Genomic DNA, 144,179 nt, shown 5'->3' with positions numbered 1-144,179 from the left:
GCAGGGATCGAATCGGTTACCAAATCCAGTTCTGTATTAAAGTTATCAGTCAGATATAAGTTTGGGGATTTTTCCAAGCTTAGCTGCGAATCAGAGAGTGACTGTGTTGCTGACAGATCAACTATATTAGGCATGCTATGGATTTCCACTCTAACTCTGGGCATAGCACCAGTGTCAATATCCCGGTTTGGAGTTTTGGCTGAGGAAATGAGGCCCAGTGATGAGCGTTTTGCCTATGCCAAATCTAAAGAAACTCTACGTTCCAAAAGGGAACTCCCATGATCTATGGCCTCATTCGCTCTTGTAATAAAGTTATCGATTGGGCCGGTGACCTTAGCTCCTCCTGCCGCAGTCTTACTCCGACTGCCCCTTGTTGACATGATGGCCAATATCAAGAGCGATTACCCACTAGTAATGGATTGTACAAGGCAGATACTTATCTTGGGGATCCTGTTTTAAATACCAGGAATATGGAGTTTTCGGGTAAAAGGTGGGTGGGCCGTCCCGTCCTCCGTCGTCCCCGGACGGCCACAGACAACCCCCTTTGCCCGGGCTTCGCCCCGGGCGTCCCGCGTGCGTCCCGCGACGCAGAGGGCACAGTTCTTTTAACGCCCCTCCTGTCGCTGCAAGCGCGTCAGGGTAGGCGCCGCAGCAAGGGACGGCGGGATCTGTAGTCCCGAGGCGGCTGGTGTAGGCGGCGTGCACGGTCGTTGGCGCTCCTGCGCTTCTCTGGTTCCGGCAAGGCAAGGTCTCTCCCAGGTCAGTGTCTGTGTCACTTGGAAAGCGTTCCCCCCGCTCCACCGAGGGCACAGTTCTTTTAACGCCCCTCCTGTCGCTGCAAGCGCGTCAGGGTAGGCGCCGCAGCAAGGGACGGCGGGATCTGTAGTCCCGAGGCGGCTGGTGTAGGCGGCGTGCACGGTCGTTGGCGCTCCTGCGCTTCTCTGGTCCCGGCAAGGCAAGGTCTCTCCCAGGTCAGTGTCTGTGTCACTTGGAAAGCGTTCCCCCCGCTCCACCGAGGGCACAGTTCTTTTAACGCCCCTCCTGTCGCTGCAAGCGCGTCAGGGTAGGCGCCGCACCAAGGGACGGCGGGATCTGTAGTCCCGAGGCGGCTGGTGTAGGCGGCGTGCACGGTCGTTGGCGCTCCTGCGCTTCTCTGGTCCCGGCAAGGCAAAGTCTCTCCCAGGTCAGTGTCTGTGTCACTTGGAAAGGAGGGGAGCCTCAAGTCCGCTGCAGTCTCAGCCCGGTCCACATCTCTGTGGGAGCCTGCATTGCTACTGCACGGAGGGAGCTGCTAGAAAGGAAGCTCCTTCCGTGCAAGAGCAATCAGTTAATCTCTTTACCTGTTTGCAGAGAAATCGATGAAACCTCCACTTCTAGCAGGCAGGAGGACCTTGACAGTTCCAGCCCTCTGGAACCAGAATGTTTGCTTTTGCTTGGCTGGAACTGCCAAAGCTCCCGCCAAGGAAAGGCAAACAGCTATGTCCCGGGGATGGTAACCCCGGGACATAGCAGGAGCCGGTCCTGGGGGGTGGCGGTCCCCAGGCCCATGTATGGCTCCAGGAGGGGAACAGCATGGTCCCCTCCTTTCTTGTGCATGGGCCATCCTGGGGAGGCGATAGTCCCAGGGGCCGAGAATGGGCATGGAGATGGGCTGCAAGGCCCCTCTCATATTCTTTAAAAACATATTTGGCCCCAGGGTGGTGGTTGTCCCTGGGTGGTCCACAGGCCCCCTATTTTCTGTTAATTAGCCCCAGAGAGGTGGTGATCCCGGGGGATCGGGTTGTCAGTGCAGCCCACCCAACAGTATTTGCTTGCTGTGAAGAGGTGGTGGACCCCGGGGATAATAGAGCCTGAGGAGTGAGACCTTGTGTGTCCCCCACCTTCATTATTTAGATAAAGCCCCAGGGAGGTGGTGATACCCCATGCCCTGGGTACCAGTGGCCCCAGGGCATGGGGCCACTCTTACCCATGCCCTGAGTACCAGTAGTACGCAGGGCATGGGTGTTAAACTGGTTACCAGTGCCTAAAGCATTGTTTGTGCTACCCTGGGTGACCCAAGTAAACTGATGATAGCAATCCTGCCATTGCAGACTACAGGAGCAGTGCAAACTGCTCCAAAATCGACTTTGCCCTCACAATGAGTGGCAAGGTCACAGCACTATTTCTAATATATATCAGTCACCCTATGGAAAGCCTTCTGAGTCCAGGAGGTAAGGTGCATTATATTGAAGGTGTGGGCATACAAGTGCAAGCTTATTTGTCCCTAATGTGGCCTTTTCCATTGAAGGCTGCTATAAGTAGTCAGTGGTCCATAGGATAACATAGGCTGCTGCCCAGGCAAACTCGAGTTTGCCAGCTCCATTATGGTACTGCTTAAAAATCTCATGTTTGGTATCAAACAACGTGCCTCATCACCCCTGATAGGATTCTTGTGTCTAGGGCGATATGGCCTGAACCCAGCTCGCAATCTTAGAGGTTGCCTTCCTGGATTGCTCCAGCCTTTCCTGGGCTCTGACTGGCAGTTGCTGCCACCAGCACAGGAATCTGACCACCTGCCAGGAGGTGTGAACTTTCTCAGGAGTCCTTAACAATGTCCTGGACAGAAGGAGGTCACATCCCCCTCCCTGAAAGGGTGGCTACTGAAGTGGCATATCAAAGCAGTGAGCTTCAAAGCTTTCACTGCCTGTCATATGCATAAAAGCTGCCTCCAAAAGGAATACACAACCATACCCCTGCCCCAGGTACATTTGAACCTGGGCAGGTGGGAATGTAGGTAGTCAAGATGTGTACTTCCCTATATGGCTAGCCGCACCTCTAGTCTGTACAGCTAAGGAAGGTTCCTGCCTTTTTTTTTAAGTGTTAAAAAAGAGGGTTCTGAGTAGAAAAGGTGACACATCCCACACCCCTCAACTAGGATTTAAGTGCTACCCCAGACACCAGAACCTCATTTCTGATCCGACTTGCAAAAGGACAAAGAAGAGACCAGTGCTGTGACAACAGGACCTGCACAAAGCAAAGGGATTTTACTCTGCAACTCTGGCAACCTTCCTGGAACTGCACGGCTGCGACTCATCCCACACCAAAGACTGTTTTTCCCAAATAGAGGGACACCCTGCTACAGCCAAAGACAACTCCAGACTCCCCTGGACTAGTAGCATTAATTGATTGCACTGGTAACAAGCAGCGAGCTCGGCACTGACTGAGCCACGAAAATGATAAAAGAAAAAATGAAAACTATTTTGCTTGACATTTCATATTCCAGATGCATTGTGGTACATAGATGCTAATAGTGTCACGTGATTAAAACATTCAAATTCGCGCGCATTCACGCACTTGGTGGTTGGCTTCCTTCCGTGACCAAGGCCCACCCGCCGAAACATGTTGGAGTAAGGGAAGCTTTCTGATGCCGCATGACCTCGAATAAAGCCTCTTTCCCCAGTATTGGGCCTCTTTTGTTTGCTGCTTTTTTGGATGTTATAACGGGTTTCTCCGTGCCCGTTGCAAGAGGCCGCCCTGAAGGGTCGGGGGCTCCATACTGGAGGTTCTTTGTGTGGATATATATATATATATATATATATATATATATATATATATATATATATATATATGTATATATATATATATATATGTTAGAAAGGGTTCCCCACTCAGTAAGTCCCAGGAAACACAAAAGATTCGCACTCCAGGGTCCGTGTTCGTAAATCGTTTATTGGCGACGCGTTTCGACCAGGCGGTCTTCTTCGTTAGCCAGCCACATAAACACACTGTCACCATTTTAAAGTGCACCAAGGGAATAGTGGAAACTGACATAGGACCACAACCCAAATTGAACTACAGTAATAGTAAAAACTACAAATGAAGTGGAGGAAAGACTTAGTAGTGCAATGGCTTGTAAAAGCTAGTGCTTGAAGTTAAATGTAAGTAACAAACAAACAAATGTATAATAAGGTAATTACACCGAATAGATTAATCCAATTGTGATCTGGCCGTGTGGCCAAAGTTCTAAGCCCTAGATACATATATTTACATTTTTGCACCACATCGAGTCCAAAACAACAACATCATAGATGGAGGCCAGGTGGCCATTTGTTTCCTCTTGGCACGAAGAATATATTACACATCTGACATTTGGTCAATACATTATTCATGAGAAAGGGGGGAGGAAAAGAAATTTAAATTAAAGAAATGACAATATCTATGTCCCGGCCAAGTGGCCAAATAAAATAAACAATAGGGATACTTAGTGCGCTACTCCTATAACGCTACCTATGTATGTGTTAACAAACTGCCAAGAGATATATCCGAATTTGTATGTTCTATGGGATGGGGCTCGGTCATGGGGAGTGAGGGGGTTGCCAGGCTAGAAAAGCCAATCCATAGATATGGCTAGATGCAAACAAAAAGTGCTAAAATGAATCTTTTAGCACTGTGATTAGTGCAAGAGGTGACCCCTATACTATCTGTTGAGAGCCTATCAAGACCTACAACAAAGGTATAAACCTGGGTGTGATTGTGCAGTTAAAACGTGGGGTACAGGTGGTGTGCAATAGAGGGAATGGGGGAAATTTTAACCAAAGTGACATGGTGATGGGTTACTCATCAGGTGTGAGCTACCCCATGTGCATGACCAGGTAGGTCGTGACGAGGTCGTCTTGTCTAAGCTCTACTGTGAAGCTCCTAACTCCACATCTATCAATAGAGAGGGCCCTCTCTGAAGGAAAGTGTGAGTTGGACGTTGCAAATACAACAGCTGGGGATAGGTATGAGAAGAGGGTCAGGTGCAGGGGTTAGGTAAGGTAGTGTAAAGGCCTAACATAGGGTTTTCAGCCAATATGCACATGTAACTCCTCATCCTCATTCAGGCCAAAGGGGTCTCTTGAATCCAGACGAATGATGTACTGGGATTCCAGGATACGTAGCTGCTTAAGTCTGTTGCCCCCTCTCGGATTTGCAGGAATTCTGTCAATGCCAAAGAAGGAAAAATTATTAACATCACTATTATGAAAGCGCAACCAGTGGCGTGCAGTGGCATAACTCATGTCAACATTCTTCATCGCCCTCATGTGCTCCAATATGTGTTTCTTTATTGGGAAGATGGTGCTCCCAATATAGAACTTAGCACATGGGCAAACAATCACGTACACATAGTAGTCAGTATTGCAATTCATACATTTCCCAATCACTTCACTTCTGCCTGTAGGAAGGGGATATGACTTGACATTCTTGCTAGTGGCACAGGCTTTACACTTGCCACATTTGTAAAAGCCTTTCTGTTCCATTAGCCAATTCTTTTTCTTCTTAGGTGCCTCGAAGTCGCTTCTCACTAACATGTCCTTCAAAGAGCGTGCCTTTCCGTACGTCACCTGGGGTTGTCTATTGATCGTTTTGCCTATGACCGAATTACTCTTTACAATGTGCCAGTGTTTCTTTAATATCTCACACACTCTGCCTGCTTCTACACTATACGTTGTTATCATCCTGACATTGTTAGATTCCGGGTTCTCAGTGGCTCTCACTTTCTTGTTGGTCAAGAGTGTCTCCCTATTCCTTGCTTTGGCTTTTACTTTGGCCACCAGCAGTACCTGGTTGGAATAACCCCTGGCCTTAAATCTCTGTGTCATGGTGGTCTGCTCTTTCTCAAATATATATATAAATATTTTAAAGTGGGAGCCGTTATGGTTTTATGGGGTTTTTTTTCCGCAATCCTGCATGATTGCAACAAAACCCAGGTATTTTCTTTATTATTTTGGTCTCTGAACCCTTATATCATTTTTTCTTTTATGTCAGTACAGGGGATAAAGTGCCTCCTCCGATATATAATTCTTTTTTAACTTCATGACAGGGGACTAAGGGCCACATGTATTAACATTTTTAATAGTGATTACCTAATTGCGATTGTCTGAGAATCGCAATTAGGTAATCGCTATTACAAATGTATTAAACTCCAAGAGTTGTACATAGCGATTCATTGGGGGACGACTGCCTGCTCTTAAAAAACGTTTATGCATGCATTCACAAAGGGAAAGGGGTCCCTAGGGGACCACTTTCCATCTGCGAATGGGTTATTACCTACTTGAAGTAGGTGGTAAATTGTGAATGTTTTGCGACTGCATTTGATACAACTATTATAGAATAGGGCAACCCAATCTTCCCCAAGGAAATGGGTATATGTAATTATACAAAAAATAATCCTTGAAGATTTATTCAAAACTATTTCACCGTTGTACTGTCGTCAAATTAATGATCGAATAATGCAGAAATGGAAAATGAAAATGCACCAGGTATACTGATATTTCAATACTTTAGTCAATAAAGTTTTTCTTTACACAATCACAGTGTATATCATTCATTTGTACATATACATTGATATCCATATAGTTCAACTATTGCAACCAAAAAATGCTGTTCTATTATTGTCTCTCTACAGCATTGATATATCACCTCTGTATATCTGTAAGGCGCACTCAACAGTTTTGCCATACATTTAACACAGTTTTTTTTAAACTCTTAATTCAGTTCATATGTCAAAAAACAAATCATTTTTGTAAACAGAGGGTGATAATGCGTCGACGTTTCGGTCTCCACCAGCTTAGTTCTACAAGACCATCCTCAGGACGAGAGGGTTGCACACAATTTAAAAACCACTTGAGTGAGGCATCAGTCCTCTCAGTCGTGATTAAACTACTGTGTGTAATGTATAACGCCATGTTTACACTTTATGGTGACGGATTCCTCTGATGGATCCGGGCTCTCCAGGCGGTAACTTTGCAATCGTTTGTTATCCTGCCGCGTACAAACTCGTCAATACATACAATTGATACAAAACATTCCTACATACCGATTCGATTTGGTATTAAGAAGAGACTCCTTAAACAGGCCCCTACTTAATAGCGAATCGGTAACCAGTTTCCAATTCAGCAATAGATTACTGCATCGCAAAATAGGGTTTGGTACATTGGGAAAGCCTTTTTCCGGTGCGACCTTAAAAAAGGTACATACATGTGGCCCTATGTCCTTGAGACCTGTAATGGCTGCCAATAACATTTTTCTCACTGTAGCAAGTTGGCCGAAGAGATTAAAAGCTCCCTATGCCAATTAGAACACTCATTTTAAATTGGCGCTCTCAGGAGACTCCTGTGAGAGTCCCTCAAGCCCAATGGTTCAGACATACAAAATATTTTGGACTTTTATTTTTCAAAAACGACTGAACTGATTCACACCAAATCACAAACAGCAAATCTGCCGCCCAAGATCTAGCTTCCTGCCAAATTTGGGGTAATTCATTTCAGCAGTTATTGTTGTAGCCCTGCCTAAAGAAGTCAATGGAAATGCATGGGGAAATTTGTTTGTTTTACTCCCTTCTTTTCTGCCCCACTTAACGAATCAGCCTGAAACTTTCTAGGAAGGATCTGAAGTGAATTTGCTTCTTTTTTGGGTGGAAAGTTTCATGAAAAATTCGCCAAACAGTGCAAAAGTTGTTAGCAAAACAAGAAGGGGCAGATTTATGTTGGTAATGCGCCACGTTTGCGTCACGCAACTGCGGCGTAAATGTGGCGCATCCCTACGACCCATTTACAATGTGACGCATCTAGGCAGATGCGTCACGTTGTAAAGCCCTGCGCCGCTTGTGAGCGTTCCAGCGCAGGGTGGGCGTTCCGGGGCAGGTGCGCCTCGCAAAAGTGGCTGAGTGAAATCTATAAGATTTCACTCAGTCACTTTCAGGCCAATGCTGCGTCAAAACCCTGCGCCTGCTTGAAGCAGGCGTAGGTCTTGACGCAGCATTGGTCAGATAGGGCACCCCGAGCCTTGCTGGAGCTGCGTCACGCTTGCGACGCAACTCCAGCAATGCGCCACCTTTACGGCACATATGCGTCACGCATCAGTGCCGTTTTTGCCCCATGGTGCGCCGCATTGTAAATGCGGCACACCATGGGTGGCGGAGCAGCGGCGCAATATAACTGGCGCATCCCTGGGGATGCGCCAATCATCATAAATCTGCCCCGAAATATTTTGTCTATGGAAAAGCTAACATAGCAATAGCCACCCACACACACATACATGTAAACTTTAAATGGCACCAACAGTTGTATCTGTGGTCCAATGAGTACTACCCCTAAAAATCACTTCTAGAGACGCTACTGAGAAAGACGACACTCTTTGAGTAAGTTAACCAGTAGCTTTTCAGACCCAAGCTACCGCGCGACACTTGTCGCCATGAAGACGAATAGCACAGAGATAAACACCTCATAAGCACGCGTGCGAGAAATGAAAGAAAAGCAAATAGTTTAGAAAGGGGAATTCCTACGGAGGTTCGTAGAGACTGGTTGCGTGTCTGCCTGCACAGCGAGAGATGTTTTCTGACTGCTAAGAACGAGAGGGCAGAGGCGCTGACAGTCACCTCACAGTCACGGCTTCTCACACGAGAGTAACGGCATCTGACTTACTGCACTCCTGATGCATCTTTTCTTAGTTTCTCGATGTAATAAAAAACACGTTGAACATTCCAGGAATATTCAAATACGATTTAAAAAAGCCAGACCATCGAAAAATGCTGTTGCTCCGGCAATGACTCACGCTGATGTTCAAATTTTTGTTATTTCTTCTGAAACTAAAAACATCAAATAAGGTTGTTTTTTTTCTTTTTTACAGCGCGTGTTCGTTCACAGGGTCTCGAAATTCCAAAATATTTCGCTCATGTTTTTAGCCTGGTGCTAATTGTATTCAGGGCTTTAAGTGGGCCGGGTCTCACCGGGTCTGAGCACCGGCAGTTTTTTTAAGGGGGCCTCGAAACGGGTCTCATTCGGGATCTGTCTTGTACCGTGGCACAGGTGGTCCGTTTTTTTCGAGCGTTGTAGCGGAAGGGAAATCCTTTAAAGAGAGTAGTTTTCTCTCTGGGTTTACCTTCTCTTTTTGAAATTCAGGAGCAGCAACATTGTGGTGGTGTCACCAGGGCTCTAAGTGGAAGCTTTTTCAATATTAATACAAGCCACAGTTGCTGCTCATTTATCTTATGCAGCTAGCAACCATTGACAAAGCCAATAGTCATGACTTGTTGTAGGTATGATGTTACTTGTTGTTTCATTTATCTGGATGCAATGACAAAAGCAGCAAAATACCAGTCGGGCGGCACACTATGCTAAGCACACATTTTAAGCTTACGTGTTTTAAGCCACGACCTTAATTACAGTGGCCTCGCCCCCTTGCGAGACCCCCTAGTTTTTTCATCCCACTTAAAGCCCTGATTGTATTCTTGCACATCTGTAAAAGATGCGAACCCAGAAAATCGTATCTGCCTACAGTCATGCCCATAATGGGCAGTGAGGGCTTTGGCTGGTGGAAGGAGTGATGTATTTCACTGGTGTTAGACGCACAGGTCCACGTCTGAACGTAACCTAAACGTGAGGTCACGTGAATGCGCCATGCTTGCTGGTCTCATCTATCAACACAGCCACACACACGAAGGGGTTAGGGCTGAGACTTTTTTTGGGTGACGGACAAGGGAGAGGAAGAGAGTGCCTTGTGCCTCAGTGGCCATGTCAGCAAGTATATAGGCATTCTGTTACTTTGAGGGATCCACTTGATCAATATTGGATCCTGAAGGGCATACTCACAGTGTGGTCTTCGCACCACATCACAAAGTATCCCATTCGTTTATAAACAAGGCTCCCAGTTTTACTATTTTTTCACAATTTTACTGATTTTTAAATCAGCATTTATTTAAAAAAATTTAAAACAAAAAAATACGTACATTTGACTTCTTTCTAATGACTCACCAACAGGGCTGGACTGGGAACGCAAACCGCCCTTGGACATTGAGTCGGATTGCCCGGGTACCGTGGGGAGGGCGGGTGGAAAACACTGCATCTGCTTTTGGTACAGGGGGCTGATATTGCAGCCCTGCTCACCAAGGTATCATTCAAGACTTTCAGGCTAATACCTGTGCAGATTAATAACATAGAGATGTTATAATTAGTGATCCTAAGTAACTTGAGTGGTCACAAATAATTATGTATCCCCTCTGGAACCAAGATAGCTCCTTTAGAAACAGCCAGAGATGGGGAATCGTCTGTACACCAGGTAGCAGCACACCCACTATTGTGGGTGGGAAGGGAAAGAAACCCTTTTCTTTATACAACCCTCACTCACTCTAATAGTGACATGCTTCATCATCGTGTTCACCCAAACTCCTAAAGGTTGAGGTGGTCTCAACCGTATTCCAGGGAGTACTTATGAAGATTGGGTGTATGGGGGCGTAACTTTAAAGATAAAATTCCTCACCCACTCCAAAAGTATCCTTTACTAGTTGGGTGGGAGGGAAGGTTAAAAAATGGTAAAAGGGCTAAAAGGATGTAAAGGTCCTATAACCCTAAATCACCAACATGTTTCAGCCCTGTCCTATCTGTGTGTGCAAAGTCCTGGGCTTTCATCAGGGTGGGTAGCAAATAAATCACTCCCCCGAAGACGTGATTGACATGCACATGCAATTTGCATGCTAGAATATTAAAGAAGGGCATATACTTGCCACAGCATTATTAGGGAATTACCGAATTTCAAGGGGGCATCTGCTCACACGGGGGCATGAGAGGGAGTCCTTGTAGTCACATCTTTGTCAAAGATCCCATCTCTGCACAGCACCTAGTTTCAGCTGCTTACCCTATTTCATTCAGTACCTTCCACACTAAACCATACTAGGGCATTATGTATCAATTTTGAGAAGCCACAGTGGACTTAAAAGCATCAAGTGTCATGGTATCACACTGATGTTACTTCGTTCAATCTGATGTATCACTCAATCTAACACTAGATCACCTCGGAGGTGCTAGGTGCAGGACACCCTCAAAAAGCTAAATTGCAAGGATTTATAATCTCATCTTCCCACCTCTAAAGTTACAAACATGCTGTTATATACAGACTTAGCTGTCAAAGGTACAGCATTGGCATTCGGACCAATGTCCAGGCAAGTGAAGGTCTCTGTACCCATTGCTATTTATGTTGCTTATGGATGCAATCAACAGAATTAAAGGGCAGGCAGTCAGACATCTGCATAACCAATGAGTAAAGATAATTTATGGTCTTCTTTACTCAGCAGTAATCCCCAATGACCTCACCCTCTGCTTTCTTAACAAAATCTTAAAAAGTTTGGTAATATTGTAGTTTGGTACTTTGGTATATTTTGGAGAGTTCCAAACAGGTATGTTCATAGAGATCCAGGCGGGGTCAACATCTTTTGACTCTGATATAAATCCTCTCCAAGCCTTACCATATTTAACATATGTAGTTCTTCTTGCTCAGTTAATTAGGTCATTCGGATTGACTTGTATGTCCTATGCAGATAACACACATCTGGTGTTTCACCTGAAAGATGAAAAATGGCTTACTAAGAAGAGCTTTAAAATATTTGTAACTGAGGTAGCTTCCTGGATGTTTTACAATGCACTGAAGCTTAAATCAGATAAAACAGAAATCCTCATTGTAGGTGGAACTTATCTGAGATTTGGACTGTGGACTAGTGGCCTTCATAAGTGGAAAATTACTCATGCCTATTAAAGAGGTTAAAACCTGACAGTTATGTAGATATCAGTTTGTATTAAATGTAATGACAATAGAGTCATTTCAACTTGTTTTTACAATCTGAAGCTGTTCCCTAAAATGTGTACACTCTTATCAGTAGCCTGTCTACATCTGGCGAAATAGATGACTATTCTTGCAAGACTCGAATATTGGAATGCATTTTTGCTTGGACTTCCTAAATTGTTGGCAAAATTACAGTTGCTACAAAAGTTTGTGGCACAGACTATTCCATCCTTGCCCAGTGGGACTCATGTGTTCCTGGTTTTGAGGGAGCTACATTGACTCCTATCATCAAGTGGATCAACTAATCTTCAAAAGCTTATGCATTGTGCATAGGACTTGAATGCAACAGAGCCCCACATATTCACATGGGAAACTTGGCATTTACTGTCTAGCAAAAAGCTTTCACTTTTCTACTACAAACTTAGCCTGAATTTCCAGCTTTAAAAAAGTACTGGGAATGAGGCCTATCTTTCCACGTTCTTTGAGCAAAGATTGGAAAGGTAAAAATACAGACGACTCTGGAGAGTCACTTCCAGAACCAGGCAAAAGCCATAGAAAAAGAGGTGGAGACCACTATGGCCAAAGCTTAGCATAGCTAAATGTGATGTTGCAGCACTTGTCTATAGTGAATTTAAGGATGCTATGCTAATCCTTTATTAATTCTCAACACTTTCAGTGTTTCTTGGTATGGACAGTGATGAAGGCTGTCCCATTACAGGGACACATGGGTGGATTCAGAGATAAAGATGCCTCAGTTGAACTGTCAAATAACCTATATGGATTGGAGGCAAGCTTTAGGAATTATGGCACCCATTTTGGGAAATTAAAAGACACCCTTGCTGTATGGCCCCAAGAAGTACAATAAGAAGTAAGAAAGTTTTGAGATAACACCATGGTTGGTGAGTGGTCCAGTCATGACCATACTTTACACTGTGCAAAGGAAAGCATTGTCATGTAGCTAGAAAAAGGATATCAAGTGCTGCTAGTATGAAGCAAATAATTGCCTACCTACCTCTTTTAGATATAACCTCACCAAGTAGTTACAGTTGTAGGCATGACATACTACTTAAGAGTGACCTATAGAAATAATGGAATGTTAACACTTGACAAAGTATGTGGGATCATTATGCAGGTCTGTACATCAATGGCAGTAAATATAGACAGTGGCATTCCATGTTAAGATCCTCTGGATTACTTTACTGGGAATCAAATACCTAAAGGGGCAAGCCAACACTAGCATATCAAATACTTAAAAGGATAATAGCACTGTGTAGAAACTATGAGTTTATAGGGAGTGGATTGTCAGCTCTAGATGTACTGTTTTTTTCATTTAAATTGTGATGCATGTGGGGAAAGAGTAACTGAAGAGCTATGAGTAGAAAGAAAATCTTGGGGGCATATGTACAAGGTATTGGCGCAGCGTGACTATGCAGCAAATTTTGCAGCCGCATTGTGTCGTTTCCAAAACGCTGGGATGTGCCATATTTACAAGAATACAGCACACCACTGTGTTTTCCCTTGCACTGGCGTTACAAATAGCTGCCTAGTGCCAACACAGACACCCTAGAGCCATAGTGCAAGGGTCCCTGCGTTGCAGACATAATTGTTCTTATGCAGGAAGGTGTAGCTCCCTGCTTAAAAATAATAACAATCATCAATGGTGTTTTGCTCTTTCTATGTTGTGCTAATCTAACGCTTGCTTTTCAGTGGCATTAGTTTTTGGCGCTGCCTCAGATTTACATTTTAAATCTGTGCCTGGATCAAAAAGCAATGTGTGATGAGGTGGAAGGCCCAAAGCAACATCCATTGCACTCCCCTTTCTCGCAGATACCTACCTGAAAGGGTACCATATTCACAAAGCAGCGTTAAGCCATGCAAATATGGTGCAGGGCACTGTGACACTGGTACGTCGAAAAAAAATTATGTTGTGGTGTCGCAATCCCCTTGTACATATGCCCCCAAATGTCTTCTAAAATATATTTCACAAGATTTTGGATCTCCTTTAATGTGAGTGAGTCGCACATGGGCGTCATTTTGAAATTTGCCATCGGATTAGCTTGACATGCTGGTGGACTATATTAAGAAAGAACTGACATTTAGCAAAGTAGCAGATTCTGACAGTATGACAACTTTCTAATTTTTCTTTTCCCCACCTTATCCTCTCTAAATAGGTTTTCAGTAAAAAAAAAATTAAAAACGACGATTCTGGACAGAATGGAACTATGAATGTAAATGGAACGTTAAAGTGCAAAAAAGACGGTATATACATCATGATATAGGCCAAGTCAAAATGAGCACCAAACTATGTAAACTATTGGTAAAACCGGTGGAACCTATGTACCAGAGATATTTGACAGAAAAAAAGTGTATTTTTTCCATAATTCTTTACCACGTTTTCTTGTGTGGTGAACCCACCATTAGAACTGGTAAGGATCAGTTTTGTCAGGCACATCATAAAGGAATAAGAATATTTTAGAAATACCTGTTCATAACTGACTGACTTTCAGTAGTGGCTCATGGAGGGAGTGCCGCAGGGTGGGGGAGGGACAGGGTGTGTGTGGGGGGTAGTAAACTCCAGCTCACGGCCGACCGGAGTAATGTAAATAAATAAATAAAACAAATGTCATTGTGCGCGCTGAAACGCCAAATGCGTTTCAGAGCACGCAATGCAATCCGTTTAAATTATTTATTTGTTTACATTAATCCGGTCGGCCGTGAGCCGGAGTTTACTACCCCCACCCTGTCCCTCCACCGCCCCGCCCTACCGCTCTGCCTACTCCCTCCACTAGCCACTACTGCTGACTTTATTTGTCAGTTTTTTTGAAAACCGTAATGTAAATGCACAATTTGCCACAAAACCTTCACGATTTTATTGGTAGAATGATTTGTCAACACCAGTCGGTGAGTTAGCCTCAGTATGCCTTAATTTTTGGATGTACAGTTCGTCAAGACATTTAGATTTTTTTTTTTTTTTTTAATTATGGATAATATAGTTAGTTTTAAGGGCTTTCAGCTGGTCACCTGCATCCATTGCTCTATTGTTGTGCCATTCATGTTTTTCTTCCACCCACACGGCATACAGCAACGGCTCTACATCCGCCATTACCTAAATCATTCTGAATTATGGAACTATGCTTGCGAACACTGTGCACACGGCTTAAAAATATAATTCCATTCTATACAAGGAACACCAGGGTCAATGCTTGTTTTTTAAGTTTTAAGTTTTCGTTTTTTGATTTGTGTGCCTTACTTTCAGTTTTTAAGGTCCTCAAAGCTCCCCTGACATAGTGTGCATCTTATTACAGAAACCTTCAACAATGTCTGACTCTGTATGCCTACACTCTACTATGTGCTGTAATTTTTATTTTTTGTGATAAAAATTTAGAAACAAATATAAAAATAGACATTGGTAAAGTGAATAGGCTGGCAGTACATATTTTTTATTTCATTGTAAATTATTACTATGTCAGACACATTATTTGAAAATTGTGCCTAAAAAAATTGCATTTGGACCAATTTTCTAAAATGTTCCCTCCCCAAGACCTCTGAATACTTTTATGGTAGGGAAGGTATATTAGGTTTGATTAATCATTCTATGCCATGGAGGATATGCTTCCAAGAGGGGGTATTTTATTTTCCTGGCTACTCCTTTGACTTAAAGAGTTGACCTGCCTCCATTGCTGTACACCCTGTTTTATGTGAAAGGGCAAAAAACTGGTTATCCATCGGTTATACATGGTCGGGGTTACCCATCGATAACCAATACTTACTCATTTTGTGACAGTGCTTTTGACTGGGGAAGCGCTTACCGATACTAGTGTTTGTGGTGAGCAGTGCTTCTGCAGACCATGAATGTTTGCTTGCAAGGTGCTATGTAAATTCCTGTTTATGGTTGTGGGTTTGTGACTCTGGGTTACTGCTTTGTAAAAGTCATTTCTGTGAGTTTAAGTGTCCGTTTCATTATTCATATGGAATTTCTGACTGTTTGACCGACTACATTAAGTATATAACAACATAGTATAAACATTAAGCAGAAACCTCAAATGAAGATTATTTATCGATGAAGCAGTCTTACTGGGTATGAAAAGGGTTCATGAGCTTCTGGGAAAGTCGTTTCCTGGAGCTATTCAGCCTGTCCCCTGGAGCCTTAGTGGGATGGTTTTCCAGTAGCGCATCCTCACCATCCAATTCAGTGCTTATAGTTACTGTTGGAAATGGTCCTTTTTGCAGGGTTATCCCCAAACTTTTGGTTTCTTCCTCCCTTATTTTTCCTGGCCTGTGGTTGTTGGCAATAGGTCTCTGGGCACTTTACCACTGCTGATCAGTGCTAAAGTGCATATGCTCTCTGTGTAAATTGTTATTGTAATTGGTTATCCATGATTGGCATATTTGTATTACCAAGAAGTCCCTAGTAAAGTGCCCTGAGTGTGCCAGGGCTGGTGATAACAAATTCTACTAGTGGGCCTGCAGCACTGATTATGCCACCCACATGAGTAGCCCTAAATTGATGTCTCAGGCCTGCCACCGCAGTGCCTCTGTGCAGTCTGTGAACTGCCATGTCATCCTGGTCAGTGTCCTCACTGGCCAGGCCTAACCCTTCCCTTTCTGTACACATTGGTCACCCCTATGGAAGGCCCAAGGTACCCCCTTGGGCAGAGTACAGTGTATGTGAAAGGTAGAGCATGTACTTGTGCAGGTGACATGCTCTGGTAGTGAATTACAGCCATTTTCGTTTTTCACTATTGTAAGGCTATCTTACCCATAGGCTATCATGGGGAATGCTGGCTACAGTGGCTACCAGCATGTTTTCCCATAGGAGCAAGGTAGGACATAAAAGTCTGGTATCCCTGAACTCAGAATTTCATAAAACATCTTTTAGGAAAGGTTGTTTTTAAATCCTGTGTTTGAGAACAGCACTTTTAGAAAGTTGCTGTTCTCTTGTCGGACCTTTCTGTGTGCCTTGGCCTGTTTGGGAATTGACTGTCTGCTTTGAGAGTGACAGGGGCTGGGGAGCCCCCAGGAGGCTGGCTGAGTCAGCCCTAGGCTGAATGACTGCATCTGCATCTTGAGTGGTGGGAGGGGATAGCACTGGGACCTGAATAGGACTGTGTCTAACCCCCACAGTGCTGTCTCCACCCCCTGTGGTGCGTCTGATGGCTCTGCCCTGCACTCTGAAAGGAGAGAAGGAATCATGTCAACAAAGAGCTCGAGGGCTGTGCTCGCCCTCCAATTTGCTGGCTCCACCTCCTACTGGGCGGCTGACGACCCTGCCCCTCTCTATGAAAGGGAAGGAGAAGCTAGGAAAACAAAGTGCTCAAGGAACACCCAGAACTGGTTCAGACCGGGCTCACAGCCCTCCTGCACAAAGGGAACAAAGATTTTTAGCGGTATAAGTACAGGACCCCTGACTAGAGAAAATTAGATCATCCTGGAATCAAGAAGGAACCTCTACCAAGTAGAAAGCTGAAACTGAGGAAGGAAGACTGTCCTACTTTGTGATGCTGGATTGCCCTGCTGTTGCTTTTCTGCCAAGTAGAGGGGAAGGACTTTGCTTTGTGCTGTGTCCCCTTGCTTGAAGGAATCTCCAAGGGCCTGAGAAGAGCTGGCTCCCTGTTTTTGAAGTCCCAGGAACAAAAGGACTTCACCCCCAGCTTCCCTGAGCTCTGCTGAGAGAGCTCTGTCCTTCCTGGAGGGCTTGACACATGGATGGTGCCTCTGGAATTTGTACCTGTGTTGGGGAGCTGGAAATCAAGCTTTTAAAAACTTTGCTACAGAAATGTTATCGCAATCCCGGCCGAGCAAGAAAATTCCCGCCGCTATGAGGACCGAGATCGTCACTGCACCTGTCGCCGCTGCCAGAAGACATCGCACCTTTCGTTAGCGGGAAGATTTCCACCGTTGCGAACATCGTCGCAGAGCCTGTCATCGCTAGGTGAAATCATCGCATTCACTCGCTGCGAGAATCGTTGCAGAGCCATCGCATCGAGGAGCTGCGAGAGAAAGATCGCCGCTGGACCGCGCATCGTCGCCCCGGAGATCGTCGCAACACCCGAGAATCATCGCATCGTGCCTTTGCAGGAGGAAACTTCCTACAGAACCTACGCACCGGAATCCATACAAGTGGCCTTCCTCCCCATACAGACCGGATTCGTCGCAACACGCCCGCTGCTGCAGCGGGGCTGTCGCTAACGCCTCCCCAGAGTCTCAGGAGCAACGCATCGCTTGTTTTTCACCGCTACAGCTTCTGTGCTTGAAACTTTTTATTGCTAACAAAGGAACTGTGGTTAAAACGTGACGCAACTGTTGATAATTTTATCGCTAACCTTAAGAACATTAAGAACTCTTTTGCGACTATATTCTTGAATTGTGTATGTTGGATTTTTGTCGTTTTGGTCTTGTGTAGTTTAGATTAAATACCTTTATTTTTCTAAACTGTTGTGGAGTTAGTTTGTGGTGTTTTCACTGTGTTACTGTGAGTGTTGGTACAAATACTTTACATATTGCTTTTGGATAAGCCTGACTGCTTGTGCCAAGCTACCAAGGGGGTGAGCAGAGGTTTTCTAAAGAGTGTTTCCTCCTTACCCTGACTAGAAACAAGGGTCTCTATTTGGACAGTGGTACCTACCTCTGCCAACTAGAGACCCCCAGTTCTAACAGTTACCATTCATACAGTTAACACCACACAAAGGAATGGTTTCTGATGATTATTCAGAGTGTTGCTGTGTTACCTCAATTGTGGTCGTTTCATCAAACAGAAAAGGCTAAAGGAATGAGAAATTCTTGTTAGAATTCAATCCTTGGGCAGTGGGGTTTCCAAATATGAGTGTCTAGGGCACCATCTGAAAAACAGGATCCTAGACCGTCCTGGTGGTACAGAGATAGGGTACTAGGGTTAGGAGATTTGTTTATAATTCAAGAACAGTAATCCACAAATTAATTCCCAGTTTCCCTCCTGGGTCAGAAATCTCCAGTTCTCATGTGTCAGCTGGACGATCTTGGGTTCAGTGTCCTTCTTCTTAGGGGTTGTCATGGGTAAATCTTGTGCAGAATAGCTGACGAAGATTCAGAGCTTTCTACTGTGAATTGGGGCTGGCATGATCTAGCTCTGACTACACTTCTTCTTCCAAGCCTACAAATCTGAAGTTTGAGATGCCTCTTAAGATAGCCTCAATTGTAGTGGGGAAAATCAACAGGGGAATGGGAAGAGTTAAGATCTGAGCAAACCACAGTTCTTTGGAGGTGGATGTGGAGTCAAGTGCCTATCAGCCTGCCCCAACTCAGCCCACTGGTCCCAAACCGACCTCTCAACAGTATCACCCTCATCTAATGATGGAACCAGCTGGGGATGTATCTCAGACATTAGCTGCATATCCACTGGGCTGCTGTGGTGAAGGGTCACATATACTGCTTCTCTCTGCCTACCTTTGTCACTGTCACTAGCCCAAATACTTCCTATCTACTAGATTTCTCTGATTAGTTAGCCCAGGGCTCAGGTCTGGCTTCAGAGCTCTTAGGACCTTCAGAGTGCAAACTCCTGAGAAGCTGGGCCCAGCCCTCCAGAGCTGAGAATCCTGTGAGGTTGGGCCCAGAACACCTGAGCTGTAGCTCCTTAGAAGATGAGCCCAGCCCTCCAGAGTTGGAGTTCCTGACAGTCTGAGAACAAACCTTGTCATCTGATCTTGTCCTTCGGGACACTTACTATCCGCAATCCTCAATGACGAGGCCTGTGGGCCACTGGCTTATTTTACATAAGACCAGAGCGCAAATACCACACAAACCACTGGTGAATCAGGTAAGCGTAGGATTGAAAGTGGAAGCCTTAGAAGTCAGCAAGCCAAGCATCAGCTGAGCCAGAATTCTTGTTTGGCTCTCACAAACAAAATACTAGCCAGCTCGCGGAAGAAATCAGTGCTTTATTTGTAAAAAAAAAAACATAAGTGCCAGGACTTTCGGCAGGTGGTACTGCAGCTTGCACCACACATTTCCCCTGCCATACGCCCAATGGTAGTAACAACACAACTACTAACCATCACACTCCTACATGTGTGACAATTCAAACTATTCCAGGCCCCCAAAGCTATAAGAATGGTTTGGGAAGCAGGTATTAGTCATTTTATATGTATATTGAATTAATACTTAGCTGCTGTTGTGGTCATCTCTAAATTAGCCAGACAGCGCCACCTTGTGGCAGACTATCACAGGCGACTGTGTCGAAAATTAAGTACTTGTGCCGAGCCCCAGAAACCACTGGCTCAAATTAGGCACTAGAAGAAATGTCAAGTAAGTACCGTAAAATCTATATCTTTAACATCTAATCATGTTTCAGTTTAGTATATTATATTACATTAAATCATTGTGAGATTTATTAATAAGAGCTTTAAAATATTAAACAAATCATATCACCTCCTGAAGATTATGGTCATAATGCAAGGAATAAAGAAAGAAAATGTTTAGTTGAGATGTGCACTACATAATTTTCCAATATAAATTTAAATATGAATTTACATTACAGTATCGAAGTGTGGATTTCTTTTTTGGTTTGTTTATTTCGCATTCTTCTGGGTTCTCCCGATTTGTGAAGTAAAGGAAAATGGAGCAGTAAAGAAAACAGAGGGGCATATTATCAAGAAACGGCGTTAAAATTATTGCCGCTTTAGTGGTAATAAAATGCAGATAAAGCAGTGATAAAGGGCTTGATAATAGGCCCTTGTGAATTCCAATAGAAGTCCATGTTCTTGTGCCAACATGGGCTTCTATTGGAATTCTCAAGTGCATATTATCAAGCCCATTATCGCCGCTTTAGCCGCAGTGTTCTGCCTCTAAAGCAGCGATAATTTTAACGCCGTGCTTGATAATATGCCCCAGAATTTCCTAAAATGACATTGTTGAATTGGGAAACTAGGATTTCAGCTAATGTATGGCGATCACGAATCAAAATGTCTTTAAAGAGCTACAGCCAGGCCGTACATTGTGTCTAATAGATCCTATTTGCAACTTAGATACAGCACATACTAAATCAGTCAGATGTTCTTCCAGATGGAAATTAGCTAAACTGACTACTATTGAGTCTCAAAGCGGGCCAGTGCACATTAAACCAGAAAACTACACAAATTGAAAAGCCATCTGTGTTTTCAATGAAACAAAATTAACTGCAAGCAGACAGAGCGTCTACTTGTATATTATTATTAATTGCCTTTCCTGAGTTAAACAAATAATTTCAGGAAAACGCCAAAACAATAACAAAGACAATTAAATAAAACAGCAAAATAAAAACAATGAGGTCAAAGGATACAATCTTGCAACAGAAAAACTGTGCTACAAAAAGCAGCTTCAATCTGTAGATATGTTTTACCTGCTTTATATGTGTTTATAGATTTATTTCCATGCTCACATACTTGCAAGCTTCCCTCTTTTAAGTTGAGTATGGATTTTATTTGTCTTTCTGAAACTTCCTAGGGAAGTGAGAGTGTGGGCAGAGCCCAGGATGCTGGGCCGGTAGGGCTCAGCAAAGTGGCTTGACAGACCCATGAGCCAAGCCAGAGTAAGGCCTGGGTGGTGAACTCCGCTCCGCTTACGGAGTTTGCGGAGTTTTCTGCACTCCGCGCTCAGCAGAGCTTGCGGAGTGCAGAAAACTCTGCAGTGCATAGTGCGGTGGAGTTTTTTCCTGCTCGCGCTTGAAATTTCTACCCGAGCGGCAGGAAGACAAGCGCAAACGACATTTCGCACTGCACTCCGCCACTTGCGGACTCTGCTGAGTTTTCCCCTTAGCGAAACTCCGCGAACTATGCCCAGGGACCAATTCAGCCTTAAACTTTTAATCACTCACACACCTTCAGGGAGCACAAAAAGGGTTTGTCTGGTAATGTGGCACCTTGTTTACATCTGTGTATATCTTGTGTGTATCTGCGTTTACATACTTGAGCATATGTGCCAGAATCATCATAACTGCACCTGTTGTGGAAAATCTCTAAATATGGTTGGTATCACTATCAAACAGTAGCCCTAATTTGCATGTGGTGGCCATATCTAGAACATGGGACAATCTTTGGCCTTTGGTGTATATGTACCTACTGGCGATAGCCAGTAGATATATATAGTTAGGACCTAGCTACCATAGGAAATCCGCAACATTCTATTGGGAATAACTTTTGCGCCGATTGAGGAATTTGCGTGTAATTTTCCAAAACTTTGGCCAGCTCCGCTGCGCTCCTTCCCTGAAAGTTTCGGGGGGATTCGTGAAGTGGGGGCTGAGAAAAAAGGGGGGTCCCAAAACGTGTTTTCCCCATGTTAATTTCCATAGGACGTTCTGACAAGGCTACAGCCCGAACCGCTGAATGGAATTACACCAAACTTGGCAAAATTGTAGGGACTGGTATGCAGAAGTGCCTTTTCTATATTTGGTGAAAATCCCTCCAGTAGTTCCTGAGAAAATCAAAAGAGAAAAAATATATATATCTATAGCAGCTTACTGTAAGCTTACCTTTCCGAGCACGAGCTGAATGCTAATTGGCTGTAAACTGTCTGTCAACACTCCAAACCAGAAAGTGTTGGCAGCCATCTTGTGCCTCGGTAGACTGAGGCACAGGAAAGCAGAAAAACAAACTTGTAGAACTCAAAAAGGGGGCAGGGTAGAAGCACCCTGACCCCCTAGGCCTGCACAGGGGGTCCCACAAGGACCCCCAAGGCAAAGATTGTTTTCAAAATTCAAATTCTTCATCCAAGAAGTGTTGGCAGCTATCTTGGGACCAATATACAGGATAGCACCTCATTAAAAAGCATTGCAGTTAATAGAAGGTTTTAGGACTTTAGTTACATTATAAATCATTTGTTGATGGTACCATACTCATTTTAGGAATTGTGGTGTGTTCTAAGGTGATTTTACCACGTGAAAAAGACTTCTGCTGGGATATCATGAATCATGTTTGAAAGAAAACTATTATCTCATGCTTTTCCCACAGTGGTTTGGAAGGGGATCTATAAGCTAAACTGAAAGCATATTTAATTCTGTAAATTCACATTATCTGTCTCAGTCATGTGAGAATGAAGTCTGACATTCTCAGTAAAACATGTACATCCAACAAGGACAGAGACTGTCAATTTTCAATTTATAAACTTTATTCGACGATTCAAGTCATAAAAGTGTACATAAAAATCACATTTTTGAATAAAAAATCCATAAAAACATATACAATAAATATTAAAGAATATTAAACTACAATAGACTAATGCCGAATATCATTTTACATTATTTCATAAATCCTAAAAACAATCTGATGAAATACATTTGGGCCAGAGGAGTATTAAACAAAAATCTCATATCAATCAATAGCCCCCGATATTTATGGGTGTAACCAGCTTAATGATCACATGTCTACCGCTATATATTTTCTGCGAATTACCCAGGCCCATTTCAGAAATTTGGCCACAGCCAGAGCAATTAGGGGTGTCGGGTCTGTACATAAAATTCTTAAAGCCTCCCCGTGCCTTTGTATACCTAATAATTTTCATACAGGCTTGATCCACAACGATCTAGGAGCGGTATACAAAGGACAGAAGAATAGGAAATGGCTTAGTGACTCTTGCTCCTCCCCACACTTGGGGCATCTATCATTACCGTTTTCCCCTGCCCATTTAGCTGTGAAAGACTTTACTGGGAGGGAGCCTACTCTAAGTTGGAAATAGAGCTTACGGTCCAACTGTTTCTCAATAATGTCCCAATATAATTCCAGCTTTGGTCGATCCTTAATTTCCAAGAACCGTTCTGTTAAGTGCGAGGAGAATCCCTTTACCCTCTTGTCTGTAATCACCATCTCCCAGTACTTTTCTTAAAAAAATTTTTTAGAGGGAAATAAGGCATTTTCCGGGTCCTCCCATAGCTCCCTCATACCCAATTTAAGAAGTAAAGACCGGATGGCCCTCAGCCAATGAATTTTATGGCAAGAATCCTTAACCATTATCTCCCTCAGACCCAGAGCGTAATGATGTAATTCTTCTGGCGCCAATACAATAATGGCCTTAAGAATGCTTGATCTTGCACCGCCTTTTCTCCTAGATCCCACATTAGTGGAATTAACGGGGTACTTATAGGAACACTGGTTGCTTTACGCAGAAATTTGTTTTCTGCCAGCGTCAACTTTCTTAAGTCCTCGAATCCCCAAAGTTCGGCTCCGTAGAGGGCCGAACTTAGCACCTTCAACCCATAAACTTCCATTAAGGGGCTAATGGGCTTTGTTAGTGATGAGGAGAATTTTTTCAGAAGAGTGCCTGCCTGCTGACGATGTTTAAGGACTGAGATGTCCAATTGGCTTGACCATCCCAGATCTCTCTGGAGGGTAACCCCCAGGTAGGTGAATGCATCCACCCGCTCCAACGGGGACCCATTCATATAAATCTTCCCTCTGAAAGGTCTGGCAGACCCCTGCGTCTTGCGGGCAGTAAGGACCATAAATTTCGTTTTTTCAGTATTTATTTCTAGGCCCCTATCGAGGCAGAAATCTTCAAAACGCTTCAGCGCGTTCTGGAGCCCACTAGGTGTTTTGGAAATGATGAGGGTGTCGTCCGCAAACATGACAGAGACTGTCAGTTGATTCCTTTGTGTTCTACTGCAGCTTCGCAGAGTGTTCTAAAGAACAACTAGAGCGCTAACAGTCCTACTTATTACAAAGGTATGGCACACCTGAAGCTATCTTGATTGGAATAAAGTGGTAATTCTTAAAACATTTAATTTAAAAAGGAACAAAATGAGGGGGTATATTTTGCCATAGAAAGTATGATTAGTGCTGCAGAAAGAAAAATTAGGGCACATTTTGAGTGACTTCTCAAATCCCCTTTTATTTCATTAAAGATTTCTGACATGCAGTCTCCCAAGATGGCCACCAGAGACAAAAGAGCCCAAATGTAGCCCAAATATCACCCAGATGTAGCCCAAGTATAGCCCAATGACAGAATGTCCCAGAGTGTTCTAAAGAACAACTAGAGCGCTAACAGTCTTACTTATGACAAAAGTATGGCACACCAGAAGCCATCTTGATTGGAATGAAGTGGTAACTCTTAAAACATTTAATTTAAAAAGGAACAAAATGAGGGGGTATATTTTGCCATAGAAAGTATGATTAGTGCTGCAGAAAGAAAAATTAGGGCACATTTTGAGTGACTTCTCAAATCCTCTTATATTTCATTAAAAAATTCTGACATGCAGTCTCCCAAGATGGCCACCAGAGACAAAGGAGCCCAAATGTAGCCCAAATATCACCCAGATGTAGCCCAAGTATAGCCCAATGACAGAATGTCCCAGAGTGTTCTAAAGAACAACTAGAGCGCTAACAGTCTAACTTATGACAAAAGTATGGCACACCAGAAGCCATCTTGATTGGAATGAAGTGGTAAGTCTGAAAACATTTAATTTAAAAAGGAACAAAATGAGGGGGTTCATATTGTCATAGAAAGTATGATTAGTGCTTCAGAAAAAAAAATGAGGGCTCATTTTGAGTGACTTCTCAAATCCTCTTCTATTTCATTAAAACAATTCTGACATGCAGACTGAAACATGCACTTTGAATACCAGCAGCAGACTTCCCTGGTGAGCAGTAGCTTTACTACAGTGATATAATGAGCAACTAGAGTGCTAACATTCAGAATTTATGGCAAATCTGTGGCACATCTGAATGCCTTCTTGATGGAACCAAAGTAAACAAGCATTGAAAATGCAATAGATCTCGCCCTCGTTTAAGTTAAAGCCATTCTGTTTGTAATGAGGTGGCTTTTTAGCTTTGCTTTTAATAGTGTTTTTCAAACTTTCATGTAAATAACATTCATATGTATGCATATATGTATATGTATGCATGCATTTATATTTGTATTTATATAGATATGCAGATTATATATGTTTATATGTATGTATATATATATATACACATATATATATATAAATGCATATATATGCATATATATATGTGTATATGTGTGCGTGTAGATAGACCGAGGCACAAGAAAGCAGAAAAACAAATGTGAAGAACAGAAAAAGGGGGCAGGGTAGATACACCCTGACCCCCTAGGCTTGCCCAGGTGGTCCCACAAGGACAAAAAAGGCCCACATTTTTTTTTTTAAACCTGGTCTGTTTTTAAAAAAATTACCCCCCGGGGGGACTAAATCGTGGCGGCATAGTAATAAAGAAGTGTGGGGGGTCCACAATCGCCCCCACTCTGCCCAGGGGACCGCCGCCCCAAGGGCATAGCAACGCAGCCCCTTGGCGCATACTGGAGGCTCCTGGTGGGCTTCTTGGCCCCCAGGGACCCCCAGTATGCAAGTGGAATTAGTTCCTATTCTGCAAACACACCAGGGGTTGCGCTGCAGAGAGGTGTAAAAAAGGTGTGGCCTCATTACACCTCTCTGCAATGCAGCCCCCTGGCGCATACAGCAGGTTCCAGGTGGGCTAGTTGGGCCCCAGGGACCCGCAGTATGCAAGGGGAATTAGTTCCCCCTCTGGAAACACACCCGGGGGCTGCGTTGCAGAGAGGTGTAAAAAAGGGTGTGGCCTCATTACACCTCTCTGTAATGCAGCTCCCTGGCTTATACTGGAGGCTCCTGGTGGGCTAGTTGCCCCCCAGGGGCCCCCAGTATGAAAGGGGAATTAGTTCCTTATCTGCAAACATGCCAGAGGTTGCGCTGCAGAACGTTGTAAAAAGGGGGCGTGCCCTCTGAACACCTGCCTGCAAAAATGTAGTAAATCAGTATAAAAAAAATAACAATTAATACATTTAAAAATTGTCATTTAAAAAACCTTCGAAATTCAATGAAAAAACCATAGGTTTCAGGCCTTATATAGTTAGGAACTAGCATTTACAAAACCTTGCAAATAAATTCACTGAAAAAACCATAGGTTTCAGGCCTTATATAGTTAGGAATTAGCATTTAAAAAACCTTGCAAATTCACTGAAAAAAACATAGGTTTCAGGCCTTATATAGTTAGGAATTAGCATTAAAAAACCTTTGAAATTCACTGAAAAAACCATAGGTTTCAGGCCTTATATAGTTAGGAATTAGCTTTTAAAAAACCTTTGAAATTCACTCAAAAAACTATAAGTTTTAGGGGTGTTATAGTTAGCTGGACATTTCACTCATACAAAACCATTGAAATTGCTCCTATATAGTTAGTTGTACTAACTATATTTCGCACACCCGCAATCCACTGCTGATGATGTCACATATTAGATCATTCATGACATGGTCAGTGACATCACTGATGACATCTCAAATGACATCACTGATGACATCACTGATGACATCATCCACGTGACAATCACATACACCTTTTCATACACTATTAAAATGTTTCATCACTCTTTGTAAAATACAGAGTATCATATTTGAATCCATTGTCACAGCAATACAAGTTTCTAAAAATCCACTCAGTGATTCATAGATGTATACACACATCTAATCACTTACCTGTATATTCACTCATACATGCTGTCAATGAACAATAGAACACTATCAAAAATACTTATACACCTATATCGACATTAAACAACAGCACACATCCTATTCACATATGAAGTCATCCTACTCACTTATGCAAACAATGGATCATACTTACATATTTACTTAGCAAAACACCTATACAAACACCACTTCATCTATTTATTTAGATAGTAAGTCATACTTAGTGAATTATAAAATCATTATTACAAGTATACAGTTATCCATACAGTCACTCACACAATCATTGAGTCTTATGTATACTTATTTATATACAACAACTGACACATACACTGCCTTTTATTTTTCTAGTTTGTTAGACATGTACCATTGAGAAATATATTTGCTCATCACCACACCCATAAAGAGATTCACTCACCCAAACTGTTAGAACATGTAGTTTTTACTTCATATATCTACTGAATCAACTATTCACACATCTTTGGACAGTCACACACCCCCCCACCGAACCACACACACTTTCACACTCCCATACAAATACTCCGTTAACTAATCAATAACTAATATAGACTTTCAAATAGCTAGTAACCAACTGTAGAATCAGTTTACACAACAACTGACAAAGTGATACAGATATTCACACAGTTTAGTCACTATCCACTATATTTAGTTAGACATTATAAATTGGTCAAGTAAACAATCAATTACACTGCTACTAAATCCCCCATCCAAATATTTATTTATATATATCCACTCATTCTTCAATGCAAATTGCTATATATATAATGCATATTTAAATAACGAAGCAAACCACAATCACTGGATGATGTCATCAGTGATGTCATCAGTGATGTCATTTGAGATGCCATCAGTGGTGTCACTGACCATGTCATGAATGATCTAATATGTGACATCATCAGCAGTGGATTGCGGGTGCGCGAAATATAGTTAGTACATCTAACTATATAGGAGCAATTTCAATGGTTTTGTATGAGTGAAATGGTCAGCTAACTATAACACCCCTAAAACTTATAGTTTTTTGAGTGAATTTCAAAGGTTTTTTAAAAGCTAATTCCTAACTATATAAGGCCTGGAACCTATGGTTTTTTCAGTGAATATATATATATTTGGCGGGTAGAGGAACTTAGTGCCTATGCGAGAAGTTTGGAAGAAATAATGGAGTCACCACACTGGGCCAGAGTCAACTGGTTAACTGATATGAAAAATCTATTGTCAAATTTGGGCCTATTAGACTTTTGGTCCAGCAGAACCTCTCCTCCAAAACAAGTTCTTAAAAACCTCTTTCGGGATTGGGCTTGCTCCCAAAGGCACTCTAGTCCATCCATTGGCAGACTCACAGAGGATTTTTTGATGTTTAAAGACTGTCCCAGGCGAGAACCCTATCTAGACACAATCGGGAAACCCTTTGCCCGGTCTTTGTATTTTAAATTCAGAACGGGTACTCTTCCACTGAACACTTTTACCAAAACATGGAAATCCTGTACAGACAAAACTGACCTGTGTCCATCTTGTTCAGCCCACCCAGAGACATTGGCTCATTTTTTATTTGTCTGCAAGGAATATGCCAATCCAAGAAGGGTGTGGCTGAAGAACTTGTGTCGGCAACTTGGAACTAGGAGCCATGCTGAGGCAACCAGGATACTTGTTTCGGACAGTTATGTACCCTATGCTTGTGCCCTAGCAAAATTTCTATTTTGGGCTTGGGCTATTCGAGCCAGAAAGCTTAAATACTCTGTTTAATTTTTTCTTAAACAATATTTATTCTAGTAAATGCTGTATTTCTTGTTATCAACTGGATATGTATCATTAATTTTATCATTACTTTTAAACTGCTTTTATGATAATGACATTTTATCGAAATAAAGCTTTTTGACTTTGACTTATATATATATATATATATATATATATATATATATATATTTTTACAGTACAAGAAGGGCGGCACAACCGGATACTTTTTAAAGGGTATTTATTTCACCAACACTCCACCGACGCGTTTCAGCCTCACGGCTTTTCTCACGGTCAGCAAGTCCCTTTTTGCTTTCTCTTTTTATACTGGCCCACATGAGCCTCAAAGTGGCATTGTGGGATATGTAGTTTTAAGGCAAACATAATTAAAAACAAAGTAATAATTGAAAAAGGACTAGTGCGTTCTGTTTACAAAAGTATAGTACTTAACGTCCACAATATAATTCCACTTGGGGGTAACTTAAGATCCATTGTTATCATATAAGTATGACTTGTATTTTTCAAAAGTTCACAGTCTTGTTTGAGGTGTCGGGTATAGTACCCTGGCGCACATTTGGGTTACACTACAGTTCATTTTTACTCTAGATGTATGTGGAGATCTTCCCCAAAGTTCATTCCTCGCGGCTGTTTCGTGCGAAATCGAATGATCAAACGAGATTCCATTTGTCGAAGGAGGCGCACTGTGTCTCCTCCTCTTTCAGATTTGTTCAACATTTTCAGTCCGTAGAAAGACATGGCTCGCCAATCCCCATTTTGGCATGTACTCAAATGTTTAGCAGTGGCATACAGCATGTTTGAGTTTTTTACTGCTCGGATGTGTTCCAACATTCTCTTTTTTAGCATGCATGTGGTAGATCCTATATATTTCATGCCACATTTGCATTCGACCACATACACCACGTTTTTCGATGTGCAAGTAATGTATTGATTTATCGACATGTATTTGCCGTCAGGTTCCATCACCCTCTTCATTTTTTTGCCTATTTTGCATGCTTTGCATGTTGCACAGGGTTTGAAGCCTATGTTCTGATCAGTCCACCATTTGGGTTGTTCTTTGCTCTGGAAGTGACTCTTGACCAATAGGTTTTGAAGGGATGTGTTCTTCTTGTACGTGATAGATGGAAACTTGCCCGCTAGTGGCCCAACATCTGGATCGCTGTTTATCAGATGCCAATATTTTTTCATTTTCTTGGCAATTAGCTCGCTTTCTTTACTGTATGTAGTAATGAATCTTGGTGGATCCTTTTCTTGTTGTGGTTTTGGTTTTTCCACTAGCGTTTCTACTCTGCTGATTTTATCCACTTTGTTTTTGCAGTCTTTCAGGACATAGTCCTTATATCCTCTCGACTGGAATCTCATTTTGCTTTCAAGAATGTTCTTTTCGGCATCTTCTGGTTTGGAACAGTTTCTTTTGAGTCGTACAAACTCCCCATATGGAATACTTTTCAGCAGTGGCTTAGGATGGAAGCTGCTGCCATGGAGAATACTGTTTGTTGCTGTTTTTTTGCCTCACTAACAACGTGTTTCTTTTTAACAACAATCTGTACAAGCAAGAGTGTGGCACAGCCATGGGCATTTCATTTTCTCCCAATTATGCAAACATCACCATGGGATACTGGGAGAAAATGATAGCATGGACCAATACTGACCCAGAAGAAACAGATCGTATAGTATTATGGGTCAGATACATCGATGACCTGTTTCTGATCTGGAATGGAACTGATGAACAATTCAGAAAATTCTTTACCAAACTGAACCAGAACGAAATAGGTCTTCAATTCACATGCTCAACCAACAAAAAGGAGATAGACTTTCTAGACACCAAAGTCTATATCTCAAATGGCAAATTGGAAACCACACTGTTTAGGAAGAAAACAGCAACAAACAGTATTCTCCATGGCAGCAGCTTCCATCCTAAGCCACTGCTGAAAAGTATTCCATATGGGGAGTTTGTACGACTCAAAAGAAACTGTTCCAAACCAGAAGATGCCGAAAAGAACATTCTTGAAAGCAAAATGAGATTCCAGTCGAGAGGATATAAGGACTATGTCCTGAAAGACTGCAAAAACAAAGTGGATAAAATCAGCAGAGTAGAAACGCTAGTGGAAAAACCAAAACCACAACAAGAAAAGGATCCACCAAGATTCATTACTACATACAGTAAAGAAAGCGAGCTAATTGCCAAGAAAATGAAAAAATATTGGCATCTGATAAACAGCGATCCAGATGTTGGGCCACTAGCGGGCAAGTTTCCATCTATCACGTACAAGAAGAACACATCCCTTCAAAACCTATTGGTCAAGAGTCACTTCCAGAGCAAAGAACAACCCAAATGGTGGACTGATCAGAACATAGGCTTCAAACCCTGTGCAACATGCAAAGCATGCAAAATAGGCAAAAAAATGAAGAGGGTGATGGAACCTGACGGCAAATACATGTCGATAAATCAATACATTACTTGCACATCGAAAAACGTGGTGTATGTGGTCGAATGCAAATGTGGCATGAAATATATAGGATCTACCACATGCATGCTAAAAAAGAGAATGTTGGAACACATCCGAGCAGTAAAAAACTCAAACATGCTGTATGCCACTGCTAAACATTTGAGTACATGCCAAAATGGGGATTGGCGAGCCATGTCTTTCTACGGACTGAAAATGTTGAACAAATCTGAAAGAGGAGGAGACACAGTGCGCCTCCTTCGACAAATGGAATCTCGTTTGATCATTCGATTTCGCACGAAACAGCCGCGAGGAATGAACTTTGGGGAAGATCTCCACATACATCTAGAGTAAAAATGAACTGTAGTGTAACCCAAATGTGCGCCAGGGTACTATACCCGACACCTCAAACAAGACTGTGAACTTTTGAAAAATACAAGTCATACTTATATGATAACAATGGATCTTAAGTTACCCCCAAGTGGAATTATATTGTGGACGTTAAGTACTATACTTTTGTAAACAGAACGCACTAGTCCTTTTTCAATTATTACTTTGTTTTTAATTATGTTTGCCTTAAAACTACATATCCCACAATGCCACTTTGAGGCTCATGTGGGCCAGTATAAAAAGAGAAAGCAAAAAGGGACTTGCTGACCGTGAGAAAAGCCGTGAGGCTGAAACGCGTCGGTGGAGTGTTGGTGAAATAAATACCCTTTAAAAAGTATCCGGTTGTGCCGCCCTTCTTGTACTGTAAAATTAATTTTGGGGCTCTGATCCAGCCCTTGGGTCGAGCACACACTGTTGAGCGCGCTCATGCTTGAAAGGATCGTCTTTGTCCAAAATATATATATATATATATATATTTGCTGCCTTACACTTATACAATTAGCCGATGTTTTCACTTGCTGAACCGCTTTTTCGAGTCATAATCTCTTTTGCGACCTAGTGTTTCGGTACATTTCAAAGCACTACGATATGATGACGAGCCCCGCAGTTTTGTGAATCTCGGGGCTTGCGAACACAAAATTATTTTGTACATCAAATCATGTGTCCTGTCTCAGAGATGGGGGGTGGTGGGGAATTATTTGCTTGCATTAGGGTCCATGGCAACATTGCTACGCCACAGCTGGAAGTCAAATATGTTGATGTAAATAAACAGTGCGCACTTGGTGCCGTCAACGGTAAAATGACAGCGCGTGACTTTCAGACAGAGGGCAGGCCATTTCCGGTGGCACAGACCTCACCAGCTGCGGTGCTTGTTTACTTCACTTCACCTGCTCTGACGTTTCAGTGTTTTCTTTCCTCCTATGAACGTGTACTGTTTGTTCCTCCTTTACTCTAGTAACGCGTTGCTGGAGCGTGGAGTGAAATGGTGGAGCCAGAAAGACCCACAAATAACAGCTATAGCTGCATGCTGATGCATCGTGCATGCCGTGCTTATTCCAAGCTATGATATGTTTGTAACACGCCAGCATAGTTCCTTCGAGGGCAGGAAGGACCGGTAAGCACAAGAGTTCAGAGCGTGGTTTCAGACGTAGTTACTGATTTTACTTCCAAACCACTACAATTAAGTGGCAACATCACATAGCATAACACTAATACGTTGCACAGCAAGCAACTGTGCACATTACACTGTGTGCTTGATTCACAGAGGTAACTTACACTTTTGAGTACGTTCACACTTTTGAATTTGTTTACCACTTTTTGCTATTCACAAACTGCACTTTTGTAGTAACTTACAATGTTGTAGTAACTTACACTTTTGTAGTAAGTCTAGCTCTTGACATGGCCAACCTCTGGTATTGCAACAGCATCCCATAGAAATCAATGGAGGTAGAGCCTAACTGCAAAGTCTAAGTACCCACACAAAAGGACAGTTTGTGAATATTGAAAAGTAGTAAACTTATTCAAAAGTGTAAATTACTACAAACATGCAGTTGGTTAATCAGGCTCATCGAGTGCAGCCCCCTCAAGCAGCCCGCAGTGCCAAATTCTCTTGTTTGAACCCTCACCCCCTTCCCAATTTCTGCTTTCCCTTATCTTCTGCTCCACCTTTCCCTCTGGCATCTCCTCATTCTCTGCCTCTCTTCATCTTCTCGTTCCACACATTCCTAGCTGTTTGCTGCTTTGCTCCCTTGTTTTAGCCTGCCCTCTCTAATCTTTCCCTCATGTCTCATGTTCTCCACTTCTTCATCATCTCCTGCTCTTTATTGCATCCTCTCTCACCCTTGCTAATATGTTTGTGGGACATTTACACAACCCACGCCAATAAGATAACTCCAATTTGACTCTCAAATTATATTCGAAATCGTTCTTGGACTGATTAAAGAGGTGGACTCCACTGTGACTCGTGCGAGCCACGATCTGTGGGTTACAGCCAGTTCTTCGCAGCAGGTGCTCAACCCACTCAGCAATCTCTCTCCTTCAGATATCTGATCTTTCCTCTTTTGCTCCTTCCCCAGTCTTTTACTTCCCCTTCACAGCACACCCCTACTCAGCCCATCCTTGTATCTCCCCTGCTTCATGTCTTCTCTCACTTTCTCTACAGCCCTGCCCTCCACCCTCTCGCTGTTTCCCGCACCCCTCCTTCCTTTCCTGCCTCCCCCCATCTTACTCAGAGAAAGCACTTTCATTATCACTGGGGAGCTCTTTAAAAAACCCGCTCCTCGTGAGTGTGCGCTCAGCCGGAGTGCCAGCGCGTCTCCTGTCCAAGGTGAGAAGTGTCACTGCCCCTTCGCCTGCTCCTCACACCTCAGTGCTCTTCTGTCCCTCCTTCAGTCTCTTCAGCCTCCTATGGAGCAGGGCTGGTGTGTCACATTCTTCAAAACTCAATTCTACCTGTTCTGCTCTTGTCGAATCTCTCCTCACTTACCTTTGTCTTACTTTTCTTTCCCCTCCTTCCTCCCTCCTACCTTTGCCTGTCCATCTTTCCGTTCCTGTCACCCTCTTTTCCCCGTACGTCAGTTTCTGTCCTTTCTCTCCCCTGCACTCCACCTTCCATTCCCTTTGTCTCTTTCCATTGCTTAATTTGAGCCGGTGGTTTCGGGTGGTGCATCGCTATTCTTATTTGGGCACCAGGATGTATTTTTCATCAACAGACTCGACCCAGAATAAGAGGGAGAAAGGTAGAACAGGGACAAAGAAGGAGGAAGAGAAAGACAGGAAAACGCTGGCAAAGCGGGAACCCAAGGATGAAAAAGAACCTTGTAAGAGTGAGGCGAAAGGGGAGGGCGAGTACGGTGGTGGATGAAAGAAGCTTGACCTGGAATCGAACTAGGCTTGAAAGAGGCTTGACCTGGAAGGAGAACCAGGCTCATTGGCATGGTATACACAACCCCGGAATTTGGGAGCGCCAGCCGCAAACATAAGAAAAAGCTTGGGCCCGACACTTACACTTTTTCAAATCAACCATTGGTCTAATTCTTCTTTTCATTCACTTTCCTACTTTGAGTGTCTTCATGTAGTCAATTGCTATCACAGTCTCTTAGCTCTTTGAAGTGTGCGCTCTCTTTTAGTACGCTCCACTTTTTGCTTCTCATTTTCACTATTGTGCTCTCTCACTCCTCTGGTCTCCCCTTTTGATTAATACCTCTTTATCTCTTTCTTCTCTGCTTCGCATCTCTTCTTCAAAATAGCTCTACTTTTTCGTTGTTTTCCCCATACCTTGCACCTCTCTGTCTAACGTCGGATCCCTTCTCTCTCTCATTTTCTCCCTTCTCTGTTTCTCCCTTTGTGTGTTTCTCCTTGCCGGAATATCTATGCATATTTTTACTTTCCTTCCATGCCAAGAAATACTGCGATTTAAGAGTTATTAGCTTTATAAAGTCTTCTAGCTATTCCCCGTCACACTCTGCTCTCAGTTTTACAAGGCTTCTTTTCATTTATCGACTTACCTCATAACGTACATTCTTGTCCTTTCTGCTGCATTTTTTCATTCTCATGTGGGTCACTTTAGGTTTTTGTCCTATCGCTTTTCTGTGAAACGCGGTATTAGTAGCAGTTTTTCAATTTCTCCATTGTGACGTTCATTGTCAAATACTTATGAATCATTTCTGAGAAATACAAAACATGTAGTATTCAACAAATTAACCTAACACATTTTCAAATCTGGACAAACCCGCCATGTTTTAGCAGAATCACACAGCGAGGGGTTAATACATAAATGGTGTGTGTGTGTGTGTGTGTGTGTGTGCCAGCGCTAAATGTATGTAATATGCATTACCTCCTGTCCCTCCCTCACCTGGTAATGCCATTATCAGTAAGTAAAGGACGCAGTACTTAGGGGCATATTACCAAGGAGAGCGATAGGCGAATATCGCCGCGTTAGCGTCTGTTTTCGGCCACTAAGCGGCGATAATTCTATCACCCTATTCACAAGCTGTCGCTAACAGCAGTTAGCGACAGCTTGTAGGCGATAGCGAGCGGTTTGGGGCCCGCTTTGCATGTCAGCGATATTTATCGCTAATGACATGCAAAGTGGGCGTACCCAACCAGTTAGCGACTGAAAGCAGTCGATAACGACGCTATCGCCTATTAGCAAGGCAGGCGTAGCGATGGAAATATTCGCGCTAAGCGTGAATATCTCCAAATACTAACACCTGCCCAGACCAGTTCTTAGCCATGTTATCCAATGGGAGGTGGATAACATGGCTAAGAGCATTTCGTCGCTAATGCGTGAATATCACTGTATTCTCAGCGATATTCACGCATTTCGCTGCTATCGCCTGGATTTTTATCGCTTTTGAGATAAACCTTGCTAATAGCAAGTTATCTCAGCGATAAAAAACGGTGATGCGCGGCGATAAAAATATTGCCGCTAAGCCTACTTAGCGATAAATATCGCTATTTGTTGGTAATATGCCCCTTAATTTGTAAGAGTGAGTGCAGGTGCCCAAAGCCCTGTCCCCACAGTGCTATTAAACCGAATACCAAGGTTGTGTGGTGCTGAATCCATCTCATGAATACCTGCCAACTTGAAGAACAATCTCACCATGTGAGGAGGGGTTCAGCCTTGAAGGAGGCAGGACTTTGTGTCGACAAGTACCTGAGAGGCACTTTTGACCCCACCCCCCCCAAAGCCCCCTCCTCCCTCCCCCCAAAATAAGGTCGCTGAGGCTGGGGCTGATGTCCCGGGGTGTTTTTACACCCCATAATGGACGTAGACAGTTCAAAGCCTCGGAAAACTAGCTGGTAAACCACCATTTACATTGGTTTTCAGCTTATTTTCCCGGCCCCCGTGTGATATCGCCTCCTCACTGGGTGACCATGTGATGGAAGTCGATATTGTGTATCGCGCGGTGGCACCGCGTGAGTTGGCAGGTACGCTGATGCCTCTTTAATCCACTATCAGACACTCCCTGCCCCTTTATCTCACTCTTGCAGCTTCCCAGCCGCGGGCCGTGGAGGGAGTTACGGTGGGGCAGGGAGGCGGGGAGGGGGAGGGTTAGAGTGGAGGGACCTAAAAACTGGAATATGGATAATTGCAGGTAAGTACACAATTTTATTAATAAAACGAAATTCGTAGAGCGCACAGCATCGCATTTTGCGATGCAGTGCGCGCTACGAAATTCGTTTTATTAATTAAATTGTGGACTTACCTGCAATTATCCATATGCCAGTTTTTAGCTCCCTCCACCCTGCTCCTCCCCCTCCCCGCCTCCCTGCCCCACCGTAACTCCCTCCACGGCCCGCGGCTGCAGCTTCCTGATTTCTCCCTGTGTGCTGGTTTTCCCGTCTTCCTCATCCTCTTGCTTTCTGGTTTGTGTGCTCTTCCCTCTCTTGCTCAGGTCTATAGCTGAGGTGGAGAAATAAGGAGTGATCCCCAAAAATTAGTGTTGGTGGACTCCTGCAACCACCGGCTCAAATTAAGCACTGAATATGCTATTAATTATGGCTGTTGTATGTGGGGAGGGGCCATGGCTCACAGGAGGCTGTGCATTGAGTGAGACATGACCCCCCTCCTCTCTCTCAAAAATGCTAATAAAAAGCATATTACACTCTGCCCAGCTACATATTTGGTTTCTCCCCTGAGATATTTTCTTGTGTTTTGTTTTGACAAATGGATATAACTAAAAACGAAATGCATGGGGTTAAATCTGAACAAAGTAAAATCAAACTCAAGCAGTCTCTGACGTTTTAGAACGTTGTTTCCGAATATAAAGTAATTGTTAAATGAAATCTGTGAGGCAGTAAAAAATGTTTTTAACTTTTAATTTTTGTTGTCCTGTGGTAATAAACTAGAACTGGACCGTTGCAGTGTAGTAATACATATGTGAATGTATGTTTATTATTACAACTGAATTTATGTGTGTGTGTGTATATATATGTGTGATTGATGCTATTTTTACAATACAGATTCTGGTATTTGATAGTGGAAACTGATACTCCTACACCGATTGGAGACTTACACAAGAGGTTGTTATACTGGATGCAAAAAGCTATATCAGATTGAATGATCAAATATGACAAACAATCGCCTACATATGGATTTTATAGATTGATGTGGAATAAGTCATAAGGATAAGCCCTGATAAAGTTCAATGGAACTTGCACGAAACGTGTTGGCTGGATGTTTTAGTTCTTGGATTTCACAATTTTACAGTTGGATTTGAATAAAGCAAGAATTTCTATGATGAACAGAATTGAACATTTGTGGTTCTGTCTTTTCATGGGTGCACCATTCCATTTTCTCTTTCCATGGTTCCTTTCAATGTATAAAACTTTTGGTGGACCGATGCCATTGATTTTAATAGCCACTCACCAAATCTTTTAATTTTATAATTTTTTAGAAATAAACTCCTAAAGCGGGAATTTTCACCACAGGATGTGTAGGTCTTTATTATTATGTTTTGTTTCTCACTGCTAGGATTTTCCTGGGGGGATGATGGGAAAAAAAGACATTATATTGTCAACCCTAAATAGGGTAGACAGTGTAATACTTTCTATCAATGAAGCCAATGAGGGATCCGTCGTTGGAAATGTTATGGTCTGCCTATTGCTAAATAAGGCAGGTGCACTGAGGGTTTGTGGGCAGGGTACTCCACTCAATTTGCAACCGAGTATCCTGTTTGCCAACCTCTAAATCAGGCCCTCGATCTCTACGGCTCATATGGCGACAGGCCTGTAATTCCCATTGGGAATGATAGCACTATTACTGGGGGAACATCCTTTACAACGCAACTTTTACAACGCACTACCATTACGACGCAACTTTTACAACGCATTGCGCTGGGGGCTCTCTAGGACAGGGAATAGTTTAATTACTATCCAACACCTTCCCTACTATCCACAGGGACTGGAGTTGGAATAGTAAATTAAACTATTCACTATCCAGCGTCCCCCAACGCAAGTTGTTGTAACGACTTGCGTTGTAAAACCTGCGTCGTAATGGCATGCGTTGTTAAAGCATGCGTTGAAACGTCATACATCCCTATTACTGGCACCATAAGGAATTATGAAGACCATGGAGTTAAAGGAGACCTCTCATGTCTCCTTCTAAGATTTCATCTGCGTAAATCCGCCAAAAGCTGGGGGAAACAAAAGTGGAGTATGAGGACCATGGACCATTCTGGGGAATTGGACCCAAAATTACAGACTTTCCAGATTATTCTTCATTACCAAGGGGGTTTTCAGTGTTCATCCTGTAAACTCTGTTGATCATACACACACACACATGCATGCACGCACACACACATGCTCATGCACGCACGCGCACACATACACACACACACAAATGGAATGGAATCACAATGTTGTAAGTGAAGAATTAACAACCATTCAACTGGGCACTATATAATAAGGGCATAAGTCACATAGTGCAACCAAGAGATGCATCTTAAATAGAGATAAGAGCATAACCTCTGTCGGTGATGTGCAGTAGAGTTCTGATAGGACCAACTCACACATAAGAATAACAGTTATTTATTTTTTATTGGGTTAGACTTACACAGCATCTGCCTGAATCACTTAGGTTGGAGTTTCGTTGTGTTTTGGGAAAGTGGAGACGACTGTACATCTTCGCTGGGACTCTGGAAACCAACAGCTCACTAAATCAATTTTGTGGACCATCACCTGCCTTCAAGGAGAGACAGGCATGAGCAACAACAATGAGAGAGTCTCTCCACCACCTGAACCCCAGAAGAGGGGAAGAGGAAGACCTCGGAAGCAACCCCAGGTGAGTACAAACATCCTAAACATAATATTGTTTCAATATGTGAGAGTACATCTGCCACCAAGGGTTAGCAACAGGATTTCTATGCTGAAGAGGCCTAGAGAAGTTTGTGCACACCCACATGCTTGTGAGTTATGCAGATGTTCACAAGCATTGCCTATATCAATTTTCACCCTTGAAACAGTCTTAGATTTACTTTGGTCAATTGCAGGAGTAAGTCAATTCGCAGAGTGGCAATGCGATGGATGCATCACCAGGAAGAGGTCTCTTCTAGGGCTGGGTGGAACTCATTGAGTTTCACTCTGCGGATTTCTGGGAGCAGGCACAATCAGCATATTGTGCTGATGGTTGTTTGGCATTACAACGCATGCTAATACATCGCATGCCATTACATTGCGTTTTTTACAACGCAAGTCGTTACAACACTTGTGTTGGAGGGCGCTGGACTTAGGAGTAGTATAATTTACTATTCCAACTCCAGTCTACATACACTAGGGAAGGTGTTGGATAGTAAATTATACTATTCCTTGTCCTAGATCGCCATCCAGCGCAAGATTGCGTTCTAAAACCCGCGATGTAATGGCATCGCGATGTAACAACCGCGTTGTAAACGACGTTTCCCGTGCTGATTATGCAGTGCAAAATCAGCGCGAACTGCACCATGTGGCATGCCAGAGGGTGCTGCTTCTCTGCTGCAGCTCGAGTAGATTTTCTACTCGAGCCGTAGCTTTCTCACCGCGAACGGTTGCAACTGCTAGCGTTAAGAAAATCTCACTAGGTGCCATCCTAGCGCATGAAAATCATGCTAGGGGACACCAATTCTCGCTTGTCAACTTAACGTTGGTAAGCTGCGTGAAAGATAAAACTCGGCTATGCGGCGGTTGGCGAAGGTTTGCCAGAACTCTGCGTTAGAATTGTAATGGGAAGTTGGCAAAACTCCACACACTCTGCCGACAGAGCAGAATTTATCACCTACCCATAATTTCTTTTCTTTCATAAATTGAGCACAGACTCATCAAAATATAGCTAATCCAGGGTTTTAATCACCCGCTTGTTCCCAAAATTAATTTGTTAAGATAGAACAGATGCTGTGTTCCATCCTGCCATTCATTCACCTTCTTGCTCCAGAAGAAGGTGAATTTCTATCAAAAAACTCTGTGCCTCCACACTCTGCAGTTATGGTAGGACCTCTGTACTGCAATTACCTATTGCGGACGTCCGGCCATGAAGGACACCCCCACCAGTTCTGTGGGGTCTCCGCCATGACAGCGGAGACCCTTCGAAAATCAGGCCTCAATGTAGTTAATTGTTGCAAAGGGCCTCACAAATAAGAGGACAATAAATAAATAAGCAAGCTCACAAGTACTATTTTGATGTATAGTAAATATGGGACCTAAATTCTTTTTTTCAGGTGTGCCGGGGAGGGTTAGTAAGAAACTGTTAACTAGTACTGTCTCATGTCTGACATAACAACTTTTAAAGAATGCTGCCACAGACTTCATATGTAACACTGTTGGTCCAAGTTAGGCATATGCCAAACTGTCCATGTCAGTGGATTGGCATAGTCTGTGTTAATGCACCATGAATTGTAATTTTTGGATCTGTAATGTGTGACTATCAGTGTAATGGTCAATTGACATGCCTGCCATGCAATCCAGAATCACAAGCTGCAATTTCCATTGAGGCACATCATCATCAACATGCTGGGGATGCGAACGCCACACCATTGGGCTTCTCTGCATGTACACAATCATAGACAAGTACCTTAGATTATTTTGCAGTCCCTTCCCCCCAAGAATAGTATCATACATACACCAGTGCAGAACGCCAAGCAGAACATTCCTTCAAATAATCCCACCAAGCAGATAGAGGCAATCCATGGCCTTTAACAAAGATGCTATCATATATAATCCCATTGGAAAAACAACAACTCCCATCAGCATTTTTTCACTGAAATTAAGAGACTAAAGCACGAAGTAGACTGTCTCTCCTTTTAATTGTGTAGCTCCCAAACTATCTTCAATTCCATATTGTGATTTGAGCTGGGTAATCTTTTTTAAAATCAAGATTAATTGAGGGTTCCTGCTTGTGCCTTTTGAGACATGTCAAGAGTGTCGAAGAGAACTGTTGGGACAAAGGTTATCAATAAACTCTCCTCATCCAGCAGAGCATCAAAAGAGAATGCAGTATTATTTATGCATCTTTGGCCACTTAGGATTGCATGCATTGTGTCTTACCACAAGAAATTGTGAAGAACTGGAGAGTAATGCGATGCCTTTACACAGCTTTAAGAGAGTACTTTAATGCCTTGCATATTTCTTTTAGGTGCAACCACCCTTTTTATGATTTGGCTTGACAGCGCAGCTGTCACCAGACAACTATGTTAGCATCACTAAAGAGGGTATTTGGCTCCGCCCACATGTTGGGAGTACATGATTTAATTGGGCGGGCAGAAGGTGTGTGCTTCCACAAAAAAATACTTGCCCTCCACACAGCCATGATGGTTTTATTTATCCAGCTACTTGAGCTTGAACATTGGGGGGCACACGAATGACATTGCAATGCTATTAACATGTCTTCGATAACAAGACAATTTATGGTGTTTTTCAATGGCAGCAGAACATATGAAAAGAGGGCTGTCATTAACCTACATGGATGTTTAGGTCTGGCTTGACATCACAACTGCCACCTGACCTTTTAGCCTACACCAATATTATTCTACAGTTCTTTGCCCCCACACAATACATCCAGGCCCATGCTAATTACTTGTAAAAGAAAATTGATAACGTTTCTGCTCATAATCTACTGTCCCAGAACATTACTTAAATAGCTGGAAGATGTTTTTGTGAGCAGCTGTGCTGAACAAACTGCAAAACTGCTAAAGTAAATGGAAAACTCAAGTCACTGAAGTTATTGGGACAAAATTAAACCTTATTTTCTCAAGTAAAAATCTGTTTTAATACATTGGAAACCCACGGTGCCTATCCTTTTGCACTTTGAAACTGTATATTGCAGATCTAATAATTTAAACCAAAATTATATAAAGTGAACATCCCCTGTCCCAAAAGACATGTTCAACCTCCAAAAGTTAAGGAGTCGAAGATTTTAGACTAAATTACATGTTTGCTTGGTTTAAATGTGAAAACAACATCACTTGGGTGTGACCTTTACAGAAGAGAGTGTAGAAACTGGTTTTATCTGATACTGAAGTTGAGGCAGGGTTGCTTGAACAAAACTTTATTCACCATGCATTTATTTACATCTGCATATTTATGGCAGAATGTTATAATAAATTATAGGCTTATTTATGGGAGGGTATATCTGGCAACATAGGGTTTATCAGTATGTCAGTCTTTCCATATATTTTACATTAAATATTACGTTTTAACTAATACAGATGCATGATTTATTTTATTCATAGTTGTGTTCACCTGATTTGTTTTTTCATCTGTTTGCTATATGGGGTTGCCTCTGCTCATCTCGTATTCTTTTTTTTTTTAAAACCTTTATTGAGATAAAAGTAGGAGATACATGCGCAAGCCCACAACCATCACGGCCGGCCGCAAAGACAGGTGATAAAAACAGGAGAACAGCAGGCCAATAAACAATCAGGATATTGCAAAGTACGCCAGAAGGGACTACGGGGTGCGCAACACAGGATAGGAGGTTTTCGTCTTTAAGTTTAGATGAAGCGAGGGGGCTGCAACAGGAAGGACTACACACCTTACATAAAGGGACACAAAAGAAACGCAGCAAGAGGGGCGTACCCCATTTACAATCGAAATTAGGCTATAAATACCGCAACTATATGGGCTAAGCCACCGCAACAATAAGACTGGACAATAAGCAGCATTACAAAAAGCGACAGTTCCAATTACAATCCCAGAGTGCCCACCCCTAAGAACAGGAAACAAAGATGTGTCGAGACACAGGAAGAGAAAAGGTGCAAGACCCAGAAACAGCCAACCCTACGAAGAGGAAAGAACCCTCCCAAGCCGGAAAAGAGCGATAGAGACCATAGAACAAAACAAACTAAAATAACAACCCCCCCCCACACCCACCACCCTGCACCCCTGTAATGGCTACGGCCAAGACCACTAACAGCGTGCCTGTCGCCCCGGAACTGCCCCACAGTAAGGAAAAATATAAAGAGTGGAGGAGGAGAGAAATAGACCAGCTCCCAGCATGTATTACTCGGGCCGCCCGTCCCTAGACCCCGTTACCGATACAAGACGAATGTTCAATATCCCCGGCTATCCATCAGCATCCCAGCAGTGCGAGCAACAACATCATCTCGTATTCTTATATGTAAATGGTGGAATGTAGGAGCCACCATTAAAGACTGCAGGAATATCATTTATTTGTATATCCATGGTATACTGCATAACAAAATCCTATATGCTGGGAAGGAGGGTCTTCAAGATCTTGGATCAACGCAGACCTGGGAGGCGAATAGAGAATGCAACACCCACTTGCATTATATTACTTCTGGTGTTATATGATCGCTCCTGCAGTGGATATAATTGGAAAGGCGAAGTCCAGAAAGAAAGGGGAGGTTAGGCTGTTTCTTATTGACCAGTACAAGAACAAGTTAAAGTATTCAAGGCATAATCCATTAATCTAAGCAGAAGGTAAATTATTGTTTCCCGGATATTCACATGCGGCAAAAAAAGGCAAAAAGAAAAGAAGTAGGTTTCTAATAGACTGATAAGATGATTAAATTCACAGACTTCCAAGTGTGTTTGGAAATGTGTAGTTGAGGAAACCGAAGATGCTCAATGGAGGCCTCTTAGACCTGTGAAGAGAGAAAGATAATCATTAGTACTAAGACACTGATTTATCCTGTTTCATACTCTATTTCCCTAAGTACAACTTGAAGATTTACCCTCCAAATTACTTAAAAATGTGATGCCTGTAAGGCTAGTTACTGAAATATTCATTTAGTTCTAGGTTACTGTTTCTTTTGATCTGATTTCCAGCATACCCCCTGTACATTTCTAACATACCCTGAAGGATGATTCATGTGCAATAAATACATCAGCTGTCTGGTTCACATTACCTATGTGGCGTTTTCATTTATGTGCAGCGGGTTCCAATGTTATGCCCAAATAAAGTAGTAAGGCGGATGTACATAATCAGTGTTTGAAATAATGCTGTAGAAAGGGTTATTGATCCCCGGACTTAATATGGAGAACATAACTCAACTCCTCTCCCTAATATAGAAAGTCTAATATAAACAGCTATGGTTTGAGATTCACCATCCAAAGGTTTTCAGCTTTAGTACCCTGTGTCTTTATAATGAGGCATATGCCAGTATGTCAAGGACGTTGCTCTGATAACAGAAGACCTATTACCTGAGGAGTGAAAAATTAGGCCTGGGCGGACTTCGCAGATTTCTTCTACACAGAACTCTGCAAGCGACCAAAAATGTCCACCACGCAACGCAGAGTTCCACAAGCAGCAGAGTGCATTGGGTCATGCCGATCATGCTGACGTTTAGCGCTGAGTGTTTGTCCCAAACTGGAAAATCAGAGCGAATGGCACCATGTACAGCGCAAGAGGATGCTGCTTTTTTCTGCTGTTACTCGAGGGGCAGCTTCCTCAACGCAAATGGAGCGGAGGTTTTCAGAACTCCACGCGCTACTTGGAGCACGGAGTGGGAAAATTACTCAAACTCCATGAGCGGAGTGGAATTTTAATGCTGAGGCCTATGAAAAATGCCAGTATGGAGGCAATGCTGAGACAAGACCCCATGAAAAGTATCCAGACTTTTTTCAAAATGCACTTTTGACATTAAGTTTTTCTTCCATTTGTGAAAGGAAGCTATTCATCATATCAGATCATTTGCACCATATTTTCTGCAATCACACGCAAAGGTAACTCTTCAAATATTTTTATGAAGGAAGCAACCACTAAGTTATACCTTCTATCACTTAGGTGGATTTTTTTCAAAACAACAAATGGGAGGCTGTCACATCAATCCTAACACCAATACCCAAATGAAGCACAATTCCATTGCAATGTCTTACAAGCAGATAGTGTACTGAGCAGTTGAAGTGTTTGAATGAGCTTGCCATTGTTACACAGTCCACTCCTGCAAGCTTGAGGCAGGTGGGATTTTCTAGTGCATTAAAAAATCCAAGGAATGGTTGACTAAGATTGTCCTGCAAAAACATATCTATCCCCAATCCATATCACAACCATAATGAACCATTCCAGGCTGAAAGTCTTATGTAGGTACTGGTGCATGTATTGCCTGGTAGATGGTGTGGTGTGGTATAATAAACACTATAGCAGGGTTATGAAGATTTGCTACATTTGCCATTAGCTTTCATGGCAGAGGGTATTTTCCCTCTGTTCCTGTTTCACCAGCCTGGCATGAGCCACCACCAAGGCAAAATAACATGACTGCAATTTCACTCTGCCTGGATAACAAGGTGGATTTCCCATCACAAATGTGTGTATTCCTCATCCTCACCTTTGTAATGTATACAACATGCACTACTCAAGATTTAGTTAACCCTAATCGTAATACGATATACATGTGCGTAAGAGAGTTCCAAAACACAAGGTAATTGGACTTGTATCTAACAAGTGTCTGACAGGCAGTTTCATGAATCTTGGCCTTGGAATGAAAAAGCTCTGCCACCCTTAGATTTCGATTTTACAGGGGTGGCACAGGAGTGTGTTGTTTTCACAGTGGAGCAATGCCATTAGTTGCTATAAAGAACTGCAGGTACTCAGGTATTGAGTTTCTAAATTGTAGAAAAATGTATAGATCCAACAGCCTACATTGAAAATGATTCTGTCGCTAACTGGCAACCAGCCCAGGGATGTTCTGCCATGTGGCACATCCTTCCTGCTTCGAATAAGCCTAACTACATCATTTTTAGCTCTCTGAATAGGTGAATCAGGCAATTACAATAATATAATCTTGAGTTGTTAGCAACACTAAACACTATAATCAGTGTGTGGAGGATAAAAGGGGAAGAGGGCCTTATTATGGCCAACTGGCAAAAAGAACTGCCTACTGCTGTTCTTACCTAGGTTCTCATGGCCATGTCAGTCAACGTTTACTCTAAATTTTCTTAACACTTGGCGTAGCATGACATTTTGGTCTAAGATAAGAGCAGTGGTGAGAGCCAATAGGCTGGATCTTACTTTAACCCTGAAAATAATGATCTCAGTTTTGGAGCTGTTTAGTTGGATATAATTTGGCAACTCCTGTACCGGGGAGGAGTGATATGAAAACCTTATATAAGCTTGTTTTTTATCTGCACACAACTGCACCATAATCTGAGTATTGTTTAAAATGGAATACAGAGGGATAAGTTAGATGTTAAAGAGGACTGGTGACAATGGAGAACCCTGGAAAACCCACACAAAGGTGCAACTCCTTGAGATTTAAAAGAAAAAAGAACTTTTGACGCACTGACATAGAAAAGAGCTGAACCATTTCTGGCATCAGTATTTGGAGCCTTTTGGCACACTGACATTGAAATGATCTCAGTCATTACATGGCATTGGAATTAGTGTGTGCCACAATAGGCAGTTGTTTTAGGAGAATTAAGTGGTCCACAATGTCAGTTACTGCAAACAAGCCCAAAACCAACAGTAAACAGTCGACTCCATCCTCTGCATATCTGAGGGAATCATGCAAAAACCTAGGAGAGTGATGTTGGTACTATTTCCACCAAATATTAAATTGCATGGGTGATAGGCAGTTGCCTAGATTAGGTTGCAGTTGTAAAATAACCATTGTCTTTATGTCATCAATATCATATATAAGAGAGACAGAATATTGACTATCATAAAATTAGTAGGATTCAGATTGTTTTTTATTTTAGTAATGGAAAATCTAGGTCTTTTTTAGATAATCTGAGACTATGGCCACATTGGAAGAGGTGTTGATAATCTGGAAGACACAAATGGTGAAAATAAAGGCATGTTTCCCAAAAAGCCAGGTAGATGCTGAGTCCCTGGCTGTGTTGGTGGTGGTGGTGAGAACTAGCAGGACTAGCTCTACCTCTCCGTGGGGGCTAGAGTGCAATGAGAAGGCAGAACTCTGATGTGAGAATCATTGAGAACTTGTGAATGGCCATTTGGAAGTTGTGTCCAATCCCAGATTTAGTTCATACATAGTTGGTGTAGGTTGCCCCTAAGCTCAGTAGAATAGGTCATCACAGAGGAGAAAGATTGATGGGGAGGGTGGGTAGCAGTGATGATTTATTTGAATGACATTCTAGAATAATTTTCTGCCCTCATTATGTCTTTAAACCATTTGTTTATATTGACAATAAGTATAATGACAATGTTGTGTTGTTTGAGAAATGAGAAGTAGAGTAGTTACTGTGCTGGGTGCTGATGTTTCTCCATTTAGCCTCAGCCCAACAACTTGCCTCCTCAATAAGTTGTTTATAGCTCTTGTACCAAAGAGCATAACGTGGCTAGTTTCTGGGTTTTGTGGATTTAGTGGAAAGAGACAAGAAGCTGTTCATGGCGGAGGAAAAAAGATCAAATGTCATGATGTCTGGCATTCCCCTGGTGGCAAAATTATATTTACAACTTAGATCTGTTGGGTCACAAAGGCATGTTGACAGAGTGAGCATTTTTCTACAACAATCTTTGGATTACCTCTGGTTGGGAATAATGGAACATAAAATAACTGACATGTCTATCCTGCTTCACAATTCTATACCTCATTCAGATGAAAGGGGCAGGTTGAACTGCACTTCCCTGTTACCTTAAAATAGGCTACATATTAATATGAAATTATTCCCTAGTGACTATCTAAGGCCCACACAGATGGATAGGCCAATCACAAAAAAAGCATGGATTTTACTGGACAATCAGGGCATTCCATTATACAAGAGCATGCGGGACAGAGCTCTTTTTAGCAGGCCTTAACCCACAACAGAGGTGAGAAATCTCGAAGTGCAAAATTAAAAATAAACGGAAACAATTAATATGCCATAGGAGTTTCCCACTGTTTCAGGTAAGAGTATCCACTGTGCTTCATTTAGGACACCTTGTAGTTTCCATTTCTTTTTTGGCAATGCCTTCCTAGCACTCTTTTCTATCACAAAAATATGCGAGCTATCACTTTACATTTTTTCATAATGCTGCTGTCAGTTCACTTTGTAATCTTTAATAATGCCATCAGTAGGCACACTCTGCAGTTCCATAATATCCCAGTAATTAAAGGGGTAACTTTTTTGTTAGTGCTGCAGCCAGTACATTTAACTGTTTCCTGCTAGTATACAGACTTCAGGAACATTTCTAATTTTGTAGGCACAGAACATAACCCTTTTCACCTGCAGGCATACTGGACTGTGTCTCACCATGTGCAGTCATTTCACTGGGGTCAGACTTGCTGTGGTGTTTATCCAACCCTGCATTCCACTGACTGGTATTGCTCATAAAGGACAAGACATCACCACTAGCAGCTCAGAGAATGCATGGCAGGTCCAATGTTAAAACCTGGAAAGCAGGAGGAACAAAACCTTTTCTCTCTGTCTTTCTTGGTCGTAACCTCTCCTAAAATGATGTGTTCGTGAGAATCCACTTGATGGCGTCTACTCTTGACTTTAATGGGAACTTCGGCAGAAAACTTATAGTTTTCTTTTAGAGATGGCAATCCATCATTAAGGATTATCCTCAGACCCTGGGATCTTGAAACTTTGTGTTTCTTCTTGACAATCTCCAAGGGTACAAGTGTCAGCAGAGTAGCTGGAGAGAGGAGAAACAATCAGCACACTCTCTACAGTACCACAATTAAAAGAAGTAAAATGCTTGCCTAGTGTAGAACTGGCAAAAAACATAGTTGTAAGAATCATCTGGCGAGCAACTCCTTACTGTGTCATAAGTTACACGTTGGGGACCACTGTCCCTAATCAATCAATCAATCAGGTTAGTTTAGATAGTGCTTGGTGCAAACACCTTTTGCCACCGTATTATGAAAGCAGATTTTGGAGGTGGTAATGTGTGAAAAGAATGTCTGTACATATTTGTTGTGTGGCATTTTATTGTGGTGGTGATGCTGGAAGATGGCATGAGCACAATGGTGCATTCACAAGTTATCAGTTATGCCTGCCTGAGCCAGGCAGATCCAGCTGTACGTTTTAGTCCTTGGCTGAATGTCCCATGAAAAAGGCTGTGAATTGGACATCAACCAATTCCCAATATGGCAGATGGAAAATACTTGAGGTGCCTAACGGCTAAGGCGCTCGACCTCGGACCTGGGGATCTGGGTTCGAGTCTTGGTAACGACGCCAAACATCCTGTGATTCTGGGCAAATCACTTAATCTTCCCGTGCCTAACAAAAATGAATGTGTATCCTCATGTAACGTAACTGGTGCTATGTAAAGCGCTCTGATACCTGATTCAATTCGGGTCAAGTTTGCGCTATATGAAACACTGCAACAAAAAAAAAGGGTCCATGATTCACTGCACCCAGCAGTGCCAGCAATTGTTAGTCTTGGGAATCTATCTACAAATTGGAGTTGCATGTCAATTATCCACATATGGCCATGGTGAGCTGAGAATCAATTTTCTCCCAGCAACTCTACAACATTTTTTGTGGTACTTTGTATAACTGTATGATTTACAAAGTGGTCTTGGCTGGAGATGGTGCATCTAAAAACGGATGTGGAGAGGAATGTCTAAATTGGGCAGCATGTGTTATGGTATTTACAGATCTATTAGGACCACTCTATAGGGTTTTTGATAGCACCCTGACAGGACAGCAGCTGTGCGCCAGGAAGACCACTTTCTTTTTTATTTAGTTTTTGTTTTATATTGCGCGAACTGGACCCGAAGGTATCAGAACGCTTTACACGAGCACCTGTTGCGTTACAGATGGACATATTTTTTTTTTTTGTTTGGCACGGGGAGATTAAGTGATTTGCCCAAAATCGCAGGATATTGAGCATCCCTGCCGAGACTCAAGCCCGTTTCCCTAGCTTCAAGGTCGACTGCTTTTGCCGTTAGGCCACACCTTCCCCAGCCTTGGTACTAAGTAAGGGAAATGCAATGGTGGGTGAGGGTAACTTATGTCATTGTTGGCATAGGTTCCTATTACCTCCCACCTCTATATCAGACCCTATGTAACAACAGTAGCAAGCATGGCACAGTCATGGTCAGAAGATGCTACACATTTACATACTTACACATAAAATTCTTTAATCCCAGATATAGTAAGGAAATTCCAAAACTCACTAAAATAAAATGTATCTTAATCAATGCCAGATCAGCAAGCACAATTCATTTAGAAAAGCAAGTCATATCGGCAGCCAGAATATCAAATTATTATTCACCATGGAAATTTGACTCTCTGCCTTTATCTTTGACTTATTAGCATAGAGTGGATGCAAAAGACTCCTTAAAACTCACTATCAGAATGTTTGTTTATTGCTCTACAAATATGCCTATCATCAGCATCATCTATTACACAATCTACGTTGCAAACCAATTAAACCCAAACTTCTAGGTTGAATTGACAGACCTCACCATAGAAATTCACTCCAATACCATTTACCTAGCAGATTTGCAATCTATTAACAGAATCTAGTTCTAACTATTTTATAGAGCTCTCAATGCAATTAATACCATAACAATGCATCTAAAGCAATGGTTCAAACACAATTGCTATATGGGACAGAAATTGTATTTATGATTAGAATGCAGAATTGGGAAGGTATAAAGTCAGTTTTTGAAAACTGTATTGAATTTGCCCAAGCCTGGTATAAGGGTTATGGATAGAGAAAGGTTTGCACATTGGTATCAAATTTCCATGAGGTCAACTTTAAGATTCTGGAATAAGCTATAACCCCCAGGAGAAAATAACATTGCATGCTACTGTAGAGAAGAAGTCCAAGGAAGTGAGTTAAAAACAGGCTGCGATGTTATGAAGGCAATTAAATATAATTTTAGAACAACTCTCTCAAAACTCTCCCATTTTAACATACATCTCCAGAAAGGGTTTCTACATCAGAATTAGGAATAAGGACTGAAGAAGATTCAAGAGAAAGGGATTTTAGTTATTTATTATTGATGCAGTCTACAATGCGTTGTGGGATTCATGGAGGAGTGAAATGGTCTTTTCTTATATTTCAGTTTTGCCAAATTCCGAAAATAGGGCATACAATTTTATAATTTAAAATTAGTTTTAAACTATTTTATGCAGACGTGAGATGGCAAGGTGGTTCAATGAAAGTGACTGGGGAGGTGGGAAATACATGTGAAATTAGCATGAAGTGCTCTAATATGCATATCTTATTTGAATATTTATTTTAGAAATGGAAAGGCAGAGGTTTTTCAAATGAATCATATTGAAACATAGAGTGACTAATTGCTTGAAAGAAATACATTTTTTATTTTCAATGCAGGTTTTAGTTGGTGCTGGTGCCATAGGACATTTTTTATTAGTGGTTATGAATTGTACTATTATATAGATTATTTTGTTCAGCTATAAAAGTATAATTAGTGATGTGGTGCTATTTATTGTTTGATGTTTAATGGACAACGGCCTCAATAAACCTATGTCTCAACAGAACTGAACTAGACAAACAAGAAACTCAGTGGAAGATAAGCTTTACTTTACATTGATCACCAATATTTGCAGTTAGAAGCTCCATTGGCAAAGAATGCTAAACTTGATAGTATCAATGGCTGGCTGATCCATTCTCTCCATCATGGCCAGTATCATTAGTTTAGTCTCACTTTTATTACCCTAGCTAGACCTTGAGCTGTCTACGAACACAAAGCACCGATCCAATAGGAGTTTAAATCAGATCACTGTTTTCATACTTAATAGTACTTCACAAGATTAACACACTAATAATGGTACATTCCTATATATATATATATATATATATATATATATATATATATATATATATATATATATATATATATATATATATATATATATATATATATGGATCTTCCCATGGTACTATATTCTTTCCAGTAAGTGCAAGCTCTACTTCCACCAGTGCAGGTTAACCAAATCGGGGTCAGATACTAGCACTGCAGCAATTTGTAATGAATTTGCCTTTTCTTTGAAATGATATGCCTTGCGCAATGCTCCCTCTAAATATATTTTCATCATACTGTTTGTGCAACACTTTTTCCCTTTAATAAATACGAATAGCGCAGAGATCATATGAGAATTTGTAAACTATGGCACTCTTGAAAGCCTTCTTTTGAATGATGTTGGTGGTCTAATGGCACCTTTCTAACGTATTGCATTCCCTCAGGACAAACTTTCTCTGACCTTTTTCTAACAGTTGTCGAATGTTTGTCTGCTATCACAGTCAAGCAAATTTCACTGGTCTTTTTCCTCATAATTCGGAATATGTATATCAGTCAGTCAAGCTTTATTCAATTATAAAATAAACATAAAACCCTATTTATAAAACAATAAAATCGCCTGTTACAGAAAGATAGGAAACCACAAATAATTATGGGATAAGTTATACAGTGAAAAATCTTACATCAGAATAGATTGTCTGCACTTAAAAACAGACTTTAAAAACAACAAAACAGATAAAATTACAAATTCTTCCCCAAGGGATTGCATGGCTATGAATGCAGGATGGCATTGTCGCAGGTCTAGTGTTCTAAGCAGCGGGAGAATCCACCTTTTCTTCTGGACTGTACAAAATTTACAGGAGAATAAAACATGCATGGTGGATTGTGCTGACAAATCGTCGCATGGGCAATTAGACAGCTGCCTAGACCAATCGTTAATTGCTGGAAAACTAAGCGACCTATGGACAATGCCCATCCTGAAACATGGTATTAAAAATCTTCCAAAGTCAGAAGATACAAAAGTTAAATACGACTGCATCTTAAAAGTAGTCAGGATGTTTTGGTGGGTGAGATAGAGATTTTTAATATCTCTGTATTTAATCTAATGTTTTCTAGATACTGCAAACAGCTCAGTTTGAAAACTTTCCTTTATACTTTAGTCGAGGAATTGGGGTTATCAAAATATTCTTGATGTTCTAATCTACAAAAGAATTCCTTGACATACCTGAGCCAACTTATATGTGGTACCCCATCTAACCCACAGCAATCAAAAATCATTAGTCGTTTTAAACAGTCTTCTCTGAGGTCCAGATATGATGCCAGAGGAGAATTGGTTGGATGCCAATGACATCCGCTATATAAGATATACCTAACTCCGAGTGGCAATTGAAAGTAGAGACACTAACCGGGACGCCAAGCAGATATCTAAGAAATCTGTTTTCGGCCCTCTGTAGAGATGTCACATCTACATGTCCCCAAATACCCGCTCCATAGGTCGCTATTGCGACACATTTAGCCTTGTGAATTTAAAGTAGTTCTGAGGGAGGCGTCTGCCCAATTTCTTACTAAAATTACCCAGGGCTGCCAGTGACTTTGAGAATAACAGTCTACTTAAATTAACAGCGTGTGTCCACGTGCCAGTACGATCAAATAAGACTCCCAAGTATGAAAAGGTATTAGCGCACTCCAGACAATTCTTTTCTAAGAAGAACATGCAACACTTTTTGCTCTCCAGGCCGCATTTTAAAATGAATGTTTTGGAAGCGTTAACTGTAAGGCCCAAGGTGGACATAAAGTTCACAAAACTAGATAATACATTCTGGAGGCTATTCGGAGTGCGGGCCATAAGCACCGCGTCATCCGCATACATGAGCACAGGAAGTGAGCGCTTCCCTACCGCCGGGAGTCCTGGCACTCATCTCTCAGAACCCGGTCTAAGTTAATAATATACAAGGTAAAAGGAAAGGGTGCCAGGACACAGCCCTGCCTTACTCCTCTTCCGACAGTAAAGGAATCTGTACACTCACCCCCTGCCCGGAATCGGACCCTGGCCCTGGCCCCAATATAAAATTGTCTCATTAATGAGACCAGGGATGGTTTCATGCCCAACCTCTCCAAAAACGGCCATAGTTTTTTATGGATGACACAGTTGAAGGCCGCAGACAAATCCACAAAGGCCAGGTAAAAAGGGCCCCTTTTCGCCTTAGTATAATTGGCAATATTTAATTCTAAATGTAGGCACTGATCTATAGTGCCCAAGCCCTTGCGGAACCCATATTGTATATTACTAACAATAGAATAATTATCTGCCCAGTCCTGCGATCTAAAAAGGTGTACTCTTCCAATTATTTTGACCGTGGAGTCTAAAAGCGAGATAGGCCGATAGCACACTGGGTTGTGCCTATCCCCTTTTTAAAAAATCGGAATCAGAATCGATTCACTCCAGGTGGGAATAAGACTGGTCGAGATACAGGCATTAATAACTTGTTATAATTGGTCCCCAAAAAGTAATATTATGTTTGAAAAGGTCCACAGGGATGCCATCAGGGCCTGAGGCTTTACCACTCTTGCTCATTGCGATTGCCTCCTCAATTTCATTAATATCTAATTAAAGGTGTGAATGGTAATTTACAGTCTGGTATTCTACCCTAACCCCGCCAAATCATTACTACTGGGTTCAGGACAGGGTGTAGAGTATAATTTAGAAAAGTGATCAACCCATTCGCCCTTAGAAACCGCTATCTCTACAGTTGGCCTTCCTGGATCAGCTAAAAAGGGAGCATTGACCACTTTCCAAAACGCTGAAGAATCTTTCAATTCTGACGCAGCTCTCGGGGCATTCCATGCCTCCTCCATTAAAAAATGTTTCCTTGCTTTTAAGGTACATCTATAAGCCCTTCTGGCTTCTTTTGTTTCTTCATAATTTTTAACCTGTCTATGCAGTGCACGTTTGAATATGTATATCAATATTGTTGGTGGAAATGATGGATTGCTGTGTAAGAAAAAGAAATTGAGTTTTTTGCCAACAAAAAATACCCATCTTTTCAATGCATTTATATTGAATAAAGACCCACCTACAAGTGTCACATCCACATTCTTTCTATAAGGTCTCCAGACACTATTCATTATTAGAGCGCCAAGAAACCGTCTCGGTGTACGTGCGCGGTACAAATTGTTTAACATAACATCTAGAACTGTGTGGCCTAACTGTAAAAATCCCATATGGGCATTTACACACTCCCCTCTAATTTGAATGGCATAGATTCTTGCCTTTTAGTTTAGTCTTCTCCAACCAGTAGCTCGTGAGCTACTGGTAGCTCTCCAGCTCCCTAGAAATAGCTCGCCAGTGTGCAGCCTATTAAAGTAGGAGCTAATGCTTGTTTGAATTAATATGTGTATCCCAAAATTGAAAAGTGTGCATTTGAGACACAAATGTGTATTTTCGAACTCATATGCTTAGCTGATGTTTGGATACAAATGGCGGGATTTCTAAAATTATACTTAAAACAGATATTTGAGTAATAAATCATGAGGCTTTGGGGAAATGTAACTAAAATTAAACCCTTGGTGAGAGAGGCATTGAATCTACGCCTGTCATGTATTAACCCTGTATTTGCATTCCAAACTGATGATGCCATTTTCACATTACTGATGACAACCTTGCCTGATGCACTGAGGTAACCACTGATGTCAATCTTTCATGGGGTGGACACTAATGTAATCTTGTCTCACGTGCTCACTACTAGCACATTAGTAGCTCTGTAAGATTTTCTTTTGACACATTAGTAGCTCTTTTTACAGAAAAGGTTGGAGACAACCAGTATAGAGGTTTAATTGTATTTTGTATATCTTACAAACATGCTTGAACAATCACCTTCAGTAACTACCTTTGGGGCGGCCTGTAAAGTGTATAGTCACAGAAGAGTTTTAGCCACATTATGCTTACCCAACAATTACAAAGTCAAGTGTGGTCATCCAACTCGGTTATTCCCTATACTTTTAAATAACAAAGGCTGGCTCATTTTATATAGCTTGGCTTCATCATCAGTAATATTTACTCTCAAATATATATGAGACATTAATATGTCAACAACAAGGAATGAGTTTTTTTAGGTGTTCAACTTATATAAGTGTGCATAGATTTCCTGTTTCAGATATGCTGAAGTTTATTTTAGGCCATGAAATCTTTGAGAAGCTAAATGACAATGTTCTTGCCAGAGGAATTTTGATAACTTCAAAAATCCGAATACAAGATGTCTGATTTACATCGCATGAGTCCCAGCATGTTTGTCCCATTTAGCTTGTCAAAGGCTTCTACTGTTTCCAGTGACACAATGGTTTCCCCGCTACTTTAAATTTTTGACCCTCCCTAATGTATAAAGCCTTTTTGCAATGTGTAAATTCCAGGATTTTGACTTATACCTTATTTAGTTCATTACTTAGAAAATAAGTCCCTCTGGGGTTGATTTACTTACATTTTGCCCTAGCTTTGCATCATAAAAGTGACACAAAGGAGCACAAAAATGTTTTTTTTAAATTTACTTTGCAATGCAAAACTTCTTTTGCACTGGATATTAAAAGTAACGCAAAGCGCCGCTGTGCATTGCTTAGCTTCAAGGGGGCGTTACATGGGCGTTCCCATGCAACTACAAAATCTATGCTTGACTCTCACACACACCCTTGCACTATGGTACAAAGCTGTGTGCGTGGCACACGGCAGCAAGATTCTGTGCCGGCCCTAGGTAGAGGGGAGGAGGGAACCATATGTCTGTAGATATGGCACTCTCCTGATCTCTCCCTGTCACGCAATGCAGCGCAGTGCAGCATTTTTGGCTGCTGTGCTGCGTTGGGTGATACTTTAGTACATCTGCCACCTAGTCTGCTGCCTTCCTTACATTTTTATCTCTGTAATATGTGATTTACATTTTGTATCTCTAAGTGCAGGCACGTACGACAGAATTGTTTAATGGCTGTTCTTGAATAAAACTCCATTTTTGATTTAGTGACCTTTAGTTGTTTAATACGCTTCACGGTTGATAAGTGAACGCGCCCTCTTTCCACGGCACAGTACCATGTTAATCATGCAAATTAATATTAGTAGCTGTTGGACCCGGCCCTTTCTACAGTAACAGCCCCCAAACTTTTTGCCCTCCTCCACCTACTTTTTGCAGAATTCATTTTTATTGGCCTGAGGACTCTCAGCACTTTACCACTGCTAACGAGTGCTAAAGTGCATGTGCTCTCTCCTCTAGACATGTTAATCTTGGCTCATACCCAACTGGCCTATTTAATTTACTTATAAGTCCCTAGTAAAGTGGTATTATTTGTTCCCATGGCCTGTAAATTAAATGCTACCAGTGGGACCTGCAACCCTGATTGTGCCACCCACTTAAGTAGCCCTTTAAACATGTTATGATATGTTAGAGGGATTTGCTGAGCGAACAATTACCCAAAGGTATCAAGGCGCTAGTCCAAGGAAGAGATTGATAGGATGGGTTACTTAGGCAACAATCACGTTTTTAAAACATTTCTAAAAAGAAGGAGATTTGGGATTGATCTAATGGAAAGAACGAGTGTGCTCCATTCCTTGGCAGTGGAGTTAAGAAAACCTCAGCCTCCCCAATTAGTCCTTTTGAATCTGTTAACAACATGTTTTTGAGTGCCCGAAGATCTTGTGCTTCTCCCTGTAACATACCATTGGAAGGCATGTTTGAGAACCTCTGGGCCGACTCCGTGCAGGGCTTTGTGTGCAAGGCAGAGAGCTCTAAATTTAATGCGCTGCCTGACAGGCAGCAAATGAAGACATTTGATGGCATAAGTCACAAATAGATGTTTGGGAATCCCAGTTAATATTTTGGCAGCGGCACTTTGCTGAACCTGCAGCTTACTTAGATGTTGTTACTCGATGTTGAGATATAAAGCATCACAGAAGTCTCAGGCCTGCCATTGCAGAGCCTGTGTGTTCAGTTTAAACTGCCATTCCAACTTAGCAAAATAAACCTTTTGTCAGGCCCATTCTCTCCTTTTCAGTGCATATAAGTCAGCCTTTGCATACAGGGCAGGGTGCAATGTATTTTAAAAGCAGGACATGTACTTTTCAGTTTTACATGTCCTGCTGGTAAAGAACTCTTACATTCATTTTTCACTGCTGCAAGGTCTATCAGTCCCATAGGATAACATTGGGTTACCTTATTACATTTTATAAGGGTAGTTTTGATAAGAGAAGATGTAAGTTGTTTAAGTTTGGTGTCTCTGGACTCCTAATATAAAATCCTAACTTATGGTGACGCCGGATTTTAAGTTCTAATTCTGAAAATGCCACTTTTAGTAAGTTGGCATTTTCTTGCCTTAGCCATTTGGTGTTTCCAGACTGTCTCTAGTCACATGATAGGTTGTAGATGTCAGTTGTGCTTTATGTATTCCTCCTAAAACACAGGGGGAGCTTCAGTGTGACTGAGTAGGCTATCACTGGCAGGATGGGAGGGAGGAGTTGGGCCCAGCCTCGCTTACGCCTGAATAGTCACCACACAAAGGGCTGCATACTCCCTGTAAGTAGTCCGGAGCCAGAGCAGGGAAGGATGAACTGTGTATAAAAGAAGAACCTCCGACACCACCATTTCAGTACATTTCTTGTCCTGTGGATACTCTGCAAGGAAGAAGGACTGCTGTGTTGCTGGTGGACTGCCACTCTACTGGACTGCTGCTTTGCTGTGCTGACCTGCTGCTGTGCTGACCTGACAATGACTGGACCTGCACCTCTTGAATCCAGAACCCAGAGTGACTCCAAGGGCTAGTTGGCTGATCTCCTGATCTGCAGTCTCAGGGCCATAACAGGCTTCCAACCTCCTGCACCTGGCCCTGCCATCTGTGAATCTACCCTGCCAAGTTGTACCACTTCAGTCCTGGACTCTTGGAAGTGGGCCTAACGTGGCTGCCAGCGGAACCAATCCATCTTTTCTGCTGAGGGGTGTATTGCCGGGCAGAACCGACACATCGCAGTTGCTGCATAGATTGGACCCATCACAAAAGACCCACGTCATAGCCCTGCAAGTTCTCAGAATGTACACATTGCCCCGATTGCGTGGAGCATCCACAGCCGTCAACAGCAGCCTGGATGATGACACCGGACTCCGCATTGTAGCCTCGCACCTCCTCGGAACTGACAAATCACCAGCTGCGCACCATATCCATGACGCCGGACTTAGCATCGCAGGCTCGCCAGTGGGACCCTCGACAACGACACAACATGACTTTGCACCGCAGCCTCTTTGCATCTTGGAACCGACGCATTGCTTCGGAATTGTGGCGCATCTTTGCCGCAGATTCACACAACACTCAGAAGCCAGGATTTAAGGTACTCTGTTCAGTGGGGCTAACTGTGTCCCTATAGCCAGTCGGCCCTCCGTCATGGTTGGTCCGAACTTGTCAATTTATCCCTATCCGGCACGAACAGATATCCCCAGTAATGCTTTGTGTTTTTAGGGGCTATTTTTACTATAAACTTTAAAATTCAATTTCTCCAGTTCTGCTAATGTGATTTTTGTTGTTTTGGTCTTGATTTATTTATTAAACCTTACTGTATGTTTCTAAATCTGTTATCGGTTCCTTTTGTGGTGTACTGCCACTGTTTTACTATTTGAAGTGTTGCACAATTACTTAGCTCATTGCCTCTAAGTTAAGCCTGACTGCTCCATGCCAAGCTACCAAGTGTATGAGAACAGGTTAATTTGGGGTTTGCTTGTGCCTTATCCTGACAAGGATTATGGTTGCTGCTTGACCAGGCCTTACACCCCAGTCAACCAACAGCCAATTTCTTATAGTAGCTGACACCACCAGTATAAGAAGCTTCACCCCAAACAAGGCAGGTTCTTCAGTTTTCTCTTAAGCATGGGTAGTGTCTTTGCTGTCCACTAGGAAAACCACATAGGCTTTCCCTTCTTCGAAACTTTTCCCAATATTACCAGAGACTTGTTGAATTGTTGGCTGGACATAAGAACTCAGTGGCCCATTGGCACTCCACTTTTCCTCCTAATAGCAGAAACTGAATGCTATCCAGAGAGAAATTTCAGGAACTGTCTGCGTAGCACAGGACCGTCACCAGATGGCTATGAGATTAAATAAGTTCACATGCTTCTTCACCTGATGCCTGGATCCAGATTCTGATGTTTGAATTGTTTTTGAAAAGGAATGGATGAGCTTTGTTGCCTATATGTTTTCCACACCGTGACCAATCCTTATCTACAACTTTGAAAACAGTATATATAAACCATTTCTATTCAGTATTTTCATGTAGTTTAAAGCTTGACTCAATATATTTAGCATTTGCAATAGATTAAAATATTTAAGTGTGCAGGTATTATGCTGTTGTATAAATAATTTGATAAATATGTTTTGATTAATTAGCTTGTAGTGTTTGACTGTGCTTGTGAATTTGTACAGTTGTGTGTGACCTTGGCTGCACTGTATAAAAAAAGTAAATTTTTTTTTAAACTCTGTTTGTACCAGCATCTTAGACGTTATATTAATGCATTCCTTTGTACCACTCATTGTGTGTCAGTTTTCAGTGCCATAAGGCATCTGTAGTCTTTATGCAGTAGTGAACAATTATGTGGTCTTTTAATATCATATCATGGGTGGGCATGCAGTTCCTATAGGGGGCTGCTCGGATTTCTAATAGGTAGAGACCAAGGGAAAAGTCCAATTTTTAGGTCTCGCCTGCGATGCAGCGCATGCGCTAATCGTCTTGGCGAGACCTATAGTTGTCGCTTTTGCTTGCGAAGGGAGACAGGAGATGGCACGCGCCCGGACGGGCAAAGTGCACAGGCACGCACATCTCCTGTCCGCGCTTGCCGCGTTTGAGCATAATGCGCACGCACATTCACTCTCACGGTGACTGTGTCTCTTTGTTGCCCCGATCATATTCTGGTTCTGTACTCCTGTATTTTATAAGAGCATGACCAGCACTACTTATACCAGAATGTGAAGAAAAGGTCTGGCATATGTGAGCTAATTATGCATGAACTCTCCGTGGGCTGTCCCCTTCGCCACACACACTACCCCGTCCTTGCTTGCCTTTCCCCCCTTTTCCCAACTTTGCTTGTTAACTCTCCAGCTGCTGTGTATCATAGTAATAATATTGTTGGTGTGCAGTAACTAATATACCATCTGTCATATCTGGTGCAAAGCTTATAGTGCCTTTATCACTTATAATAAAAGGCACTTTGGAAAGAGACATGTTCCATACAATAGCTAATTTGCATTGTTCAAAAATCACATAAAAGATTTGTTATTGACGTTCTGTCCATACAGTACTGTTTGGGGAAATAAGGAGGCATATTTGGATAGCGTTTCACGGTGGGCATTTAACCAGAGCACTTGATGTTTTCAGTCGCTCTAGGTGCCTGACGGGCCTTGCCTCAGGGTGTTGGTTCAACTGAAGAGGGTCCTCCAAATCTCCTCGCCAAGGCTTCACGCTTCATCCAGTCGCACCTCAGGTTCCTTCACTCCACCCTGAACTCAAGGGGGTGCTGGCTGTAAATCCAATACTGGTTTTCCCACTGACGACTTGAATCTAGACATTCACCCCTTTCTGTACCCCCTCCCATTGCTGCTTGCCGGCAACCATCACTCCTCCAAGGTCGCCAGTTGGCCGTCCCAAATGCCCCCATCACAGTTTTAATTATTTTAATGCACTTCGCATTGATTTTTCTTTCAGTCGCTTCACTTCACCCAGCACAGCATCTTCACCCGTCTTTGAAACCCACTCCCACAATGTTGCTTGTTTTTCATCTGTTACTGCCACTCCCACTGTTTCACCATGTACTGTCCCCTTCTCCTCACACACTACCCCATCCTTGCATGCCTATACCACCCTTCCCCATCCTTGCTTGTTAACTTTCTGGTTGCAAGTGCTGTGTACAATAGTAATAATATTGTTGGCTTGCAGTGACTAAAATACCATCTGTCAGAACTGGTGTAAAGCTTATAGTGTCTTCATCACTTATGATAAAAGGCACTTAGAAAGCCACATGTTCGAAACAATATTTACTTTGCATTGTTTTAAAAAACATCACATAAAAGCATTGTTTTCAGAAAAGATCCTTTTGAAATGTGTATGCAACCTATCTTTAGGTACACTGCCTAAAAACGCGCCTTAAAAACCTGCTTCAAAGCTGCTCCCTGGCAGAAAATGGTGCTCTCCACAGCTTCAGCAAGTGGCTCGCTCTGACCTGTCACAGCAGAAGGGTCCGCAGTGATGTGACAAAAAAGAGAAAGCATGTGTTATGTTGTCATTGGCATTTTTAAAGCATGCATTCTGTCTTTCGCATGACCTCAGAAGCTGGATATACAAAGGTTGAAACTTGTGAAAACGTGATTGTAACCTGCCAGGTTTATAAAAGATAATTTTATATTATGTCTTTGGGAAAAAGAAAGCTGGAAAACAGTTGGCAGCTCCATGTTCCAATTCTGACAATCTCAGTTGGCTTCTGACGTAATGTGCATATTTAAAATAAACATAACCATGAATGTCGATCAGCTCGGCTTCAGGTAATAGGAGAACTGGTGTCTGCTCCTTCATGATCTGTGTCTTTAAAATTCATCTTTCCGGGGCACATTACTTTCCACAGAGAAGCTGCGAGCTGCTGCAGTGCATTCTGGACAAATTTCCAAACCTCACCACATAATTCTACACCAAACCACATAATTCACCTCAATAACAAAATTGCACAACACACCACATACAACCAAATCGCAACACACAATTCCACATCATGCCACAAATTTCAGCAGCACACCACATAATTAAAGTCCAGTACATACCACTCCCCAAACACAAAACACCATTCCACATAATTGCACTCCACAACACAATCGCACTCCACATTATACAAGTACACTCAATACCACAGAATTTCTATCCACAAAATGTACTGCACACCATGCCACATAATTCCACTACAAAAATGCACTCCACCCAACACAATTCCGCGCCACACAATCCCACAACTAACAATTCCAATCCAGCCCACATAACTCCACTATGTACCACATACATACACTCCATAACTCATGGGTAAAACACATTGTAATTTACAACGCCAATAGCTGTAACTCAAGCGTGCGAGACCTATTGCATTCCCAATGCTTGTTGAATTGGGAGCCGTCACGAATTCAAATGTGTCATGCTTCATCATAGGGCTTTTGCTCCTCGTCGAGCCGTCGCTGCAATGCTCGATGGGCACCCTCGAGGGGGCTCTTTAGAGGAGATCTTTTTCCAAAAAAGCCATTTGTGAAGTGCCTGTGTAGGGCTCTCAGTGTAGATGTGTGAGTGTAGGAGTGGAGTGTGACTAAAAAGAGTCAGGTAAATCTCAGGATTAAAGACTATTTATTCTATGAGTGGACCTGTCCTGATTAAAAACAATGTGTGCCACCAATAGAGGTAATAATCTCAGGTGGCCAAAACATCAAGTGGTCAACATGTTTCTTGCCTCAAATTATCAATGAATGATCTGGGCAATTCTTCAGGACGGGGGGGGTGGATTAAATTCTATCAACACAATGCTTGGAACCATTAATATGCAGCACGTGATCCAGGCAGTTAGGAGTTGTACGAATTGCACAGCAGAAAAACCTGTTTAGGAGAAAGATGGAGTTTTGTGGAATTAAAAGCGGATGGCATAGGCTAATGAGATGAGTACAGGTAGGAGTGGGGTACACATTGAAAGGGACTTAGACAAGGAGCACAACACACTCATAAGAGGAATCAGTAACAGCGGCAGAAGAAGTGGAACTGCCATTTGAATGAAACAGAGACACTAAAAACATAAGCACAGGAAGAGGCATCTGGGAAATTGCAGGCAGATGAGATAGAGAAATTGGCAGGTGGGAATGGGAGAAGGCTGGAAGACATCTGAAGAAGGATAAGGAGCAGTGGCAGGTAGGCACTTTCATCACCACACTGGCAAAAATGCAGAGAAGGCTGCCGAGTAGAGGCAGGCTCTAGAAGGGTGCAATGACATGCACTGGCTGCCAATCACTCCAAGTGCTATTTGTGTGTGTTTGTGGGTAAGTAATCCTTCTGTGCGCATCCTTCCTGGTAGCAAACGTACCTTAATGTCTGTTGGAAATTACCTATTAGCTGCTTATCTTCTTACCTCATGTTCCATATTATTGGTGGGGTACTGAGTGGTGATGCAAACCATCAAATCAAAACCTAAATCGGGGCATGCAGACTGGCACTCTCAACACTCAACTTCACCAACTTCACAGGTACGTGGAATGAGGCGCCTAAACAGACACAGTTCCTGGATCACATCTGCGTGTAACCACTAGTAGAGCTCCAAACCTGCAGCATGTTGAGCATGGTAAACACACCACAATCAAGTAGTGCAAGAAATCCTACTGTTACATCAGCTCGCTAATCTTATGTCTTTCCTTTACCATACCTCTGACCGTAGGTGACACTAAACCACTTTTACTACAGTTTCTCACTCAATATCTTTTAGTAGTTGATGTAGAGTACCTGACACACTTTATTAGGCCGAGGTCTACTAACTACCTGCATCAATGAAACTGCACTTTGTCCTTTAGAAGTTTCCTGTAACCCTTTTTGATTTAATCAATCTGAATTAACTACTTTTAAGAAAAAAACTGATGCATTTTATGGAAAAGAGTATGTATAGTGGATGGAATCAAGACAGAAAAATAAAACACTTGAGAATAGACAAGTAAAACATACATGTGACTTAATAAAATAAAGTGGAAGAAGAGAGCTGGGCAAACAAGAAAAGAGGGAGTATTTTATTAGGCGTTATAGTGAGGTTGAAAGTAGCTCAAATTACTCGCCCGACACCCACATACCTTGTTCCATATATGCCCCGGCCCTCTGGCTCCAAGTATCAAGGCTTCTAAGTGCTACTTTTGTAGTAGCTCTTCTTTCAACTGCTCTTCTCCTGGCACAGTAGTTCTGACTATACCTTAAGCAAGCTATGACTAGGGATACATTGGTGAAGATAGAGAGTTCACCTTCGGTGGTTATGTCGTGGCCAAGTATGTCTCATGACATCATTCTTTCCTCTAGTTTACTGCCAACAGGAACAGGTCCTCATTTGCTGTCACACTGATGATTGCCAGTTTGACACGAATTCCCCTTTTTTTCCTTACATCAGGAGCCTGCCAGCCCTCCCACTCAGAAGAGACCCAGAGGCAGACCCAAAGGCAGTACAAAGAAAAGCCACTCACAAAAACCAGAGGTAAGAGTCAGCAGCTCTTTTGTGTCCACTCCATCAATAAACAAAGATAGAGGGTCGTAAGCAACATAGGTTGGTAGCACTAACCTTTGCACAAAAAATTTTGTAACACGCTTCTTTTAAATTGCATGAAATGCAAATGTATCATTTAGCACTATATCTAAGCTTGAAATGTGCCTTCACATCTATTTTTGATGCAATGATGCATTTTGCACTAAAAATAAAGGCTCGAAAAATGTTGTTGCCATGAACAGCAGTGGCTTTCGTTCTGATTGTTCGCGTTGTTCCCACGCTCCTGACCTATAAAGTTGCCAAGAATTGCTGTGTAATTGCCCAATGTGAAATAATGGCATCATTTCAGGAATGTCAGGAAATTTCCCAAAATTATGCAAATTACGCTGCCGTAATTAAATTTTTCCCTGGCCCTACTAACATGATGTACAGAAACAGAAAAGGTTTTAAACAAAATTTTTCTTCAACAGGTAGACGCACCAGCCCAGAAGAGGCCAAGAGGAAGGCCCCGCAAATGGGTGAGTAACATTGTTCATCAGTCCTCCTCCTCCTCACGTCTAGTCGAGTGATGAATGATAATCAAAGATGATACACTAACTTGCATGATACAGACGGCAGTTTGAAGGCACCATTACTCATTCACACTACTGACATTATCTCCACAGTCCTTTCCTTCTTAGTCCTCACTGCTCCACACTCTTTCCACTCCAGTGATAAATGAGGAATATAAATGATGGCGCCCTCATATGGTTTATGAGCAGTCCATTGCAGGATTGCATTGTTTGTCTTTCTAGCTCTAAGTTTGTTGAGAAGTAGTGAGAAGCGTAGTGTGTAGACTTGGAGGAGTTGGACAGAATATTGAGGAAGAAGATTAAGAAGCATTAGAACATTAGAATTTTGAGCACTCCATTGCAGACAATGGAGTGATCTGGGCTTCTACGGGCCGGTAGAAGCGCGCAGAGAAGCATTCTAATGTTTTCTTTTCATTCACAGCTGCTGCTGTGAACAAAGGCTTCTCAGAGCCCAAGGGGATTTCAATCCCCTCGGGCTCTGTGAGGTCTTTGTTTTATTTGTTAAAGCGGGTGTTTAATGGCCGGTATCGCCAGCTACGGAAGGCTATAATGCTATATTAGAACATTGGAATGTTGGGAGCTCCATTGAAGACAAAGGAGTGCTCAGAGCTTCTAATGGCCGATAGAAGCCCCGAGAACCAACATTCCAATGTTTGTTCACAGCAGTTGCTGCAATAAATCCCCCTTCAATCTAGCCCAAAGAACTCTGGCTAAGCCAAAACATCAATTTCGGGATTCAAACTTCCTTTTGCTGTAACCAAATCTAATTCTTCACACATATGTGTAAGTTCTATTGAGGTCTGGGGCTGCCCCAAGAATCCCTCTCACTGTCTTTGCTGCTCGAACATGAAAGACTAGAGGGTGACAAGTAACTTTGCATAGAATTTCTTTTCTATGTGGCCTCGTGGACCAGTCACATCTTATAGAAAAACTCAAAAACTTCCAACCTGGACACAGGAAGGTACTAATGAGATACATCCCAAGCAGTTACCTGATAAACTCACTATCAGAGCAATATTCCCTAATATTCAGAAGGCGAGACTTTCTGAAGATAGGGAGTTAAGAAGAAAGATCATGTCAAAAGATTCTATTTGGACCTCTGCGCATTGGTCATAGATATAGATTTTCCCTCACCACCATGCCTCTGGATGAGAGGTGAGGTTGCTCGAGAGGGGGTAAGGGGCTCTGCATATTGAAGAGGGAAGATAATCCATGTCAAGAGTGAGTAGATGGCAGTGACATTATATTATTGTAGTGGCCTTAATGCAGCCAAGCTACAATATAAATTGTAACTAAACCTCTTGGGAGAAAGCGGTGCGGGTAAAAAGTCCCACCTATCTGTTTGGGTCTCTTCCTTAATCTAATTGCCATACATACACTCACCCAAGAAACTCAACATTAATTCAGGACTTGATGCCAGCTTAAACAAATACAAGGAGGCCACTTTTTTCCAATAACATTGCCCTATATAGAGGTTCTCGGGGTCTTATTGTTATCACCCCCTACAATTAGTAAACTCCTGTTCTGAAGTGTCTTCATTGATTAAAAAATTGTGTGACGTTGTAGTTTGATAAAATGCTTTGCCTGATATTCTTCAGATATAGTGTAAAAGATAAGTAGCCAGGATACAAACCTGTTGCTTTGTTACAATCATTCTTACACCAGTTCAATATTTGTCAATGTATTGCCATATCAAGTACTGTAAGTTAATTTCATACACTGCCGCTGTTACACACCCCTTACTAGAGCTAATCGTTCCATAGTTATCACACTTTCATCATTCCTCTCAGCCAGAACTCTGATATTGTGTGTCATATTCAGATATCTTGAGGCCTTCTCTGGCTAAGAAGTCTTGCCCCTGTTCCATTTACTGGCATCAATGATCATGTCAGTCATTGTGTGATATCTCGGTTCAAATCTCAAACAAATTTTGATTGGCACTATTTCATGTTGTTTATGGTAAGCTAAGGCAGTTCCCACTCCCAACAGGTTTTACTATCTCATTATTAAAACTGGATTCTAAAGAAGGTAGTATTTGAGAAGAACATATGGGCACATTTGTTGTGTGGAATGTCTTTTATGCTGGTGATATATGCTTTTGTTTTTGAGCTGCTTTGTGTTGGTCCTGCATTATTACAATGTAATTTTGTTGTACTGTACTGTGGTTGTTGTGTTGTGATCTATTTTAGTGATTGCTATGTTATGTTGTAAATGTGCTATTATGCTGATGTGTATAACATTGTGTTATGTGCTGTTGCTTACTTTACATATGCCAAAATATGCTAATCTATTTCCAGCCAAAAGCATCACATGCCTGTATGGTTCCAGTGACGGGCAACCATTTACCACCGTCTATGGTGGTAAGAAAGCATTCCTGCTGCTCTCCAACCATTTAAGACACCAGTCAGTCTCAAACTGGAAGAGGTGTGGCACCGCGGCCAAGGCAACTGACTCCGGAATCTGAGGATCATTGTTTGATCCCCGGCGGCAGATTAGCCCAGCACCATGTGACACTGGGCAATAGCTTGCTTAGTCTTCCTGACGGCCCCCAGCGCCCGGAGACCCTTACTGGTGACTGTTCGCGCTTTAAAAATGTGGATTATTATTATTATTATAAACTGAGTTGGAGAATGGATCTTAACTGAGCACTCCCCTGCTCATTTTATGTATTTAGGCCCCATGTGGTTCTATTAGAGATTTCTCTAAAGTTAGAGTCATACTCAACTGTAAACACTGGGTGGAGAACCACAGAGCCTTTCTGCACAACTTCCTGTGGTAGGAGACACCATCCATGTCCTGACAATCAATGGTGAAAGGAGGAAGCAGGAGGAGTGGGACAGTAGGGCAGCTTACCACAAAGCATGCCATAACCGGATCCTTGGCAGATGTAGAGCCATGTGAGGCACCTGCTGACACAGACAGCCTTGTGGTTAAACCGACAGCAATGGGCTGCAGGGAACTGGCATGGGAAGGAAGCCTGTGAATTGTGAAACACTTCCACTCCCATGCCCCAAAGATATTCTAGAGAAGAGGCAGAGCAGGTCTTGATCAAAAGTGTGAGAGACAATGCATGTGTGTGCATTTGTATCTGTTGGTAAAAACAACTAAAACTTGAAAGTGGTGATAAGTGACTGCAAGTATATTTACAAAAATTATGGATGGTCTCCCAGGCAGAAGCAGTAGATCTAAGGTTTTTGTGCCTATTTTGTTTTGTTTTTACTAGTACCTGTTATAAACTGAGTTCAAGTTGTGCTTGCATGCATTTGCAACAGGACTAACCACAACCTTTACAAACGTTACTGTAAACAAATACGTGTGGGCACACAAAATGGGCATTTAGGCCTCTAAGTGTTATGATGGGATAAGGTGTCCTTCTACTGATGACATCAGACCTTGCATTGCAGTGCTTTACAGGACTATTTTCTTCTCTTGTCTCTGTTGGATTCTTCCCTCACGTCAATGGGGGCCATCAATTCATGAATTTATATGGTTATTTTTTGCCGCCGCTCTCCTAGTTTGTAAAGTGGGAAATTGCTTCCTCTTTACTTCTCCTCAGTTTTCTTTTTCAAAAACCTTTGTAGTTTCTTGAAAAATATTTTCCATCCTGACACACATTCAGTTTTAGAAGTGATCTTGTTTCTATTTCTTTCTAATAATTTTTGCAAGTGAAAAAACATATACTCACCCAGTTATTTCACACAGAAGTGTAGCCATTAATCAATTAATTTCACTGCAGCAGGAAAACTACATGTAAAACTCTCACTTTTTAGCTTCAGTTGTTTAAATAAAAAAAATACGATTTTTTCTTGGCTTCTTTTAAAAGAGAAAATTTACGTCACTTTCAAGGGAAACTTTTTTTTCTGGCTGCTCCAATTGAAAGATCAGTATTTTAAATATTGACCATACGTTTTTCAGTGCTGTTCGCAACATACCCGGCACATTGTGTTGTTTCTATGTTTTTATGTGGTATTTCTATGGTGCAAACCTAACCAACAGGCAGAAAAACACTGCACATGGTCAAAGGTAAGCTTAAAATCTGTGAGAAATAGGAGATGTCATGGGCAGTTGATGCATTGTGATGTAGTGTTCATTAAAGAGGTGAGTCTTCAACTCTTTCCTAAATTAGAGCAGCGTCGTGGTGATGTTGATGGATATGGGGATGTTGTTCCAAATACTGGGTGCACAAATGTAAAAAGCATGTTGTCTTGATTTTTTCCTTTTACACTTCTTATTTGTGTCCTCGCTTTGGGTGTGCCAAGAACCATCAGAAATAGTGAGCTTGCCTGCAAGATAAGCAGAGGTGCTGGTTGTGATGGCTTTGTAAATGACACAATCTGGTTTTGAAGATGGTACAGGCTGGCAAAGGTAGCCAATAGAGTTCCATCAGGGTCGGGTGATTTGATCATAATTCTTTCAAGCTCTGGATGAGACATGCTGTAGCATGTGGGATGCCCACAAGGGGTGTCAGAGTGAAGTCTGAGAGGTTATGGTATAGGGTATTAGAGCCATCCAGATGTGACAGTATGAGGACTTCTTCTGAAGCCCTCTTTGGAGGAATTTCTCCCCAACAATCGAGGTAGGAGCTGTTCCGTAAGCAAGGTCTCACTGTTCATCCCTTAGCATTTAGCATCCTATTTAAGCATTTGTTAAGCTTCTTCGTTATACTTGAATTTTCTTTAATATGATAAATGCATTGTTGGCCACTCAAACGTAGTTTGAACAAAAAAGGGAAATGGGATCCATCAGATACTGGTAAAATAGTTATAGGATGTCTTTGTGCCATCTCGTTTGCAGCTCGGGCTTTCATTACACACAACACAGAGCATTCTGGGAGGGAATTATAGTCTTAGTTCTATTAAGATTTGTAAAAGGAAATCACAGGATTCGAGTGGCTTTGTCCCAGTGACACTGAGCGGAGCATAGTACCATTGAAGGCTAACTCCTAGCTTTGACTAGCTATTATTTTTAGTGTTTTATTTTGTAAAGTTTAATAATTTCTTCTAATGTCTGCTTTGGATAAGATAAGCACCACTACCTTTCACGCCTAGTTCTCATGCTGGTTACATTGTTTTATTTTCTGAAACTTTTACTCAGTGTGGTAACAAAGGATCACCCCTCCCTGTGATGTGTCATGGAATTCCAACCCCCTAATGTGTAGTTCCCAGTCTACCAGGATGAGAGGGATGCAGACATTGGTGTGAGCTTTCACTCTCAATAGTGGTGCCCTCTACATCGCAAGCGTGCATGCAACACACATGTAATGCACTTGAAACTGACATGTGCAGCCCTTTATTCAGGCACAGAAAAAGTGGGTATACCTACACCTTTCCCATGAGAATTTTCAATAATTTGAGTCAATGGTTTAAAGCTTTTGGAATATATGCAACTTTCTTTCTTTCCTTGGTGGTTCTTTGGTTAAATAGCATTTAACCTGGATATTGTCTAAACTCCTTGTTGCAGGTGAGTGCATGTGATTTATATTTTGCCGGTAGTGATTCTCCGTCTGGCCTTCATAGATCGCAAAGGCTCTCTCTCATCATGTCAGGCTTTTTTTCTAGGCATTATGGTGCTTACAGTTTTTAGGTCTCACCTATGGTCAGCTTTAGCGGTCAGTTGTTGAACACTTATTGTGAACAAAACAACTCACAGAATGGACCTTAGGTCAGGCCCTTACTCATGATTGGATGGCTTTCTTGTTTCTTTAGCATTTTCTACTTCATGGCCATACGGGCGCATGTGTTGCCTTGCTACCTTCCTTTTTATTCCTCATCCTCCTTCCCCTCCGGCCCTCATGGTCGAGCTCTGCATGGAGTTGCACACCATCTCCCCTATAGTAGACTATTGGAAATACGTCCTGCTCCATTTGAAGGACAGGTCCTGGTCTCATCAGAGAGATGCGCTCCTCAATCCTCTGATCAGGCTAGATTTTCTGTCTTTGGGTACACAGCTGGAACAGTCACTGTATTGTTTGCATTCTATTCTGGCCATGTGAGACCCTGTCATAATTCACCCCCTCCGCCCACCTCCTTCCTCCTAAGAAATTTCCAACAGCAGAGGAGGGGGCTAGCAGCCCTTGCTATCTACCTCGGTGCAGTGCTTTAAATCGGGGACTCCAAAGTCTGTCCTGGAGGGCTGGATCCATGCCAGATTTTTAAGATAACTACATTTATCTAAATGGGGTTTGCTAAAAATCTGGCATGGAATCAGCCCTCCAGGGCCGAGGTTGGAGAACCCTGCTTTAAATGGACAACTTAAAGAATAGTTCTCTGCTGTGACTTCTCACAGCAAAGCTACATTTCCCAAGTGAGCACAGCCTGGGGCTTCCTATTGAAAATAATGGCAATGAAAAAGCATTGGCAGAGCTCATAGCTCAACCTTTTAGAGACCAGACCTGTTGGCTTTGCCAGTGTCTGTTTTTAATCCTAAAACACACAAGATGATGGACGGAATGTTGCACAATGGCAAAACATTCACCCCCAGTCACAGATCTGGGTTTAATCCATCGTTATTTTGCTCACCAAGCAACCCCAGTTCAGACATGGCCATATGCAAATCAGTCTTGACCCTGTGCCTCATGGGAACAGTCCAGACCGAACTGCCAAGCCATGTCTTTCCTGGACCAGAATCAAGCATCCTAGGACCGGTTTCTGGCTCTCAGCCGTCTTCAGTCAGGATAGCTTGACTCCAGTGGCGTAGTGAGCATGGAACCCACATCTGGGCATACCCTTCCCACGGAAGGGTATGCTCAGATGTGAGTCCCTTGCTCTGCATGCCTCTGGAATCAAGCGATCCTGGCTGATGGAGGCTGAAAGCCCGAAACCGGTCCTAGGATGCTTGTTTCCAGTCCAGGGAGGACCTGGCTTGGCAGTTTGGGCTGGACTGTTCCCATGGGGCACAGGGTCAAGACTGATTTGCATATGGCTGGGTTCAAACTGGAATGGCATGGTGAGCAAAAAACGATGGATTTAGGCCCAGATCTCTTTACTGAGGTGAATGTATGACATTGTTCTGCATTCTGTCCATCAACTGTTGTTAATCCTGGCAAATACAACTTTAGCTTTCTCACAGAGCTGACCTAACTTACTCAGAGAAGAGGGGAGTGATGACTTTTTTAATCCCCTTCCCTAGGTAAATGTCACTCTCACTCTGTTTAGGTTATATGCTTAGTCATTTTCAGTAGCATTCATTACAAATAGAGGGGCATATTAACAACGGCCAGCGATTATCGTGCTGAGCATTAGTTTTATTATCGCCGTCCATCTCTGTTTTTTATTGCCCTGGTAGCGCGTAATTAACAACGTGTTACTCAAGGGCGATAAAAATTCCAGAGATAGGGAGGTCATCGCCCTTTTGCAGCGATGTTCCCTGCAAAAGGGCGATAACCTTGCTGATACGACCCACAGGGTCGTATCAGCATAATCCACCCCCTATGTAAGGGATGGCTAAATTAGGATTTTAACAAACGTTAGATTTGGGCGAAAACGGTAGTGGTCGCCAAAATCTAATGTGTGCTAAAATCATGTGGGCTACTTTGTAAATATTGCGATGGTAAAACATCAGCGATATTTACAAGTTAGTCCATTTGTGGTACGCCCACTAACGCCCACTTTGCATCTCATTGGAGATGCAAAGGGAGGTGTTGGGGAAAAGGGTGCTAACATGCGATTATGCATGTTAGCACCCTCTTGTAAATATGGCGCTGGTTTTATCTCTGCTTTTTTGGCTTTGTAAGCCCAAAAAGCCGAGATAAAGCCCTTGTAAATATGCCCCAGAGTTTTTGCGTTCCACTGATTAGCATCTGGATATGGCGGTTTCATTAGTGCAGCAGTTTTTTTGCCTTAGGAATACATTGTGAGCTTACTACCTGTCCACAAATTCCCTTGACAGTTCCTCATGTGAGACCAAACTTCATCTTTGTAGGTGTAGATAGTATGGACAAGGCTTGTGTGACCAAGATATCCACAACCAATCACATAGGACGAAACATTCTATCTGCGGTGGGAAAGCATGAAGATCTTGGATTGGTTGGGGAAGCACCAGTTAGCTGCGGCTCTTTATCATGATGTGATACTTTTGCTGGTAATATACATTTCGCATATATAAGATGAAAATGTTCATTTATCCACATGCCATTGCAGTGTCTGATGTCTAGAGCTTACGACTTGATTGTTTCATGTATCAGCAATAGTCATTTTTTCTATGTGAACCAATCAATCAATCAAAATAGACTTTATTCGGGTTTTCACAATTAAATTCTATGTGAATCTGTTTTGCCTCCGTACATTTCCTACGAGACAACTTGATTTCAGTTCTAGTTTACTTAATTTTGAAAACCGCAGTGTGGCTACCATTGATTTGTTTGTGGCTGTAGTTTGAGTCTCCATTAAGGACTTTGCATATAACAGACCAAAATCAGAAGAAGCGAAGCGTCATACGGTCGCGCCCTCACTTAATAATGATTTTGAAGCCCAAGGGTGCTTAAATCTGGGCGACTGGATCAGGCCTTAAAATTAATACATAGTGGCAAAACTGTTGGGTGATGCCAGAATTCTCATACATAACAAGAGCGGATATGGGGCATATGGATCAAAATCCGTTTTTGCGAATCTCAAATAGCGATTTTTTGAGAATTGCTTTTTGAGAATCGCAAAATAGGATGTATTTAAAAATTCGCAAATATTTTGCGATTTCTTGTTATTCCTTAATTGCGATTAGCAAATTGCGAAATCGCAATTAAGGAATACCTTCCCATTCATTCCTATTGGCCAGGAGGCCCATAGGAATGAATGGGAAGTCATTCTCAATTTGCGATTCGCAATTAGAGAATCGCAAATTGAGAATAATTTCAAGGGTGCAAGGGTGTCATAAGGACACCCTGATGCACCCCTGAAATGAGCATGTGTGGCCATGAGCATGAGCAAATGGCGCACATACTTGCCCTAAGAGCATGTATGTGCGCCACATGGCACTTTGAAAAATGCCAAAAAGTGCATTTTTCAAAGAAATCGCAAGTTACCACCAACTTGAAGTTGGTGGTAATTTGCGATTTCCTAAGGAGAAATCGCACATTTGGGTGCTTGTTACAGAGCATTTAAGGAATCGCAATTTGCGATTCCTTAAATGCTTACGCAAAATTAAGGAATCGCAAAATTAGCGATTCGTTAATAATGCGATGCGAAAATGGCTCATACATCACGTTTTGCAATTTTGTATTCGCAAACGCTGTTTTTTCAGAAACGCAGCATTTGCGAATACAAAATCGTTTGATACATATGCCCCTATATTTTTCTACATTTGTAAGAGATTAGTAATTTTTCACGTCTTTGGCCAGGAATCACATGAAAAGTAGATCACTTTCTGCGGGCTATATCCCTCTTACCTGTGTTTCAATGCGAAGGCAAATCTCTGTGTTAGTAGCGGCCAGCACAGATTTGGGGTGGTGAAGCAGGGGAAGAGGGGGTAAGGAGGTATAAATGTAAAAATTAAAAATCACTTACCTCATTCGCCGCTCTGTCCCACGTCATCCGTCCTCCGCCAAACATGAAGCAGCCAGGCTCCTCTGAGCATGCTAAAGTGTGCATGACTGTCTCTAGTCGGTCAAAGCATCATGCGCACTTTAGTGTGCTCACCACTCCTCCCCTGTCAGCAGAGCATCTCCACCTTCATGCTGCTGCAGGAGGGAAGAATGAAATGATAATAACATCGCATTATTATCATGTTATTATTCCTCTTCGTTTCTGCTGCACAGCAGCAGTGGGGCGACGCTTCTCCACCTTAGCAGAGGAGCCGTCACTACTCTGTCTGTGGGAGCAGGGCTTGGGCCTAAGGGTCTTCCCGTGGTCGCCACTGCTTTTTCTCAGTGCCACCTGTGATGAAAGGGCTGCTTGGGGAGGCAGGGCTTGCTCTCAGAGAAGATGGGCAACTTCTGAAACCATCTGCCACAGCCACACTGGATATTCTGGTATTGTCTACTCCATGAGGTGCGAGGGGGCAGATCGAGCCTCTCCCCGACGAGGGTGCATCAACAACAACACGAGAGCTGCAAGGAGGTGTCAGTCACTGTGCCAAACTGGTGTAGAGGCCAGAATCTCCCTGCAGCTAACTATGAACTAGTGAGAGGATGTACTTTGGTTTGACTGGGAAACACCAGGGGACTCTCCAGCAGCCTGTCAGCTGCCAGCAGACAACACAAGCATGCCTGTAAGTCAATGCCATAGATACCATGTCAACCTTATTAAGGGGCTAAGCAGCAGAGTGGTAGAGAGGCTTGGATGCAGCACAGTATTTGTTGGGTAGGTGATGTGGAAAAGATGATACTTGTCAGGCTTAGACCAACTTATGAGCTGCTAGTATGTGCTGCTGTTATCATTGCAAAAGGAGCATGACAGGCTCTGGGTAGAGGGGGCAACAAAGGAAGGGAAACCTATGACACGTAACAGGCCATAGCCTGCACTTTGCCAGCTTCCATGCATTGTGACCAACACCTGAAGGGGGTGTTCGCTACCCTTGAGCAAATCCTGGTGCTGGATAGGTTGATGTCGCCTATCAGTTAAGGGCAGCCTGCGCTAGGGATATTGGGTAGGGAGCTGAGACTATAAAGAATAGAACAGCCATACTGTGTTCTGTGGCATGTGGAGGCACATTTAAAACACTCAACATCTGCTCTAGAAACCTTTTCCAACCACTCAACCATAATAGTGCATGACCATCTACATATGCATCTATCCAATCTCTCATCTTCTTAGCCGTCCACCTATTCAAACATCTACGAACTAAGCCAACTTTTCATGCACACCATCATCCTGTCACTCACCTATTCATCCATCAATGCACTCACTCACCCTTAAAATTCAACTACACATTCATCTACCTATTTCATCATTCATTCATCCACTAGCCAGTGCTACTTATCCATTAATCCAGGCAGTAGCCATACATTTGAAACATAATAATTGGATTTGTCAATGCTTGTTTTTGCAAAAAATGTTGTGTTCAATTTCCGCATTATTTCTGTGGTAAATTAAGCAGTCTTTATTCAGGGCTCAGCAAAAATGTTTCTGTTCTACCAAATGTGTGTAAGAAAGCTGTTTGGAAAGGCACTGCTGCATCCGTCCACCTGTGTATTAATTGTCACCCTCTGTTCTCTCTCACTATGGTTTCAATTTCATATACTGGACTTGTTGTGAGAAAATAAAAAGTACACCCATGAAACCCCCTATAGAATGTTTACACATATTTAGAATAAGAAATTGAAAAGCACCACTGAAGTTTAGATTTAACTCCATTTCTTGGAATAGACAGTAGCTCGCCATGGCCCTTCCAATCACCGTTCTCAACTCAATGGACCCGATTCACAGAACTAACTTAAGACAAAATCCTAAACTTACTACTTTTGGTATTCACAGAAGTTAGGATTTTGTCTTAAGTTTGTCTTAAGACAGACTTAAGACAGACTTAAGATAAAATCCTAACTTAAGTCTGTCTTAAGTCTGTCTTAAGACAAACTTAAGACAAAATCCTAACTTCTGTGAATACCAAAAGTAGTAAGTTTAGGATTTTGTCTTAAGTTAGTTCTGTGAATCGGCCCCCTTTGTTTTTACATATTGAATGTGAGAAAATATGAGCTGTTTCCGTATTTTAGGAAGGCTGAGGACGAACAACGTCTTGGGCAGGGGGGGGACACTGTTACAACAAGCATTGTCAAAGCCAAACCTTTTGGTATTTGCCTTGTGAAATGTGCTTCACACAAGTGTCCCTAACAACTGAGGACGGATTGGGCATGCTCATCAGCAGTGCAAACTTCCCAACAGATACACGGAACTGGTGAAACAAACACAACAAGCAGAAGGTGCAACGTTCCGTTACACATCGAATATGTACATGGACGTCATTTGGAGGTAGTCAGAGGCAGGGCCGGACTGGCCATAGCGGGCACCGGGTGTTTCCCCGGTGGGCCGCTAGGGTGGGGGCCGGTTTTGAGCCCATGGGGACGTTTTTGTTTCCGGGGGTCGGCAATATCGGACCCCTGCAACAAAATCCGGTGAAACCGACCCTCGCAAACTGCCCAGCTGCACTCCCCCTCACCCCAGGGGGGCCGGCTGAGCAGTTTGCCAAGGCCGGTTTCTGTTCCCAGTCCGGCCCTGGTCAGGGGTCGCAGCTGTGACCTCTAACTTGCTCCCTGCTACTCCTTCCACTTCCTGTGCGACCCCTGGCCTCAGAGGAGGCAAAGGTGATACACCCTGAGGCCAGAGATCACAAAGGAACATCTGCGGCCAGGGGTCGCAAATGAACATCTGAGGCCAGGAGTTGCAAATGAACATCTGAGGCCGTGAGTCACAAAGGAACATCTGAGGCCAGGGGTCGCAAAGGAACCTTTCAGGCCAGGGGTTGCAAAGGAAGTGCCAGGAGTAGCAGGGAGCAAGCTAGAGGTCACAGCTGTGACCGCTGACTACCTCCAAATGACATCCATAAATATGTAATGTTAATGTAAGGCACTCTCACGGGATCCGAGGTACATCAGGCTATGTAAGGCTCAGCAGCAGCATGTTAATAACATATTACTGGTATCAAGTTTAACGATTTATCCATGTGTGTAGAAGTAAAGGCTAAGCTGGTTCTGCAAGGATTCTAAATCATGACCTGGGTGTCACACAAAGGTTAGCAGCAAGCACTTATCTCACTCAGGCACCCTGCCTGGGAAATGGCTTATTTTGCAACCTACCTACCAAAACGCAAGAGTTCATGTTTTACACATGAGGAAGAGATACATAATCAGTAGCTCTTGCCCTTAAAAAAGGGCTTGGTCTCCAGTTAATTAGAATGCATCCAGTAAAAAACATTTCTGGCCTTCTAAAACCAAAATGGAGTAAGAAAGAGGAAGACCGACCTGCTTCTTAAGCAAGAGTTTTCGAATGAAAGGAGCATTAAACCACATCGAAGGCTGAGACTGTAATAGAAGAGGCGGATACTGTCAATCCCATGGTGACCTGCGTAGCTATAAGACCCATTTATAAATAACATGTTTTATAAAGTACGCCACCAATGATTTTTCCGATTATATAACACTGAAATTTCAAGTGCTCGAGACGGTGTTGCTGGGAGCTGAACCTTTCAATTATTGATAATGCAGTTGTGTGAGTACAGCAAAAGACTGTAGGAATTCTGGGCAAGTAAAAAAGCATTGCAGCCCGAGGGCAGTGACGTAATGGACAATATTGGGACTACTCTGCAGAATGTGAAGAAGGGCCCATGAGACTCCTATATGTCACTGTTATTCATTGGCCTTGGGCGGGAAATAGCCTTTACAATGCGGGCTGAACCCTGCGTGCTGTTTCCCCATAAGCGGAACCATGCTTGCCTTAACCACTCATATGCGTGGTTGAGGCAGTGTACGGTCTAGATGAGCAGGTGGGCGGGCACAGGAAGAGGAAGGGTCGGGAGACGTGGTCTGGTAGGTTTTATTCTTTTTATGGTTTTGGGGGTAGTTTTTGGGGACGGGGGTCAGGTTGTTTTCAGGGCTCTAGGGGGGTCAGAGTTGTTTTTAAGGCTCTGGAGGTGGTGGGTGGGAGTTGTTTTTGGGGATGGTGAGTCGGGTCGTTTTTAGAGCTCAAAAAGAAGTATAAGGAAGTACCGAGAAAGAGTGTGTTTGGGTCAGCCATCTTCAGCCATTGGCTTTCATATGTTTCTCATGGTTTATCATTGCCTGGATGGGCTTTCCATGGGCTGAGCGTGGAGGCCATGCCATTTTCAGGAAGGTTGAATTGATCCATTTGTGTTTCCATTAGATATTGATGATGAGATCGCGTAGTGTTTTTCTTAAATGGCAGATTCAAAATTCCGTTTAGCTTTAACCCTGCTGTATTCTTTGAGGTATTCATTTTGCTGGCACAGTTGGGTTTTAGTTGATGCTTAGTGACTGTACTCCTTGCTCTTTGGATGCCTGAAGTCAAAGTGCCATTTGCTAATTGCCCTTAGTTGGTCACTTTAGTTTGCTATCATGATAACATGTTGGATTTACATATTTTTTGGTCGCAATACAAAGATGAGTGGCTGCATAGACCTTCCTAAAAGCAACAGGAATGCAAGCCATTTATCAGAAATATTTACTATGCAATTTCCTTGTATACATGTCTTTTGCGTGCCCCAATTACAACCAACACAAACTTCATCTTCTGTCTCAATTTCATGACACTGTTCTTCAAGAGTATAGTGTAACTCTGTTATTGCAATCTGTTCAGCCTTTTTACATAACAATATTCATCATCATAATCATCATCACCACCAGCACTACCATCTTCGATGCATTAATAATAATAGTAATAATAATAATAATAATAGTTATAATAGCATTAATATTAATGATAATAATACCAATGGTGATAATAATATTAAGAATAACAATAATAATATTAATATCAACATCAATATTAATATTAATATTACTATTAATAGTATTATTAATATTAATGTTAATAATGATACTGCCAATAATGGCAATATTAATAATAATAATTAACAGGGAAAGCACCTATGCATATAAACCACTCATCTATAAGTAAAATGTGTGGTTTATGAAACCAGTATGTTTGTGCTTATCTTAAACAGTGCTTTGTTTAGGATCTGGGAACTTCTAACTTATAAATATCAGACAAACATGATATTATGTCCTACGATACCCAACCTGCTATATCTGACCCACCATACACACCCTATAATACTCGTTCCCGATATCTGCCATTCTTACCTACTTTGCTTACCTTCTGTAACTACCTACCTTAGGTAAACTACTGTATCAAACCTTCCACATCTAATTTACCATACCAACACCTCACACCTTTCTACTGTACCTAATCTATCTAACATGTTGTACTACCATTCCTACAGTATCATACCTACCTACCATTCCTACGAAACCTACCAACGTTAACTACCTACTCAACACACTATGCTGAACCTTCTTTACCTAACCTACTACATCTATCATAATGAGACTACCATATCTTCTGAATCTATGGTACCTAACATGTTATACCAAACCAAACTACCTTTCCTAACACAACTTATCATACTTTCCTACTAGACCTACCATGACTACCTACCATAGTTACTTATCTATCATACCTTTTATTTATCACCCCTGTCTACCATATATAAACTTCCATACCTACCTGCCATACCTACTTAACATACTTAACCTATTTTAAATACCCAACCACACCTGTTATAGCTAGTGTGTAATACCTTTCAAACCTTCCATACCTAACCTATCACATCTAACCTACAGACCATGCCCAACGTAACAAACATGGCCTGTCATATTTACCTACCATTCTCACCTACCATACTTATGAACACTTCATATCATACCTACTTGCCTGGGGTACCTAACCCACTATTACTATACCTTCATACCATACCTACCTAACATAACTACTATACCAACCTTCCTCAGCATCAGACCTACAATGCCTCACCTACTATAACTTACATACACATCCAGCATATTATAACTTACATACTATACCTAACAAAGCATACCTTACCTTCTTTACTTACCTTTCATACCAATCCACAATACTTTCCTTTATACCTATTTTAGCATACCTAACAAACTTTACTATACCTAACCTACCCATTATAACTAACCAAGCATAGAAACCATACCTAACTTACCATACATAACCAACCTCCACTTCAGCTCTGTGTGTATCTAACGTCTGCCCTGAAGTCCTGCTTATGGGATCTCTACCAAGGGTTTAGAGTACTGCAGCTTTTTGCGGAAAACAGTTTTGGCTAACTTGATGGACCTCTAGTAACAGCCTATATGATCAGTGGCAGCTGCTGCCAATCTGACCTGGGGGGCAGCATGGAGAAAATAAAATTATTTTTTTTAAAAGACACGTACCTTTTTTCGGCCCACAGCTAAAATCTTCTGCTCCCACGCCGTGCTGCTCCTCTGCTCCCAGCACTCCCATACCCAGGAACACAGGCTCCAAGAGGTCCCCACGCAATCCAAATGCTGCTCTCATGCTAATACTCCCCGCATGAGAGCAGCACTGGGATTGGGCGGAGCGGGCTGGTCTCACACTCCTGCATGGAGTGGCAGCCTGTGCCCTGGGGATATCTCCAAGGGAACAGCCTGGAGATATCCAAATACGCATGTCAATTTGGCTCGCTGTGGAAGGCTGGCCAAACCGACATGTGCACTTTCAGTGAATACCACCACTCCCCCCCTGTTGCTGATGCAACGTGTCCACGACCCGCCCTACACTTGCAGATTAGAAGTCAAAATAAAAAAACAATAAAATTGTTTTATTGTCATTTTTATTTTTCTTCTGCCTGCTGCGTTTAAACAGTGGGGCAATGCTCCTCCACCCTAGCGGAGGAGCCTCCCCTGCCTATAATACTGCTGCCTGTTGCAGGAAAGTGCCAATTAGAACTTTTGTAGAGCATGGAAACGTAAATGATAGTGCTTTAAAAATCTCTAGACCTTTTGGCTTTGACAATGATTGTTAATGATGGCCTTCTCTTGACTGTCCTCTCACATATTCTGTAGTTAATCCATTTTCAGTATTTGCTTTATTCTTCATTTCTTGACTAGAATTTAGGGATACCTTCTGTTGTGGTAAAATGTAGTGATAAGCGTGGCTCAAATCCACCCGAGTGACTTACTGCACTCACCTATAGTTACCCAATAATAAGTCAGCCGGACAGTGGAGAAGAATAAACAATTAGTTTATAATGCCACAAAACTCCCATATGAGAGGGCCCTGTTCGACCTCACCCCTAAGAGTGCGCCGAGAAGGACTGACTCACATCATTACAGTAACACATTATAATACGAAAAGCAGAGTAAGGCACGCCCATTTGTGGAAAAGTACTGGACCCCTGAGATGGTGAACAATGGTCTCATACAATAGGCATCTGCACCTGGGATTGCAACATTCTCTTATCAAACTCCAAGGACACGGAGCCAGGCTTGAGCATCTCCAGCACATGAGAACAGAGTGATAAGGGGTTTCACTAGTAGTTTCAGTCACAGTGGGCCAAGAGGCAAAAACTGCTGACATGTGGAATATTCCTATTCCTACGGGAGGGGGGATGAGCAAGTGCAACTCGCACGAAAAGGAAGATGCTTCAAAATGGTGGAACACAGGCTAAGCTAAGAACGATCTGTAATAATATCTCACGCATAAATGAACAACTAACATTGGAATATAAACGAAAATGCATTAGTGAATATATCAGTTGTTAGACACACTCTGCTAACTTATAGGCATAATTAGGAAGTGGGCGGGGTATGGAAACTGAAACCTATCAGACCCTCCTTTTAGCAAGTGTGGCTAACATAAATGATACCTTTATTAGCCAAAAGGAGAATCTTTACATCAAGTCTAAGGGCCAGTATAGCATGCTAATCAAGAACATCATCATCAATAAGCATCAGCCAGCGAGGATCGTAAAGTTCAAGATCGTTGGAAACAGGGAATTGCTTTGTCCGTGTTTTAGAAACTCGTATGTTACTGGCACACATAGAGCAGCAAGGAGGAAGGCAATACACACAAAGGCAACATGTCAGAAGGACACCAACTACTCCCACTAAACCCATCAGTATTTTCCAACCCCAGGAGGAGAAAATACCCCACAACCATGTCTGCAAGGACCAGGTACCGGTGTCCTGATGGAGTTCGGCTGCCGACCTATGGAGTTTCTGTACAGCTAAATTAACTGTCGGGGCGGAGTCAGGGATATACACACAGCAAGAGGTCCCGATGACGCGACAAGCTCCACCCCTATCTGCAAGGATGACGTCAAGCACCATCCTGTTCTGGATCATAAATAACCTCATAGCCTGCATCTCAAGAGACATATTGGCTGCAATATCAGCCTCCATAGTCACCACCTTTTCCATCACCCTCGACAGACGTCTAATGGCTCTACTGTTAAAGATAGGACCCCAGAATGGTAACAAACCCTTCGAGAAATCTGTGAATTGCTGCTCAGAAGTGTCAGTCTGATCGACATCCTCCACCTGGAGGTCCCTCCTTTTGCGCAGTCCTTGCATGATGGCAAACCTCCGGTGAGTTTTATGATAATCTGAAGGTGCCACATAAACAGGTGGAAGTAAGTACGCCAAGTAACATGTTCCACCCCAACCCTCAGGCAACCACAAATACCCATTATTTCCACATACAAAATAGATATTCGGGGGAGTAACCATTGAAGGACTGAGGGGAAGGCGAATCGAGGCAGTCACATTGCAAAGGCTGTCACCCACTTTAATCGGACCCCTACCCTGGATACAAAAGTAAGGTGAAGGCCCCACCGTCGCTAAGGGTACCAAAGAATGACCACTACTGTTTGCTGCAGGAGGGTGTCGGTATGATAGAGAAGAGTTCAACTGCAGGAAGCTTTCCCTCACTTTGTCAGTGTCGTTAGGCATCCCGTACCTTCTTTGAGCACGTTTCTAAGAATGTTTGGTCAAAACGTCCGTCAGTAAATAACCGTCCAAGGGATGAAGGTGGCAAAGGGCGTACTCGCATTGTCAGTGTCGACCCAGTGCCAGGGAGTCGGGGAGTCAGAGAATCGGGCTGCTGAAAGAACTTTACCATCCCAATCAAAGTATACCAGCCCACACAGCTATTCACAGGAGTCAATTGAAGTGCCAGTAACCTGTCCTTCTTATATGCGGCAGAAGGAAGCAACCCACAGACCCAGCAATCTGTCACATTATACACAGCATGAGCATGATGTAAAGTTTTTATGAAGACATTATCACGGTAGCCTTTCCTCATGCATTGTTCACCATAATCAACAGTAATCATGTTATGCTCTGGTAAGGGAGAGGGAGTAGGAACCAGTTTGTGGACAGGGTAAGCTTCATCTAGAAAGAACAGTATTCCAAGTATTATCAAGAATATAATAATAAACACCACAATAACCACTATTTGCCTTTTCGTGGTAGGGCATACCACGGTGAATCTGGTTCTGGTCTGCAAGGAGCAGCGAAAGGCTGTTCCTCCTCGGGGATGGGGCGGCCAAAGGGATACATTTCACCTACTGAACGAACCAAGGGATATCCTAAAAGTTCCAAACACTAAGGGGACACTTCTAAAATGTTCCAGACACTCCAAAACCGGCCAGAGGGGTGCTTCACCCTTCAAAAATGCTCTTCTCCCTATGTCCGTTAAAGCCTCATAGGCAGGCTTACAGTCTCGCAAACCCTAATCCCTCGACGGAGTCGCACAACTACAGCAACTCAGGAGCACTGAACCTGGGACCACACACAACTCTAGCGTCCCGTTCAGCAGTGTCTCAATAGTGCACCAGGGCTCTTTCAGAAGTCCATCCCTATCACTAGACTAACCTGTTCTATATAGTCCACTCCTAATCCCTACCTCAGCCCTTCTTCCAGTGCTCAGTTCTTTCGCCTCTCTTTCCTGGGCCGCAAGTTATAGCGAGTGCTCCCTCGCACTTCAGGATCTGTGAACAAAATTGGGGAATCACTTTCAAAAGAGGTGGCTTCCGTTGTTTGTACACTGGGACCAAAAGAAGCCTCGCTACTTGTACTCAGGGCTGGCCTCCGCGCGTTCTCGTTGTGTTCCTCCTCCGTCAGTAAAGCATCAGAGAAGGGAAGATATCGAGGAACGCTTTCGGTCTCGTACCCACGCATCATAGGGTAGAGGAAGGGGTACCTTCTTCACATGAGAGGCATGCGTCCACGCCTTCCGACCCTTCACTCGAAGTGCGGTGCGGGTGGTGAGTAAGCATGAGCGCAAAATCCGCTCCGATCGCGGATTTTTCGGATTTTCGGTAAATCCGCGATCCGCGAACTCTCGCGAATTTACCGAGAATCCGCAATCCGCGATCGGAGCGGATTTTGCGGTCAAAAGTTCAAGCCCCATGTAAATAATTTACGATGGCGCCGGCAAGCTGCCAGCGCCATCCTCAAATGGTTACTTAATTAGCTTCGACAGGAAGCTCTAACAGATAAGATTTTATCAGTTGGAGCTTCCTGTTGAAGCTAATTAAGTAACTTTTGCAGGATGGCGCTGGCAGCTTGCCGGCGCCATCGTAAATTATTTACATGGTGTCTTCTTCTTGAATAAATATGAAGGGCAGGGTTCATTCTGGCACGACGGTCCTGGCACAAAAAAAAAACCTCAACAGGAAACACTTGCAGATATCAATAACGCATGTGCCCTAGTTGAAGCTTAAATTCAGTGACTCATTCATCAGCCCAAAAATAATCGTGAGCGCCCCCGTCCGTTTGGCCCCGCCCACACACTCGAGGTGTGCACCGTCTTCCCGCCATTTACCCACTATGATGGCCATTTCACTCCAGGGACCCCTGCGCACTTCGGCGCGATTGCATAGTAACACACACTTGGTCGCTGGAACTAGTTGAAGTGCAAATGCAGTGACTCATTCATCAGCCCAAAAAAAATTGTGAGCGTTGGGAGGCTGGGCAGATGTGCCTTCTTCACAAATATACCATCGAAAATCCGCTGTGATGCTGCCCAGATGCATTTGCATCTTTGACTTTCACGAGCGCAACCCCCGTGCTGTTCCTGTGACCAGGGGGCTTCTGTCTCTTAATCTGCTGCTCTGATCGATCTCTGACCTTTAATACACACAAGAGGCATGTGCGCTCGCATGGAAGCCCCGTCCGTTTGGCCCCGCCCACAAACTCGAGGAAGCCCCGCCCCCAAATCCGCAGATCCGCTAAATCCGCGGATTTTGCGGATCCACGATCCGTGAATCCACAAATTCGTGAATCGTGGATCCGCAAAATCCGCCCATGTTTAGTGGTGAGGAGCACCAACTTCGGCTCGGACCACCTAGGCTCCAAACAGGACTTCAGCTGGTATTTCTTCACCACGACCCAGTCCCCTGGGTTGATGTTGTGACCAGGCCCCTCAGGCAGCGGCTTCAGTGTGTCTGCTACCTGCTGATGAATAGAACGAAGATCTTTAGTCAAAGCGTACAGATAATCTGTCAACAAAGGGTATTCAATCTCTGAAAAACATTTGGGTCTAGGAACACCCCACACATTGGCGGGCCTGCCAAATATAACTTCATGGGGGGAAACTCCTGTCTTAGAATTCACTGTTACTCTTGTGGAAAGCAAGGCAAGGGAAAGCGCGTCTGGCCAACGCAGCCCTGTACTCTCCTGTATCTTGGCCATTTTGAGCTTCAATGTACCGTTAAATCTTTCAACCAAACCCGCCGCCTGTGGATGTTGGGCTGCATGGAATTTTTGAGAGATTTGTAATCCCTTACAGATCTGTTTCATCAGTTCAGCATTGAAGGACGTGCCGTTATCGCTCCAGATCACCCTGGGTAAACCATACCTACTGAAATACTCCTTGATCAGCATCTTAGCTGTCGATATGGCTGTACAGTCCTTTGTTGGAAAAGCCTCCACCTACCTACTGAATGAGCATACCACCACAAGGACGTATTTAAGGTTATTCACCCTTTCCATTTCAATGTAATCCATCTGTATCACTTCAAAGGGGTAGGATGGAGGTGCGAAATTACCTACAGGGACGGGTGTTCCCTTCCCAGGATTATGTCTTAAGCAAACCATGCACTGCTGTACCAAATGTGTCGCTACCTTGGAAATGTTTTTATTATTCCACACCGGATCTAATAATTTACATATTCCCTTGGCACTTATGTGGGCTGGTCCATGAGCCATCGTCACTACTGGGAGGACGTATGCATTCGGGAGCAACCATCGTCTTTTGTCTGACACATCCGTCCAACATTCATCCGAGTCCAACCGCCCCCCTCCATCCTTCCATTGTTTCAACTCCTCCTCAGTCGCTTTCTCTTGTATGTTCCGTACACTCTGTACAGTGTCTGCAAACATGTTAACATCTGGTACCCACCTAGCTGGTCCTGCCACAAACATTCGTGGAAGTTTTGTCCTAGCAGTTTCTTTAGCTGTTTGGTCTGCAAATGCATTTCCTCGTCCTACATTGTGGTAAATAAATAAATAATACCCTATTTTTGAATGTATAAATGAATAACAGATAGCTCAATAAATAAGAGTCAAAATTCGAGGTAGTAGGAGTTTCGCAGGTTTATTACAGCATAAAGGAATAGGATGGCAAGGCCCAGCAGCGCTGCTGGGGTCAGGATCGGGACAAGGGAAAGGGATGACTTTTTTTAATAACAGTGCATTAGCATATATACATAACGCAAACACATAGCATTACATTGCAATAGGCGTAGCAGTGGGTGGAGCAGAAGGCATGACGCGTAGCAGTCGCGAAAGATAAGGGTGAAAAGAGGTGTAACAGGGCGTATACATAGACATGTGATGCAAACGTAACAGAATATGTCATGAATGGGGCGGAAACCATGGAGGGGGCTACCTGAGGAGCCGGGACCTCTAACCTGATGGTGCGCGCAAACTAGCAATGACGTGTTACTAGGAGAAGCTGGGGGCTACGAACTCTGTGCTAGGAGCAGAGACTGAAGTCTGGAGAGTCAGGGCGACATGTACCTAAGCAGTATCTAGTATCTGATGTTTAGAGAACATGTTGATATAAACTAGAAGTCAGGAGGGGAAAGGCTAACTTGATTCTAAGACCGGAGCATGCATTATTCTACATGTAGTGCGTGATGAAGAATACGAAATGACCATTAAATGCAGTATTTCTCTTACATGGAGACGGAAAGGCTAGACAATGACGGAAACTATTGATGCGGTTCAGTAGCTTAGGAATGCAGAGAAGGAGGACTGAACTGATAACTGGAATCATAACATATTCTTGGCAGACTCAAAGGCAGAGCCAGCCTGAACCGGGCACTGTGAGGCAGGAAGTAAGTGAAGGGTCGAGGATACAGGTGGGGGCTGTATCGCTCCTCAGCGAGGGCTCAGGAGACAGGAGCTGAATCTGGTGTCCAGGCCCTTTTGAGGCCTAGAAACGGGGACTTTATAATGGAATAACGTGCACACTGAGAGACGTGGCAACGTAGCTTTACATAGGCCTGATATTCGTAGTATTCACGAGGACTGGAAACTGACATACTAGAGGTGGACACAACTATAATTGCGTCTTGAATCGAACATAGGGAATACATATGCATATTTAATCATGCACACATAACATATGATGGATGACACGTAGGGACACAGAACATGGCAAAATTTACTTTTCCACATTCCCTCCTTGTCACTACGTTTCCATCAGGAAACATCAATATTCATGATACCATCTATCATTTCATACAGTATCATTTGCTCGTCTCGAATTATCCTGGAACGGGATTTAGAACGGGGCTTGGGATTAGGAATACAAGAGGTAGCACAAATGCCGCAAATCGCAGGGCCACATTGTATACAGAGGCAGCAGCTGAATATGATCGCTACTGCAATACCTAGGAAGGACAATATTTTCCATCCCCATGCGGAAATTATATTCCAGAACCAACCGGACCATGTCCAGGTGCCTGGATCTTGGTGTATCAGATGGGCAATTTTATGGAGTCTGGTTATAGCTGAATAAACAGACGGCGCGTTATTTGGAATGAAAATGCAGCAACTAGATCCGATGACTCTACAGGCCCCGCCCCTATCGGCCAGTATGACGTCAAGGACGAGACGATTCTGTAAAACGACAAATCTCATAGCAGATTGCTCTTCGGTTAAGTTACCTAGAGCAGAGGCAGTCTCATTTACCACAGCTTCGAGGGTTCTTGTTAACCTACGGATCAGTTTACTATTCTGGATAGGTCCTATAAAGAAGAAGAAACCTCTATTGAAATCTGTATACTGTTCTAGGGCAGTTTCAGTATAATCGACAATGGGGGACTCCCTTCCATGTCTAATGTGTACTAGATGTGTGTTTCTATGATAATCAGGTGGGGCTAGGAAAACTGGTGGCAGTAGGAAGGCAATGTAACAGGTTCCCTCCCAATCGAGGGGCAGACGAACATATGCAGTTTGACCACAAATAAAATAAGAATGACGTGAAGCTTTGAAAATAGATTTCCCACTGTCACTATACTTGACAATAGTAGTACAATCACTATGTCCTACATGTACGGAACCATTATTTCGGACACATAATTCACCTCTGACTGGCAGTACTGAAATAGCAGGTAAGTCTGGAGTGGAATCAGACTGAACATTCAGGACCATGAAATTCGACGAATAATTACCTAAATTATACACTTCATTTTCTAGATCTAAACCTGTTCTGTGGGGGAGACCTTGCTTGTCTGGGAAACATGTACTGTTAAGAAAAGACATATCTGTTGAGGATGACGTTAACGTGGACCATGCTCCACACGAACCATTATGTGAAAATGGATAAGGAAAAAGTGGCAGAACTCCCTTCGGTGTCTGGAAAGGGGGGAGTCGACCACACACCCAACAATTAGTGGCATTGCTGGACTGGTGTGAGTAATGTAACATGCGGATAAAGGAATTATTTCACATAGCGAGGTGGTAAGAGAGTTCATGGGGAGGTAGGTCACTAAACGTGTGCTCTACTGTAGCATTAGCAGACTTATTTACATGAAGAACTGGAAGATACAGGTAAAATGCATAACTGGTGCAGGAAATCATAATGCTGAGAAATAATATGAAACTTAGAAAAACGATACATCGGATTGAGTTTTGACTGACTCTCTCACTATGGGGGTCTATTTTATACATGTCAGAAACAGTCTAACCGTTTCACCTAGGGGAGGACTTAGACAATCAAACTGACTGACTTATTTTACTAGACCTTAACTTGAGTTTATACTCCTGTTGCGGAGTTTTCTCTAACAGGGGGGGTGTAGTAACATTGTCATTTGCGGGACAGTCCTTGAGAACAATGCTTTGGCAATCCTTCAAATCCTGGGAAATGTTCTTTGGGACGGGTTTCAGTCCATTAAACTGTTTTACATGAGAAAGGTGCACCCAGCCTTTGCGACCTTCCAACTTCACGGCTGTACGGGTGGTGATGAGGACCTGTCGGGGCTCTTTCCAGCGAGGCTCCAGCGGACTTGATCTGTCAAAATTCCTCACCAACACCATGGATCCTGGAACGATTTCATGCGGTGCCACCTCGGTATTGTCTGGAAATGCGGCGGCAACCTGTGAACGACATGAGTTGAGGGCAGACATCAAGGAAGCTAGGTAATCTGTCAGCATATTACTTGAAACATCGGTAATACTTCGGGGTCTAGGAGTACCCCACATGTTAGGGGGGCGGCCGAAAACGACCTCATACGGGGACAGACCTGATCTGGAATGTGCGACCATGCGCATATAAAATAAAGCGACTGGTAGAGCTACTAGCCAGTCCACACCTTTCTCTTTACACACTTTTGCAATTCGGATTTTCAGGGTCTGGTTATGTCTCTCTACGAGACCGGCTGCTTCAGGATGGCGTACACAATGAAACTTCCACTGGTACCCCAACAAAAGGGAAACGTGCTTCATCAACTCAGATGAGAATGGCTGGCCGTTGTCAGAATATACGACTCTAGGGAGTCCATAACGGGGGAAGAACTCACGAACCAGCTGCTTGGCAGTGGTCGCGGCTGTGTAATCTGGGACTGGATATGCTTCTGTCCACCTGGACAAAGCGCATACAACTACAAGGACATACTTGAAACCTCGACATCGCTCCATCTGAATATAATCCATCTGGAGGACTTCAAAAGGGTGGTCAGGGGGCTGGAATCCACCTTGTTCCACCGGGACACTTTTACCTGGATTAAACTGACAACATATCATACAGGTACGGACTTTCTGCTTGGCTGCAGCTCGTAAATGTTTGTTGAACCAAATATTCTGGATACTGTCTAACATAGCTTTTTCTCCTAAATGTGCTGGACTATGTGCGGTATTAATAATGACTTGAACCATAGAGTCGGGGAGAAACCATGTGGCTCTACCCTTCGTTAACCATCCTTGATCTGTCTGGACCCCTCCTTGTTCGGACCATTTCTTGATTTCTTCGGGAGTAGCATGTAACTGTATGTCTATGACATCTTGTGTAGGGTCCTTAACTGTCATACATGTGGTCGGATCTGGAGTATGTGTCTGATTAACTGGAATGTCTGGAGTCTGTGCTGTAAACTTGGCTGTGCGATCTGCTAGATCATTACCTTGGGAAATAATGTCAGTAACTTTCGTATGTGCTTTGCATTTCATGATAGCGATAGATGTCGGTAAGTGTATGGCATCTAACAGAGCTTGAATAAGGAGACCATGCTGAATCTTGGTTCCATGAGAAGTCATGAAACCTCTCTCCTGCCAGAGCACTCCGAAGTCGTGTACAACTCCAAATGCGTAGCGTGAATCTGTGTAAACATTAACTTTCAAGTTCTTGGCGTGTATGCAGGCTTGGGTCAGAGCAACTAGCTCTGCTGCTTGAGCGGACAGGGTGTCAATACGGTGTGTCTCAATAACTTCAGTGTCAGTAGTCACTGCATACGCGGCGACTAGTTCTCCTGTACTTGTTCTCATACATGAACCATCCACATAAAGTGTCAGGTCGGGGTCTGGTAACGGAGTATCTGTCAGATCTTGTCTTGGCTTTGTCGTAATGTTAACTACTTCCACGCAATCATGTGTGGCAGAATTCGAAGTAACTGATGGTAACAGTGTAGCAGGGTTCAGGATGTTGCAGCGTCTGATTTCTATGTGTGGCTGGAACAGTGTCAATTCATAACCTGTTAAACGTGCAATTGTCAAGTGCTGAGTTTGTGTTCGGTTTAAAAGAACTTCCACGGAATGTGGAACTTGTACTGTCAAGGAGTGTCCTAAGACTATGGAATCACTTTGTCTGATAGCTAGGGCTGTGGCTGCAACTGACTTGAGGCACGCAGGCAGAGCCTGGGCTACAGGATCTAATGTGCTCGAAAAATAAGCACAGGGCTTGTATTGTCCTGCTTGATCTTGTGTGAGAACAGATAATGCTGTACCTTCGCGTTCAGTTACGAAAAGTGTAAAAGACTTACTGTAGTTCGGTGTCGCTAGAACTGGAGCTTGGCATAGGGCTTTCTTTAACTCATTGAAACTAAGTGTATGTTCAGATGTCCAAGGGAGGACAGTCGGTACGGCTGCCTCCTGTGTCGTTAACTGTATCAGTGGCTTGGCTAGAAATGCATACTGAGGAATCCATTGTCTGCAATAAGAAGTAAGGCCAATAAAAGCACGTACCTCCTTCTGGGTCTTGGGCTGAGGAAGACTCGCTATTAACTGGATACGGTCTGGTGTCAACTGCCTACCCCTCTTGGACAGTAAGTGTCCTAAGTAGACCACTTGCTGGACACAGAATTGAAGCTTAGAAGGGGACACCTTGTGCCCCATCTCGGCTAGGAAATACAAGACTGTAAGGGATGCTCGCTCGCAAGCACGTTCAGAACGGGCTGTGATCAGGAGATCATCGACATACTGGAGCAGGGCAGTGTCAGTTGGCATGTGAATGTTGTCTAGTTGTCTCTTAAGTGCTTGACTGTAAATACTAGGACTTTCTGTGAAACCTTGAGGAGCTCGTGTGAACATATAGCTCCTTCCATTTAAACAAAATCCGAAAAGGAACTGGCTGTCTGGATGAATAGGGACACTGAAAAACGCGTTCTTGAGGTCTATGACAGTGAAGAACGTGGCTTCGGAATCAATGGCCGTTAATAGGGAAGAGATGTCTGGGACAACTGGGTACTGAGGAATAATACACTTATTAAGCTCTCGTAGGTCAATCACTAATCGATATACTGGGGGTGCATTTGGATCAGTACGTTTCATGACTGGAATGATCGGAGAATTACATACATTGGAGTCAGTTTCTACAACCACTCCTTGAGCCATGAGCTCGTCAATAATTTTGGATAAGGCTGCTACAGCCTCAGGTGGCAATCTGTACTGTCTGATTCGTGGTAACACTACACCTGGCTTGAGAGTCACACGATAGGGTGTGATTTGCATATAACCAACATCAGTTGGACCTTGCGCCCATAGATGCTGTGGAACATTAGACAGTCTTGAATCAAAATCTCGTAATACATAGTGACCCTTAAAGTCACGTAGGAACAATCGTATTCCCTCTGGGGAACAGCATATAACTGCACCTAACTCTTTCAGTGTCTTAATGCCTAATAGATTTTCTGGACATGACTTAGTAAGTAACAGATCAGTAGTGCGGGACAATGGACCTACTTCTAGAGAAACTGGCTTTGAGATCTCATTTACGATAGGCTTTCCTGAAAATCCAAGGGAAACATTTCTTGAGCCTGAGAGCGGAGCCCCTGGAACTTCGGCGTGACTAATTGTGGTCCTACTTGCCCCTGTATCGATCAAAAACTTTCTGTCTTTCCCTAATACTTGACTGTGAACATAGGGACCTTCTTGATCTACAGGTATCTCGATGAGAGGCAAGCCTACCTCCCTCTCTAGGCTGTTTCATGAATACTGCTGGTACTCTGGATACTCAGACTGTGCATACTGGTACATCTGCTGTGTAACGTGCTGTGTTGCAGCAATAGGCTGCGGTGCGGTAACTGTCTGTGGTGCATTCTGTGGCTGAGGAGTCTGTGAAACTTGTTCGTGTCTAGGCGGACGTGGTCTTTCTTTAGTCTTACCGGTAGCTATGTTGTGTTTCAGAACTGCACACTCGTTTATAAAATGACCTGGCTGTTTACAATAATTGCAGTTCCCTTTAACGGGAGCTGCAGGATGACTGGCTTGATTTGGACCCCTCTTCTGACTGTCTTGAGGAACAGATTGTGCAACTAGTACTTTCATTTTCGTGTCTTTCATACGTTTTCTCTCGTGTTCTTGCTCTTCTCTGATTCTGTTCTGGTGGTATTGGAGCATCTGCAACATCTGGGACGGGGTATTAGCTTGCCAGGTACTTTCGACTTTCAAAACTCGATTTTTAATTTGTGGACTTGAATTCTCGACTAATTTAGTAACAAAAAGGTGAGGGTATGACTCACTACTCGTCTTGAGGCCACTGTTGATGCTAAAACATTTCTCAAATCTAGAATAAAAATCACTAATATCCTCATCTTGTTTCTGTTTACAGGCTGAGATTGCATCCCAGTCTTCTTTTCTAGTTGTCAATAATCTAGGTAAAACTTGTATTAATAATTCTGGTAATTCTTTACATTTCTCCCCGAGACCGGTACCTGGTACTCGTGCCTTATCTTCAGCTTCTAGAACTGCCAAATCGATCTTTTTCTCTCCCACCTCCCATTCTTTTTCCTTGAGCTTTTCATACACCCCTGCGGGCAACAGAACCTTTAACATTTTAATTATATCTGGATACGTGTATTCTCCCATACGGAGCATGTCTTTTAATTCTCTATGGAACCCTGCTGGATCTTTGTCATGACAGGGAATTAATTTCTTCATCTCCAGAAGTTCCATCTTTGTAATCGGAGTGTAAACAAACACTCGTTCTAGTTCGCCACCCGTTCCTCTAACTGGGTGGACTTCTCGTAACGGATTCTGTCTCTCCATGTAAAATGGTTTACCTTCTGGGGGTGAGACATGAACAAAATGCGGGTTCAGAAACGTTCTATATTTGTGACGCTGTTCTAGAATGACACTAATTAAATCGGTACCTAAACCTTTCCATCTATACTGGAGTAATTCGTTCAGGACATCGTGTAACGGGCCTGGATCAGAGTGTTGACCCTCATACAATGTAATGAGGTGCTGGATCATATACATACCCACCAGTCGTTGCTCGGCTGGGGGCAGTTTCAGAAACATTTGTGCCACTATTTCGTCTGGAAAAGTGGTAGAATCAGTAATCCATCGGACTGCTGATCGGGCTAGTTCTTGTTCATGCATAGTACTTAACTCACTGTAACCGATTCGTGATTTCAGAATGTGATCGGTAGCTTGAAATACTTGTTCTAGAGAACCTTGGTCTGGTACTGGATGATGGAACGTAGACTTGGGTTCTAGACGTAAATGGCGATCTGGAAATCTAGATTTTCCTACATACGCTATTCTGTCGGAATTCTCGTCGTCTAACTCTTCAGGATCAGAGTTACTTTCTTTCTCGCTTACTTGTGCTGCTTTACGCTGTTCGTGTAATTTTATTATTTCTTTACGGATTTTCTTGTACATACTCTCCATAGCACCGACGGTCTTGTGCTTACCCTCGGCTATATTATCACTCCACCTTGTCAGGGTTTTCATTTCAGCCGGATCTTTAGACGGGTAATCTTGTTCTCTTATTAGACAATTGATCAGAAACTTTAATATCATGAGCTGGATCTCGGCTTTCCTTTGAGACATGGCCTCGCTAATGCTTTCTGGATCATCCCCTGTACGGATGAAACGATATATTCTGTCTAGATCTTCTTTCATATTCGGTAAGGTGACTAGATACTCGGCCACCTTTCTTACGCGGAATGAATATAAAACCATATTATCCTCGCCTGGGACTGGATCATAGCCGCATTCGGCAAGGGATTTTCTTATTTCTGCTACAGTCTGATGTCTGGGCGTACGCTGTGACGCTTGTGCATGTAATTCGGCTGTCGTTAAACGCTTGTGTGGCGGCGGGGTTTGAGGAGTACCTCCCCCTGCGGCCCCTAAACTAGAGTCGTCTACTGAGGCTCTTCGTCCTGGCAGAGTGGGAAATGGAAATGCAGGCTGGACTTGTATGGCGGGCTGGACCGGGGGGACCGTAGCAGGTACTCCGGTGTCTGGAGGAGCGGGAAGTGCCTGATTTACAGGGACGGGCGGAGCGCGAACAGGATTTGCATATTCTGGGACTGTGTCGTCCAAATAGGACGAAATAAAAATATCAGCTGCGGTCTGTTTGTGACGTAGCTTGGTCGGAACTAATGGTGGCGGGAAATTACTGGATGCCTCTGGGGTCGCTTTTGGCAAGCCCTCGGCAAAGAGAGGATACATACCCCTAATAAGGGCATGCCTCTGTCTGTCTGACTGTTCGGCTTTGACTTGTTCACCTATCTCGATTAGTTCTTTTTCTTGTGCTCGTTCTAAGGATTCTCTACTTAATTCTGACTTTCTGATTTCCTTTTCAGTTCTTTTATGAGCTTCTTTGCGCCATAACTCGATGGCATCTTTCTGTGACTGTCTGGCTTTCTTTTTCCATAATGCTTCTTCTACTCGCATGATGCACTCGGCATCCCATGTACCCGATACGGGCCATCTATACTTTTCTTCTAACTGTTTGGTATACTCTACCCATAAATCTAGATACAGTACGGCGCTTATGCCATGCTTCTGATACATAAAATGACCTGGACTGTCCCTAGGCGGAACTGGAACTGCTGCTTCCAGCAGACCCTTTCTGGTTTTTAACTGACGTAATTTCAAAAAGAGCGGCATGACTGAACTATAATCTAGACACAATACAATACACAATAAACACGATACTTATTCCCCATTCATACCACGACATTAAAATACATGAAGAACATTTAAAAATAACAGTTCGAACAGAATACTACCTGGAATACGGAACACAGAATACATGAATTTTCTCGAGAACAGAACTGACTAGAACAGGAACTAGATGCACTGCTGAAACAGTACGAAACTTACCGGTCTCATAAAGAGACACGTCAGGACCCGCATCCACCGAAGTGGACACTTCGTTTGTGGGTCTGTGTACCACCAACCCACGGACCAGAGTCAATTAGATTGACCCTGTCTAGATACCACCCCAGTAACGGTACTCACCGGGCAGCAAGAACGGAAGGCCTCGGACTGGACTGGACTGCTACGACGACGGACGACGAACTTCGGACTTCAGTTACGGGTGGGCCTCCGGATACCTCGGACCTTGAACTCTCGGCTTGGGCTCTGGTCGGGACTCGCCGCGTTCCTCCACCGTCTCGTTTGGATGCTGGACCGCCTCCTCCGTCTCCTCCGTGGGCCTGAGGGATACTTGAAGCAGAAATATCTGCCGGTGCGCAGAAGAGTTCCGTCACGACTGCAGAGGGTCAGGGGGTCGGCGTGGCTTCACCGACGCGTGGGGAAAGGGCAAGTCCCTATTCGGGCGCCATTATGTGGTAAATAAATAAATAATACCCTATTTTTGAATGTATAAATGAATAACAGATAGCTCAATAAATAAGAGTCAAAATTCGAGGTAGTAGGAGTTTCGCAGGTTTATTACAGCATAAAGGAATAGGATGGCAAGGCCCAGCAGCGCTGCTGGGGTCAGGATCGGGACAAGGGAAAGGGATGACTTTTTTTAATAACAGTGCATTAGCATATATACATAACGCAAACACATAGCATTACATTGCAATAGGCGTAGCAGTGGGTGGAGCAGAAGGCATGACGCGTAGCAGTCGCGAAAGATAAGGGTGAAAAGAGGTGTAACAGGGCGTATACATAGACATGTGATGCAAACGTAACAGAATATGTCATGAATGGGGCGGAAACCATGGAGGGGGCTACCTGAGGAGCCGGGACCTCTAACCTGATGGTGCGCGCAAACTAGCAATGACGTGTTACTAGGAGAAGCTGGGGGCTACGAACTCTGTGCTAGGAGCAGAGACTGAAGTCTGGAGAGTCAGGGCGACATGTACCTAAGCAGTATCTAGTATCTGATGTTTAGAGAACATGTTGATATAAACTAGAAGTCAGGAGGGGAAAGGCTAACTTGATTCTAAGACCGGAGCATGCATTATTCTACATGTAGTGCGTGATGAAGAATACGAAATGACCATTAAATGCAGTATTTCTCTTACATGGAGCCGGAAAGGCTAGACAATGACGGAAACTATTGATGCGGTTCAGTAGCTTAGGAATGCAGAGAAGGAGGACTGAACTGATAACTGGAATCATAACATATTCTTGGCAGACTCAAAGGCAGAGCCAGCCTGAACCGGGCACTGTGAGGCAGGAAGTAAGTGAAGGGTCGAGGATACAGGTGGGGGCTGTATCGCTCCTCAGCGAGGGCTCAGGAGACAGGAGCTGAATCTGGTGTCCAGGCCCTTTTGAGGCCTAGAAACGGGGACTTTATAATGGAATAACGTGCACACTGAGAGACGTGGCAACGTAGCTTTACATAGGCCTGATATTCGTAGTATTCACGAGGACTGGAAACTGACATACTAGAGGTGGACACAACTATAATTGCGTCTTGAATCGAACATAGGGAATACATATGCATATTTAATCATGCACACATAACATATGATGGATGACACGTAGGGACACAGAACATGGCAAAATTTACTTTTCCACAACATCATCCACCACTGCTTTGTGCGCACTACACTTGATCACAGCTAATCGTTTGGGAAGTGTCAGAGCTGTCAACAGTCGTAATATCAATCGGCCATTTTGAATTTTCTGTCCATGTGATGTCAAAAATCCCCTCTCTGCCCACAGTTTCCCATAACTATGAGCCACGCCAAAGGCGTATTGGCTGTCCGTGTAAATGTTCACATCCAATCCTTCACTTAATTCACACGCTCGCATCAATGCTATTATCTCTGCAGCTTGAGCTGAATTGTACGGGACTCTAGAAGTCTCCACCACTGTTTTTAAAGTCGTAACTGCGTACGCTGCCGTTGTGGTACCATCTGCTAATTTAAAACAGGACCCATCAACATACAGCTCCCCTTCAGGATCATCGAGGGGCTTATCTGTCAAATCTACTCTTCCTTTTGTTTCCTCCTCTGTCCGAAACAAGCAATCATGGACTTCATCGTCTTTCTCATCTGAAGGGAGGGGTAATAGCGTGGCTGGGTTCAGGGTGGCACATCTTTTTATCGTTACATGTGGTGCAAATAATGTCATCTCATAACCCGTTAGACGAGCACTAGTTAAATGCTGCGTCTGTGTCCTGTTTAGCAAAATGCCCACGGCATGTGGTACCATTACTGTGAGGGGTGAACCCAGTACGAGCCCTGCCGATTGTCTTATCGAGACCGCAGCAGCCGCTGTAGCCCTTAGACAGCTCGGCAATGCTCTTGCCACGTTGTCAAGCATAGCAGAGAAATAAGCACAAGGTCTCTGTTTCCCACCAAAACTCTGAGTTAGGACAGACAGCGCGCAACCTTCCGCCTCGTGCACGTAGAGTACAAAGGGCTTCCGGTAATCGGATGTCCCCAAGACGGGTGCAGAACATAGAGCAGTTTTTAATGACTCAAACGCTTCCTGACATGCTGGAGTCCAAGGTAGGGGTTCGCGCACTTCTTTAGTAGTCAGATACAGAAGGGGTTTTGTTAGTAAAGCATAATTAGGTATCCACTGGCGACAGTACGATGTTATGCCCAAAAATGCGCGCACCTCTCGCTGCGTGTTAGGTACAGCCATGTTAGTTATCGCCTTGATGCGCTCCGGCGTCAGCCTTCTCCCCTCATTCGATAGGAGATGACCGAGGTAGGTAACCTCCTGTCGACAGTATTGGAATTTAGGAAGAGACACCTTGTGTCCCTTACAGGCCAAATGGTGTAACAATTTAACAGTAGACTCACGGCATCCTTCCTTTGTGTCTGAGGCAATGAGAATATCATCCACATATTGCAACAAGACATTCATATGTGGACCGAGTGTTTAGTTGGTCCAGTTAAGGAGTGCTTCTGAGGTCTGGAATAAAGTGCTCTGTTATAATTCCCTCCCGATAGGAGCCACCTAGCCATGGCATATCCCGGATCGTCTGGGCGTCCGTAGGTGCCCTGATTAATGGCTGCGAGTTGTGTCGCCCAGTAGTACTTTTCAATATCAGGAAGGCTAATCCCTCCATCATACCAATTTAGAGTTAGTTTGGCTAATGCTATGCAGGGTTTCCCATCCCATAAAAGGTCCCTCTGTAGGCCCTCAATTTCTTTGAAGTATGATGCCGGAACTGGGTTTAAGGAGTTCTGCAGTGCGTATAGAAAGCAGGGCGACGCCTTCATTTTAAAGAGGGCTGCTGTGCCCAGCAGCAAGAAGGGAAGCGTTTTCCAGCTTGCTATGTCTCGTTTCAACCTTTGTAGTGGAGGGAGAAGATTATGGTTAAAAAGGAGTGTCTGATCTAGGGAGATAAAGATACCTAGTTATTAGAAGCCCATTGTATTGATATGCATTGGGCAGCTCTGTGGTGGGTTAGTTGGGTCCCCTTTTAGGACGTAGATGAGGGACTTACTCCATTACCGGAAAACCCAGAATACCTCCCAAATGTGACCAAAATATCCAAAACACTTATTATTTATGCTTTCGGGAGGATAGGTAAAGCATAAAGTGAGATACGATCTTCCCAGCCGGGGGACCAACTTAGACCTCGTATAACAGGATCCCTACGAAACCATGCAGCCAGAGGCTCTAGGGCAAGGGCGAAGAGGAGAGGGGATAGAGGACATCCCTGATGGGTCCCTCGACTCAGCTTGAACACAGTAGATTTCTTATTATTAACTATGACCTGTGCCAGGGGCTCCGAATATAAGAGCTGTATCCATCAAATGAAATTTGGTCCAATCCCCATTTTAGCAAGGACTGCAAAGAGATAAGGCCATTTGATAGTGTCGAATGCCATGGTCGCATCTAACTACACGATTATTGCTGCCTCTCGGATTGTGGCTACTCTCCCTAATACCCCATGTACCCTTTGTAAGTTTAACACGGTGTTACGATGGGGCATGACACCCGACTGATCAGGATGAACCAGGTCGCCAATTCTCTTCACCAGGCAGTTTGCTAGGAGTTTAGCTAGGATTTTGGTTCTGCATTGAGCAGGGAGATTGGCCTATAGGAAGCGCAGTCGGTCTTTGGTTTACCCTCCTTGTGAATGGCGATCAAAGTAGCGACCCTCTGGTCCTCTGGCAGCACTCCCAGCTCTCTGCTTTCCATGAACATTGCTCGGAGGTACGGGGCTAGTTTATCCGGTCTAAGTTTGTACAGCTCGATGGGAATTCCATTGGGTCCCAGGGCCTTGCCTGAGTGTACTGACCTGATGTCTGGTGCTATTCCGTCATTTGTGAACTCACTTTCCAGGAAGTGTCGGTTTTCTTCTGTCAGGGTGGGAAGCTTTATGTCTTGTAATAGCGACTGGGAGTCCTCCTCCATGTATGGCCTATTATTATGATATAGCGCCTGATAGTGGTCAGCTAATTGTTCCGCTATATCTTGTGGGTCGGTGATGGAAGTGTTGTCAGCATCCCTCAACTCAGGTACCAGTCTACTAGCCCACTCCTTCTTATCAAGCCATGCATTAGCTTCCCTGCTTTATTCCCCAGGTCATATATTCTGCTCAGCTTTTCCCTCCCCAGGCTCTTAGTCCTATCAGTGGCCAACGCTTTATAATCTTCCTGTTTAAGTTGCAGTGCATGAAGTGTCTCATGGGTAACCTCTATTTCCAGCTCTTCTTCCAACCGGAGGACCTCATCCTCCCCCTCTACAATTTCTTTTTGCCTATCCTTTTTCGGTCCAGCAATTAGGGACAGTGCTTGCCCTCGTTATGTATTCCAATTTGATTGTGCTTGGAGACTTTAATTTCAGAGTAGATAATGATGACAAACAAAGGCGATTGAATTACTTACCTTCACGGACGTAATAGGGCTTAATCAACATGTACAGGGTCCAACACATAGGCTGGGTCATACTCTGGATTTGTATTTTCATGATACCAATATCTAAGCGTTCATGTAAAAGGTTGGAAAGGAAATCATCCCTCCAAATATGGACAAAGACTTCTTGAAGTTGTAGGGAGCCATTACTTCGGGATCTCCGCTCAACCACCTCCCTCCAAAATACTGTACCACAGCTGGCCAAGCCTTTAAGTTACATCTATAATGATTCATTGGCCACTGCTAAGGTTTTCAAAGCCTGGAAGCAGGCGTTATTAAAGAAACGCCCTTACTAAAGAAACCGTCCGCAGGCCATAAAGACTTTTACTAATTTTAGGCCCATTTCTCTGCTGCCTTTTCTGATAAAAGTATTGCAAAGTTATATCAATGAAAATGATATGTACCCATATTGAGGCTAGTAGCTGGCTCGACATGGACCAACGTTGGTTTAGGCCTTATCAAGGGACTGAGACAGCTCTAGTTGTGGTCACTGACGATAACCAAATGGCTGTGGACAGGGGCCAACAAGTGATTCTGGTACGTCTGGACCTGTCCAAAGCATTCAATACTGTGAATCCCTCCATCCTGCTCAAGAGATTGGAGGAAACTGGTATAGCAGGAAAAGCATCGGAAAGTGTGACTCTATCTGACCACAAACAGGCAGTACAACTCTCTCCTTTTCACTCAAGCTTCGTTACAGTAAAGCAGGGCATTCCGCAGGGCTCCTCTCACAGTCTTACCATGTTTAATTAATACATCCAGCTTCTCATTAAACTCATACATGGGCTGAGAATTAACTGCACTAATCATGAAGATGACACGCTGTTGACAGTCTCATTCAACCCAGGTTCTCTGCGTTCCTTGGCCACTTTTCACCGATGGATTATGAGAATAGCCAACTGACTTAGAAGTAACTTGCGGCAGTTTAATACTAGTAAGACGAAGACTGTGCTCTGCTAGGTGGGGAGAACAGATGCCAGTCATCTGAATCATTTCTGGATGACAGGGGATGGGCCAATTTCTGTATGAGCAGAGACTAAACAAGATTTGGGGGAACAACTAGACTCCACCCTATTGTTAATAGACCACGCAAAGAAGACATCCAATACCTGGTTTGATCTTATGACAGCTTTAAAGAAAAACCCTCCCATTTCTTCCAACCAGCCTGCGCTCCCGCATCGTCCATAGTCCCATTATAAGTGGAATTGATTATTGTGATGCTCGTTTCATCCGTGCACTTGAGAAGACAATAAAGTGTCTCTCACAAATCCAAGCTGGAGCTGCCAAAATGGCACCTGGACAGCAATGGAGTTCCTCCACCTCAACAGCCCTTGATTTCTTGCACTGGTTGCAAGTGAAAAAGAGAATGTATTTTAAAGTAGCAAGCTTGATGCACAAGGCGATCTACCAGCAGCAACCATGCTTCCTGGCAGATAGGCTTACTCCATACCAACCAGATAGATTAACCTTCGCACCCTCTGTGCCTAAACTCCAGCTAATATGCGTTATAGAATTCCAATAGAAGCCCAGGTTAGATGTGCAGGACATCTAACCTGGGGTTCTATTGGAATTCTATAACGCATATTAGCAAGCCCATTATCGCAGTTTCCTGCCGCTAAAACAGCGATAATTTTAACGAGGTTCTTGCTAATATGCCCCAAGATTCCTATGTACAAAAACCAAGACACTGAGATAGACCTTCAGTGCAGGGACCCAAACTGTGGAATACTGTACCAACACATCTTCAATCGATCAGGACCAATTATCATTAGGGAAATTCCTGAAAACGTGGCTCTACAGGCAGTAGACTCCACTCTAGATAGTCTGGCTTATGTCCTGCAGTACCAGGATACTCGGGGGTTGCAATTGCGCTTAACAAATATTTATTTTATATCAATAATAATAACATATGCGGGTCATGGACTTTGGATCCATTTGCTGGGCAGTGTTTCCTGTGCACCCTGGGACATTTAAAAAAGATTGGCAGAAATGACACTGGATTTTCTGTCTTAATTGGGAAGGTACTCCATCACCATTTTCATCAGCACCAGGTCAGCTGAAAAGGTGACTCTGATGGCGGAGTCAGTGACAGCTTTGACATTGACACGAGAACACCGCAAGCTGCAGCCCTTTAACTTGGGGTGGTAAAGCAGGGATGAAGACAAGGCTCCTTTATTCAACAGCACCAACTTAGTGCCAATACTACATCTACTCTCACTAAAAGAATATTTATGTTTCTCTTTGTAGCATTTTTTGGGGGTGTATATAAAAGAGATAAAGCAAAAGGAACACATATATTAAATGAATTTTAGACGAAATATATTCAAGTAAAATTAGAATTATGAGAAACAAGGTGTTCTTTTTGTCAGATCTAGGGCAATGTGCAAGATACCCCAAAAATGCTCACTATCCAATATGCCCAACAGTCTGGGACCACACAGCTGCTTCCAGGCAAAAAGAGACTGAGCTCTTCCAAAGCACCGATAGCTCCCTTGGCTGATGGTCGGCAAAATGCAATCAAGCACACATAATTGCAGATAATTGGTCGAATATGCAAATATTTAGGACATTATTCATAATTGCTAACTTTTACAAGTCCAGGCATAACAAGCTGCTCTTTTTTCTGTGCATTGTAGTCCTGGTTATGCAAGTGGAAAAAAACCTGCATTGGAGCAGCTATTCAAGCACAGGTTTGGAAAACTTTGACGGGCTGATTTTTAAAAATAATGCAATATATCTTAGAGACACATTGAATCTCATGAAAGACTGCATGTTTAGCACTTTTCGGTTTGTGGCATGCCTCTCAACTATTACTGTTTCAGTTAGAAATATCTTAGCAGTGAATGAAAGAGATTCTCTTTTAATCAGTTGCTAAAAGACCCTGAAAGGCCATTGTATGTAATCTGAATGAGAGATCTGGTGAGTTTGGTCATGGTATTTTATGTTCATTTAGTTCAATCAAGGGTACACAACAAGAAGCATTTGGATTTTTTACTCACTTTATGGATGTTCTTGGTTAAACAAAACAACCTTTAGTTCAAATACAGTGTTTAGATCTCCACCCTCTGAGACTCATATTAGTTCTACCTAAGGTTTTGTGGGTCCTCATATTACCAGGGGCGGCTCCTCCACTAGGGCGGAGGAGCATCGCCCCACTCCTCAATCGCAGTGCGAGAAGCAGAAACATAAAATGGTACTAACTACCATTTGATGTTTTTGATTCTTGCACTGAGAGAAAGGAGAAGTGTATGGTTGCGGTCGGGCGGGTTGGCGGGGCTGCCCTGCGAGCAGGGCTGGGCAGGGGAGGAGTGGTGTGCCCACTCCTGAGTGCGCATGACTGGTTTGGTCAGCCCTCTGGGGCTGACCAAACCAGTCATGCGCACTCTGCCTGTCCATGCAGGCTGCAATGCAGCCAACATGGAGAACATGTCCGGGCCATTAGCCCCTGGCTGTGTAGAGCCCCGACCAATCACAACGCTGCTTGCAGCGTTGTGATTGGCTTAAGGGTGGGAGCCTGGCTTCCTGCTTCCTGTTCCGGGACCCGGCCGGCGGGAAGGTAAGTTTAAATATTTTTTATTAATAGATTAACCCCCCCACCCCATGTGCGATCCCACTTCCCCGCAAAAACCCCACCCACCCACATTTCATGCCGACCGTGACTGCATAATAGCCCTTTTAATTGTCTGTAAAGGACGTCAGGATTGCCTGAATGTCAGTGTGCCCTTTATAAGACGCATTCTTTGAGCAAAGATGGATGGCTGGATCTTTAATTCAAATCTTTAAGTTGATCCTGTGCTCTCCTGATGAGGCCTGCTCTTTCATCTATACAGGATCATCAGATCCTGCTTGCTATCTCTGGCCAGCTGATGAGATTAGTTAACTGATCTATACTCAGTGCTCAGAGCTCCCCAGTCCTCATACAATACTGATATATGAAAGAAAATTAGAGCCCTCTTGGTACATGATAGACCTTTCTTGACAAGTATAAGGTGATAAGATTCCAGATTACCCTGTATTATATGTACTCCAGAACAGATGCATAGTGTGTTTAGAAATGCATTTAGTCCCTGTTGGTTGCCTGTAAATCTGTTCACTGATCTGTAGTGGCATCAAGGCTCAACCCCTTGGAGCTAGTGAGAATCTAATAGGCCTTGTCATTGGTTGACACTTGGTGATCATAGCCTCCCTCAGTACATGTGCGCCTAATAATTCCCTCTGTACTGGGAACTTGGATCCCTGCTAATTCTCTATTGGCTTCAGATTGGCTCGCTCCTTTATAGGTTAATGATGGATAAATCCACCCGCGTGCATGCAGGCTCATGATAGACCTGCTCATTGATTCGTGCATGTTGACCAGATCCATCATAGTGAATCCTGGCTTCAGATAAGCCTGTTAATTGGAAGGTGCGTGATGATCACACATTACTTAATGCATGCAGGCCCCCAGTAGACCCGCTCATCGATGTGTGCATGATGATCAGATCCCCCTTAGCAAGGGCCACTGGAAATATGCAATTTTGCTAGCACAGTGTTTTCAAAACAATTATGGATTTGACACATTGTCCACATAGTCCATCATCGGTTGCAGACTTTTACAAAAAAAATTGTCTCTAGACCAAACAGAGCAAAACCGAAGGGAATGTGGACGGAGCGTTTGAGCAAAGCAAACACTCACCCCCAGTCAACTGATCTGAGTTTAATCCATCATCATTCTTTAGCTCTCTCCGCCACCCCAGTTCAGACATGGCCATATGTAAATCAGTCTGACCCTGTGCCTCATGGGAACAGTCCAGCCCGAACTGCCAAGCCATGTCTTCCCTGGACCGAAAACAAGCATCCTGGGACCGGTTTCCGGTTCATAACCCTCATCAGCCAGGCTATCTTGAATCCAGTGGCAAAGTGAGCAAGAGTCCCACGTCTGGGCATACCCTGCCAATTTATGGCGAACAAAGCAAAACCAAAGGGGATGATGGACGGAGTGTTTGAGCAATGCACACTCACCCACAGTCAACTGATCTGGGTTGAATCGGATATGCTCAGACGTGAGTCCCATGCTCTCCATGCCACTGGAATCAAGCTATCCTGGCTGATGACGGCTGATAGCCAGAAACCGGTCCTAGGATGCTTGATTCCGGTCCAGGTAAGACATGGTTTGGCAGTTCGGGCTGGACTGTTCCCATGAGGCACAGGGTCAAGACTGATTTGCATATGGCCATGTCTGAACTGGGTTGGTGTGGTGAGCAAAATAACAATGGATTACACCCAGATCTGTGACTGAGGGTGAATGTTTTGCCATTGTGCAACATTCCGTCCATCAATTGTTGTCTTTACATTTGTCACCCCGAGTGGGACGGGTATGCTCAGACGTGAGTCCTGTGCTCTCCATGCCACTAGAATCAAGCTATCCTGGCTTATGATGGCTGATAGCCAGAAACTGGTCCTAGGATGCTTGATTCCGGTCCAGGGAAGACATGGTTTGGCAGTTCGGGCTTGACTGTTCCCATGAGGCACAGGGTCAAGACTGATTTGCATATGACCATGTCTGAACTGGGGTGGTGTGGTAAGCAAAATAACGATGGATTAAACCCAGATCTGTGACTGGGGGTGAATGTTTTGCCATTGTGCAACATTCCGTCCATCAATTGTTGTTTTTGCATTTGTCACCCCGAGTGGGACGGGTATGCTCAGACATGAGTCCCGTGCTCTCCATGCCACTGTAATCAAGCTATCCTGGCTGATGACGGCTAATAGCCAGAAACCCGCCCTAGGATGCTTGATTCCGGTCCAGGGAAGACATGGCTTGGCAGTTCGGGCTGGACTGTTCCCATGAGGCACAGGGTATAGACTGATTTGCATATGCCCATGTCTGAACTGGGGTGGTGTGCTGAGCAAAATAACATTGGATTAAACCCAGATCTGTGACTGGAGGTGAATGTTTTGCCACTGTGCAACATTCCATCCATCAATTGTTGTTTTTGCATTTGTCACCCCGATTGGGACGGGTATGCTCAGACCTGAGTCCCGTGCTCTCCATGCCACACGAATCAAGCTATCCTGGCTGATGACGGCTGATAGCCAGAAACCGGTACTAGGATGCTTGATTACGGTCCAGGGAAGACATGGCTTGGCAGTTCGGGCTTGACTGTTTCCATGAGGCACCGGGTCAAGACTGATTTGCATATGACCATGTCTGAACTGGGGTGGTGTGGTAAGCAAAATAACGATGGATTAAACCCAGATCTGTGACTGGGGGTGAATGTTTTGCCATTGTGCAACATTCCGTCCATCAATTGTTGTTTTTGCATTTGTCACCCCGAGTGGGACGGGTATGCTCAGACATGAGTCCCGTGCTCTCCATGCCACTGTAATCAAGCTATCCTGGCTGATGACGGCTAATAGCCAGAAACCCGCCCTAGGATGCTTGATTCGGGTCCAGGGAAGACATGGTTTGGCAGTTCGGGCTGGACTGTTCCCATGAGGCACAGGGTATAGACTGATTTGCATATGCCCATGTCTGAACTGGGGTGGTGTGCTGAGCAAAATAACATTGGATTAAACCCAGATCTGTGACTGGAGGTGAATGTTTTGCCACTGTGCAACATTCCATCCATCAATTGTTGTTTTTGCATTTGTCACCCCGAGTGGGACGGGTATGCTCAGACCTGAGTCCCGTGCTCTCCATGCCACACGAATCAAGCTATCCTGGCTGATGACGGCTGATAGCCAGAAACCGGTACTAGGATGCTTGATTACGGTCCAGGGAAGACATGGCTTGGCAGTTCGGGCTTGACTGTTTCCATGAGGCACCGGGTCAAGACTGATTTGCATATGACCATGTCTGAACTGGGGTGGTGTGGTAAGCAAAATAACGATGGATTAAACCCAGATCTGTGACTGGGGGTGAATGTTTTGCCATTGTGCAACATTCCGTCCATCAATTGTTGTTTTTGCATTTGTCACCCCGAGTGGGACGGGTATGCTCAGACATGAGTCCCGTGCTCTCCATGCCACTGTAATCAAGCTATCCTGGCTGATGACGGCTAATAGCCAGAAACCCGCCCTAGGATGCTTGATTCCGGTCCAGGGAAGACATGGCTTGGCAGTTCGGGCTGGACTGTTCCCATGAGGCACAGGGTATAGACTGATTTGCATATGCCCATGTCTGAACTGGGGTGCTGTGGTGAGCAAAATAACGATGGATTAAACCCAGATCTGTGACTGGGGGTGAATGTTTTGCCATTGTGCAACATTCCGTCCATCAATTGTTGTTTTTGCATTTGTCACCCCGAGTGGGACGGGTATGCTCAGACGTGAGTCCTGTGCTCTCCATGCCACTGGAATCAAAATATCCTGGTTTATGACGACTGATAGCCAGAAACCGGTCCTAGAATGCCTGATTCCGGTCCAGGAAATACATGGCTTGGCAGTTCGGGCAGGACTGTTCCCATGAGGCACAGGGTCAAGGCTGATTTGCTTATGGCCATGTCTAAACTGGGGTGGTGTTGTGAGCAAAATAACGATGGATTAAACCCAGATCTATGACTGGGGTGAATGTTTTGCCATTGTGCAACATTCCGTCGATCAATTGTTGTTTTTGCATTTGTCACCACGAGTGGGACGGGTATGCTCAGACGTGAGTCCCGTGCTCTCCATGCCACCGGAATTAAGCTATCCTGGCTGATGACGGCTGATAGCCAGAAACCGGTCGGGCTTGACTGTTCTCATGAGCCACAGGGTCAAGACTGATTTGCATATGGCCATGTCTTAACTGGGGTGGTGTGGTGAACAAAATAACAATGGATTAAACTCAGATCTGTGACTGGGGGTGAATGTTTTACCAATGTGAAAAATTCTGTCCATCAATTGTTGTTTTTGCCTCTAGATCAAACAGACCAAAAGTTACTACAAATCCAGCAACATGCCTGCCACACAGTGGCAGGCGCTTTCCAAAGGTTCATTGGTTACATTTCTGTCGCTTTTTGCTATCTTTGGGTGTTAAACTGGTAGTAATGAGTTGAAACCTAAGCTCAGAAAGTGTTAACAAGTGTAAAAAAAAGACAAACTAATGAAGAAGTACTATCACAAAATCTGCTACGTTATGCCATATAAATTTCCATTTCTTACCGCATAATGTAGTCAAACCTGCCACGTAATTTGGTCCTCCCCTATCGCCTTATTGCAGTGGTACTGCCCTGAGCACACTCAATTACTCAATCTTAGCAACCTTTTAATCAATCTCAACACTTTACTAATCACTAACGTTGGGTTCTGGAGCTGCAGCCCCGCGTAAAGCGCTTCAATGCCTCTTATGGAGTAGTAAGCGCTATATGAATGCAGTTACAATTTTGATCTGTACAAAGAGTTTTTGGCTTTCTTCGCAGGCCTGGTAGCCTAAAACATTATCACCAGATGTGCTATCAGTCATGGTGTCTCTTGGTAGGCCCTTGAAGGAGGTCGTAAAGAAGCATCAATTTGACTTAAATCCCTTTATTTGCAGTCTCTTATGTTGGCACAGGTGTGCTCCTTTCCTCAAAATACCGTTAATATTTTGGCTTGATTTGGGGAGGAAGTGCCGTGTGGTCGGGCTGCCAAACCGAGCTGCGGTTTCCTCGAGAGACCCCGAGTCAGGAGCGGGAGGCTCACCAGATTGCTGCCGATATGTCTGCAGTCATCGGACGGCCCGACTTCTCCACGGTGCCTTTATCTCACTTCCTGCCACCGGGTGTTTGATGACACACGGCCGACCGCAGTGGCCCCGTCTGACTCTGTGCTGGCTTCCCGCCAAGCCTTCAAGCTTAGAGCCAGGCCGCCGCGTGTCCAGAAAGCACCGGGGACATTTCCTACTTTCGGCTTGTGAGTTTTGTGGTCACTCCAAAAAACAGGGGAATGGCCAACATTTGCATTTACTGGCAAGGTTACCGTAAATATTGTGGTACGATAGCTTTTTCAATCGTGCGCAGAACGTGCGTGTGCTGACGTACTTCAAAACTCACACTCATATCTAAGAGGTGCAGCTTTCCTGGTACAGCGGGGACATAGCAAATGTAGTTGCTGCACGTGGCTTCAAGGCGCACAGAAAAGTAATGCGGAAGTCTCGGAAACAATACCATTAGTTAAAACAAAGAAAAAACCCAAATATAATGGGTACATATGGATCATATAGTTCAATGCTCTTTTATCAATTCTCAAACCTGATTTAAGTAAAACATAGTTTTGCGCTTCAGATGCATCACTTTTTGTGACGCATCGGTGGCGTAAAACATGCCTCCTGTTGCGCACTATTTACAAAGTGACGTATCTAAGCAGATACGTCACTTTGTAAAACCCTGAGCTACATTATACCTGCGTCAGGTATAATGTATGCGGGGGGGGCGTTCCCCCGCAAAAAGCCTCGTAGAAGCGACGCAGTGAAACCTATGAGATTTCACTGCATCACTTCTAGGACGCCGTTACGTCAAAATCTTGTGCCTGCCTCACAGCAGGCGTAAGACTGACGCAGGCCCTTTCAAATGGGGCTTTCCCCATTTGAAAGGACGCATTGCTGGAGTTGAGCCACTTTTGTAACACAGTCCAGCAATGCGTCACATTTACGCTTACAGATACGTCAGAAATATTGACGTATCTGTAACTCCTTGCGACATGATGCGTCATACATTAAATATGGCGCATCAGGTATGTTGCAAGGAGTGCGCACTGAGAAGTGACGCATCGCTGCTTTCATGCAGCGATGTGTCCCTTCTCATATATGAGGCCCCATATTTCCAGTGGCCCTGGCTAAGGGGGATCTGATCTTCATGCACACATCAATGAGCAGGTCTACTGAGAGACTGCATGCATTAGGTAATGTTTGATCATCACGCACCTTCCAATTAACAGGCCTATTAGAAGCCAATGAGGCCCAGTGTACTTACAGAGTTCACACGATCTGTAATGATTGCTTGTCAATACACTTTCAAATACAACTTTATTTCGTTTAGATCCACGGTTGTTGTCAGGTTTGTAGTATACACGGTGCCAAAATATTCTCCCTCCCTTATAGACGTATGCAAATTAAAAGAGCTTTTCAAATTCACAAAATCAGGGGGAGAGGCATCAAGTGTCAGTCTAAACTTGCCCATGATCTACGTTTTGGTGCCAGACGGAAAGTGAGTTTTAAGATTATCCCAGAATAGAAGGCGAAGTTAGAGAAAGGAAGACATTGAAAATGGTCAACCGCACTGGGGCAAAAAAACAATTGTTTCAACCAGGAACCAGGCAGGGTGCAGGGTGGGAGACCCTATGGCCTGACTGCAATATAAGTACAGGTACTTTCATGACCAAAACAATTTTTACACACCAGAGGGCTTGTTGACCCATGGTATATTTGGAAATACGGATTAGATGTAAAAAGATATAGCAAGGAAAAAGTTTGCAAAGGTCATGTAATTTTTAATGCCCATTAATCTGTATTTTTTCCATCTCGAGGATGAAATAACCCTACAGGAAGTCAAATTGGAAAGGGCACTTTTGTTTTGCCCTTGCTTGATGGATCTGCATGCAAATTGCCATGGCCATGGCTGATAGTCAATAAAAATGTAATCCAGCACATATAATTGTAAAAAATGGATGGAATGTACAAATATTTGGGCCATTATTTATAGCTGCCAAGTTATACGGTCCATGCAAGACCAGCTGCTTCAGATCAGGATTTTTCTGTGACTTGTAGCCCTGGTTTTGCAATTGAAAAGCCAAACCTACAAGTCCTAGAATGTAAAGGCAAAGCTGCAGGAGCAGCTAGTTAAGCAAGGACTTGGAGAATTTAGAAGGGCTCATCAGGAAAAAGAAAACAATAGGTTTTCAAGACACATTGAAACTCACAGAAGAATGCATACAGTGCTTAATTTGAGTTGGAGGTTGACGGTGGAGACCACCAGCGCTTAATTTTGATGACCACCACTTATTTTACTGCATCAGACATCAACAGGAAAGGGGAAAGCAAACACACCCGAAAGTCGGATTAGAGAAAGATGAGAAAACAGTAAGAAAGGGAGAAAGCAAGAACCTGCATGGACGTGAGAAAGGGGCAGGGAGTGCCTGGAAGTGGATTAATGAGGCCTGAAGTGAATTGAAAACTACACAGCTTTGGTATTCTACGGGCTGGCATTTAGTTTAACCAGCTGTGGGCTTCTGACCAGAGCTTTTGGCTCCGGCACTCATTAATTTACAAATTAAGAACTGAATACATGTTTAGCACTGTTAGGTTTATGGTGTGCCTCTCAACTATTATTGGTTCAGAATGAAAGATTTTAGCTGTGTCAGAAAGAGCTGCACCCCTTTTTTCAGCTACGAAGAGACCTTGAAAGATGGCTGAATGTAATCTGAAAGACAGATCTGGCGGATTTTGGTCATGGTATTTTCTTTACATTTAGTCCAATCAAGGGGACAAAACTTGAAGCCTATGTATTTTCACACTATTTATGGATGTTGATATCTTCAAAAAGCAAGCATCGGTTCAACAGACTGTTTAGATCTCCAGCCCTAAAATCCCATATAAGGTTAACCTTTCGGGCCCTCATGCCAGCCCTTTAAATTGCATGTACAGGGAGGCTTGATCGCCGGAATGTCAGTGTGTCCTTGATAAGGCATTTGAGCAATGTTGGGTGATTGGATCCTTAGTTTGAATCTTTAATTTGATCCTGAGCTCTCATCATGAGGCCTGCTCATTCATCTATACACGATCGTCATATCCTGCATGCTATCTGAGGATCCCTGATAAGGCATGTTCATTGATCTATACTCGGGCTCAGCACGCCTCAGTTCTCATAGAATACTGATAAGACTCTGTCACTGACATGTTAAGGACAATGAATGCCTTCTTTGTACATAATAGACATTTTTGATTGGTGTATGATTGGATCTCCCTGTAGTATATGTACGCATTGCTCCATATATTGGGCCTGATTCACAGAGGGCCTTCGCACTCATGGCGAAGGCCCTGAAGTCGTGGGGGAGTCTCCGCACTCGGGCGGAATCTCCGTAATAAGAATTCTCATAGTGGAGATTTCTCCCAGACTGTGGAGACTCACCCACGACTGCAGGGCCTCAGTCAAGAGTGCAGACGCCCGTCGTGGATCAGGTTCATTGTGTTTTGATCTGCATTTAGTCCCTGTAGGTCTCTACCAGACTCAGTTAGTGATCCACAGTACTGTCAAGGCCCAGTCTAGTGGGAACCTAATAGGCCGTGTCATTGAGCAATACATGATAATCATATCCACCTTTAGTACAGGAGCTCCTAATAAATCCCTCTGCACTGGGTGTTGGGCTCCCTGCTTATTCCCCATTGGTTTGTGATAAGCCAGTTCCTTGATAGGTTCATGATAATTCAAACCACCTTGGTGCATGCAGGGTTATGATAGACCCACTCATTGGGTAAACTGTGATGATCAGATCTATTCTAGTGCATGCATGATCCTGCTTGAGCTGTTGACTGATGGGTGCATGATGATCAGATCCATCGTAGTGCATGATGGTTCCTGATAGGCCTTTTAATGGGAAACTGCATGATGACCACACATTTCTTAATGCATGCAGGCTCCAGACAGACACACTCACTGATGGGCCACTGGAAGTATGGAATTTTGCAGTGGCAGCTTTTTCCTATAATTATGAATTTGCTGCATCTTCTACATGATCTATCATCTGCTATATAACTAGCTGCAGATGTTTTAACTCAAAGGTTCAAAAGTTATTAAAAATCCACCAACACCTCTTGTTCACGATCGACTGGTCACATTTCAGATGCTTATGCCATCTTTGGGTTTTAAGCTGGCAATAATGAGGTGAAACCTAAGCCCAGACAGTATTAACAAGTGTACAAATGACCAAATATTAAATTAACACTATAATAAAATATGCTTCATTGCACCTCATAGTTTGCCTTTTAATGCCACATAATTTATTCACCCATGCTGAACAATTTGTTCATTCACCATAGATGTACTTTTAAAAAAAGGTTTTGCACAGATTTGACTAATGGCGCCAAAGTTAAGTGCTGAGAGAAAATGCACCAAACCAGAAAAAATGCACAGTAAGGCTGCCATAGTTGGTGTATTTTTTATTCACACAGTCTCATTTTTGTAGATTTGGTCGCCTTACTCAGCAATAAATGTAACAATATCCAAGCAGGTGTATTGTATTTGAACAACAAATGTGCAAACATGGCTAAATGGCCTTAAACGTGTACCCACTTATTCTAAAGTTGAAGTAGGTCACACATGTAGTTTTGTGATGTGTGCTTCATGTGAGGCTGCAATGTCAGTGATTAATCACATGGCACAATGGGCTATTTTCACAAGCCCCTATCGCCACCACAATGTCACTTTCAGTGATGTTGTGGTGGCGATAGGGTCTTCCCCTTATTCACAAGGCAGCGTTAAGCCACTTAACGTGGCTTAACGTTGCCTTGTGAATAAGGCCGGCTTTCATGCTGTGTTTAGCGTGAAAGTGGCGTGCCGTGGGTGTTGTGGTGGGTGTTCCACCGCAACACCCATTGATTTTGAAGCTGCCCCTATTCATAAGGACAGTGTAAATAGGAGGCAGCGCCAAAATTAAGGCCAGGAAAACCCTGGTCTTAAGTTGGCGAAATGAGAAATGCTTTATTTCTCCTCGTTTTTGATTTTTCCATGTGTGCTGCCTTGTACAGCACACACGGAAAATGCTAAATGCCTTGGTTTGTGTACAGGAAAGTGTCCTTTCAAATGCAGTTTTTCAAATGCCGTTTTGTAACTTGCATGTGTGCTGCATAGAGCAGCGCACATGTAAGTTACAAACTGCCATTTTAGGTTTGTTTATGTGCAGGAAGGGACACCTTCCTGTACATAAACAAACCTCCCTGCTTGCAGACACCGTTGCACTCAGCTGCAAGGGTGCCTGCATTTGCACTAAGTTGTGAAATTTAGCGCCATCGTATTGGGAAACACAAGGCTGCACCATATCCTTGTGAATATGGTGCAGGCTTGCGTTTCTGAAGTGGCGGAGAGAGGTGTTAAGCCAAGAAGGCTAACGCCTCTCTCCACCACTTCCTTGTGAATATACACCAATGTGTCTTCAAATTTGGATCACCAACGGCTCCTTGCTGCGGTTCCTAGTGCACCTTCCTCCCTTAAGGAGGCCTGCATCCTGTGGGCGTCATTCGCCGCATATCTCTTCTCTCACTTCTGCTCACGTCGAGTGCTTTATCTCAGACTTCAAATTGGTCATTTGTGGTTTCTCTTTGACATCAAATGTAACTTTTTTTCCCCTCAGTTTCTCGTCCAAACTAAACTTTTCGTGACTGAATTTGTGTCAAAATCTGAAACCCGAAAGCCAGTATGTAGAAATCGGGTGAACCGACTCATAATGACTGTAACAGTGACAGGAATCGTCTCTAGTGCCTTCTGGTGAAAGCGTGTGTCATCTTTAAGTCAGTGTTTCTATATTTGACATGTCGCGCCACATCTGCTTGATTCTCATGCTGACTTTTAGAAGCTCAGACTATTTGTGTTTTATAAATATTTATTTACACAATTATGGGCCAGATGTAGGAGCCCTAATACCGGTCGGTAATGGCCGAATTCGGACGTTACCGACCGGTATTAGGGTTTTCTGATGTAGGGGGCCTATATTTTACCGATTCTGTAAATTTACCAAATCGGTAAATTTACAGAATCGGTAAAATACCGAAACGGTATATTTACCGATTCAGTAAATCCATATGTAGATGACACTCCTAAGAGTGCCACAGGCCCTTAAGAGTCGGTATTTTACCACCCAATCCTATTGGGTGGTAAAATATCGAATTCAGATGTGTATTCACATCTGTGCATGCACACCTGTGTGTTGTACTTTATATTATCTCCTTGCTTCCTGCTCAGCCAGTATGTATGTGATGTCAGTATGGAATGTTGAATGATAGATGACAGAGTGAATAGAACGTTAGTGTGCCTGGTGTGGATGTGGAATGACAGTTGATGAGAGAGGGCTGAGCAGTGACCATCATGTTCCTGGTGGGGTATTATTCCTGTTCATCTTACTTGAAATAAAGAACTTCAAGAATCTACTGACCATTCATCATTTCATACACTACATTTTGGCGACGTTTGGAGAACTCACAGCGTGCTACATCCTATTTACAAGGTACCTTCAAGCAGTACTACCCTAAAGAGAAGAATTCAATTAAGGTAAAGGACTTTTAAATTATTAAAGTTTTCCCCAAGCTACCTGGCACTCCAAAACCCCACCAGTGACCCCGTAATCGGTCGCCCTAAACTCTCATATGTGCCAGATCTAGCTCAAATACTCTAACTTGCCAACAAGAAAAAAGGAAAACCTGTGCTGCTAAGAGAAAAGGAAAACAAAAGATTTCCTTCAAAATTCGATTGTGTGGAGTACAGTGATTTAATACTGAGATTCACAGAGTCTGACAACCTTTCTTGCTACAAAAAAAAAAAAAAACGAGTTACTTTCATTTAAAATTCACTTTTGTGGAAGTCTGAGAGCAAGGAATTTATATCAAATGTCCTATGAGTGCTTTACAGTTTGCTGAAAAAACGAGTGGTTTTCATTGAGAAACGGGTGATTCCCATTATAATTCTATTGTGTGGAAGCCTGTACTTCAGAGCTAATTTCAGGACTCGGGGCTTTTCATAAGACAACACCTACAGTTGATTGTTTGCTGATTTTGGATCCGTAAATATACCGGACCTGTTCCTACCAGTTTCAGATTTATCTGTCACTCTCCCAACAATCCTGGATCAGTATGAACCCCATCTGAGGAGAATCCGACTAATCCAGGACACAGCGGAGCTCTAATGACAAGTTAAAGAGAGATCGGTAAAGTAATCTGGCTCACTCGACATCGATTACAACGTCAGGTCAGAGTTATGTATTTTATCCATTGAGCGAGAGAGAATTAAGGGTTGCTGCCATCTACTGGATATAAAAGGAACTTTTATTCAATTGGAATTGTATCCTAAATACGAGATTTATTCTTGATTTATAATTCAAGGCGTAAATCTACGAAGATTACGGAGCCTCGGACTATATGCTCAGTGACAAACAGTCCTGGGAAGTCACTGCCAAATGGTACAGGTCAGATTGTGCTCCAATTCATACTTGTTTTTGATATTAAAATTGGGCTCATTTTCAGTACTTGGGAATGTCTGACAGTTAGAGGCATATATCGTGCGACATTTGAACCGTACACGAGGGCATTCTTACCTCGAGCCTTGTCACGCGATCTGCTTACTTCAATAGAGTCTCTGTACAATCCTCCGGAAGTTCACCGCTCCTATGACGTTGTGGGAGTCTGCAGGAGCACGCATCTGCCGAAAGCCAGCCGGTACAAACGTCGGAAGACGTGATGCCATTTCGAGATTCAGACACATCTTTCAGTGCTTTCATGACGTGCCATGCATTACTACCCTGGAGATCACCACTACAATGACGTTTTTGGAGACTGAAGGAGTCTTTAGTAAAGATTGAGTCCTCCAACTTTGGTTCGTATCTTCATATGGACTAAAAATGCTCACAAAATTCATTTTGAAAATTCTCTAACTCTGTTCGAGATCGGGTGAGACACCGATCACCATGGAAAACATTACTTGGTTAAAGAATTTTAGTTTCACATTACTTCGATATTTTACCATATTTTAATATAGTTATATGTTTCATTGGGAATCATATGACATTACTTTATCTGCATTACTGAGTTCAGTCGATTTAAGTTAGAGTACCTTACTGCTTTTACTCACATTTTACAGCTTTTATTCGATCTGTTTAGTACATTGAGTAAATGTTATACATACTATTACATACTTACCTGGCGAAATTACTCATAATACAACCACATAACGAAATTTTTTTATTTATTAGTTTAGATTCCCGTTACTGAAGGTTCTAGGCATTATTTGATTCATTTAGGGTAATTTTTGTGTTAGAGCCGGTCTCTTCACATTCTAGTAATCTACAGTGTGGGTAGTGCACACCCTATACACTGATTCTACCCTTCTTGGTTTATTTTGTGTCTAGCATTAACATCCTAATACTAATTTTATTCAGCGTGTTGAATCTGCAATCTGTTTATGAAATGTTGGAATTATTTTAAAGTTTAACAAGATACAATCTTCACCTATCTTAATCTATTTATTACACTCTATTCTCATTTCTTATGAGTGGTTTCTCCTGTTCTTCTCTTTTTCCATCTTTAACTTTTTCTCTTTCATTTGCTCGATTAATAAGGATCAAAACTGCCTTGCATTATTTTCTATGAATTTTAACTTGTCTTTTCCCCTTTCAGATGCTTTTCACATTTCTTAAGAATAATTTCTTCTGTTCTTCTCTTTTTTCCAATTTTTGCTTTCTCTCTTTCATTTGCTTGGTTAATGAGGATCAGAATTGCCTTACAATAATTTTATGAATTTTAACTTGGCTTTTCCCCTTCAGATGCAATATTATCAATTTTCATCCGTTAATAGGGTAGCAGTGATGTTTATATAATTTATACAGCTATGTTTAAATAATTTATACTGATATTTACAAAATTTTATGCAAGGTGTTTTTACAGCTATTCTTATAATTTAGTAATCCAATAGTATGTATTACGTTTTATGCTTCATACAGTATTTCAAATATGTGTTACTTAAATGTTTTTACAATAATTCATATAAGTATGTTATATATTTATGCTTTATACAACAATTCAGGTATGCATATGTTTCGTTATATGCTTAGTACAGTGCTTCAAGACGGTTTTACTTTCAATGCTAAGTACAGCAATTCATATGAATCTGTATTACTCTCAATGCTTGATACAGCAGTTAGTCTGTATTACCTACATGATTTAATTTATTGTTGTTATTTATATATTACGAATTTAGTACTGCAAATTTAGCTTCATGATATGATGCTTCTTGTTTTGCTGACACTTTAAGTTTAGAGGTTATTTTCTTCGTAGGGTAGTTCAGAGCTGGTCTCTATACATATTCAGAGTGGGGTGTGCGCACGCCCTTCCTACTGTTTATACCCTACATAATCTTTTACTTAGCTTCAGCTGTGCCTTCTTTGCAGTGGTTATTCTATACATACATTAGTATTGTTGCATTTTACAATTATAATGTTCCCAAGGGAAGGGGATGCGTTTAGCTATATTTACTTAATCTATTTCATTCTAGTTTTAATTTAAATGTACATATATATTATTTGCTTAGGTTGTGTTTACCTATATTTACTTAGTCTATTTCATTCTAGTCTTAATTTAAATATGCATATATATTGCAAATCTTATCTTTCGCAATGTATTATATTATTATGTTTATTTTTCGTTGAAGAAAAGGAGATATGTTGTACTTTATATTATCTCCTTGCTTCCTGCTCAGCCAGTATGTATGTGATGTCAGTATGGAATGTTGAATGATAGATGACAGAGTGAATAGAACGTTAGTGTGCCTGGTGTGGATGTGGAATGACAGTTGATGAGAGAGGGCTGAGCAGTGACCATCATGTTCCTGGTGGGGTATTATTCCTGTTCATCTTACTTGAAATAAAGAACTTCAAGAATCTACTGACCATTCATCATTTCATACACTACACTGTGCAATGTGACACACAGACATGCCCTTAGGGCATGTATGTGAGCCACATGTCACACAAGCCTGTACTTGGGGTGCTAGAGGGTGTCAAAGTGACACCCCCTGCACCCTTGCAGGATTCGGTATTTACCGAATCGGTAAATACCGATTCGGTATTGCCCATTGATTCCTATGGGCTTGAAGGCCCATAGGAATCAATGGGCAATACCGATTCGGTATTTACCGAATCGGTAAATACCGAATGTTACAGATTCGGTAATTCTAAAAAAGAAATTACCTACATCTCCCTCCTTCTAATTTACCGATTTATAAATACCAAATCGGTAAAATTCGGAACTTTTAAGTGAGTCGGTAAATTAAAGTTACCTACATCTAGCCCTATGGACCTAATTTAGAATTTGGTGGACAGGGTACTCTGCTACAAGCGTTGCGGAGTACCTTGCCCGCCAAACTGTTCACTTGCTCTAGAGTTGGGCAGACGTTCAAGTATCCGACAGTGGTACCCCCACTGGTTCTGCAGTGGAAACCCTACACCAATTAATGGCTCAATGAAATTGGGGCCATCATTGTTAGTACATCAGACCATCTGCCCTACTTAGGGTGGAGGGTCTGATGTATTTTTTTCTGTTCTAGACAGCATGGAAAGGCTGACTGTCCCTAGCAGAACAAATTATGTGACTTACGCACCCTGGGATACAGTCCTAGGGTGTCAAGGTCTTAAGTATTTAGGGGCTCATTTACAACAAAATGATGCAAAATGGTGCTGCAAGCTGGCTTGCTGCACTGTGCTGAGCCATAAGGAAAGTGCAGGGATGCGTCATATTTATGGCAATACAAAGCAACTGTGTTCTTTCATTTGCACTGGCGCCGTTTAGGCAGCCTTGTGCCAATACAGACACCCTAGTGACATGGCACAAGGGTACCTGCATTGAAATCCGGTTGTTTTTATGTAGGAAGGGACACCTTTCTTCACAAACACAATCGTTGTGCCTGCTCTGGGAAGGAGTATGGTTGTGACGCATTCTCAGATTTACGCTATGTTGTAAATCTGGGAATGTGTCAAATACCATGGGCGTTGAGTGGGAACACCCACTGCCTCCCAGACGCAATGTGAGTTAGCGCAGCGACCTGCTCTGTGTTGCCTCACACCATATCTACAAAGCTATGAAAAGCCATGCATTGTGGCTTTCCTTGGCCTTGTAGATATGGGTCTGCACTGTGCGCATCCAGAATGTCACAAAAGTGACGCTTCGGCAGCGGAAATGTGCCGCAAGGGGCTTGTAAATAAGCCTCTTTGTTTTTTAAAATCAAACTTCCGCTTTGCGAGTCTGTTTTTGAAAGCCAAAAAGCAGCAGCGGTCTGTTCAGATAAGGGCGGTGGGGGGGTGGGGGGATTTCGACGGATGATGAGGAGTGAAAATATATAATTTATTTAATTTTCCCTCCTCATTGTACGTTGAAACCCCCCTCCACTGGCCCCACCGCTCTTACCTGCATGGACCACAGCTGCCAAAAAGGTTTGCTTAGTTGCTGAATGAAACATACAGCCACATGCATCATTGTTGGTATTCCTAAATTGTGAAAATTAAGGAATCGCAATTTAGAAATCGCAAATACCTATGCCTTAAAAATTCACAATTTTTTTTGCGATTTCTTATTTTTCCTTATTTGCGATTCGCAATTTTGCGAATCGCAAATAAGGAATCCCTTTACATTGATTCCTATGGGCCTAGAGGCCCATAGGAATCAATGGGAAGGCATTCTCATTTTGCGATTCGCAATTAAGGAATCGCAAAATGAGAATGCAATTTCTAGGGTGCAGGAAGGGGTCCAAAGGACCCCCCCCTGCACCCCAGACATGTAACTTACAGTCCATTTTTCACACATACATGCCCAAGGGCATGTGTGAGTGTAAAATGAAAGTGTCAAAAATGCACTTTTGTGCATTTTTGAAACTTTTCTTAAATTAGCATGAAGGTTGACTTCATGTTAATTTAACACTTCTAATTTGCGAATTCGCAAACTTTTCCAGATGATGCATTGCATTTAAGAAATCGCAAAATTGCGATTTCTTAAATGCAATCGCAATTTAAGAATTCGCAAATAATTTGCGATTTCTTAAATTGCCAAAAAACAAAAAAGGTTAATGCATCCCAAAACAAAGAAATGCATTCGCAAACGGACGAATTTTGCGATTCGCACCGTTTGCGAATGCAATTCTGTTTGATGCATGTGGGCCATAGTGGGCACTCAGAAAACTTTCACGACTTCAGAGGTGCTGTCGTGTAAGCAGCTCCTCTGAAGGCATAGATTTCTCTGCAGGGCAAACGAAGATGCTTGAATATGGTGGTCAGCAGTCCGGCTAGGGTGGCGGAGGTAATGACCTCTGCCACCATGATGGATGGAAGGCTTCACACCAAACTCTAAATCAGTCCCAATGTTTTTAAATGTACGTGCTCAAGTGGCCCTCATCTGGATAGTGTGACCCTATTTTTATTTAGTTAAAAATATACTTGTGGCACTCTAAAATATCCATTCATTTGAAGTAATTTCAGTGGAAAGCTTTGCTATCTTGCCTATGGTAAGTATACTCAAGGTCTGATTCTCAAAGAAAGTTGTAAATATTGCATTGATGCCGATGCCTTCTTTTATTTATTCAGAAACATTTCTAGAAGAACCCCTGGAAACATGTAACATTTGCAGGTTTTCTTCTTTGAAGATATATACATACATCGGCTCTCCTGGCTTTCTCCTGGACAAACTCCAAGTGGTTCAAAATGCGGCGGTTCGGCTCCTCTTTGACATCCCCAGGAGACGAAGTGTCCGCAAACAGCTTTGTGATCTTCATTGGCTCCCGGTGGCTCAAAGAGTGCGATTCAAGGCGTTGGTCCTGACTCACAAAGCCCTACATGGCCCGTGTCCATCTTATCTGAGGGCCAGATTTACATTCTACCAACCAACGCGCCAACTCAGCTCGGCGACCCTTAGACGCCTGGTGGTCCCCAGATTTAGAAAATCACGTCTAGGTGGTCAGTCTCTGGCTGTTAGAGCTGCCACCTTGTGGAACGACCTACCAGACCTATTAAGACATACCGCTGAGCTGGCCATCTTTAAAAAACTCTTAAAAACACATCTGTTTCAACAAGTAGTTTAATTCCTCAGCTCTATTTGCCATTGTTTCTCCCACGCGCCAGGACAGTCTTGACTAACAGTGCGCGCTACAAATCCAGTTATAACATAACTTATAACATAACATACACGTTTTCACATGAGAAAAACGAGGGTGAAATGCATTTGCTAATTTTTGGGCCTGATTGAGAATTTGACGGATGAACTCCGTCAGAGTGGGGGAGGACATAATCTCTACTATCCTGATGGAATAATGTCCATTAAATTTAGAGATGACGTCCAGCAGAGCGATCATCTCTGTACATCGGCAGGAACCGCTGTCACAGTGGGAGTTAGTTTCATAAAAACTAAGAGGCTTATTTACAATCGCGATGCGCGGCCGGCGCGTCACTTTTAACATGGGAAAAAGTGGCGACGGGAAGCGTAAGGGGCTTGTAAATAACTCCCTTAAAATGAATTACTCTCACCCGGGATGTTTCGCCCAGGGTGGGGTATGGTCATTATTTTTTTTTCTATCACTGATGATGGACAGGAAAAAACAGACAATATATTGTCCACCCCCGAATAGGGTGTGCAGTGTAATGTCATTCCTCAAACAGCTCCTACTTGATCAGGGCATCAGACGAAATTTTCTGGTGACAGAGCCCAGGGAGACTCACTTGACAAAAAATATTAAAACCTGCCAAACAATAAATTGGGTCCTTTATTTTCTAGTGGAAAACTGTTTATCCATTGAGAAATCTCTGCCGCTACTGCCCCAATAATTTTGGGGGGTGATTCTTCGGCTTCCCAGCCTGGAGGAAATGGATTAGAGACTCGTTTTTTAATGCCACAAATGTGTGCTTTCTTGGGTGTACATAAACTCACATGTCATTCCAGCCCAATAGTAATGCTAGTAGATTTAGTCACACGAATGATGAAGAGCAAAACTTTCCCATGACAAAGCCCAACCTGTTAGTGATAGGGCCTCATTTCAATACGTCAAGTGCAAATCAAGACCCATGAATTATGTGCCTTGAATACATAGTCAAGGTGGACACAGTCAATGTCACAGATATATCCAAAACAGAAATCGGAATGTCTGCCCTATATGTTTCAATTTACAGGCTCATGAAGAGTCCTACAATAATAATACGCACAGCTTGGAGCTCACTTGTCACGGCCTACACATTTAAATTTTCCACACAACTTCAGAATAAATATATTTTATTTTCATTTTTCATGATATAAAAGTGATGAAAAAAGTGTCCAAAAACATCATCATTTCAATATATACATAATACAACAATACACTCATAGTCAAGGAAAATACACAGCCCCTTGGCACCCTCTCATCTTTCATTCATATTTGCAGACCCATTCCACCCATACAAACTCACACATTCGATTCATTCATTCACATTAACTCAATCCAAAAGCCTCACAACCTATCTCAGACAATTACACTGACGTTGTCCTGCAGTATCCTCTCAGCAGCTTGCTAGGGAGAGATATGATATTGTGAGCAGGACAGATGTTCACCACGCCAACGCGCGTTTCGGTGCCAAGCCCGATCTACGGCGGCACCTTCATCGGGGCATGTGTACGAGGGGGGGGGGCACAACGGGGGCAACACAATTTTGCAGCCGTGACAACTCTTGAATTCAAATGGCGCAGGCTGAACACCCTTCACACTTCCGGGGGGCTTCCGTCTAATTCGTCGAACGACAGAGTTGGATCAGGGGGGCTCTAAGGGCCCTAAGGGATAAAGGCTACTTCCTTATCGTACCTTACAACTGTTGATACAGCGAAACAAACACTGTTTATACGTATTTCAGAATTCAACGTTTTTCTTTCCTTGCGGTCGATTATCGTCGCATACACAGTAGGGGTGAGAGATCAACCAGGACGGACCTCCTCTTTTAAACCCGATGGTCTTCAGGCAGCATTTTCCACATCAGATATTCCGTCAGTGGCCGTGGTGGTCCGGGCGTTCACAGATATAGGCATGTTTCGACACCTCAGTTACAGAAAGCAAAGGGCAAAATATTGTTTATGCAGGGCTTCAATCCTCCTACACAAAGGAAAAAATCACATGTACAGTCACGCATGTTGAAATAGAAGTCAGGCAGCGATTGTGCTGTTGTACTAAACAGTAGCCACAGCTATCGGCAGGTTCCCTGTGGGCAATCCCCATTGTGGATGAAAGTCTGGAAGATTTATGACAATCATCTCATTAAAGTGGTATCTAAAGGATATAAAACAATCAAGTTGCATTTTGATACTTCTGTGCAAGTTGTGGCCCTGATGAGCTACTGAAATCCTTTTCACATCAAATAACAAGTAGAAAAGGTTATTGTGAAGTTGGGGAATGTGTCCATCATAGAAAAGGGGAAGGGACTACTGCATGGGTTTTGGCAATTGTTGTTGCAAAGAAAGCCAAATAACCTGCCTAAGTACACATCTACATTGACATGAGAGCATTCTCTCCATTGACATGAGACCATTAAGCAAGAGAGACGAATCATCACTGTGGTTGACATGAATACTGGGTATGATGAGATGGAGCAGCACTAAGACTCGAGATACATCTCAACTTTCTCCACTAATGCATGTCTTAAGTGACTAAGTGGTTCTGGTTTGAGGAGTCACCCACAGTTCAACAATTGCAGAATGTCATCCATGTAATGCTGTTTGATCTCCTGACTTAGAAGATAGGTGCAGGCCATAAAGGAGAGGTTAAAGGAAGAAGTGAAATGCAACTTGTGTACAAGAGAATTTAAACCTTAAGGATTCAGTCAAAAATGTAAGGAAGATGGGCGAAGGGAAAAGGAGCAGGGATGAGGTACATGCAAAAAAAGATGCAGGGGAAAGAGTAATGGGAACTGTTAAAAGAGGGAGTTGCAGGGTCGAGAGGAACAGAAGAGGGGAGAGCTGCATGTAAGAGAAACGTGATTTCAGGAAGATGAGCAGAGTGGTAGGTTCATGGAATCAAAAAGAGGTGACGATGTGCCTAGGAGATGTGAAAGGAGTAAGTCTGAGTTGAGAGGTGTTGGTGAGTGGTGCAGAGAAGGTGCAAAGGTTAAAGGGAAACGGTGAAAGTGCAAGGTGTAGTAGAGAAATGAATGGTAGAGATACAAGGGAGATGTGTAAAGGAGAGATGAAGGACAAAGGAGAGGCTTAGGGGAGAGTTACCAGAGATAAGGGAAGAAAGAGCAAGTATTTACCTCGGGAGGTATAAACGAGAGACTTGGGAAGATGGGGAACCATAGTGAGCTGCGTTACAGTAGGCTCTTGAAAGGAAATGGGAATGGGAAGGCATGTAGGGAGAGGGGAGAGCAGCAAAGGATAATTGAAAAGGACAGATGAGGGTTGCAGTCCAGGGGTAAATTGAAGATGCAGGGAGGAGTGCAGGGAGGGAGGGAGGACCTTAGGCATGTGCAAGCTGTGCATCTGCACAGGGCCACCAAACCCCAGGGGCCACCACGCCAATATATACCCTTATTATAATAATCCTCTGAGGATGGATACATATTTGTGTGGCGGCCCCTGGCAGGGATTTGGCGGCCTCTGGCTCTGTTCCCCTTCCAAACACCCTGACCCCCCCCCCCCTCTTCACTGACCTCCGCGCTCCATCCCGCCCGGACCCCCTCTTCCGGGGACCCCTACCTAAGCTCCCTGCCCAGGGCCGCCATGAGCCTTGAGCCGCCCCTGGAGGAGAGGAAAGTGGTTCATGGAAGAGGGTTGGATGCTAAGGGCTAGTGTATGAGGGTCTTGGCACGCATCTGCTTTATGGTCTAACGGCAAACAGTCAAACAAGTACATCAGGGTCACACAAATCCGCTAAAATATGTCTTGCTGGGAACCCCAAACATCCTTCAGATGGCATTGGGTAGAGAGACAGAGTCAGAAATAGAGGAACTCCGAGAGGGACAGATGTTTACCTAGAGCAATAGAATAGATAAAGGTCAAAGAGAGAGAAAGTTAACTTTTCCAGGGGGCTCCTTTTGCAACAGGCTACCCTTGTGGGAGATGGTAATCCCACGCAGTCAGCTCGCACATGTGTTCACATGCATGTGCTCACATGTTTGCGTGTAACTCGCCTAAAGCCTCTTGTTCTAGCTGGGCAGGAGCTCCTTATCCTAAAAGGTGAACACTGGCTGTTAGCCTTTTCAGTCCAGAGCCACTGAATTTAGCAGTCAGTGAGACTCAGTTGGTTAGACTCACTCACACTAAAAGTCCAACACCAGGTAGTCAAAAAGTGAAAACTCCAGGGGGGGTTAATGGGTGGAATCCAGTTCCTGCAGTTTCAGTAAGAATATTCAAGAACCTGGTGTGTTAGGCTGTCTGAATCTTTTCCATAGAGTGCTCTTCTGTGAAGACACTCAGGTGTAATTTGAGTCTGTAATGCTTCAAGTGAAAACTACTGGAAGGCATAGGAAGAGACAGCCTGGGTGAGGTTTTGTCATTAAAGTCAAGCTGAATAAATTATATACAAGCAAATTACAATTCAAATAAAATATTGATAGTTAAATAAGAATTTACCATGGCACATGAAAAGCATGCCACATGTCTTATGTTTTTATAACTTTGCCACCAATTAATATGTCATCTCGGGTGACTTTTATGAAAATGATGGTGGGGGGTGTGAGATCAGTTAAACAGTTGTTAGCTATGACTCAGCTTCGGGAATCCACAATTGTATTACCTTCAACTAGAAGGAGGACACAAGTGGCTGAGCATTATTTACAATCTAGAATATCACTCTCAGAATATATTCTGCATAAACATTTTGTACTAAATATCTTTTACAAAATAACAAAAATCTGCACCCAACGGTGGTGTATTTTTGTGAATGATATTTAGGATATGAAATTAATAACAGATAATATTTCTGTATACTATATTCTAACATACAATGGAAAGACGCACTCATGTAATAAGCAATCTACAGTAATTAGCCCTTTTAATCTTGGGACTGCAGCCTTCCAATAATATTCTTAATGGTGGACCATGGTGTTTAGTGAGATAGCCCCTGCTTCACTGGAGGAAAGGATAGTCCCAGACTGCAATTGTGCCTGCTTACTCAGTAATCGGGCTGACCCATATCTACAGGATTACAGGTTATTATCTCTGCTCTCTCTCACATCCTGTAAACAATTTTGCCAGGAAATGACATGAACATCTGGATAATTAAATAGACAAGACAGTAACAAAAGCAATCACACAAGTTGTCATGAGTATGTACAATGTGGTGGCGCCTGTGTCTTCAGTAGCGTTGTCTACAAAGGGTGTGAGGTTCCCGCTACTGTATGCATTTGTGGACTTCTTCAGATCTTTGGACACAGTGAGGTGACAGTGCTTTTGGATGAAGCAGCAATTAAGTATGTTTTTTCTGATCTGTACAGTACAATGGGATGAGAGAGTGAATGTGGAAGGACTGTCATTATTCATGTGAGGACACATGTGAAAGATGGGATTTGGTAACGTTTTGTCATTGCATCAATTATAGTGACAGTTTATGTAGGCGATCTTGAAAAGACCCCAGTTGAATATTATTAGAACCCCTGGAAAATAGGGCTGGAATATAGGAGAGATGGGTGCACTGTCCCAATGACCGGATCATCTGTGATTGGCCAAGGCATTGGTAGTTTAGCTGAGTTGCAAACCTACTTTAGGCTGAAGTGTATGACGATCTATGTTAATAATAAAAAATCCTCTAATTTGGGTTTATAAAATGAGGCATCTTCTTGAATTGTGGTGACAAATGTTTTGATGCAGTCAGCACTTATTGCTACCAGAGAATAATAATAATAATAATAATCCACATTTGTAAAGCGCGAACCATCACCCGTTAGGGTCTCTAGGCGCTGGGGGCCGTCGGGAAGATTAAGCAAGCTATTGCCCAGAGTCACATGGTGCTGGGCTAATCTGTCGCAAGCCCTGGGGATCGAACTGTGATCCCCAGATTTCGGAGTCAGTCACCCTGGCCGCGGCGCCATGCTTGATAACCCTATATTTTGTTGTCCACTGGGGTACATGACGCTCACTGATGCCAAGATATTTATAAATCTTGGATCCATTTTATAAAATGTTTTGCCGGATACCATTTTAAGGACCAAATAATTGATTATTATAGGTCTGTATCTATTCAGTTGTTTCTCTGTGATGAAATTGCAAATTTTCAGCTGCTAGTTTTATACATATAGGTCTGTGTCTTTAAAAAATCAGCATTTCGAAGGAAAAGGCAGAGTCTTTTCTTCTCAGCATAAGCATATATATCTCTAACAATAGTATTTCTTGGTGTAGGTTTACCTGGCTTTGCTCATAAATTTGTATCTATGCTTCACTGTATGCCAGTGCTTCGATGTAAACAGCAAACCTGCATACTTCATTGTGTATATTTTAATCTTTTAATATAACTCAGTATTTTCTTGTAGTTATGTTCATCAGAAACCAGGTTACCTGTTCAGTCCTCTCACTGTGTCATTTACTGAAATCTATCCCAAAACTCAGAATTTCTAATACTTGCTTCATTTTTGTAATTCCTCAGGCAAAGCAAGAGGGTCCTAGTGATAACAAATCAGAAGAGGGGACTTCGAGAGAAAACTAGAGACACCCTGTTATGTCCTCGCCACTGACTCACATCACCAAGTAATGCTGGCAACAACAACCCAACAATGAACAAGAGAAAGATGGAAAGAGACAAGCCTTCTATGCTTTTTGTTTAATAATTGTCGTCAATTAATTTTATCCCAACAGTGGAAGCAACTTTCTTTGGGCCAAGCAAGGCATTAAGGCCATCTTTCTTTGGGCACTCAACAAAGGTAGTTATTGAAAGACAACCATCCAAGTATTGAGGCGTGCTCTGTCCCTACATTGGTACCTCTTTCCTTCCTCTGTTTACCATTTTCCTAGACCTGAGTGTCATTGACCATATCACAGAAATATAAGGTGAAAGGTGAATAAGGTTCACAAACCGTCTTCAGATCATATATCAATATCAATATCACAGCCATCTTGGAAGAGAACATTTAGTCATGAACACACTATGAGCCTTTCAACAAACCAGAAAGATTTTATGTCTGGTGCACAGAAAGATTTTATGTGTCAAAAAGACAAATGTTATGCTTAAATAAATGGCAGAAACCACATATTGTTGTCTTTACTTTGTGTTGGAATTATCCAGCATTATTGTCTATTGACTTCATAAATCAACACATGATTTGTAAAACTGTTCTCTGCTCACACGATGATTTAAGCACAAGTAATATTTCATAATGCAACTTCGAATTGCTGATGTTCATTTAGCAGTTGGACAAAAACAGACATTATATTCTGGCTAACACAATTTTTTTGATTCTGAAACCAAGTCCTTTACACCAAAAATGAAGGCCATGTAAGAAAAGAGACCTATGGCATACTTCAGTCCCACCTAATCCATTCATCCTTTCCAACCATCATGTCCTAAACATCTGGCCACTTTTTCAATGAACGGAAAACAGAGTAGGAATACTGCCCTTGTGTATATATCACTTGATTAGTTGGTTGCATTATATCTGACATATCTGTTGTCTCTTAAAATTGTTAGAATTCTCCGGATGGATCATTTTAGTAGATGTCCATATTTGAGCAAAAGATGTTTCCTATAAGTTCTTTACATATGGCTAGACAATTGAGCCCGTCTTCTCACATGGGAGCCTGTCGTGGGCCTCACTTTTACAGGCCTGAACCATAGAGAGAGATCAAAAGTCTGAATATCTTTCTTTAAATATTGCCTTCATCTTTCAGTTGATGTTGTCAACTCCAGGAATGCCTGTTTTGGTCATAAGATCTAATAGAGCTGATGCTGATCATCTCCCATTCTTTACATACAGGGACTCATGTTCTGACCATGTTGACAGCCAAATTGAAGTCTTCATCACTGGTATTCATTAAAGTTCCCTTACTATTGTGTCCACACAGATAGTGTTGAGTGTACCTTGACTTTCAAAATATTTCACAGTACAACCACAACCGGAGATGCGCCCCTGGCACAAGTTGCAACCTGATGAACACCAGGCACTCCTAAAACAACACTAAAACTAAGGGGCATATTAGCAAGAACCTCGTTAAAATTATCGCAGTTTTAGCGGCAGGAAACTGCTGCTAAAACGGCGATAATGGGCTTGCTAATATGCGTTATTGAATTCCAATAGAAGCCCAGGTTAGATGTCCTGCACATCTAACCTGCGCTTCTATTGGAATTCTATAACGCATATTAGCAAGCCCATTATCGCCATTTTAGCGGCAGTTTCCTGCCGCTAAAATGGCAATAATTTTAATGAGGTTCGTGCTAATATGCCCCTAAGTTGTTAAATTGTTGTTGGGTACGTAGAGGTAAGTGGTAAAGAGGCATCAGCCATAAATGGCTGGATGCCCTGCCTTTTCACTTGTTTTATCCCCTTTTTTCTTCCCATTTGGAAATCAAAGGATGTTGACTTTCTCAGTGACAGAACAGCAACCATCTATGCTGTTGGTAAAACCCCTTTGTTACCCTGAACCCCAGTGGAGACGGCATCAGAAGGACCACCCATCTTACGATAACACAAATGATGCCATGCCTTCCAGCTTTTTTGTTGTCTGGTAATGTCATGTGCACCATAGTTGTCTGAGACAGCAAAATTGAAGTAATGTCTACAATGTGCAGGGAGATAGTTTTCAGCACATCAGGGTGTTTAGCTTTACATTTTCTAAGGATAGGCTCTCATTTTGGGGTTATCCTTCACAAAATGGAAAAAGTGTTGCCCGGTTGGCTATCGCGCATGGCATGGAATGCCAGTCATGACTTTTCTTCTACTGAAGCAGAACCACATCTCCGAATAAAGGCAGCAGACCAGGCTGCAAATGCAAAATATGGTTGATTCTGCTTCTCGAGCTGTTTGGCCTCATACATGCCTGACATTGAATAAGACCATGGTTTTCTACTAGTATTACCAGATTCAGGAAGAAAGTCAATGATCTGTTCAGAAAGGCTAAAATTAAAAAATAGATTCACAATATGGTGAAGTATTCTGTGGAGCTAATGAGCGATTTCCATACAGTCTTGATTAAAGCAATTGTAGAGACCACGGAGAAGGCAAACATTCAACTTACCCTTCCTAGAAAATAAAACTAAGCTATTATTAAATTCCTTCCATGTATCACCGGTTATACTGGTCCTTTGTGTGACCTTAAGGAGTTTTGCTATCAATCTTGATATTTAAAAATAAATAATAGACAGCAGCAAAATGTTATTTTGTGGAATGGCTTACAATTCCACCAAATTCCTGATGATAAATTCAAGTATCACTTTGTACAAATGCTTAGGAGTCATTACCAATGTTAACCAATGCTTCTGAATTACTTTTTCACAGCTGGATACATTTGGATTCAGACAAGATTCAGAAAACAATTGTAGGTTTGGTGGAGTAGTTGATGTGTGAACCATCTTCTAATGTCTACTGGGCACGGCTGCAATTTTGACACTTTGAGCTTTAAATCCCAGTCCTCAGGAATCTGAACCAGCTGCCATTGAGCTACTAAACTGAGTCCAAGTTAGTCCTTGCGGTGTCTAATGGTGTGTTTGGCTCAAAGCCAAGAAGCATCCATGACTTTATTTCCCTGTTACCCATCACATCACACCCTAGCTTGGCTAGAGACCTTGCTCTGAGCCCCACCTCTCTGTACTCAGACCCATGATGCCCTGGTGATCTAACACTGTTGTAGTATGACCCTCTTTCCTGGTCTTCCCTTGCATCAGTCCATTCCACAAAATTCATGTTTGGTTATGGTCACAGGCAAGCCACACATAGCCTAGGTGTTGAGGATCCCAGAATTTTAAGCACCATCCTCCCACCGATGGGGTTTATTTTGCAGCAAACAGCCTGGTAGCATCTCGGACAAAGGCAAAACAAGTAAATGTGGAAGCATAGGGTGCTCATTTCAAGTGGCCTATTAATGCTAATAGGGCCAGTGATAGAAGGTAAAGCCCCATCGGGATTATGAGATCTGTGGAAGCAGATAAAATCTCTGTGTGGAAGTACGGGAAAAACGAAGAATTATTGGGGAATTGGACCTGGAATTGCCAATTTCCCCTGATAAATCCTCATTTCTTAGTAGACGCTCAGAGTCCAATGTGTGATGGACCGTTTTTTTCCCCAACCCCGGAGTTGCCAGTACTGCGGTATTGGTAATGCCAGAAGTGTGGAAAATCTGGACAATTTACTGCGCCGCTCATAATGAGGGCCATAGTATTCAGAATATCCATGTTTACCAACTTGATGGGCCAGAGGGTCATAGGTTGTCAATTATCATCCGTTTCTCTGGGTTGTTGTACAGCAATGCTTCACAAAGGCATTAATACCCCTCTTGAAGGTGCTGTTTGTGAGGCTAACTCCACTCAAGTTCGTATTACAGGTCTCATGCTGGTCTGGAAATTCTGTAAGATTACTGTAATTCTTCTTGTAGTAGGAACACGCCTGTTATGTAGATCCTCTGCCAAAGCTAAAGCATGGAATGACACAAAATGTAGTAAGAAATCAGGCTCAGTCTGTACACATGTAGTTAAAGCACCATTCTCACCCTTTATGGCCAAACTCATATTCCGACAGGGGTGTAGGTTGTTGTGCCATTGTACAAATTCCAATGTGCGTCTCTATGTAACAATGCCTGCCATGTCACAGTGATATTTTCAAAGGGTTTAGATTTGTGGGACAAAATCAGATATTTAAATTGCCCAGGATAAATACATGCCAACCTTGTGTTAATGCAGCTCCTGTATGAATAGAAGCCTCAGAACTACCAAACTGGATTTCTCGAATTTGAAATAGATTTTGGCGATGGCAACCTCCACACACTACAAGTTAAAAGTCTCTGGAGTGTTGTAGAACCAATGTTTATTGTTGATAACCATTTCCACTACCTTGATGATTTCCTGTTGGTGATCATAGAATACAGTGATTCAATATTATATGTTGGGGATCATGGTGATACAGTAAATCAATATCACATGTAAGGAGAATATCAAAGGTGGGATCAAAACTAAGCATGGCTGGAGTTCACGGAGTTCCGCTACGCAGAACTTTGCGAAATGCAAAAAAACTCCACCACGCTACGCGGAGCTCCGCGAGCCGCAGAGTGCGTTAGATAAATGCCTTTCGCAGTGATTTTCAGTGCCAGGTGCTTGCCGCACTGTGCAATCATCGTGAACCTTCAACATGCACAGCGCGAACGGGCGCTGCTTCCTTTCTGCCCCTCGAGTAGATTTTTACTTGAGCGGCAGCTTTCTGAATGTGAACGGATGGTTTCTCAACGCGAGGGGTTGTGAGCATTCGTGACCACTTGCAATGAGAAATCTGACCGCCCGCGTTGAGAAATCTCGCTGGGAGGATGATTTTCGACGCTCGTGGTCGCCAACTTGATATTGACGATTGCAAATGAGGAAAAATCTCACATGGAGGTGGATTTTCCTCACTCGTGCTCGCCAACTTGACGTTGATGAACGTGAGCAAGGAAAAAAACTCCGCTAAGCAAAGCTGAGCTTCTCGGAACTCCGCGATCTCCGCCTAACTCGGCAAACTCCGCGAGCGAAGCGGAGTTCACCGCACAGACTTAATCAAAACCTAGATCCTTGAGAACACTTCAAATGTCTGTGGTGTCACACATCTAGGATGCTTGTTGTACTCATGTCTTCTTCAAAAAGAAGTCAGAAAACTTGCATGTGGCTTCTAGACCAGAACAAATCCTTTAAATAATTGGTCTAGCAGGTGGCAGGAGACTATTTTTGTATATCTTTAGACATATATAGAAGATTGGTATTCTTGGAGGTTCCTCACAGAAAAACTGTGGCTTCTCCAGGTCAATCTGTTTCTTGAGACTGTTAAGGTGACCAAATCTTTATCAGTTTTATCTCTAGGGCTTTCCACTGTCATCTGTGGGTGAAAACCAAACAGGTCTTCCCATTATAGTTAACAGCACAAACATTTTTCATAGCTGCAGCTCTTTATTTTGAAGATGAAACGCTGTGATTTGTATAGTTTACATTCTGTGGGGAACCAAAAAGCACATTTCAGTAAAGAAGTTATCAGCCAACAGATTTGGGACTTACGAGAACATTCAGGATGAATTAAGCAGTAAAGTTTATGAAGGTTCAAAAAATGTATGACACAAATTTAATTGGAAGGCATAATTTTTGTTCTTTAGATCGAAATGTAATTCCTTAAAATTGGTAAGCATCAATAACAATAAATACATGTCATCCATCAGAAATAACGGATAATGAAAGATAATGTCGCCACCAACAATAAATGGTATTGCCTCCAATTAATAGATTTGCTGCCAAGAGTTAAGGTGCAAATTCCTGTGAAATTAAACGATAAGACACTTAGCTCCTAACAGAATTATAATTACTTTAGTGATAAAGGGCTTTCCTCCGTCTCTAGCAATATATGGTTTTCTTCGCATGTAGTTTTTGTCCAGGAAAGGTTTATTTCTCAAAGAAGACGTATTCTCATCGCTCAGATTATATCTCCCAATACATTATAGAGCTTTGTGAATAAATGACCAAATAGATTCAATAAAGGCTATGGTGGCAAAATAATGTTTCCCAATTGTATAAATGTAGACTATATATTAAGGATTCAGGTTTAAAAATTGCGTCCCGATTCTTGGTAAAAATGATTGTGCCCATTGCTGGAATTCTCCAACTTTGCACCGAGTCTAGATGAATGTAAAATATGTTTAAGATTTTCATAAAGTTCCCAGCTTAGGTCTCTTTCTTTAACTTAGGATATCTGGAGTTGTGCAGCATTAATAATAATCTGACATTTCACAGAAAGGGTGTTATCTCTTTTTTCTTAAAGTGTAGAACATCTTTCCATCTGACATGTTCTTTTCTACACACACTTTTTAGGGTATTCTGTGGTCTCTTGCTCACTTCTGTCCCGCTTGAAAATAATTCAGCCAGTTAACTGTAAAGTACAAAGAAGTTTTTGGACAGGCTTAGCAAATGTTTATGCATACCCACCAAGTATGAACGTGAGTACCCGCCACATTTGCATTGTATTTTCTTACTGAATACTGAATGTATGCGAGTTTCTGTACAATATGAGAATTAACTTTTGTTGCAAAATGGCCTTTGAAAAAGTCTTTAGTGTGAAATGACCTTTGGAAAATCGTAGTGAATGAGAGCCATGGAATGAAGTCCCGCCCACAGAATGCAATAAATAAGTATCAACAGTAGATTCCTTACTCAACTAATTGAATATGACCCAAGGTGACTCAAGCTCATGTCCAGATACGGTACTTTCCTTCCCAGGGGACAAAGTTAAGGATAGACTTTACAGGTGTCTTGGCAATTGAGTCACTATCAATTATCAAATTCTTTTTTTTTAAATTGTATTATCAGATGTGTTTATGTGAACCCAAACACCGTCTATTCATAAGAGGGCAATGGACATTCTTGGGTAGCAACATGTAATGTAGCTGTGATTTCGAAGGCGCTTAAGCATAGGTACGATGTGTCTTCCAGACAACAATAACATTAAGTGCCAAGAAGCTGAAGCGACTCACAAATCATCGATCCCAGCATGGACTGAGGGCAGAGGAGAAGGGAGAAGGAAATAATAGGTGGCCTTATCTTTTGATTTTATCCTGTGCGATTTGTTTGTAACTTGTTTTATCCTGTGCTTTTATGGTCTTTTAGACCGAATAAAGATTATTTGATTGATTCAATAGGTAGCAGACTGATCCGTAGGAAACCTGCCATTTACTTTCAGAAAACACCTCACGCTTACTGAAAGACTTTCTTTATTATTCATAAGTCGATAAGATGCCACATTCATAAGTCCGTATGATACCACACTATTAACATACATTACTTTATTAGATCACTGAGGTATTATTGTCATTTGCGTGTTGTTGCTGTGTGATTTTGTATGTTTTTGATGGATCCTCTTTTGTCTGTTTCATGAGTGTAATTGTGTCTATTTTCTGAGTGCCTGTTAGCATTATTTTACAAGTTGTCTACTCTTTGCTTATGACCGTAACTCTGTCTTGTTCATTATCTAAAATGCTGCTCTTTTATGTCTGCTAGCCAGTTGTTTTTCTTTCTTAACCATGTGATTAAGGCTGTCTCCTTCATGTTTCAAATTTTGTCCCAAATGCGCATAAAGTGATGGGAGGAATTCTTGCAAATTGTTTAACCATGGGCAATCACTTGGGTAGCATTTCAAATAAGGTTATGTCCAGATGTTGGTCCCTTGCTAACTGTGCAAGCTGCATCAGACTGAAGAGGCCCATGGAGGCTGAACCTGGTCTTGGGTCATTTGTGTTCCAGTTTAGAGAGGACATAGCTTGGCAGTTTCGGCTTGAATGCTGCCATTGGAGCGGGGCCATGGGTGATTTTCATATAGCTGGGCATAATCTGAGGTGGCATAGTGGGCAAAAAACGACGGGATGGAATACTAATGCAATTGATGGCCAGAGGTTAGACTACTTGCAAGCATTCCTCCAATCATCTTTTGTGTGTCTTATTTTGTCTCCATGGGACGCAACATTAGCATTAAGCTAGATTCAATTCTTGGTCTTGGTCTACTTGATCTATCTTTTGCTTCTGACAGTGCCCACCATTCTTTTCATCATGCTGTTCACTAATCTAGCCCAATCTCCAATACTGAATTTACTTGCTTTTACCACCACATATCCAAAGTCTCACATTCTAGATCTTTGGAAGACTATTCTTATCTGCCATGATACCTTTGCACTCTTGGGCAACTCTATCCATTGTTCTCTTCTTTTCCCAAATCTAACTTTGGTAATCTAGTCCCAGTTCTAAGTAGATAAGTTGCAAAATCATTTTTAATATTTCTGAAGGTGATCAATTTGTTCAAGAACAGAAGCCTGCTTGCTGAAGTTATCTTCACCTGTGGTGCTGTCTCACTCCTTTCTGACTAAAACGTGAATTCTCCACTTTTTTGCTCTTCCCCCTCTGCAATCCTTCAACTTCCCCATGTTCTGTCCCCTTTCTCCTACTTTTATTATTAGCACCTATTCAGGTTGCAATTTATGTTTCGCCTTTAATTCCTTTCTGTAATCAAATCTCATTGGCTGGTCCAAATTTGAAACATCCAAACCCTCCTCATATTTTTGACACCTACTCAAACTCTTATAGTTGGCTTCTTTTGTTTTATTCTTATCTTTTCATTAGTCTTCCTATCTGTTTTATCAACCTTAAGTATTCTGAAATCTGAAAAACATATTTTATGCCATTTTCCTGACACATTTCATTCATGTGTATCTCGCTCATTTCATTGAAGCTCTGTAAGTTGGAATCCAGCGCGGGCGCACTCTGAATGGAGTAACCAGGTGCTTTACAAATCCCTAACGTAACATGACATTTCTCCAAATCTGGATATACGAGACATACAGTTCATGAATATTTCTCTGCATTGTTTAGTTTTTGTCTTCTCAGTGGGATGCCCAGATACATCTATGGTCTTGATCCTCTCTACTTGTTTGCTCTAATTCCATCATATTTCTATGGTGTACACCACAGGCATCCTCACAAACCCTTCTTGACAATATCCATCCTTTCTAGGAGCTATTATTCTTTTTGCCAGCTTTCTCTAAATAAAGTTTAACTATGGAATGCTTGTACAATGTTCCTAGAAATAATGTTATTTATTCACTCTAAATATGGTATTGTCTTTCTTCATTCTTTCATAATAAATACTGGCATTCTTCATTCAAAACTTTCTTCCATCAGATTAATGTTTTTTATTTGTTTATACACTTTTTTGTTAAAAACAAAATCTCTATACGGATACAGTACTTTGGTGTAAAGCAATATATAAATTAAATAAATAAATACATAAATAAATAGGTGTGTGACAGTACTGACTTCCTGTGTGTCAGTACTATATGATTACTTCTGTTCCGCTGCTCACTGACTCTTGAATGTGACTGCCCATTCCTAGTGTTTCTGTACCTGCATTTGTCAGTGTGTTGCAGCTCTTTCACTTTTTGTGTATTGAACTTCTAATACCTTTGTGAACTTAGTCATTGATTCTTTCATTGTGACCCATCCACACCTTGGTGCAAGTACAGTACAATCAGTGTTCAAGAGACCTGAAGTTATATTATACTGCTGATATAGCATTTTTTTGTGGTAGATTACAACTGAGAACAAAAGGTAAACCGACTGTTCTTTCTTCCCACAGCATGAAAATTATGTTGCAGCTTTGATGCCTGTGCGGACTTTCCTTGGATAGATGCGGGTAGAAAAGGGTCACATGACTGCATCCATGGTAGTGTGGTGAAATAGTTAAGTGGGTACAAATTCTGTTGTGGAAATCTTTGCCATAGACTTTAAAAAGGCAAGAAAATCTTAGCCCTTCATTCTTCTCATAATGACAACATGAGTACCATTGAGTTGGCTAGGTAAATATAATTATTAGTTAATTGAATTTGTGGTATGTGGTATAAAGAAAGTATCACTATTATTAAGCATACACATTTCTTGAGGTATAAAGCCAGCTGTGCCTACACCATGGAAGAACATTGGAGATAAATAACCCTTTCAACTAGTGTGGAGCTGTTCTTACATTGTAGACTGCTACATTGCTTCATCTGGCCATCATGAAGATACTCTCAAGAAAGTGGTACCCACATGCTGACTCGGTTCGTAGTTGTCCAGAGGCTGGTCTTCTTGAGAGTTTTCTTGGTCAAACTTAAAGCTGATTGAGATCTTTTCAAATTCATCAAACAACCCAAACCCCAATGCTTAAATGGCATCCCACAAGCTGCGGCCTGTGCAGGTAAGAGCAGTGGGGGGGGGGGGGGATGGGGGGGGCGGATGATGACGAGGGAAAATTAATAATTTATTTAATTTTCCTTCTTTGTTGTCCGTCAAAGTTCCCCCCCAGCTGGCCCCACCACTCTTACCAGTATGGGCCGTGGCTGCATCCCACATTCCAGCCCCACCCCACCCCAGCACACCACAAACACAACCTGAGCGCAAACACACATTTGCATGTGCCCTTCTCAACACACGCTGACTTTGCAAGCATGCCACTGAATTATGAGACCTCATCGCCACCCGCATACCCGTCATCGTCTTCCTCATTGGAGGCTCCTCCGCTAAGGTGGAAGAGTGTCGCCCCACTCCTCAAAAGGAAAAATAAAATGATAATGTATTGTTATAATTTTTTTTTCTATTGCAGTCAGTGGTGGGGCGAGGCTGGTCAGAGCAGGGGCAGGAGTGGTTTGACTCCCTAAGTGCCCATAACTTTTTGGTCGGCCCTCTTGGGTCGGGCAAACAACAATGTGCAATTTGCATGTTCCCCACCAGGCTGCATTACACAGCCTGGTAAGGAACATGCACAGGCTCCCTGTCCACATCTGAGTGCTTACCACAGCACTCAGACCAATCACAACTCCGCATTGCAGGTTTGTGATTGGCTCAGGGGAGCCTCTGTGCCCGAGTGCTTCCTGTAGCCAGCCAGAATTGAATACACAAAGGATGATGGTAGAGGACAGAGCAGAGGCGGCTGCCGGCCGCTCCAGGTAAGTCCTTTAAAAAAATGTCATTCCCCTCCCACCTCACTACCCCCTTCCATTAGCAGCTGCTACTGGTCTTCCTCACTGAGATCTGGCTCAACCCGACATCTGCCCCAAACATTATCACAGCGATCCCCAATGGATATAAAATCACTCATCAGGACTGCACCAACTTGCCGGGAGGAGAAACAGCCATCATCCACAAAGAGACCTTACAGTGTACCATCACCGCCGACACCACCACAACCCCTATGGAACATTTCAACTTCAAGCTCCGCACAGATGACAAGATAGCCATTAGAGGTACCCTCGCATACCGACCCCCCCAGGCCCACGCTTTAGCTTCTGCAACACAATTGCAGACTTTGTTGCAGCCCTAGCCTTAGACGTCAAGGACTACATGTTCCTTGATTACCTACATTACAACATTGATGACCCTAATGACAAAAACACTGCACACCTCCTCAACAGTATGAGCAACCTTAGATTGACCCAGATCATTCATGACCCTACACAAACCGCAGGATACACACTGGACCCAATTTTCACCTCCAGCACTTGTGTCAAATTCAGCCATGTCACAGAACTCACATGGACTGATCACTCCATCACCCACTTCAGCATCTCCAGCACTTGCACCGCCACACCCAAGATGACCAATGTCCCTCCCTCCCCCCCCACCCCCACCCCTCCTTCCTCAGGAGGTGGAACAAAATCTCAGAGACCAGCTGGGCAAACGCCTGCAACAACTCAAACCCTGCTGCTGCCACCAACCTGAAACAGAGAGTGAAAAACTTCAATGCCTGGATCACCAACTGTGCAGACAGCATCATTCCTATCAAGAGCAACATCCACAGAAAATCCCCCAAAAAGGTCAGCTGGTACACTCAAGAACTCAGAGCAGCGAAACGGGACAGCAAACAGTCGAAGAGGTGATGGCGCACCAACAAGGACACCTCAGACAGGTCAGCCTTCAAGACCTCCCTTAACCTCTGCTACCGCCTGCTGAGGGCAACAAATGAGACAGCCCTTGGTGCATGCATTAATACCAGTGCCAACAACAACTAAGAACTTTTCAACATAATTAAGGAATTAACCAACCCAACTGCCAGTGAAAACAACATCATACCCTCACAGGACCTGTGTGACAACCTCGTCCACTTCTTCCACAACAAGATCCCAACCATATACAGAAACTTTGAACCCCAACCCATACCTATGGACTTCCATGACAGACACACCACTACCGTAACCGACACGGATCACACTCTGACCACCAGGAACATCCTCTCCACCCAAGACACAACCTCCACCATGAAATCCATTGATTTGGGAGATCCTACAGACCCATGCCAGCACCAAATCTTCAACCTCGGAAATCAAAGGTTTTACCAGGAACTCACCACCCTTGCTCAGCACCTCTATCACCATCACAACATTTCCCAATGCCTGAAAACATGCCAAAGTCAGACCTCAGCTCAAAAAACCCTCTGGCGACTCCAGCAAACTCAAAAACTACTAGACAATCTCCCTGCTCCCATTCCCAGCAAAAGTACTGGAAAAGATCATCAACAATCAACTCATGACACACCCTGAGCAGAACTGGTTACTTGACCTCACAATCCAGCTTCATCAGCAATCACAGCACCGAAACTGCCCTGATAGCCACCACTGCTGACATCTGAACCCTCATCGACTGAAGAGAAACAGCTGCTTTGATCCTCCTCAACCTCTCAGCAGCCTTTGAATTCGTATCCCACCACACGCTGATTCGAAAGACTCTACCACATCGGCATCCATGGGGACACACTCAGATGGATCACCTCCTTCCTCACCAGAAGAATTCAGAGGATCTACCTCCCACTTTTTACCTCTAAACCCAAGGAAACCAGCTGTGGTATCCCCCAGGGCTCATCCCTCAGCTCCATGTCTCTTCAAAGCATATATGACCCCACTGGCCAACACTATAGGATCCCATGGTCTAAACATAATTTCCTACGCAGACGATACCCAAATGGTCCTCTCACTCACCGAAGGCTCCACCACCACCAGAACCAACTTCCACAGATGCATAGCAAACGTCGCCCATGCCTCATGTACGTAACGTTTCTCTCCTTGTAAAGCGCTCCGATACCCTAACGGATCATGTTTGCGCTATATAAAACTGCAAATAAATTAATAACTGTCTGCAGCTGAAAACAGGCAAGATGAAGAACGGATCTTTGGCAACAGCAGCAACACATGGAATGACTCCTGGTGGCCATCAGACCTAGGGCTAAACCTTCTCCCTCCAACCATACCGGGAACCTCAGAATCATCATTGACAATAAGC

The 144,179-nt window shown here is 43.0% G+C and overlaps 1 long non-coding RNA gene across 2 annotated transcripts; it reads left to right on the top strand.

Moving 5' to 3' along the window:
- Nucleotides 1-33,873: 33,873 nt before the first annotated feature.
- On the top strand, nucleotides 33,874-131,424 carry LOC144783107 (uncharacterized). 2 transcript variants are annotated; one of them, XR_013601406.1, is made up of 5 exons: nucleotides 33,874-33,943; nucleotides 39,170-39,403; nucleotides 65,384-65,467; nucleotides 65,947-65,994; nucleotides 130,824-131,424. It is a non-coding gene; the product is annotated as an uncharacterized LOC144783107 (long non-coding RNA). The 2 variants fall into 2 exon arrangements; XR_013601407.1 differs by having other exon boundaries at nucleotides 33,898-33,943; nucleotides 39,200-39,403.
- The last annotated feature ends 12,755 nt before the right edge of the window (nucleotides 131,425-144,179 follow it).

Source organism: Lissotriton helveticus, chromosome 9 (assembly GCF_964261635.1).
Source record: "Lissotriton helveticus chromosome 9, aLisHel1.1, whole genome shotgun sequence".
Lineage (NCBI taxonomy): Eukaryota > Metazoa > Chordata > Amphibia > Caudata > Salamandridae > Lissotriton > Lissotriton helveticus.
This window is presented reverse-complemented; position numbering and strand designations above follow the sequence as displayed.